Source organism: Xenopus laevis, chromosome 5L (assembly GCF_017654675.1).
Source record: "Xenopus laevis strain J_2021 chromosome 5L, Xenopus_laevis_v10.1, whole genome shotgun sequence".
Taxonomy (NCBI): Eukaryota; Metazoa; Chordata; class Amphibia; order Anura; family Pipidae; genus Xenopus; species Xenopus laevis.
Genome location: NC_054379.1, coordinates 170176917 through 170315338, shown reverse-complemented (window position 1 = coordinate 170315338; position 138422 = coordinate 170176917). Strand labels below are relative to the sequence as shown.

The 138422-nt window shown below is 45.4% G+C and overlaps 7 protein-coding genes across 11 annotated transcripts in view; 4 read left to right on the top strand and 3 right to left on the bottom strand.

Moving 5' to 3' along the window:
• Nucleotides 1–6502: 6502 nt before the first annotated feature.
• On the top strand, nucleotides 6503–11518 carry LOC121393878 (oocyte zinc finger protein XlCOF8.4-like). 3 transcript variants are annotated; one of them, XM_041563689.1, is made up of 5 exons: nucleotides 6536–6948; nucleotides 8280–8403; nucleotides 9008–9205; nucleotides 9305–9428; nucleotides 9875–11518. In XM_041563689.1, the coding sequence occupies exons 1-5, from the start codon at nucleotides 6923–6925 to the stop codon at nucleotides 10972–10974; spliced, it is 1572 nt and encodes a 523-aa protein (XP_041419623.1). In that variant the 5' UTR covers nucleotides 6536–6922; the 3' UTR covers nucleotides 10975–11518. The 3 variants fall into 3 exon arrangements, with proteins under 3 accessions (XP_041419625.1, XP_041419623.1, XP_041419624.1); XM_041563690.1 differs by lacking the exon at nucleotides 6536–6948 and adding an exon at nucleotides 7001–7221; XM_041563691.1 differs by lacking the exon at nucleotides 9008–9205 and having other exon boundaries at nucleotides 6503–6948.
• A 5229-nt stretch (nucleotides 11519–16747) lies between these two features.
• On the top strand, nucleotides 16748–47297 carry ift172.L (intraflagellar transport 172 L homeolog). The gene is made up of 48 exons (XM_018262175.2): nucleotides 16748–17165; nucleotides 17641–17784; nucleotides 18033–18145; nucleotides 18330–18369; nucleotides 18756–18821; nucleotides 18922–19001; nucleotides 19950–20037; nucleotides 20888–21102; nucleotides 23925–24048; nucleotides 24450–24545; nucleotides 25792–25953; nucleotides 26764–26817; nucleotides 27272–27375; nucleotides 27677–27762; nucleotides 28058–28170; nucleotides 28496–28663; nucleotides 29256–29392; nucleotides 30258–30365; nucleotides 31547–31631; nucleotides 31723–31815; nucleotides 32047–32124; nucleotides 34376–34624; nucleotides 34794–34872; nucleotides 35562–35682; nucleotides 36356–36500; nucleotides 37775–37864; nucleotides 38063–38160; nucleotides 38435–38570; nucleotides 38801–38917; nucleotides 39203–39345; nucleotides 39745–39838; nucleotides 40632–40696; nucleotides 41101–41281; nucleotides 41360–41469; nucleotides 41579–41708; nucleotides 42573–42671; nucleotides 43100–43209; nucleotides 43286–43349; nucleotides 43598–43684; nucleotides 43843–43959; nucleotides 44066–44176; nucleotides 45265–45384; nucleotides 45672–45767; nucleotides 45874–45933; nucleotides 46067–46165; nucleotides 46364–46517; nucleotides 46638–46729; nucleotides 47134–47297. Exons 1-48 carry the CDS (start codon nucleotides 17127–17129, stop codon nucleotides 47221–47223), a joined length of 5250 nt encoding a protein of 1749 aa, XP_018117664.1. The 5' UTR covers nucleotides 16748–17126; the 3' UTR covers nucleotides 47224–47297.
• A 6871-nt stretch (nucleotides 47298–54168) lies between these two features.
• Nucleotides 54169–66281, bottom strand: krtcap3.L (keratinocyte associated protein 3 L homeolog). The gene is given in 7 exon segments (NM_001095622.1): nucleotides 54169–54604; nucleotides 55506–55593; nucleotides 55725–55859; nucleotides 55962–56162; nucleotides 56356–56415; nucleotides 56686–56870; nucleotides 66235–66281. Coding segments are annotated over 6 exon segments (708 nt in total). The 5' UTR covers nucleotides 66278–66281; the 3' UTR covers nucleotides 54169–54604; nucleotides 55506–55509.
• A 2169-nt stretch (nucleotides 66282–68450) lies between these two features.
• Nucleotides 68451–104830, bottom strand: nrbp1.L (nuclear receptor binding protein 1 L homeolog). Of its 3 annotated transcripts, none has more exons than XM_041562142.1 (19): nucleotides 104694–104830; nucleotides 94078–94310; nucleotides 83932–84054; nucleotides 83738–83839; nucleotides 83260–83349; nucleotides 82399–82439; nucleotides 80712–80806; nucleotides 78569–78592; nucleotides 75682–75765; nucleotides 75548–75606; nucleotides 75234–75332; nucleotides 74077–74209; nucleotides 73573–73675; nucleotides 71459–71509; nucleotides 70835–70970; nucleotides 70664–70717; nucleotides 69881–69944; nucleotides 69744–69799; nucleotides 68451–69632 (listed from the first exon to the last, which is right to left on the bottom strand). In XM_041562142.1, the coding sequence occupies exons 2-19, from the start codon at nucleotides 94267–94269 to the stop codon at nucleotides 69534–69536; spliced, it is 1605 nt and encodes a 534-aa protein (XP_041418076.1). In that variant the 5' UTR covers nucleotides 94270–94310; nucleotides 104694–104830; the 3' UTR covers nucleotides 68451–69533. The 3 variants fall into 3 exon arrangements, with proteins under 3 accessions (XP_041418076.1, XP_041418075.1, NP_001084664.1); XM_041562141.1 differs by lacking the exon at nucleotides 104694–104830 and adding an exon at nucleotides 98300–98685; NM_001091195.1 differs by lacking the exons at nucleotides 78569–78592; nucleotides 104694–104830 and adding an exon at nucleotides 98300–98373 and having other exon boundaries at nucleotides 68456–69632.
• On the top strand, nucleotides 104820–113513 carry ppm1g.L (protein phosphatase, Mg2+/Mn2+ dependent 1G L homeolog). Its single transcript, XM_041563685.1, has 10 exons — nucleotides 104820–104955; nucleotides 106660–106729; nucleotides 107114–107199; nucleotides 107426–107561; nucleotides 107628–108073; nucleotides 108665–108790; nucleotides 111362–111596; nucleotides 111930–112059; nucleotides 112203–112305; nucleotides 112466–113513. The coding sequence occupies exons 1-10, from the start codon at nucleotides 104845–104847 to the stop codon at nucleotides 112652–112654; spliced, it is 1632 nt and encodes a 543-aa protein (XP_041419619.1). The 5' UTR covers nucleotides 104820–104844; the 3' UTR covers nucleotides 112655–113513.
• Nucleotides 113514–116090: 2577 nt separating this feature from the next.
• Nucleotides 116091–122981, top strand: LOC108716065 (zinc finger protein 513). The gene is made up of 4 exons (XM_018262186.2): nucleotides 116091–116327; nucleotides 117409–117537; nucleotides 118554–119264; nucleotides 121934–122981. Exons 1-4 carry the CDS (start codon nucleotides 116288–116290, stop codon nucleotides 122701–122703), a joined length of 1650 nt encoding a protein of 549 aa, XP_018117675.1. The 5' UTR covers nucleotides 116091–116287; the 3' UTR covers nucleotides 122704–122981.
• Nucleotides 122982–138267: 15286 nt separating this feature from the next.
• The window catches only part of LOC108716067 (butyrophilin subfamily 3 member A3), a 1554-nt gene continuing 1399 nt past the window's right edge, over nucleotides 138268–138422 (bottom strand). Inside the window, exon 2 of the mRNA XM_041563838.1 lies at nucleotides 138268–138422. This exon is cut by the window's right edge and continues 517 nt beyond it. Within this exon, the coding sequence (XP_041419772.1) occupies nucleotides 138268–138422 (155 nt within the window).

Here is a 138422-nt window from a genome sequence, read left to right as displayed (position 1 = left end):
AAAATCCTTTGAATCGTTCTATCGTACTATCTGCGCTAAATCCTTTGACTTCGATATTCGAAGTCGAAGGATTTCAATACCCAGTCGAATATCGAGGGTTAATTAACCCTCGATTTTCAACCTTTTGTGAATCAGCCCCTAAAACTAGAAGCCAAATAAATGAAAAGGATCAGAGTCTTAAAGCTCCAGGAAGAGATCAGGGAGACATCACAGGCCAGTGAGAACAACTGGTAAATATCAATTTCAGTTATATTTAATACCAATTAAGTTATCTGCTTGGATATTTGTTATTCCTATATATTGTATAGTTATACCCTAAACATCGACTTTCCCAGCGTTGCAAACTGGGAATAATCTGTTGAATTTGGGTTTATTTTCATTTTTATTAATATATATATATTATGATGTCCAAGCCAGTGACTTAATGGGAAAGTAAAAGATTGAGGGTAGAATTCCTTAAACAGACCAGATCAGTCACATATTCCGCCTTTGATTCCAAATTAGATAATATCTTATTATTAGTAAAAGTGTATATTGTCTTGTGGATACTTGCCGTGTTGATGATTTTGGTCTTATCAATTAATATCTGTTGGTGAATTTTATCTTGTGTTTGTATCAAGAAGTATTTGGTGAATTTTGTAAGAAGTAATAATTTGATTTGTTATTATTATATATAAATAAATTAATTATTTTGTTAAATAGTTGTCCTGATTTTTCACCCTTTGTACCAATTGATTGGGAAGGCTCGATATTGAATTCAGAGTTGGGCATATATTATTTAAGACTCCTCCTGTTTATTACTTATAAGGAGCCTTAAATTCTTTTATGTGTTTTTTATCAAATATATGTTTAAATAGGCCGACACTGTGAGAGAGTGCTGGGATCAGAGAAGCACATGTAACGATACAGGCGAGTGGGGTGAATTCTTAGGTGGGGCTAGATCCACAGCACCCAACCAATCGACAGCACCCAACCACATGGCTCTTCTACTCAAATACTCCCACTGGGTCACACACACCTTCAGCCCATTAGCACAAGATTTATACATCAAACAGGTGGAACCAGGACTGATAAGGCAACATTTACTCAATGTCTTCTAGAGTTCAGGCTTCATCCCCTGGGACCGAGAGAGAGACAGTGATACCACTTTATAGATCCCTGGTAAGGTCTCACCTAGAGCTCTGGGTTCAGTTCTACAGACCCGATCCCCAGGGGACAGAGAGAGACAGTGATACCACTTTATAGATCCCTGGTAAGGTCTCACCTAGAGCTCTGGGTTCTGTTCTACAGACCCGATCCCCAGGGGACAGAGACAGTGATACCACTTTATAGATCCCTGGTAAGGTCTCACCTAGAGCTCTGGGTTCAGTTCTACTGACCCGATCCCCAGGGGACAGAGAGAGACAGTGATACCACTTTATAGATCCCTGGTAAGGTCTCACCTAGAGCTCTGGGTTCAGTTCTACAGACCCGATCCCCAGGGGACAGAGAGAGACAGTGATACCACTTTATAGATCCCTGGTAAGGTCGCACCTAGAGCTCTGGGTTCAGTTCTACAGACCCGATCCCCAGGGGACAGAGAGAGACAGTGATACCACTTTATAGATCCCTGGTAAGGTCTCACCTAGAGCTCTGGGTTCAGTTCTACAGACCCGATCCCCAGGGGACAGAGAGAGACAGTGATACCACTTTATAGATCCCTGGTAAGGTCTCACCTAGAGCTCTGGGTTCAGTTCTACAGACCCGATCCCCAGGGGACAGAGAGAGACAGTGATACCACTTTATAGATCCCTGGTAAGGTCTCACCTAGAGCTCTGGGTTCAGTTCTACAGACCCGATCCCCAGGTGACAGAGACAGTGATACCACTTTATAGATCCCTGGTAAGGTCTCACCTAGAGCTCTGGGTTCAGTTCTACAGACCCGATCCCCAGGGGACAGAGAGAGACAGTGATATCACTTTATAGATCCCTGGTAAGGTCTCACCTAGAGCTCTGGGTTCAGTTCTACAGACCCGATCCCCAGGGGACAGAGAGAGACAGTGATACCACTTTATAGATCCCTGGTAAGGTCTCACCTAGAGCTCTGGGTTCAGTTCTACAGACCCGATCCCCAGGGGACAGAGAGAGACAGTGATGCCACTTTATAGATCCCTGGTAAGGTCTCACCTAGAGCTCTGGGTTCAGTTCTACAGACCCGATCCCCAGGGGACAGAGAGAGACAGTGATACCACTTTATAGATCCCTGGTAAGGTCTCACCTAGAGCTCTGGGTTCAGTTCTACAGACCCGATCCCCAGGGGACAGAGACAGTGATACCACTTTATAGATCCCTGGTAAGGTCTCACCTAGAGCTCTGGGTTCAGTTCTACAGACCCGATCCCCAGGGGACAGAGACAGTGATACCACTTTATAGATCCCTGGTAAGGTCTCACCTAGAGCTCTGGGTTCAGTTCTACAGACCCGATCCCCAGGGGACAGAGAGAGACAGTGATACCACTTTATAGATCCCTGGTAAGGTCTCACCTAGAGCTCTGGGTTCAGTTCTACAGACCCGATCCCCAGGGGACAGAGAGAGACAGTGATGCCACTTTATAGATCCCTGGTAAGGTCTCACCTAGAGCTCTGGGTTCAGTTCTACAGACCCGATCCCCAGGGGACAGAGAGAGACAGTGATACCACTTTATAGATCCCTGGTAAGGTCTCACCTAGAGCTCTGGGTTCAGTTCTACAGACCCGATCCCCAGGGGACAGAGACAGTGATACCACTTTATAGATCCCTGGTAAGGTCTCACCTAGAGCTCTGGGTTCAGTTCTACAGACCCGATCCCCAGGGGACAGAGAGAGACAGTGATGCCACTTTATAGATCCCTGGTAAGGTCTCACCTAGAGCTCTGGGTTCAGTTCTACAGACCCGATCCCCAGGGGACAGAGAGAGACAGTGATACCACTTTATAGATCCCTGGTGATTTGCTGGATAATTAGTGACGAGCCCTAAGCTTAGCTTCTCAACAGCCAATCAGAGCCCACTGAGCATGTGAGTGTCACAGACACTTTCCAAGATGGTGACCCCCTGTGACAAGTTTGAAGTCCTGGATCATTGCTGCTATTGACAAGTTCAAACTTTAGCCTCGTGCAATAATTTCACTATGTAAAATAGGAAATTTTTAGCCATATTCATTTTTAGGGTTTAGTTCTCCTTTAAGCCAGATGTGAGTATTTGCAGAGTGTGCCTGAGTGTTACAGTTAATAACCTGTTCTTCCCTCTGCAGAGCACCTTTCCCATGCTCATGTTCTTTGGGATGCTTGGCCTGGTGACCGTCTGTCTGTCTGTCCTGCTGTGGGGCATGAAATGCAGCAAAGTAAGAGCCAATGAGTGAGGAGATACTGCAGCATCACTGTGTCCTATCCACTGGCTGCTCACTGAGAAAGTCCTGATTGATCACAAGGACCTGGGCTACTCCATAGCTTCCTGACTGATCAGATGGACCTGGGCTACTCCATGGCTTCCTAACTGATCAGATGGACTTGGGCTACTCATGGCTTCCTGACTGATCAGATGGACCTGGGCTACTCCATGGCTTCCTGACTGATCAGATGGACTTGGGCTACTCATGGCTTCCTGACTGATCAGATGGACCTGGGCTTTCCCAGACCTTTCAGCTTGCCCCATGCGGATAAGTGGCTGGTCCCATCTCTGGAATAAGTAGCCCATTAAGCACCAAGTACAAAACTGCTGGTGGCGCCATTGTTATCATGTGACTGGAACTGCACTTATAGTGGAACATTTATATAAAGCTCATGTTTCCCAGAAAGATCTTATAGATTTGGCACTTGGGAAAGAGGGAGACTCTGGGGTCCTGCATGGGTTATGTATAGGAGCTGGTGTAGCTGTGAATCCAGCGAGGGGTGAGGCTCAGGCCAAATCTCATGTTACTGGTCTGGTGAGACTGACCACCAAATTACTGGATCTGTAGGGCCCCGAGGCTGAACTGGGCAGCAACACAGTTGTAACCAGTGTGAATGAACTGGAACTATTAGCCCTGCCGCCAGTTAGTAGTCTCTCTGCCCCTCTCTATAATGCTTTCCTAGTGTATCTCATGTTTGTATCACTCCCTGCACCCTGCAGTTTCACTTTAATAAATTATTGCTCAGCTCCTGTGGGGCTGCTCCCTGCAAGCGAGAGGGGTGCAAAGTCTTTTGGAAATCAGTAGGACATAGCTCAGGTGGGGCAGAACAGCAGGAAGGTGTATATTTGGGGTGGGGCAATTATTGTATTGGAAACCACTGAGGGGGCTTCTACAGTATTACAGCCAGGACTTATGTATTATGGGAAAGGGTCATGCAGTTAATGGAGTTCACACATTCACTCAGGCTGGAACCAATGATATCAGTAGATCTGTCCCCTATGTCTGTTATGTAACGAGACTCTGGTTCCACTCTTGTTCCCACACAGTTGTCTCCTCTTTTAACCCCCATTTGCTACACAGTTGTTTGGGTTTTCCTGCTCAGTATCAGGACATGGAACATTTACTTCCCACACAAAATCTTCAGCAAGACTCTTACTGGGGTGGGGTCACAGCCAAAACGTGTCTCCAGACAAACGTTCCTCTCGCTCTGGTCTTCATCCACATCATCTGATAAAGGGGCATTTATTAGACCTGGTCATGTGTCTCTCTGATAGGACATGTAATCAATATATAATTGGCACATGATACATGTTCTTGTCCCACCAGAGGATGCACGGTAGTAAAGAAAAAGAACATGGTGCTTAGGGGGTCTGAAGGTCTACTGAGAACTACCCAAGGGTGAACTTCTGGGGGGAGATGAATGGATGATTGTATTCTGAGAAGACATTTGGGCAGTGGAGGAAATATTCTAGAGTGCTTTCTTCTACTGTTGAATTATGGGTGGTATACATGTACTAAGCTCTTGTATTTAGACATGTTGTGGTCAAACCACCCCAGCTGAGATGTATAATGTTATTGTATGTGCACTCAGGAGTCAGTGGAGATATAGTCTCATCAACTGCTGGAGAATAAATACTGCCCCTTCTGGGACTGCTTCTCTAGGCTGAACCTGAAGGACAAGGTTTGCTCTGGAGATATTTTAGTCTTACAGTTCCTTGCCGTTCCCAGGGTGTGTATTTATATACTGATTTTTGTGTATATCATTTCCTACATGTCTGTAGCATAGCGTGTGTGCTGCATGTCAACAGCGTGAAGTCCACCCACACAGATTCAGTGCTCCTTGCATTTAAAAATGGCATCTCAGAAGAGAAGATAAAGAAAAGTGAATGATTTGTGGACCTGTTTAAATAGATGATGAGCAAGTCATTTGATGAGCTCAAGCTGTTATGGCTACTTCTTCTGACCACAAAGATACCGCATAGTTATTGATCAAGTCTTAGAAGATGTTGAATCCAGAGAAACTGAACATTCATCCACAAACAGTCTTTGCTAGTTTAAACCAAGAAGAATCTTTAGATAAAAGTTGGGTTGAGACAAGACAGAGCACAAAGCTCAAGATAAGATAAAAAGACATCCAGAAGCCTTTCTTCAAGTAACAACAAGGATCAAATAAAATTTGGACTTCTGATGACATAGGTCAGAGGGCTCTGTGAAAGGCAAACTTTTGTTTTTTTGTAACACCAGACAAGGGGGTACTGGACATGATAAGAGACAAGTAGCTGAATAAGTTCATCACAGGCGATGTTGTTCTTTCTGGAGTCTCCTCTGCAACTTGGCTTTTCATGAAGTAGATTGTGGTTGTAGATCTGGGTGACTTCACCTTTTGAGAGATTCATAGGCCCTCTTGCAGATGTAGTAATAAGTGTATAAAGCACCCCCAAACTCACTCCCATATTCATCACAAAGATGTCTTCATTCAATCAGGGATAATGGTGTCTTAAAGCGGTAGTTCACCTTTGAGTTAACTGTTAGTAGGATGTACAGAGGGATAATCTGGGACAATTTGCAATTGGTTTTCATTTTTTATTATTTGTGGTTTTTGACTTATTTAGCTTTTTATTCAGCAGCTCTCCAGTTTGTAATTTCAGCCATCTGGTTGCTAGGGTCCAAATTCCCCTAGCAACCATGCACTTATTTGAATAAGAGACTGGAATATGAATAGGAGAGGCCTGAATAGAAAGATGAGGAATAAAAAGTAGCAGTAATAATATATTTGTCGCCTTACAGAGCATTTGTTTTTAGATGGGGTCGGTGACCCCATTTGAAAGCTGGTCAGAAGAAGGTAAATAGTTAAAAAGTATAAGAAATAAATAATGAAGTCAGAGCAACTGTAAAGTTGCTTCGAATCGTCCATTGTATAACACATTAGAAGTTGTGTGAGAAGTAGTTCCAGATTTATAACAAGTAGCTCCTCCCCCACTCTCTATCTTCTCCTCACACAGGAAATGGGAGGTGCCCGCCCGTCTCACTGCTGCCGCTGATACAGTGTGACACGAGCACGGGACACGCCTCCCAGTAACAGACCAATCCGCACTTCATATCACTAGATACCCGCCTCTGAACTGTAACCATGGACACAGCGTGGCCCCTCCCACACAGAAATGTATCAACGTTAGGGAACAGCAGCGTCCCAGTAAGCACCGACCTGCACCCACATTTGTACGTGACGCCATCAAGTCCTCTGTCAGGAACTGACCAATCAGATGGGAGATCAGCGTACCACGTGGTACCTCAGTATTGAGGCCCGGAAGGGCAATGGTTCATAGAGCTTAGCAACGAGACGCTCTCGCCTGTGGAACGCAAAGGAAGGATGCAATGAAGCTTCCCTCAGCCTGCGGTTGGCCAGTTTGCCTGATGAATAGAGGCTTGAAACGCACAGCTGGGCAGATGGGGGACAACTTCCGGCTGCTGCTTCAATCTCACCAATGTTCATTCTAAACTTATTTAAAGGGAAAGATGCGCCGCGCTGGAGTCACTGAGGGGTGAGTTGGGGAGAGTTATGGGGGTAAGAAAGGGAAATGGGGAGTTATGGGGTAAGAATGGGAGACAGGGAATTGGGGTGCAGTTGGTCAGTTCCTATCAGTGATATTGGGTGGGTTTCTCAGGTTGGGGGGCTGCAGTATCTCAGAAGCAGAACTAAGTGGAGACCAGTGAATGGAATATTCCAGCCTGTTCCTGAGGAAAGTTCTGGCCCATTTGCTGGTGCCATTTCTGTACATTCTGTTCCCTGGTTATTGGATTTGACTGAGTGTCCTGTGAGTTTATATTGCTGTGCATTGTGGGATTAGAGAGAGCTCGGGGCAACCCTCACGCCCAATACTGTCTGTCTGTCTGTCTCTGTATGTCTGTCTGTGTCTCTGTGTCTGTCTCTGTCTGTGTGTCTGTCTGTCTGTGTCTCTCTCAGTCTGTCTGTGTCTCTGTCTGTCTGTCTCTCTGTCTGTCTCTCTGTCTGTGTCTCTCTCAGTCTGTCTGTGTCTCTCTCAGTCTGTCTGTCTCTCTGTCTGTGTCTCTCTCAGTCTGTCTGTCTCTCTCTCAGTCTGTCTGTCTCTCTCTCTGTCTGTGTCTCTCTGTCTGTCTCTCTGTCTGTCTGTCTCTCTGTCTGTCTCTCTGTCTGTCTGTCTCTCTGTCTGTCTGTCTCTCTGTCTGTGTGTCTGTGTGTCTGTGTGTCTGCGCTGGAAGAGCAGGGGCACCAGTATAATGGGACAGGTTCATTGCCAGGTTACTTCAGCATTGGCACTTGGGGGCATTTGGTTGTGCTGGTGCCAATGTTGGGCAATGCCATTGTGGCTGCTGGTTGGCACTGGGGCTACTGGGCTGAGACTGTGAATAAGGGAAAGGACCGATGACTGTGCGGGTTTGTGCCAGTCACACAGCGGGTAGGGATCATAGTGCCCATGTTACATTATATCAGCCAATTAATATACTGGAGTATCATTAGCCTTTATCCATACAGCACATTATCAGCAGCAGTGTCCTGGGTTCAACTCCAGCCATGCCGCTAACTGCAAGGAGTGAGTATCTCCTCCCACACCCCAATAACATACAGGCAGGGTTTTTGGCTCCTAGTTTGTATCAATGTGATAGGGGCTTTAGGTTCCATGTAGTGACCAGTGGTCTAATGAGAATGGCCACCTCTTGCCTGTGTCCCCCAGACTATTGAAAAAGAGGTACACTGCTATTTCCTTGGGGGATTAGTCCTATAGTAATCACTGTATCTGGGGATGGGAGGTTGAGGGGTTACCAAGTATCTCATCTCCTTCTGCCCCCCTGTTTTTTTCATTTTAACTTTCTGCTTCATTTCTGCTTCCTGCAGGGCAGTCATTTCCCTCAAGGGCCAAACTGCAACTGAGCCAGTGATGGGGAACCAGGATCCAGATCAGCTGCATGAGACAATCCTGACTCTCACACTGGAGATTATCTACCTGCTGACTGGAGAGGTGAGTGGGGCAGTGAGACAGCTGAGTGGAGAGGTGAGTGGGGCAGTGAGACAGCTGAGTGGAGAGGTGAGTGGGGCAGTGAGACAGCTGAGTGGAGAGGTGAATGGGACAGTGAGACAGCTGAGTGGAGAGGTGAGTGGGGCAGTGAGACAGCTGAGTGGAGAGGTGAGTGGGGCAGTGAGACAGCTGAGTGGAGAGGTGAGTGGGGCAGTGAGACAGCTGAGTGGGGCAGTGAGACAGCTGAGTGGAGAGGTGAGTGGGGCAGTGAGACAGCTGAGTGGAGAGGTGAGTGGGGCAGTGAGACAGCTGAGTGGAGAGGTGAGTGGGGCAGTGAGACAACTGAGTGGAGAGGTGAGTGGGGCAGTGAGACAGCTGAGTGGAGAGGTGAGTGGGACAGTGAGACAGCTGAGTGGAGAGGTGAGTGGGGCAGTGAGACAGTTGAGTGGGGAGGTGAGTGGGGCAGTGAGACAGCTGAGCGGAGAGGTGAGTGGGGCAGTGAGACAGCTGAGTGGAGAGGTGAGTGTCAGTGTGAGTGGGGCAGTGAGACAGCTGAGTGGGGAGGGTGAGCAGTAGAGGGGTCCCTAATCATCTCCCCAATATACAGGGCTACAGTGTTACAAAGAAGTCAGGTGATGACATGCCCCTCCCACAGAGCTGCACTGACTGTATGTTGGGAGGAGCCTGCAGGCACCATGTGACCAGCCCAACGGTGGCCCCTCCCCCTGGCTCCGTCATACAGAAGGAAAATGCCAAGAAGATCCTGGAACTGATGTCCAACATCATCCAGCTGCTGACTGGAGAGGTGGGTACAGCAGCCCCCCAATAATCCCTTGTTGCTTAGTAACAGTGTATGATAATCCCTTTCTCTGGCTGGGGGTGACTGTGCCATTGTGTGTGCCAGGTTGCCATAAGGTGTGAGGACGTCTCCCTCTATTTCTCCTTGGAGGAGTGGCAGTATTTAAAGGGGAACAAGACCCGTTACAGGGAAGTGATAAAGGAGAACTGGGAGCAGCTCCGCCCACTGGGTGAGTAATGTTTGTTACAGTACTTAGTAATAATCCAATTAGAAGGGTTGGTAGCCCTGATATTATATATTATAGTAGCAGATGTAGTGGCCGTTGGGCAATGATGTGGATGCAGCAGCCTCAGCTTCTCCTAGTGCATTATATTATATATATTATTATATGTAATGACATTGTTGTGAATCGGAGCCATAGAATGCACGGGGTTAATTTGCTACACTGGGGACTGTGGGTGCAGCTGGGGGAGCCCCTTATCTAGAGCAGAGCTGTCAGTCACATTAATACTGATCATTGGAAACAATTAACCTTCTGATGAACCTTATATAGAGGGTTACTGCAAATACACAGACTCAATATTAATACTTCTAATGATGATAAAAATACAAAATAATGTGGAGTAGAATTTAATGATAAAAATATCAATGATGTCATTCTCGTATTTCTATCAGGTTGTGAATGGGATGTGGGGGCAGATGTGCGCAATGCAAATAAACCAGACAAGACTGAGGCAGAAGAAGCAGATTCCTGGGGAGAAGGAAACCCCCCAAACCCTGACATTTCCCCAACTGATCCCCAAACACTGACCAACTGTATCTCTCATGGGATTAAGGAGGAATCATGGGAAGAGGAAGAACATTGTGAGTGGAACACTGATCCCCCTACAGAACAGATCCAGGGCACAGACCCCCCTACTGACACTGTGGGCTCCCACCTGAATATCAGCCAATCAGATAATCATAGTGATATTAAAGGAGCCCTTTATTCCTGGGGAGAAGGAAACCCCCCAAACCCTGACATTTCCCCAACTGATCCCCAAACACTGACCCACTGTATCTCTCATGGGATTAACAAGGAAATGGTTTCATGGGCAGAAGGACTGAATCCATATTGTGGAATGAGCCCCCATACAGAACAGATAGCGGGTACAGTGCCACCTACTGGTATCAGAGGGTCCAACCCAAATATCCGTCTGTCCGGCAGTGATAGGAAAGAGCTTGGAACTCCTGACGGACACAGAATAAGTCACATTAGAGAGAAGCCATTTTCCTGCTATAAGTGCACTAAATGCTTTGCCCATCAGTCTCGCCTTGCGTCACACTTGAGAAAGCACTCAGCAGAGCGACCACTCACCTGCACCGTATGTAAGAAATGCTTTGCCCACCAGAACGCTCTCAATCGACACGTGAAGAGTCACACAGGAGACAAGTCATTTTGCTGCTCTGAATGTGGCAAATGCTTTACACACGACTGTTTCCTTAAGGTGCATCTCAGGAGTCACACCGGCGAGAAGCCTTTCTCCTGCTCTGAATGCGGCAGATGTTTTGCGTATCAGGGGGATCTCAGGAGACATAGTCGCATTCACACAGGCAACAAGCCCTATTGTTGTACGGAGTGTGGCAAGTGCTTTGGCCAGAAGTATCCCCTTGCCCTACACATGCGCTCTCACACAGGCGAGAAGCCATTCACTTGTTCTGAATGTGGCAAGTCGTATAAGATGAAGCGCTCCCTGATAGGGCACATGAGAGCCCACAGAGGGGGGACCCTATAATCTTCTCCTAAATGTGGGATTTGGGTTCCGCCAGAAACAAAGATGGGTGGATGGGCACTCCTGGAATCCACAAAGGCCACCAACGTGAAAGTGAAAGTATATGTATAGTTATATTAACATTATCTCCATTGCCTCATGCGTTTCATGTCCTAGAAGCTTAATAATCAGGAGGCCTATGATTGGTGCAAAAAATGTGCAGTGCAGAGCACAGGGTTGGCACCAAAATATGGCACATGTGGGGGAGTGGCATCAGTATCCGCCAAAAGCTATTTCCCATAGGATGCAATAGAACTGGTTGAATTGGGCTGATCACATGGCACTCTGGGTAATAGTATTATACCTGTAATACCCACATTATTGCCCCACAGTAATACCACTCAGCACTAAATATCCCTATACGGTGTGATGTCACAGCTGTACAACCTAGTGCTGTGTGGCTGCAAAATGGTGTACCCCCTCCCAATATATACCTTACCCCAAGTATTTATTTGTATCATGAGCTAAGGCAAAAAATGGCACTAATAAATATTCATCCTACCCATAATGTTACTCTCTTTTATTACTCAATATGGACTGGTATGGGAACATACTGTATATATTACTAAAAGTATCTTACCATACAGAAGGTTTCAAATTGAAAGGCTGCACTATGGGGCACATTTACTATTGGTCGAATATCGAGGGTTGATTAACCCTCGATATATGACTGTCAAACTAAAATACTTTGAATATGGAAGGCAAAGGATTTACCGCATTTCCTTCATTCGTACGATCGAAGGAAAAATCGTTCAAATCGAAGGATTTTATTCCATTTTCCTTCGATCAAAAAAAGCTAGGAAAGCCTATGGGGACCTTAAAGTTCTTAATTTCCCCTTTATGTTCCTTTAATTCTGTCTTTTATTTGTCTACCTGTTTGAACAACGTAGACCTTCCCACAGGGGCATTTTAAAGGAGACATATAGGATAAATGAAAAAAAACCCTAATTTTGTAGGCAATTATAAGTAATATATGGTGTTACTTTTACATGGGGCTAAAAATTAATATTATCTTTAAAAAACAGCCCCTTTATTGGAGCTCCCTATAGATGTTCTCTGGTCCCTGTCTGTGTTTCAAATGAGGGGTGGGCGTGTCCTAACGGTCCCTGCCAGAAGCACAGTAGGAGGGGACAGCCAATCACAGCCCTGCAGTCACACAAGCACAGACAGGCTTCAGTTCCCTATCAGGTCCTGCTAGCTGCTGATTGGTTCCTGTCCTACAGTGCAGTGAGCTGAGTGCACAGCCTGGGAATTCAGGGAGCAGCAAGTGGAAGGGAAGGGAGGGATTATTAGGGTTTTTGCAGAAATATTCAATAAATCAGCCTGAAACACTACTATATGTAAATGAGTAAACTGCACTGGTACATTCTTGTTTTTTACACAAAGGGGCAAATTCACTAAGCGCCTAACGCTAGCGTGAATTCGCCAGCGTTGGGTATTTTCGTTACTTCGCCGATTCACTAACGGATGCTGGCGTAACTTCGCTAGTGTTACTTCGTACCCTTACGCCTGGCGATTTGCGCAACGGACGTAACTACTAAGATGGTGGAACGCAAATTCACTAATTGTGAATTCACTAATTGTTCTGAATGCTACTTTTTACGCTAGACTTCCTTCGCCACCTCAGACCAGGCGAAACGCAATAGAGTAGATAGGGATCCCAAAAAACGCTGGCGTTTTTTCTTTATTATGGGTGATAGGCTGAAAACGATGGAAACATTTTTTGGGGCTCCCCTCTTCCCCCCTACATTTCCTAACTCATGGCAACTTAACTATACAGTGGGCACATGTGTAGGGCAAAATAAAAATTTTATTTGCTGTTTTGAAGGTTTCCCAGGCTTGTGTAGTGCTGCTACATATTCCTCCATTGTAACTTCAATTTGGCGCCATATGCAAATTAACCATCGCCAGTGCAACTTCGCTTTGCTTGGCGAATTAACACTAGCGCAACTTCGTAACCTTACGCTACCCCTGAGCGCAACTTCGGATTTTAGTGAATTTGCGGAGCGCTGGTGAAAATACGCCTGGCGAAGCGGACGCCAGTACAACTACGAATCTTAGTGAATGTCCCACAAAATGTCTCCTTTAACATGTACACCCCCCCCACAGTGTTACATGTAAAATAATGTTTTAACTGGACGCTATTGTCTTTAGTAGGATGTTGTACAACTATAGGTGTATCTTATACACTCTTGCACCTTTATATTGACTAAGCACAATTCAGTCACATTGAGAAGGAGAAACAACAGGCTGCCAGAAAGCAGTTCCACCCTAAAGTGCTGGCTCTTTCTGAAATCACATGACCAGGCAAAATGACCTGAGATGCACCTACACACCAATATTACAACTAAATACACTTGCTGGTTCAGGAATGACATTTTATATTGTACAGTCAATTATTTGTAAACCGTGTCATTTAGACATAAAAACAACGCCATATAAATCATGACAGAATCCCTTTAAAGACCTAAAACAAATCGAATGGAAGAATCTGCATAACGCTTGGTGATTAACAAAAGATTAAATCCTTGTTTCCTATTGATGAGGAATCTGGATGATTGGGAAGCCCCACCAGCGGTGGACATTGCTGTAGCTCGTCTTTCCAAATTGAAGACTATCCCTGTTGAAGATGGGTTAGGTCTAAAATGAGTATATTCTACAGCTTCAGCCCAGTGCAGGCCACCGGTTGCAGCTTCTGTTGATTGTAGAGCATCAAGGAACTGACTAACTCAATCAGAGGAGGACATTGAGGCCAAAGTTCCTAGAAATCAACTTATTAAGTCCATGAGGATGGCGAACTCAGCTGCTGAATTTCTTTCTTGTTTTTGTTTAAAGAACACGGCATTCCAAGAAAAACACCTGCTACCTACTGTCACATTTGGTGGAGGTCCCATCATGCTGTGGGGCTGTGTGGCTAGTTTAGGGACTACTGGGCCCTTGTTAAAGGGATACTGGCATGGGGGAAAAATTTTTTTTCAAAATGAATCAGTTAATAGTGCTGCTCCAGCAGAATTCTGCACTGAAATCCATTTCTCAAAAGAGCAAACAGATTTTTTTATATTCAATTTTGAAATCTGACATGGGGCTAGACATTTTGTCAATTTCCCAGCTGCCCCTGGTCATGTGACTTGTGCCTGCACTTTAGGAGAGAAATGCTTTCTGGCAGGCTGCTGTTTTTCCTTCTCAATTTAACTGAATGTGTCTCAGTGGGACCTGGATTTTACTATTGAGTGCTGTTCTTAGATCTACCAGGCAGCTGTTATCTTGTGTTAGGGAGCTGCTATCTGGTTACCTTCCCATTATTCTGTTGTTTGGCTGCTGGGGCGGAAAAGGGAGAGGGTGATATCACTCCAACTTGCAGTACAGCAGTAAAGAGTGACTGAAGTTTATCAGAGCACAAGTCACATGACTTGGGGCAGCTGGGAAATTGACAATATGTCTAGCCCCATGTCAGATTTCAAAATTGAATATAAAAAAATCTGTTTGCTCTTTTGAGAAATGGATTTCAGTGCAGAATTCTGCTGGAGCAGCACTATTAACTGATTCATTTTGACAAAAAATTTTTTCCCCATGACAGTATCCCTTTAAAGTCCAGTGTCGGATGAATTCAACCCAATATGAACAAATTCTTCAGGATAATGTTCAAGCATCAGTCACAAAGTTGAAGTTCTGCTGCAGGGGTCGGATATTCCAACAAGACAATGACCCTAAACTCACTTGGAAATCTACAAAGACATTTATGCAGAGGGACAAGTACAATATTCTGGAGTCCCCCCCACTTGAATATGATGGAAAATCTATGGGATGAGTTGAAGCAGACTGTCCATGCTCGGCAGCCATCACATTTAACTGAACTGGAGAGATTTTGTATGGTCCAATGGTCACAAATAGCCACATCCAGAAAATCATGAAAGTCTATAGGAGGCGTCTACAGAATCTCCCCTTGAACGCTATCTGCTCAGGTCTGAACTCTCTAAACCTGTCAGTTGGTTTTACACCATCCTCCTACAAAGAGACTTTAATCCAATGAAGCACATCAGTTGCAAGTAGGGTTGCCACCGGGCCGGTATTTTACCGGCCTAGCCAGTAAAACACCTGCCAAGGCCGGGGCTGGTATTACAAATTTGCCGGCAATGTAGCTGCCGGTAAATTTGTAATACCCTTCAAAAAGACCCCCTCGGCCTGCCCCTAATCCCCTGTAACTTACCTTTTCTCCTCAGTCAATGGTTCTCCGCGATGTGGCCCGGCCCTTTTGACGTCACGGCTCGGCCCTTTTGTTTGGTCCCCTCAAGTCTATGGTTCTCTGTGATGTGCCCCGCCCCTTTTGACATCACTGCCCCACCCCTTTTGTTCGGCCCCCCACACCAGCCGGTAAAAAACATAAGAAAAGGTGGCAACTCTAGTTGCAAGTGGGCCCAGAATGTGCTGCGTTACACGAGGGCTCCTGGAAAGATTTATTTATTTTTTGAAATCTCTGTTTATTGAGTTTGGAAAGATTTATTTGAACAAAAACCTGAAATAAACATTTCAATAAAAGACAGATAAAAATTTTTTGAATAGGGTTTATTGAAGTCCACACAGGCTGGCACAGATTTATCAAGGATATCCAGATGTATGTGTAAAGTGTAATGTAGAACAAGGCAAATATCTACATGTGTTCTGGGAGTGGCCAAATATACAACACTTGTGGACTTCAATACTTACCTTTATGGAGTCTGCCTTGGGTTTGTCTAACATCTGGACCCTGGAATTTAGTTTATTGGGGCATAAGTGTCCCCTCCAGTGATAGACTTTGCCTCCATCAGCTTCTCCATTCTGCCAAAAAAGCAAAACTCCTGACATGGAAAACTACAGAACCACCGACTCTGGGCTTCTGGATAAAACTAATAAATGATATTCTTCCAAGACAGAAACGAACAGACAGCCTGGGGATGTCCAGCAAAATTTGGAAACGTTTGGGAGCGCTGGTTGGATGATACACAAACTGGTACCACAAACCAAGACTAGAGACATTGGTTTATCACAAAAGACTTTTGGTACACGGGGAACCCCATCATTGTTCTCCTCTTGTCTGTACTTCTTCTTTTCTTTCAACTTTCAATCTAAATATAAAAGGAAAAAGTTAATAAAGAAAATCTTAAGAAGAAATGAATATATAATGATATTAATGAAAATACGCCTTTTTATATTTTCCTATGAAGCAAATGGGGAGATTCCCCAGGGGGGCCCAGGAGGTATAGGGGTCCCATAAGGCCTAATAAATATACAATTTCAATAAATACTGGTAATACAGCAGCCCAGCAGATTGTTGCCCCAAAATTGTCTGAAAACAGGAGAATGAGCGACGGGAGACTGGGGGACAGAGGCCAAACTCTGGTAACTCCCGACTTCTACACAAGTCAGTCCCAGTGCATGCTGGGTATTGTAGTCCCAACTTTTGGTGGTTTCAAAAGTACAAACCAGCCAAAGGCAAAAAAGTAGCCCAAATCTGTACCATGGCTAGTTTGTACTTTGGGATTTATATTAGTAGCCCAAATTGGCTGGAAAACCACCAAACGTGCCCCCGCCTCACTCAGGCAGCACAGGGGAACTAGAGGAGGGGCAGACGCTACTGACTGTCTCACACACTTGGTGCCTCATACCCGCAGCAGATATCTCACCATCTAATCATTTCCGCCACGGCCAAGATGGCCGCAAGTGCTGATCATACTACGTGCTTGCGCCAAATTGCCCACGACCAACATGGCGCTTTAAGGCTTGTCGGCTGTTACCCAGCGTTCTTAGCGAGCTGACGTCTCTATCACGGTATTTAGCTTCTGCTGTTGCCTGAGCAACCGGTACTCTGGCTACAGAGAGACCCGACTCCCTGACACTGCTGGGACCAGTTACCGACACTCTGACCGTGTTCTGTGAGACTGCCGGGACGTGTGAGACTGCTGGGATATGTCCCGAGAGACTGATAGAGTTCTGTGAGACTGCCGGGGACACTGAGTGCTTGTTGTGGGCTCATTAGAGAGACTGCTGGGGCTGTTGGGAAATATGAGAGTGATCTAATACAGGAGACACACTGAGAGACACCTCCAGGTTCTGAGAGACTGTAGCAGAGAAGAGACATCATGCAGCTCAAGTATCTCAAGAGCCTTCTTGCCCCCCAGGTACCACTTTATTATGTGACTTACTATGTGAGTTACTATGTGGCTTATTATGTTGGTTATTACATGGGTTACTATGGGGCTTACTATGTGGTTTATAATGTGAGTTACTATGTGGCTTACTATGTGGGATGTCTCAGCCTCTTGTTATTGGGCTCATGGTGTATATATAATATATACAATAGACTAGATACAATAAGAACAGTAGTAGAGGCTGCAGGTTGTGCAAGTGACTGAGATGTGAGGGTCTCACCATAGGGTTTACTAAAGATCTTATGGCACTGTTAGCTGCAGTCAGTGTGTATAGAGTCCAGGGCACAGGTTCTGATGCTGCCATTATGTTGGGCCAACACCCCCACTTGTATAGTGACCCACACTCACCTCTTGCTTGCCCTTTATTGGCAGAGCCCCCATTCTCTTACCTTATGAGCTGAATGAGCTGTAGCTAATGGGCGGGGGTCTTTGTCTCTTTCTGTAGGATGGAGCTGCCAGGGTGACGTGCATGGCCTGGTCTCCAAATAATATCAAATTTGCCGTCTGTACAGTCGACTGCGTTGTCATTTTGTACGATGAACAGGGCGAGAGGAGGGACAAGTTCTCCACCAAACCCGTGGATTCCAAGGTATGAGACCGGGGAGGTTGTTGCTGGTGTAGGGGCACAATGAGAGTGTGGTACTAATAACACAATAGTGCACAGAGGCACATCTCACACACAAGCACTCACTGCTTGTTACAAATCCCTTTCATTTCCCTTGGTGAGAGATTTGTAGTTCAGTGAAGTCTGCAACTGACCTTCCATCCCTCTCTGGGCTTTCAGCATGAACGGGTTGTGGGACAGTGGGTGTAAGTTGTCCTGTGTAATATTTACAGTACGGCAAGAAGAGTTACATGGTGAAAGGAATGGCCTTCTCCCCAGACTCCACCAAGATTGCCATTGGCCAGACTGATAACATTATATTTGTCTACAAGATTGGAGAGAACTGGTAAGTGCCCCCCTTTCTCTATTCCCTCCCCAACTGTCAGTTGTCATTAACGCTCCCCTCCATTCCACTCTGAGGGGCTCTGTGCCTTCCAGTCTGTACCCCTCGTTTGTTGCTTTCCCTCATGTGCCTAACCCTTATTGTTCACCTCACCAGGAGCACTAACCTTTGTCATGTTGTTTTTCAGGGGAGACAAAAAAGTCATATGCAACAAATTCATCCAGACGGTAAGACTTTCCCTTTAATGAGAGGAAAACTTTTTAGTGCCAAGTGTCATACATGACACATACATGTAGAGGTCGGGTGAGTGCTGGCCAAGGGTACAGGGCAAAGGTACAGGGCAAAGGTACAGGGCAAAGGTACAGGGTAAGGGTACAGAGCAAGGGTACAAGCCTTGCCTCAATGGTGATGGGGAAAAGAGAATCATACATTATATACTGGCTGAGTGCTGGGAGAGTGAGTGAGGCCATTTAAAGGGGAAGTTTATCACACAGAGCTGTGGGGTGGGCAAAGAGCCTGTATCCAGGTGGGTCGAATAGAAATTGGCCCTAAGTGGATACCTTGTAGAGCATGTTAAACCCGACCCATAACAATTCTTGGTTCTCTTTTGTAGAGTGCGGTGACGTCCCTCCTGTGGCCTGCAGAACAGGCTATTGTCTTTGGCCTGGCTGAGGGGAAGGTATGGTGCATGATACATTGGGGAAGGAAAGTGCTGTATATGTTACTTATTGGTGCAAGAAAATAAGTCTTCTGGTTTCCTTGCTTTTTCTTCCCCGTAGGTCCGTCTGGCTAATACCAGAACTAACAAATCCTCCACTATCTATGGCACTGACTCCTGTGTGATCTCCCTAACAACCAAGTAAGCCTGATCACTAGCTGATCACCAGTGCCCGGTGTGTGTGTGAATAATATTATATGCTGTTATTATGTGCTTAAAGGGCAATTGACCCCATCTTCTGTTAAGTTACTTCCAGTCATAGGATTACATAACATAGGATTATCTGGTTGCCCCTATTCCTTGCCTACACAGTGACTGAATTAGAGGGGGCGGGGGTGGGTGGGATGTGTTTTATTATCATTGACAGGTGAAAAAACCCTCTGATTCCAGCCATTTAGTAGCCTCAGCGGGTGTGACTAGTGAATTTAGCCCAAAATGGGCCACAGTGAGGGAGCTACTTAGAGTCAGGTGTAAGTGGGCCTGGTCAGAATGATTAATAGAGTTTACATACAGGGCAATGAATGCTGTGTGACCATCATATTCCCATATAATTGATTGATTTGTGTAGGTTGTTCTGTGGCAGATCCTGGGCAACATTGACAGTGAGAACCGGTTATAGAACTGGTACCTCAAGAGTTTCCAATGTTCTGGTGGAGGCATTTTGGAATTCAACAAATATCTTTTTGCTAACATTATTATTATGTAAGGTGTTGTGACCAATGAGAAATCACCCAAACAAAAAGTAAGAATGAAGAAATGTAGGGAAGCTCAAGGTATCAGTGGGGCTTGCCAGGTTTTGCTGGGTAATTGGATGGGAGCAAACATGTAACAGGACAGGCAGTGCCAGGAGAATCATTAGGATATTAAGGGAGGAGGTTTAGCAGCAATATGGCAGCACAAGTGATGCACAATATGTCCCATACAAACAAATGCTTGGGTGTAAGTTGTCTGGCTTTATGTACAAAGGCCAGAAAGTCACAGCATGGAACTGAGAAGGGAGAAAGGGAGGGATATGCTAGAAATTGATAACTACTGATCATTATTCACTAGTAGGCAGTGATTTTCTATGTTCTGCTCCTCTGTCTCCAGTGTCTCAGGGCAGGGAATCCTCTCGGGCCATGCTGATGGCACTATTGTTCGTTATTTCCTAGACGATGATGGTTCTGGTGAATCCCAGGTATGTTACCCTCTATACCAAGGCATAGTCCAGTGTACTTGAAATGTAAGGGCCTATTTTGAATCCCAGTTGGGGCTTGGGTGGATAAAAAATAGGTGAAGGTGTTGGGGCTGGGTAGATATAGGAGAGGTGAAGATGTTGGGACTGGGTGGGTAAAGGAGAGGTGAAGTTGTTGGGACTGGGTGGCTATAGGAGAGGTGAAGAAGTTGGGACTGGGTGGATAAAGCAGATGTAAAGAAGTTGGGAATGGGTGGATAAGGTGAAGTTGTTGGGACTGGGTGGATAAAGGAGAGGTGAAGAAGTTGGGACTGGGTGGATAAAGCAGAGGTAAAGAAGTTGGGACTGGGTGGATAAAGGAGAGGTGAAGAAGTTGGGACTGGGTGGATAAAACAGAGGTGAAGAAGTTGGGACTGGGTGGATAAAGGAGAGGTGAAGAAGTTGGGACTGGGTGGATAAAGGAGAGGTGAAGAAGTTGGGACTGGGTGGATAAAGCAGATGTAAAGAAGTTGGGAATGGGTGGATAAGGTGAAGTTGTTGGGACTGGGTGGATAAAGGAGAGGTGAAGAAGTTGGGACTGGGTGGATAAAGGAGAGGTGAAGAAGTTGGGACTGGGTGGATAAAACAGAGGTGAAGAAGTTGGGACTGGGTGGATAAAGGAGAGGTGAAGAAGTTGGGACTGGGTGGATAAAACAGAGGTGAAGAAGTTGGGACTGGGTGGATAAAGGAGAGGTGAAGAAATTGGGACTGGGTGGCTATAGGAGAGGTGAAGAAGTTGGTATAACCGTGTATCTGAATGTTCTTGTGTTTGTTTTCTAATGTAACTCATTTTGCCACTTTTGTTCCACTGCAGGGGAAGCTGGTTACCCATCCCTGCCCACCATATGCCTTAGCGTGGGCTGCAAATAGCATTGTAGTCGGGGGGTGCGATATGAAGTTGGTGGCATACGGCAGAGAGGGCCAAGTGATCCAGACGTTTGACTACAGCCGGGACTCCTCTGAGAAAGAGTTCACAGTAGCCGCAAGTAGCCCGAGTGGCCAGTCTGTAGTTGTTGGAAGCTATGACAGGTATGGGGTTGCCTCTGTTCTACTCTCTCACTGTGACCCACATTTCCCAACCATGTGCAGGGAGAGAGATCACTACTTCACCATTGTTTATCTAATGATATATGTACTGGATTATCCTGGGGTGTGTGTAATTCAGGGAAGTAAGGTAGTTCCTTCAGGGATAGGGCCCTTTGCTAAAATATTTCTCAGGCTTGATAACCCTGCAACATATTGTCCACCCCAGGGCTGTCCAGAAAAAATTGTGTTTAGTGGGAGCACTTACCAGACACTGGACAAACGTGCTGCACACCCAGCTGCCATCCCATGAGCACTGTAGGAGTCCAGTAAAAGTATTAAAAAATTTAAATTGTATTCACTATTCATATAAAAGCAGATTACAGCAGCAGTGAACCTTGGCTGCCCGCTTAACGCGTTTCGTGGCGTCCTGCCACTTCATCAGAAGCTGATGGCAGCCAACCTTCAACCCCCTTAAAAACCCACATGTAGACACACCCACCGAAAGCATTAACCCCATATGACTTAGATATATTGTAACACTTATAGAACCAGGAACCTAGGGACTATCAGTCCCATGTAACATAGTGCAGACAGATACAGAGTAACTAATACATATTATAACATGGTTTGCAACAATGTAATTAGTATAAAATAAGTGGCGATGTGCAGAATCACTCCACAATGATGGCCTGGTATTGGGGCAAATGTCACTGACTCCCTTGGCTTAAAGGGCCTGTATCACCACACAATCAACCTGGTTCACTTAAACCGCTTTGCGGTTACTGGTCCTTTAAAGAAGAAGGAAAGCAACAGACGCAGTTTATTGGCAATATATTGGCTACAATAGTGCAAGCTAGAATGTTATATTTATTCTGTAGAATACTTTACCATACCTGAGTAACCAGCTCTAGAAGCTCTCTGTTTGTTTAGGATAGCAGCTGCCATATTAGCTTGGTGTGACATCACTTCCTGCCTGAGTCTCTCCCTGCTCACTCATAGCTCTGGGCTCAGATTACAGCAGGGAGGGGAGAGAGGAGCAAACTGAGCATGCTCAAGCCCTAGCCCTGGAGGTTTAAGCTGAAAACAGTTAGTCTGATACAGAAGCCCATGAGTACACAATAGAAGGAAAGAAATGTGCTGTTTGACAGAGGACTCAGAGCAGCATTACTTTGAGGGGTTACTGGTGTATTTACTGTGAAACCTCAATTTTAAGTCCCCTAAGTTTGCCCACATTTTACATTTTTTATTTGTAGTCCCACTAATTTATAATGCATTTCAATGGGTGCATTTCCCTGATTTTAAGTAAAGTTTTCCTGGATTTTACATTAACATTTTGTCCTGAAGTACCCAAAAACTGCTTTTTTTCCTCTATCAATGTTATTTGTGACATAAAGAGGTTTAAAATACTAACTAGATTTGTGATTTGTGGGCCGGCCCGATACCCACGGGTTGCGCAGGTTCGTGCCGGCCTCACTCCCCCCTTTCCGACCTTACAAATGCTGGCTTCTGACTTCCTGGTTGAACTTTCATAGACGCACACCTGCTTGCCCCGCCCCTTTTGTGATGTCATTGCCGGGGAGGCGCAGATCTATAAATGGAACCCGGAAGACGGACGCGGGTGGAGGGAGGGTGGGTAGCGGGCAGGACATCACTAAACCAGATGTATATTTTGTCATGGGTCTGCCTGTAAATGGTGAATTGCAATGAGTCTGTCCCTTATGCAGTCCTGCACCAGTCACTGATTGCTTTAGCTTGTGTATGTGATTCTTGCACATGCCCCCCCCATAGTGTAACATTAACACTGCAATGTTTAACCCTTGTTATTAACACACTAAATATTGGATCTCAAAGTAAAACTTATATCCTTTCAGCTCTTGAAGAAAAAGTTACTGTACCACATTTCCTTGATTTTACATAACTTTTCCTGGTCCACCGAAAAACTTAAATGGGGGTTCTTCTGTAAATGGACATTTTTGATAAGATTACTTGGTTTTAACCTTTCCTTCTCCTTTAAATAGCTTGGTGCATGTGTGGCTGGTACTGTAAAATGGTAGACATATTTTGATTCTCTTGGGTTCTCTCTCTCTCCACTTTTTATTTACTCATAAATGGCACAAGGGCCACAGCAAATGAACAACCTTATTAAGATTCTCATCCAATATTCCCTCTAATTCCTTCTTGCCTGTGAGCATCAAACACTTTTATGTGTCACTTTAAAAAAACTGGTGTATGCGTATCCATATCAGTACAACTCATTGGGGGGAATTCACAAAAGTGTCGGGAACGAAAAAATGTCTTTAAAATGTCGTAGAAAGTGTCGTAGCAACAGCCGACAAATTCACAGAGCATTTCTCCGCCAGTTTTCCGACATGTGCGACACTTTTGAATTAGTGTCGTTAAAAGTGGGCGTGGTTTTTTCAGCGCCTCTTTTCCCGTCATTTTTATGAATTACTTGTAAACTCATTTTTTTTACCGACAATTTTTCAGACACTTTAGGCTCTCCAAAATGAAAATGTCAGACAAATTGTCGTTTAAAAAGTCTTGGTAAATGTCGTTTGTACGATGAAAGATATACGACATTTTAGAAAATTGTCAGACTTACGAGACATTCAGAGATGGTAACATCTGCCTTTGTGAATTTACCGTACGTACGACATTTTACAAATTTGTCGACCGCCACTTCTGGGTTACTTTTTTTACCGACACTTTTGTGAATTCCCCCCATTGTGTTTTTACACTAAATTCCACAATATATTGTGTATGCTGGCCTCATAATGGGGGGACAGTGTTCCATAATGTAAACAATCCATTTATTTCCTATTGAGGCTGCGGGTACTGAACTGGAGTTCCAGGAGAGGATTGTGGGAGGAAGGCAAACCCAAAGATATTCCCAACCTTTACACAATAACTGCAAAAGCATGGAAAAGAGACGGCTCCAAGCTCTGCGTGGTGAGTGCAGTCTAATGGCATTAGATTTGGGGTACACAGGTACTTTCCCAGCAGGTGAGACTTTACTTGGTTTAAGCAGAATGTGTAGATTCTGGGTGTGTGGGACATGTAGAACAGGGCACTTGTGTTTAGCATTCTAGGTTTACACTCCTGAGGCAGACTTTGGGCTAAAAGATGAGCCCTATCATTTCTCCACTTCATATCACCAGGGAAATGACTCCATGTAGTACAATGGTGTTGCAGTCATCAGTAGGGATGGGCGAATTTTTTTTTTTTTTTTTGACGCACTATGCCATCGAGTCTATGGGCGTCATTTTTGCAGAGAATCAAAGCGAAAAAAATTGCCCATCCCTAGTTATCAGCCTGTGTGTTTCATGCTGTATGTTCTCTGTGTTACTCAGGGCACCCTGTGTGGAGGCGTGGAACTGTTTGATTGCTGTTTACGGCGGCTCAATTACAAGAATAAATTTGAGATGACCTACGTGGGACCCAGTCAGGTGAGATATGGGGATGTTGGTATGAACTTGTGCATTACATGTATGTGAGAGAGACTGGCAGTATCCACATGTTATTAATATGTCACTTATACCCGTATACTCGTGAGAGAGAGATGAACACAAGCATGAGCCTGGGTAGATCTGGCACATTGTGGATAATCATCCGCCAATGGGATTTGCCTGTATATCCATCATGCTGGTCATATCTCTATAAGGGAAATTAACTACTTTTTTGTTTTAAAACACATAGAAAAACATAGAACAAAATGCATGCCATTAAGCAGTAAGTTTTCAGTTACAAAACATTTATGAATTTTGCATTGTTGTAGTATTTTGCTCCATACTATTGGTTGGTTTATCAGTCAACTTAATCCCTGGGCAGGTGCCTATTCATGTGTGAGGGGTCCTTCATTTCCCCATACTTACTGACGAATACGGTTTTACCACTTCCGAGTTTTTCCCAAGCAGTCACTTAACGGATGCAGCTTTGAGTATTCCAGTTCCACCCAGCCCTGCCTCCCACCATGGACTCCAGACCTTGCCAAATCTTTTTTGTGAGCCTCTGGCTAATAGGTTGAGCTTAATTAGGGGTAGCGTCTGGTTCACCAGTGTGATCCAGTTTTGCACTACAGGGAGTTTGGGTCCCATCCATGCCATTGCAATTATATTCCTAGCGTAGTATAAGAGTGGTCTTTATCTGATTCCGGCATGATTAGTATTTATAAGATCATCTAGCACCCCTAATATACACACCTGTGCTGTTAGCAGTTTAGAAAAATCTAATTTGTCTGCTAGTATATTCATGATTTTTATACAAAACTTGGCCACCCGTGGGCAGGACCATGTGCAGGAATTTGGCCCTTCTGACCTACACCGGTGGCATCTTACACTGGGATTACGTCCCATAGATCTTAGTTGTACAGGTGTGAGATAGAATTGGTGCAGCCATTTAAACTGGACTAGTTTACCCTGTATAGAGAATAGAAAGTAGTAGATTCAATGTGTTGTCTCCTCCCAGGATGCTATGAGCTGCCATCTCGAGAAGCAAAAATGGCAGCCAATATCTGCTGTTGTCTAGGGATACTGGGAATGTTGTGTATTGTGTGGGATTTGTTGACACTGTGCTCTGTGTGCCTTACCTGTAGGGGCTTGATGTCCTGGGTGCTGGGGCATTATGGGTGTATGTGGCTTGATGTCTATTCCTGGGTGATGGAGGCATTATGGTCTATATGTTTCCCCCTTGCAGGTCATTGTTAAAAACCTCTCCACGGGAACACGCGTGGTGTTAAAGTCTCATTACGGATATGAGGTTGACGAGGTTAAGATTCTGGGCAAAGAGCGATACCTTGTGGCCCACACCTCGGATACATTGCTGCTGGGGGATTTGGGCACCAACAGATTGAGTGAGGTATGAGGACTCTGAGACTTGCTATAGTAAAGCAGTTCAGTTTACATTTCAGATTTCAGATAAAGTTGGCATGACAAATGCATTTTCATGTAGCTGCACTCTGGCCAAAGCTGTGCCTGTCACTGAAACTACATGGAAGTGCCAATGAGATCAGATCTGCTTCTCTCCACCTGCCTAAAAACTCAGGCAGAGACAAATGGGACTCTGTGTTCACTTTGCACTTTAAGTCAAAGTCAGACCTGGTGCAGTGTGTGGGGATATACACTTATAATACACAAAAGCCATGAATATCCTGTAAATTATATCCTTATAAACGGTGAGTAGTGATGTCATCAGTTATAAACGGTGAGTTCTGATGTCATTTCTGTCACATGACTCACTAAAATTTGTGTATTATAACTAATAAAGTACCCCCAGTTGTAAAATATGAGGATATTAGAAGTTACCTCGGAGTTCCATGACCTGTATAAAAACACTCGGCCTTCGGCCTCGTACTTTTATATGGTCATGAAACTCCTCGGTAACTTATAATATCCTTATATTTTACAAGAGGGGCTACTTTATTCACTATATATTCAATATCAACCCAATAAACAGGGATTACAATAAAAATGGATGATTTATATTTACCCCTTCTGTCTGTTCTTCCCACCCACTGGAATCCAATGAACAACCCTTCCTTTACGGATGAGGAGGAGTTGATTAAGCATAATGGGGAGGGGGTCAGGAGATACTTTTTATTCTCCCTTATAATGTGATTCTCTCATGACAAATCATAATCTGCATGTTTATCTTTTGTTGCCCTTACAGGTGGCCTGGCAGGGATCTGGTGGGAATGAAAAGTTCTTCTTTGAAAATGAGAATGTAAGTCTCTTGTAAAGAATATGCAGCCTTGTTATTATCCTCCCACATGTGCACCCCACAGTGGGCCGTCTCATATTCCACACTCACTATCTGCTCCCCAAGCAAGAGATCATCTGAACCCCAGAGATCACTCAGCTTCTAGTCTGCTGTTGTCAGTACTTGAGCCTCTCTTATCAGCTCTCCTAACAATGGACCATGTCTGCTTTCATTAGCCTTTTAGCCTTCTAACTAGCCTTCTGTCTGGCCTACTAACTAACTGCTTTCTGGTCAGATTCTCTTCCAATGTATATTATTATATGATGGGTCCAACCATCTGATCCCTCCTCTGTAGGCCTTTTCATTTGATCCCCCTGCTTCTAACCACCCCACTAACTCAACTGTACATTCTTGATGCCCACACAGCCAGCATATGCCTTGGGGATCAAAACTAGACTGAAATATTTTCTTCCAATAGGTCTGCATGATCTTCAATGCTGGGGAACTGACACTGGCTGAATATGGGAGCAATGAGATTCTGGGCACAGTACGCACAGAGTTTATGAACCCACATCTCATCAGGTACCAAACTCTCTCTCTCTCTCTCTCTCTCTCTCTCTGTCTCTGTCTGTCTGTCTGTCTGTCTCTCTCTCTCTCTCTCTCTCTCTCTCTCTCTCTCTCTCTTCTCTCTCGGCATGAACTGAACCAGGGACCTTCTGGGAAATCGACTGAACCTACATTATATTTTAAAAGTTATATTGTGATCAGTAGAAAAGTCTAAATGTTCCTGTGATGGTGATTTATTTGACATTTTTCCCCCCAACAGGCTAATAAAGTCTTACTAACTCACCCACCTCACTGTATTTTCCCTTTTGTCTAATAGTGTGCGTCTGAATGAGAGGAAACAGAAAGGAGCTGAGGATAACAAGAAGCTGGCCTATCTCATCGATAGGAAGACCATAGCCATAGGTACTTATGTTATATATACATACCTGTATAAGCACCCTGCCACATTCCCATCACATTCAGCTACTGGAGGACACTGTTTCATTATAGACAAAGTATATATGTATATCTCTCAGAGGAACTAGCATGGCAGCACCTAATTATATGTAAATACAGGCATATATAGATAAATACAGACCCTTTCACAGAGTAAACTCGCTGTATACTAGTAACTGTATATTCTGATATGTTTCACTGTAATAGAGAAATGCAATAGAAGGTTACTTACCCTTAACTTTTCTTTTTCTCCTCATTATAGTGGATCTTGTGGCAGGTCATAATATGGGTACCATTGCCCACGACACCAAAATTGACTGGCTGGAACTGAATGAGACTGGCCACAAGTTGCTCTTCAGAGATAAACACCTTCAGGTAAAATAATAGTTCATTCCCCAGTGCTACAGTGTACTCCCTGCACAAGCACACTAACATCACACTCTGCTGCACTCACATGCACCCACCTCACTCTGTAATATACACAAGGCCTTGTTGCACCCATCTCACCCTGCACTACCTCCTGATCAGATGCACCTACCTCACCCTGTAATATACACACACCCTTGTTGCACCCTTCTTACCCTGTACTACCTCTTGATCACATGCACCCACCTCATCCAGCTCTACGTGTTGCCCAAATGCACCATCAATCTAAGCACTGAAATTCTATTTTTATCGATGTTATTCTTCTCTTTACCAGTTAAACCTTTATGACATTGAGAGCAGCAAGAAGACGGCCATTTTGGACTACTGCTCATATGTACAATGGGTTCCAGGAAGTGATGTGGCGGTGGCCCAGAACAGGAATAATCTGTGTGTTTGGTACACCATAGACTCCCCAGAGACCGTCACCATGTTCCCTCTTAAGGTAATTTGTGCTTCCCCCAATCTGACCCAGCTGCTGACTACTGCCCCACCCCTATCATTAGTAATATTATATACAGTTGTTGATAATGATAGGCTTCCCTTAAACACTTATGGTGCACCTAACTGTCCTGTGCATTCTCCTGCAGTAGACTTCTCTAGGTCACATAACCATGGAGCCTGTGGAGGCATTCTGCCCCGAGTACTGTAGTCCTCTAATGGGGAGACGGTTGTCGCATGGATCCTTTGCAGCACTGCTGCTTTCCAGTGTAGTGTCTTTACAGCAATACTGCTTTCCAGCGTCGTGTCTTTACAGCAATATGCTTTCCAGTGTAGTGTCTTTACAGCAATACTGCTTTCCAGCGTTGTGTCTTTACAGCAATATGCTTTCCAGTGTAGTGTCTTTACAGCAATACTGCTTTCCAGCGTTGTGTCTTTACAGCAATATGCTTTCCAGTGTAGTGTCTTTACAGCAATACTGCTTTCCAGTGTAGTGTCTTTACAGCAATACTGCTTTCCAGCGTCGTGTCTTTACAGCAATACTGTTTTTCAAGTATTACATTTTATGTTCATGTTGTGCTTGATTATTTCTCTAGGGGGACATCGTAGATCTGGAGAGAAAGGAAGGAAAAACAGAAGTCATTGTCACTGAGGGGGTTAATACTATCTCTTACACACTGGATGAAGGGATGATAGAGTTTGGGACAGCCATTGATGATGGAGATTATTACAGGTGAGTGACCCTGGGATCAGAGAGGAAGCAGCCATGTATGTTATTCTTACATCTGGCATTTGGGATGAGTCATTCCCAATAAGTTCTATTGCTGCTGTCTGTGGCTGATCTTCTACCTGATATACAAGGATAGTTTATTGTCAATACAAACTATCAACTTGTTAGTGTATTAAAATTACGTTTTACCAAGACCAGCATCAAGAACAGCAATAATTAAACACTTAAAGGGGTGGTTCACCTTTAAGTTAACTTTTAGTATGTTATAGAATGGCTAATTCTAAGCAACTTTTCAATTGGTCTTCATTTTTTATTTTTTTTATCATTTTTAAATTATTTGCCTTCTTCTACTGACTCTTTTCCAGCTTTCAAATCCATCTAAAAAACAAATGCTCTGTAAAGCTAAAAATATATTGTTATTGTTACTTTTTATTCCTCATCTTTCTATTCAGGCCTCTCCTTTTCATATTCCAGTCTCTTAATTCAAATAAGTGCATAGTTGCTAGGGGAATTTGGACCCTAGCCAACGGATTGCTGAAATTGCAAACTGGAGAGCTGCTGAATAAAAAGTTAAATAACTCAAAAAACACAAATAATAACAATGAAAACCAACTGCAAATTGTCTCTGAATATAACATTATACTAAAAGTTAATTTAAAGTTGAACGAACCCTTTAATAGAAAGTGTTTGGCTCCCAATAATGTTCCATGTACCTATAAGACATGTGATTTAATTTCATCCAAACTGACTGTGTGGGACGTGGGTGGGGAGACTGTATGTAGTGGGCTAGTGTCAGTGTCTGTCATGTTACTGTGCCAGTAGCCGTGCCCATTACTAGCCATGTCATTAACAATATGTGCCCTTACAGAGCTGTAGCATTCCTGGAGACTCTGGAGATGTCACGAGAGACGGAGGCAATGTGGAGGCGCCTGGCCAAGCTTGCTCTGGAGGGCAGATACCTTCTTATTGCTGACAGGTGCACTAACTGACCAGTTTCACTTTAACACCATTGCACTTTGTCTGGGACACTCCTTAATCAGAGATTAAAGAATCTGGGACACTCATTGCTAGAGGATTAGGGAATCTGGGACACTCGTTGCTAGAGGAATAGGGAATCTGGGACACTCGTTGCTAGAGGATTAGGGAATCTGGGACACTTGTTGCTAGAGGAATAGGGAATCTGGGACACTTGTTGCTAGAGCATTAGGGAATCTGGGACACTCGTTGCTAGAGGATTAGGGAATCTGGGATACTTGTTGCTAGAGGAATAGGGAATCTGGGACACTTGTTGCTAGAGGAAAAGGGAATCTGGGACACTCGTTGCTAGAGGATTAGGGAATCTGGGATACTCGTTGCTAGAGGAATAGGGAATCTGGGACACTTGTTGCTAGAGGATTAGGGAATCTGAAACACTTGTTGCTAGAGGATTAGGGAATCTGGGACACTCATTGCTAGAGGATTAGGGAATCTGGGACACTTGTTGCTAGAGGATTAGGGAATCTGGGACACTCGTTGCTAGAGGAATAGGGAATCTGGGACACTTGTTGCTAGAGGAATAGGGAATCTGGGACACTTGTTGCTAGAGGATTAGGGAATCTGAAACACTTGTTGCTAGAGGATTAGGGAATCTGGGACACTCATTGCTAGAGGATTAGGGAATCTGGGACACTTGTTGCTAGAGGATTAGGGAATCTGGGACACTCATTGCTAGAGGAATAGGGAATCTGGGACACTCGTTGCTAGAGGAAAAGGGAAAAAGGGGCACTCATTGCTAGAGGATTAGGGAATCTGGGACACTCATTGCTAGAGGATTAGGGAATCTGGGACACTCGTGGCTAGAGGATTAGGGAATCTGGGACACTCGTTGCTTGAGGATTAGGGAATCTGGGACACTCCATTGTAGATGATTAGGGAATCTGGGACACTCGTTGCTAGAGGAATAGGGAATCTGGGACACTCATTGCTAGAGGAATAGGGAATCTGGGACACTCATTGCTAGAGGAATAGCGTATCTTTGACACTCATTTCTACAGGATTGAGGAATCTGGGACACTTGTTGATAGATGATTAGGAAATCTGGGATGCTCATTGCTGGAACATTAAGATGGCATAAGGACTCTGTGTTGAAATGAAACCTTTCTTTTTCCTGTTCTGCAGGAGTTATGCAGCCCTGGGAAATATGGCCAGAGCAAAGTTTCTCCGGGAGACCAGCCGGATTGCTGAAGAGGCAGCTAAGGAATATGTGAGTTGTATAAGAGGTTCTGTGTCAGTTACAGAGTTTCCATGGTCAGAGATAAGATACATGGTCAAAGCTGGTGTCATTGTCCTTACAGGGTGGAGATGGAACTGATTATTACCTGGTCCGTGCACGTCTGGCTGTCCTAGAAGAGAACTTCAAACTGGCAGAGATGATCTACTTGGAGCAGGTTAGACACGAGAGCAGAGACAAGTGGTAACTGGCCAGTACAGCTCCTTTTCCTATAGTGCCAGGCACAGGCAGATTACTGTGTGCAGCTGAGGAAGGGGACATTATTGGGAGCTGTGTATAAGTCCCAGACATAGTGGTGTGCCTATTGAGTAAAGAAGAGAGTGCTCCCTGCTCTGTGTGTCATGTATGTAACTGTGTGTGTCACACACTTCTCTGCTTCCCTCTGCAGAATGATGTACTTGAGGCAATGAAGATGTACCATGAGTTGCACTGGTGGGAAGAGTTCATTGCTGTTCCTGGAGCCAAGGTACGATCTCCTGATGGGCTGGCAACTGAATTACTTTTTATTTAAGGCACTGGAAATAGTTTCAAATTTCAGATCCAAATCCCCCCTGAAACACAGCATCTTCTTTATTGCACATCCCCTAAACCTACCTTTTAGCACTACCCCCCAAGTACCAGTCTCTATCTTTTTCTTCTTCCAGCCTTCTCTCATGCTCCTGCTTCTTGTATTACCATCATGCTCCTCCCACCTTACTTTTCTTTCCCCTCCCTCATTAATCACACTACTCCTTTCCTCTCCCTCATTACTTACACTACTCCTTTCCTCTCCCTCATTACTAACACTACTCCTTTCCTCTCCCTCATTACTTACACTACTCCTTTCCTCTCCCTCATTACTTACACTACTCCTTTCCTCTCCCTCATTACTTACACTACTCCTTTCCTTTCCCTCATTACTTACACTACTCCTTTCCTCTCCCTCATTACTTACACTACTCCTTTCCTCTCCCTCATTACTTACACTACTCCTTTCCTTTCCCTCATTACTTACACTACTCCTTTCCTCTCCCTCATTACTTACACTACTCCTTTCCTCTCCCTCATTACTTACACTACTCCTTTCCGTTCCCTCATTACTAACACTACTCCCTTTCCCCTCCCTCATTACTTACACTACTCCTTTCCTCTCCCTCATTACTTACACTACTCCTTTCCTTTCCCTCATTACTAACACTACCCCCTTTCCCCTCCCTCATTACTTACACTACCCCCTTTCCCCTCCCTCATTACTTACACTACCCCCTTTCCCCTCCCTCATTACTTACACTACTCCTTTCCCTTCCTTATTACTAACACTACTCCTTTCCCCTCCCTCATTACTTACACTACCCCCTTTCCCCTCCCTCATCACTAACACTACTCCTTTCCCCTCCCTCATTACTTACACTACCCCTTTCCCTCCCTCATTACTTACACTACTCCTTTCCCTCCCTCATTACTTACACTACTCCTTTCCCTCCCTCATTACTTACACTACTCCTTTCCCTCCCTCATTACTAACACTACTCCCTTTCCCCTCCCTCATTACTTACACTACTCCTTTCCTCTCCCTCATTACTTACACTACTCCTTTCCTTTTCCTCATTACTAACACTACCCCCTTTCCCCTCCCTCATTACTTACACTACCCCCTTTCCCCTCCCTCATTACTTACACTACCCCCTTTCCCCTCCCTCATTACTTACACTACTCCTTTCCCTTCCTTATTACTAACACTACTCCTTTCCCCTCCCTCATTACTTACACTACCCCCTTTCCCCTCCCTCATCACTAACACTACTCCTTTCCCCTCCCTCATTACTTACACTACCCCCTTTCCCCTCCCTCATTACTAACACTACTCCTTTCCCTCCCTCATTACTTACACTACCCCTTTCCCTCCCTCATTACTTACACTACTCCTTTCCCCTCCCTCATTACTAACACTACTCCTTTCCCTCCCTCATTACTTACACTACTCCTTTCCCTCCCTCATTACTTACACTACTCCTTTCCCCTCCCTCATTACTAACACTACTCCTTTCCCTCCCTCATTACTTACACTACTCCTTTCCCTCCCTCATTACTAACACTACTCCTTTCCCCTCCCTCATTACTTACACTACTCCTTTCCCCTCCCTCATTATTTACACTACTCCCTTCCCTCCCTAATTACTTAAATGACTCTGTTTCCCCTCCCTCATTACTTACACTACTCCTTTCCTTTCCCTCCCTCATTACTTACATGACTCTGTTTCCCCTCCCTCATTACTAACACTACCCCTTTAGTCACACTACTTTTTCCTCTCCCTCATTACTCACACTACTTATACCCTTCATGCATTACTTGCACCATCCTGCCTCCATACTTGCATTGGTCTCATCCTCCAGCTTCATTTCTTGCACTGTTGTTCTCATATACTTCATATTCAGGAACAGGGCATGAGACAACAAATCAGATCATGTTCAGGCCATTAATTGACAGAAATTGTACAAAAGTTATGTCTGACAAATAGTAGTGACAGTCCCCCATGCAGAGATCTTATTGTAGCCAATATAAATCTTTTAACCTGTCCAATCAACTGAACAACCAATCGACATGTAATAAAAAATGTTGGGACGATCCACACACTGTCAAAAAAATCATACAAGCCTTTGTTTCGTACAACGATATGTTTGCATCTATGGCCAGCTTTACACCTACCATAATGCATTTCTCCCATCCTTCCCACTAGGAGCACCCTGAATTTGAGAACCTGAGACGGAGCCACTTGCAGTACCTGACAGACACACATCAGGAAGAGCGAGCAGGGGAGGTGTTTGAGCAGGAGGGAGACTCCATCACTGCACTGAACTTGTATTTGAGAGCAGGTCTCCCCACCAAGGCTGCCAGGCTGTGCACGAGCCATGATCGTCTGCTCTCTGACTCTGAGCTCATGGGAAGGGTCACCTCCGCTCTCATCAAGGGAGAGTTCTATGAGAGGGTAAGAACAGATGGTGTCAACTCTATTTTGTGTCCCCATAGGCCTGGGGGGTGTTCATGTTTCTGCTCCAGAACCATCTCTTCTATACACTGTGGGGCAGTGTATTCCCTGTGTGTATTCCCCTTGGGAAGCCTGTAGAGTCTGCAGCAGTAATGACTGTCTCTTGCAGGCTGGAGATCTCTTTGAGAAGATAAACAATCCTCGCCGAGCCCTGGAGTGTTACTGCAAGGACAGTGTCTTCCAGAAAGGTACAACTCCCTTCCCTTAACGTCTCTATACTGCCCCCCCACCATTGCCACCATCATTAACCTACTACCCCATCAAAGCTCTTCCCTCTTTGGTCCCTTTACAATGTGCATGATCCATATAGGAAGCCTCTCTTCTTTCCCTGCATGCACCTACTATAGCTTTCTTCCCATTCTCTGGCACCCCCTCCCCCCCTTGTGGTGCCCTTCTTAGCCTCTTTTCAATCCTTTCTGACCCTCAACCCTTTTCTTCTTCTTCTTTTTTGTACCCATGTCCCCTTTCTCTCAGTGCACCTCCCCAAATGACCCTCCCTTTCCCATTGTGAACCTTCCCAAGACTTTCCCCTATATATACATCCCCAAAAGACTTTCTTCCCTTTTTTATTTTAAACTTTCCCGGACTCTCTCCTCTTTCCCTCTTTGTACCTCCGAAATGACTCTCTCCCCTTTTTTCTTCTTCATTTTCCCCAGGCTCTCTCCTCTTTCCTTCTTTGTACCTCCTAAATCATTTCTCCCTTTCTTCATTCTCCCCTTTTTTACTCCTTGTACTTCCCAAACAACTCTCTACTCTTTCCATTTGCCTCCCCCTCTTTCCCTCTATCCCATTTGTTCGTTCCACTGTGGGTGCAGGGTTTTTATTATTAATGATAATAATGGGGGAGAAACCATTGCTTTCCTGCTCTCTATTCCAGCCATTGAGCTTGCCAGAGTTACCTTCCCTGGGGAAGTGGTGAAACTGGAAGAGTCGTGGGGAGATTACTTGGTGCAACAGAAGCAACAGGATGCGGCAATTAACCATTATATTGAGGCTGGGTGAGAATCTGTGGCTCAATGATTATGAAGGCTTTGTTATTAGTATGTCTCTCTTGCTGGCAGAGTCTATAAATATCTATTCTAGGCAATAGACTCAGGGTGCAAAGTACAAGGTGCACGGAGACAAGAGAGGCCTGGAATTAGCTTCTTCTACAAGGCATGTGAGTGCCAAGAGGGATGCACCATAAACCCATAGTGATTCTAGTTTCATTTTCTATTATGTGATCCTGCACAGAATCTCCCAGGATCCCTCCTGTTTCACTAGATATCCTTCCATTCCAAATTTACTGAGCCAACCCACCAAGCTTATGCCAGTTAAATTCTTTACCAGTGGGAGATGTCATTATAACCCCTTCATTTATCCAAAAATAGATAATCAGTGCTTGATAGGTACCTCTCAGTACAGGATCAGGTGGGCGCAGCCTTCCTTCCCTCTGGTTGATCTGATTTGCTCCTTCCCTTTGGTGCCATTGCACAAGCACAGACTAACGCCCTGCTCTCTGTCTTTCCCAGGGTCTGGGGGGGGGGCAAAGGGTATTGGGGTTTCCCTGGGAGTTTGGCAGCAGAAAGGAAATACAGTAATGCATGAATTTGGAGCATTTAGATTAAAGGAATGTTAAATACAGCCCCAATTAAGGTGATCGGTAAATGATTGTACCCCCCTTCCCACCAGATGTTCAGTGAAAGCCATTGAGGCAGCTCTGGGGGCCCGTCAGTGGAAGAAAGCCCTCCATATTGTGGAACTTCAGGCGCCAGATACTGCACGCAGCTATTATCTGAAAATCGCCCAGCATTATGCCTCCCTGAAGGACTATGAGGTGGGTGTGAGTGGTTATTTACTAATCTTAACACAGAATAGCTGTAGAAATAAGTCAAATCAACTGGACTTACTGCGTTTTTCTTGAAGACGTCTCACCAAGAAATTTAGAAAGCCACTTGGATGACGTCTTTACAAAAAAAAAAACAAAAAAAACAAAAAAAACACAGCAAGTCAAGTTGATTTGACTTATTTCTACAGATACACCATGACCTGGATGAATGAGAAACTTCACATAAAGGGGTTGTTCACCTTTAAATGAACTATTTTTTAGTATGATGTAGAGAGGGATATTCTGAGACAATTTGCAATTGGTTTTCATGTTTTATTATTTGAGGTTTTTTAGTAATTTAGCTTTAGCTTTATTTCATTTAGGACCTCTCTAGTTTGAAATTTCAACAACCCGGTTGCTACGGTCCGAAGCAACCATGCACTGATTTGAATAAGAGACTGGAATACGAATAGGAGAGGCCTGAATCGAAAGATAAGGAATAAAAAGTAGCAATAACAATATATTTGTAGCCTTACAGAGCATTTGTTTCTTAGATGGGGTCAGTGACCCCCATTTGAAAGCTGAAAAGAAGGAGGAGGCAATTAATTCAAAGACTATAAAAAAGAAAACAAGAAGGCCAATTGAAAAGTTGCTTTGAATTAGCCATTCTATAACATGCTAGACGTTAACCACCCCTTTAACACCGCATCTCCTTCACAATAACCCAGCACCCATCCGCACCCACCCAGAGCCTCTCTGTCCTTCACACTAACCCAGCACCCACCCTCAACTATCCAGAGTGTCTCTGTCCTTCACACTAACCCAGCACCCATCCTCAACTATCCAGAGTGTCTCTGTGCCTCGCACCCACCCTCACCCACCCAGAGTCTCTCTGTTCTTCACACTAACCCAGCACCCATCCTCACCCACCCAGAGTCTCTCTGTCCTTCACACTTACCCAGCACCCATCCTCACCCACCCAGAGTCTCTCTGTCCTTCACACTTACCCAGCACCCATCCTCACCCACCCAGAGTCTCTCTGTCCTTCACACTTACCCAGCACCCATTCTCAACCACCCAGAGTCTCTCTGTCCCTCACACTAACCCAGCACCCACCCTCACCCACTCAGAGTGTCTCTGTGCCTCACACTGACCCAGCACCCACCTTCTCCATTGTCTGCAGTCTCTCTGTCCCTCACACTGACCTAGCACCTAGCCTCTCGTTTGTCTGCAGTTTGTCTGTCCCTCACACTGACAGGAGACCTGTTATTTCTTCCTTTCAGGTGGCCGAGCAGCTGTATATTAAGGCTGGCAGAAGCAAGGATGCCATTGAGATGTACACACAGGCTGGGCACTGGGAGCAAGCACACTCGGTAGGAAATTCTCTGTGTGGGAGTATGGTCTGCAGCTCCTGCCTAGATCCGGGAAAGGGATTTCTATGTTTGTGGGAGTCTATGATATTGTATTGTAACTGGTGCAGGAGTGCCCCCCACAGTGGACTGGACCCCGTGCTATAATGGTTACTCCCACAGGACTGGAGCATAATGTATATCTATATATTTGTTTTCTAGCTGGCTGTGAAATGTATGGAGCATGAGGATGTGTCTGTAATGTACATAACCCAAGCCAGGGAGCTGGAAAAACAGGGCAAATACAAAGAGGCCGAGAGGTAAGGGGTCCTAAACTAACTGTCAGACAGATGTACTTCCTCATGGAAGGACAGAGAGACACATACTCTGTAACTGGACAATCCACAGATGGATACACACAAACCAGACAGACAGGCACACTCAGTAACTGGACGATAGATGGACACACAATAAGTAGGGAACAGACAGATGGACAGTCACACAGACAGACAGTAACTGTGGACCTACTAGACAAGAGAAAGAAAGACATACTCAGTGCTGGAGAGACAGACATGCATCTGTTTTGTCCGTCAGGCTGTACATCACGGTGGATGAAGCAGATCTTGCAATAACCATGTACAAGAAGCACAAGATGTACGAGGACATGATCCGACTCGTGCAGAAATGTCACCCAGATCTCCTGACTGACACCCACCTACACCTGGGCAAAGTGAGTGCCTTCCATTTGTGTCCTTTCCTATATGGACCCCCTGCTTCTTCCCCTGTCCCTTCTCTCCCTCTCCTCTCTCCACTTAGCCTTATACCCCCTGTGTCTTCCCCTGTCCCCCCCCCCCCATCTCCTCTCTCCACATAACCATATACCCCCTGCTTCTTCCCCTGTCCCTCCTCTCTTGACTCCTGACCATATGAAACTCTGGTGGATTTGTGCTGTTTCCATAGGAACTTGAAAGTGAGGGGCGCCATCAAGAGGCTGAGTACCATTACTTAGAAGGGAATGACTGGAAGGCTGCAGTAAACATGTACCGGGGGGCAGACATGTGGGAGGATGCACACAGGGTGAGTTTATCTTCCACTATTTTATCCACTCTCGTTCCACATCAGTTGGTGAACTCCGTTGTGTCCCTTCTGTCCATCCTCCCTTCCTTCCTAATTTCTTTCTCTTTTTCTATTCTTCTTCCTATGACTTTGCTGTCTGGGTCTCTCCTCCTTTACTCATTAAATCCCTCCCTCATTCCTTTTATCAGTATCATTCCCTGCTTCACATTACTGCTCTGCTCTTTCCTTTGCTCTTGTCTCTGCACTCCGACTTCTTATTCCTCAACTCCTGGCTTCTCCTCACAGGTGGCTAAATCCCATGGAGCTGCCAATGCCCATAAGAAGGTGGCCTACTTGTGGGCCAAGAGTTTGGGGGGTGAGGCGGCTGTGAAGTTACTTTCCAAGTTCAGCCTGATAGAGATGGCCATTGACTATGCAGCAGAGAACGGGTGAGTATCTGCAGTGTTACTATAAGGATCACATGCTCCGTCTCTCACCCTCCTTACTCACAGGTTAGAGCAGTGATCCCCAACCAATGGCTCATGAGAATCATATTGCTCTCCAACCCCTTGGAATTCAATTGAATTGTTTAAGTAGTAACTCCAGAGAGGGCTGTGTACTGGTATAGCCTTCAGCCCCCGGTGCTATACTGAGCAGTATTAAATATGAAATATATAGTAACAAATAGCCCCCATAGAATTGTTTGCTGCCCCTGATGGCTGGATTTGGGCTGCACTTTGGTCTGTACAGACATGGAATTCCTAATTAGGCCAAAAGACTGTGCCAGACAATTCACAGCATGTTGTATGTGACAGAAATGTGCTGAGATGTTCTCTTGTCTCTTTCAGTACTTTTGATTTTGCCTTTGAACTTGCCCGTCTGGCAATGAAAAACAAGCTCCCAGAGATTCACCTAAAGTATGCCATTTTACTGGAGGATGAGGTGAGAGTTCATATCCACCCTTTCACATACTCTCCTTACACTGACACTGAGCTTTCCCTGCTCATCACTAGTGCTACCCTACTACACATACTCTACTTACACTGAGCTTTCCCTGCTCATCACTAGTGCTACCCTTCTACACATACTCTCCTTACACTGAGCTTTCCCTGCTCATCACTAGTGCTACCCTACTACACATACTCTACTTACACTGAGCTTTCCCTGCTCATCACTAGTGCTACCCTTCTACACATACTCTCCTTACACTGAGCTTTCCCTGCTCATCACTAGTCCTACCCTACTACACATACTCTCCTTACACTGAGCTTTCCCTGCTCATCACTAGTCCTACCCTACTACACATACTCTACTTACACTGAGCTTTCCCTGCTCATCACTAGTCCTACCCTACTACACATACTCTACTTACACTGAGCTTTCCCTGCTCATCACTAGTGCTACCCTACTACACATACTCTCCTTACACTGAGCTTTCCCTGCTCATCACTAGTCCTACCCTTCTACACATACTCTCCTTACACTGAGCTTTCCCTGCTCATCACTAGTCCTACCCTACTACACATACTCTACTTACACTGAGCTTTCCCTGCTCATCACTAGTGCTACCCTACTACACATACTCTACTTACACTGAGCTTTCCCTGCTCATCACTAGTGCTACCCTTCTACACATACTCTCCTTACACTGAGCTTTCCCTGCTCATCACTAGTCCTACCCTTCTACACATACTCTCCTTACACTGAGATTGACCCTTGCATTGCTGTTTTTCAGGGGAAGTTCGCTGAGGCTGAGACAGAGTTTGTTAAAGCTGAGAAACCCAAGGAAGCCGTGCTCATGTGAGTTTCCCTTTAATTGCTCATGTTAATGATCCTCTTTGCACAAATGTAGGAGTTCTGGTTCTGCGTAGCGATGCCAAGAGTAGATCATGGTTTATAGATTTACCAGACTTTAGGGGGGGGGGTTGGAAGGGTTCCAGGGTTGGGGCCATGGATTACAGAGAGTGGCAAAGGGGCAGTCACTGCTGTTAGTAAATGTGAATAGAGGGAAAACCTAGGGAATTTTGTAAAAAGTAAATGAAGGAATTTAAACATGTGCACATGGGGTAAGAGCTGGCAAACTGTGGGTGTAGGTATGTACCAAGCAGAGCATTCCAGTGTTCCTTACAGCTGCTCTTTGTGTTACAGGGTAATAAATTAGAATTCTATTTAGTGAATGTTCACCTGCTTTGCCTCTGATTCAGGTACGTCCATAACCAGGACTGGGACTCTGCCCAACGTGTGGCCGAACTCTATGATACAGACAGCGTCGGGGATGTACTGGAAGGACAGGCACGATTTGCCTTTGAGCAGAAGGACTACCAGAAGGCAGAGGCTTTCCTACTGCGGGCGCAGAGAGCAGAACTGGCCGTGCGCTACTATAAGGTACCACACACACACACACACACAGCGAATAGATTGTGCCCACCAGATCTCTCATATAAATGCTGTTTCCTATCATAGGAGGCTGGCATGTGGAGTGATGCCATTCGGATCTGCAAGGAGTATGTCCCGGCAAGGCTGGAGCAGCTGCAGCTTGAGTACGAGAGGGACGTGACAAAGAAAGGAGCCAGGTGAGGGTGCTGCCATACTGCTAATCCTAGAATGTCTGCCAAATGGTGCCCGTACAAGGGGAGTTACCTTTCCATCATACACTGACCCGTTTCTCTCTGAACTCCCCAGAGGGACAGAGGCCATGCTAGAGCAGGCACGGGAATGGGAGCAGGCGGGTGAATACACACGGGCGGTCGATTGCTACCTGAAGGTGCGCGATACAGACAACCTGGTGCTGATGGAAAGCTGCTGGATGAAGGTACCACAGGCAGAGAGATCACTGCATGAAATAATTAGCAGTGTACTAAGCATGATAAATGTTAACTTCTCCTTTAAAATGGCCTGTAATTGGTATTGCCCTTCAGTGGCCACATTCTGGACTGAGGTTTTAAACCTCCTAGACCACAAACTAGAATTGCCAAAGTTACTAACACTACAGGTGAGCATACTAGCAACCCTAGAGTACCTCATAACTACTGATCATGCCAGAACCACATAAAGATCAAGAACCAGATAAAGATCCAGAACCAGATCCAGAACCCTCCTATATTACGCTAGGAAAAGAATTGCACTGATGTGGATGGGCCCCAAACCTGGATTACACTGGTAAATGAAAGCTGCCTCTCCTCAAGCTCATCTTGTTAGAGACTCACAAAAGGAATTGGACAAAATATGGAGGCCATGGTGGGAGGCAGATCTAGGGGCTGCGGTTCCCTTAAGTAAACGACAATCTGTAAAATGTTTGACATGAAAACCTAAGCGTATTATATATAATTAATGCCAGAACTTTCCCTGATTACTTGTTCAATCTCTCAGGTATGAACGAATACTTGTGAAAACATCAATGCAATGTACTTAGTCACGGAAATCGTATTACATTAATGACACGGCTTGTCTTGTGTTATATGTGTTTAAAACAATAAAAAAGCAAAGGGCTGTGATGTCATTGGTCTGCCTGAGAGATGCCCTGGCCATAAAGCATTGCAGTATGGCAGCTCCATCCCCATTGATCATTACCACAACAACAATAAGCAGTGATCTTACCTGCCCACATGGAAACATTATAGGTAATTAAAGGGGAAGTAGTCCATACATATATATATATAGTGTGCTGTTTGTGCAGGCAGGTGAGCTCGCTATCAAGTTCCTCCCACCAGTGAAGCGCCTGGAAGTGGTCCGTACGGTGGGGCCGCAGTTGGTGTCTGTAGGAAAGAACAGTTCGGTAAGGAGAAATCATTGTGACCCCCAAGTGATGCTGAGATTCCATAATGTCCATCTGTTCTGGGCTCAGTGTTTATTAGCAGCATAATAAGAATAAGAAGAACATTATTATGTTATACAGGGTGCAGGGCTTCCCCCATTCCTCACCCACATGTTCATCCAATGTAAAAAGATGAGCTGGACTTTCCTCCTGTACCCACCTGGCACTGATTGTACAGCACACACAGGGTTAAACCTGCAGCTCCCCCGGTATTGGCTCTTACAGCTCCTCTTTCTCCTGCTTAGGGGTGGGTATCTGATCCCCCAAAACTGCTTCTGCTTTGGAGCCAATTGCAGCTGCACAAGGGGGGGGGAGTAATGTCTGTAGGTTGTGTTGGGGGGGGCACAGCTTGGCACCTTCGGGCCCCTAACTCTCCCCTGTGAATTAAGGCGGCAGAATTGTACCTGAATATGGACCTGATCAAGGAGGCGATCGATGCCTTTATACAGGGGGAGGAGTGGAATAAAGCGAAGAGATTGGCCAAAGAGCTGGAGCCCAGGTAACTACTTGTCTACTCCCCCCCCCCCCGGTGTCCTTCTCTATTACACGGGGGCCATAATGTCTCTGTCCCACAGGTACGAGGAGTATGTGGATGGTCAATACAAAGAATATCTCAAGAACCAGGGAAAAGTGGAGTCGGTGAGAAACTCTTCTTTATAACCCCTCCCCCTACAAATCTCACCCTCTGTAACCCCTCCCTCTATAACCCCTCCCTACAACTATCCCCCTGTATAACCCCTCCCTCTATAACTCCTCCCTGTATAACCCCTCCCTACAACTCTCACCCTCTATAACCCCTCCCTGTATAACCCCTCCCTACAACTCTCACCCTCTATAACCCCTCCCTACAACTCTCACCCTGTATAACCCCTCCCTGTAACTCGCAGCTTGTGGGTGTTGATGTGATGGCGGCGCTGGAAATGTACGCAGAACGTGGCCAATGGGAGAAGTGCATTGAGACGGCAGCCAAGCAGGTAGGAGCCAGAGGTGGGACATGGGGGGCTGTATGAGGCCTCGGCTATTCTCCTATGTGTGTGCAGTGACCCCAGTGTGGGAGTGATGGGCGGGGCACTGCCTGGGGCAGGTGTTGGTATCTGACCAATGAGAACTCTCTTGCCTTTCCCTCTTGCAGAATTACAAAGTTCTCCATAAATACGCGGCTCTATTTGCCTCTCATCTCATCACCGAGGGCAACTGGGCTAAAGCCTTGAGCCTCTACATTCAGCACGGAGCTCCCGCCAACCCACAGGTAAGTACCACCCGGGCACCATATCTGGGTATTGAACCCCAGGCTGCTATTATTATGCCGCCTTATTGCCCCGGAGAGATTCAGTGAAATGTCTTCATTATTGTAGAACTTCAACATCTACAAGCGGATCTTTGTGGAAATGGTGAATGCGGATGGACTGAATCAGGCCGAGGGGTACCACGCGTGGGCAGAACTACGTGATATGTTGTACCAGCTGGTAAATCTGAATAAACCCACTCGTTTGCCACTTATTTATTGTGCCAGGGCTCTACTTGCAATGCCAGTGTTCCTGTGCCAAATGCATGTTCCTATATAAGGACATTATCATGGGGAGCAGCCGGTGACACAAAGCCATGGAGCTGGGCACTGAACTGGCAACCACTCCAGCCTGTGCCCAATTTACCCTCTGTGCTGGGGCTAATCGTCTGATCCTAGCGCCAGGGGTATGATGGTAATGCAGGTGATGGATATCTGGGGGAGTTTGGCTCCCCCCCAGTGGTGTGCCCAAGTCACAGGGTTCATGGTCATCCCATCTCTGGTCATGGTTAAAGGAGGAGATGGGCAGGTGGGTGGGAAGATGATGAGCTCTGGTGCTGTTGGGTCACGTTGGTTAGTCTGCTCCCGAAACTATATGAGAGAAGATGGGATTAGATGCCGGGGGCAGAGGGGGCACAGGGTGGCAGTTAGGGAGACAGGACAGGTCCAGCCTGAGGGTAGAGCGGCACTGGCCTGTTTATATGAAGAGAGGAAGTACCAGATCCCAGAGAGGAAGTGAATAACCTGGTTACATGTTTGGATGAGAGGAACCTGAGAGAGACGGGAGTGGGAGATTGGACTGGAGCGATTGGGTCAGTAAAGAGATTCCAGGGCAGAACTGTGGGCTGTGGGTCACATGAAGGAGGAGAGGGTGACGGGGTGAGTTCAGAAAGAGGATGTGGGTGACACATTCATGGGCAGTGGGTGAGAAGACAAGGGAATGACCATCCTTACGGGGGGCTCTAACTACACTTGCTGGAGAGAAATGGGGGCACTTGTACTGGCGACACCTCATGTAAAGGGGTGAGGGAAATACAGGGGGGGGTGTAGGAGTGAGAGAGGAAAATTGGGGTATGAGACCACCATGAGAGAGAGCAGCCTTGGGGGCGCAGCGGGTACCTCTCACGTAACTCAAGTGACCCCAGTAACTGCCATGTTGCCCTGTACCATCACATATAATAACATGGCGCCTCTCTTTCACCTGGAACTCTGTGATGATTGGTTCTAGTCAGTCATGTGCCTGTAATGACTCTGTCCCTCCCCCGACAGTGTGAGAACCTGATGAAGTCCAGTGAGGTGAATTCTCAGGCCCATCAAGACTTTGAGCAAATGTTACTCATTGCCCATTATTACTCCACTCGCTCAGCCTCACAGGGAGTCCCACAGCTGGTGAGTCATGCAGGGAGTTGCTCTCACTTTTATATGGAACTCCCCTACACTACTTGCCTGATTCCTGCCTCCCATCTCTGACTCCTCCCTCACCTGCCCCTCCCTTACCTGCCTCCTCCTCTCTACTCCAGTTCCTCCCTCACCTGCCTCCTCTCTCTCTCTCTCTCTGGCCTCAATATTCCATGTTAAGAGGCAATTATCTTACATTCCCATCCAGTCTCCCTTTTCCAAACTCCTGGCTGATGCCCCAGAATTCCCTGCTCTGACTCTCAGTATTTGCCCTGTAGGAAGTTGTTGCTGCCAAACTGTCAGTTTCTCTCCTGCGCCACACGGACGTTGTCCCGGCAGACAAGGCCTTCTATGAAGCTGGAATGGCTGCCAAGGTATCAGTGTTGTACCACTTGAGTTGTGCCCCTCCCCTTACACCTGTCCGTCATTTGTAACTGCCACATTAACCCCCAGTCTGGGACTGACTCTCGTTTCCTGTAGGTGACGGGATGGAAGAACTCGGCCTTCATTTTCCTCAATAGGTTTCTGGACCTCGTAGATGTAAGTACCGGAGTGGAATGACCCGTCTCTGTATGGGGCTAATGGTGGGCGAGACACCCCTGGTACAGAGCAGTGTGTGGGATTGTGTATTAGCAGCAAGTGTTTAATTGTAACTCAATGGGACTCTCTACAGGCCATCGAGGAGGGCAGTTTGGATGCTCTGGACCATTCGGATTTTCAGGACACGGACATTCCCTTTGAGGTTCCTTTACCCGCGAGACAGCACGTGCCTGTGAGTGGTTCCCCCCCCGTGGCTCATTTCCACTGTCTCCCCCCATGTCTCGTTTGCACCTCCCGGGGGTGTGTAATTGTGTGTGTGTCTCTCCTAATGTGATTCCTGCAGTCTCACAGTCACATGTAAATACTGATACAGTGTGTGTGTTACAATGATATGACAGTTGTGTGTCAGTAAGTGGCTGCTGTGTTACAGGCAGAGAAGCGAGAGGAGGTGCGGGAGTGGGTTCTGGCCGTGGCTATGGATCAGCGAGTGGATCAGGTTCTGCCCCAGGATGAGAGAGGCTCCTACGAAGGTTCCCTTATTGGCAGAAGCAGTGGGATCCACTCGCTGCCGTGTCTGATAACTGGTGAGTGTGATTTTGGGGTTCTGTATATACAGTAAGTGCTGAGCCCCAGGAATATATTGGGTGGTGGGTGCCAGTTATAGTGACAGAACCAGTATGTGACATGACTGTAACTCCCTGCAGGATTCCCGGTGCTCAGGAACAAGATGGAATTCAAGCAGCCAGGGAAAGCCGCCAACAAGGAGGACTGGAACAAGTTCCTTATGGCTGTAAAGGTGGGTTCCTTCCCCAGGGGCGGGTGCTGCTATTCTGCCCCCAGGTATTTCTCCCGTCACCTACTGACTTGTGTCTCCTTCCTCTCAATACTCCTAATATTCCCCGGGGGTGAGTAGAGCTGGAGGGTCTCCCCAGTGTCCGTATCAATTTCTAATGGATCCAGTGTGGGGGGCGGCTCATGTGTTTGTATGGAGTGTATGAGTGCAAGCTCTTGCCTTTAGGGGGGCAGGTGATTGTGACAAAGACAAATGTGACCTGGTTGGACTAGAGGAGCCTCCAAGTTGTGTGTCACCTGCACTTCTCACCTCCATAGACAACAATAGAATAGCACCACCCATAAGGATAAGCTGCAGGACAATAACAATCAGTTCACCAATCATTGTGTCTCTTGTCCCACCCCCAGACCAGTCACAGCCCAGAGTGCCAGGATGTGCTGCAGTTCATTGGCCGATGGTGCGGAGGCCTCCCCAGTTCCAGCTTCTCCTTCCAGTGACTCCTCCCACCTTGACATGCTGTGACGCTCGTGCTGATATCTGTATGTGTTGTACAATAAAGTTTCTTTATAAATGAGCGGTGTCTTTATTGCACCACCCAGGGGCACTTAATGGGCAATACACGGGCCCTGCACACTAAAACATTCCACACGTGTGTGTGTGTGCTGGGAGACAACAGCCTTTGGCCTAAGAGCTTACTGTATTCTACAACTCCCAGCACCCATCCAGTGCTGAGTTAGAGACTGATGGGAGTTATAGTTCAGTAGCAGCTAGTGAATTCCCTATTGGCTGGAGGCAGCAGAGAATATTCCTTATGGTGACTGAAAAGGGTGACAAAAGTAGCCAAAATGCGCCAGGAACCAGCCACCAATGCCCAAACCTTTATGCACTTTTGCCCTCCCAATTGTGCCTGTATGTTATTCACACACTTAGATTGTAAGCTCTATGGGCAAGGAGCAGCAGAATGAGGGCAGGTATAAAGCAAAAATGATGGTGTTTGTGTCTGGGACACACAGAGCACTCCATTTGCCAATAGGCTTTCTCATAACTACACATGAGCTCCGCCCAGTCTGACCCTTCTGGTGACACTCCTTTTTCCTGCATGCGCCGTCGCATTGGTAAGGCCAATGAATGTGAATGTCATCATTGCTCCCAAGGCTGACATGGCCTGATTGAGACGACCCTTTGCTGAGAGAGACTCGAGAAGGAACTGCACAGACTGACCTTTCTTTAGTTGAGGAAAGTAATAGCAACTCTGTTCCGAGTTCAGCAGGACCCCTAAGAAAAGCTTCCTCTGAGATGGAATGAGATCTGATTTCTGGTAATTGATCTTCCAACCCAGAGACTCTAGCCAGGAAATTGTTCTCTGTAGATGACGGACCAGTAGTCCACTGGAAGATGATTTCAACTGCCAATCGTCCAGATAAGAAACAATCGGAATGTTCTGGGTTCTCAGAAAAGCTACTACCACCACCAAGACTTTGGTGAAAATGCGAGGAGATGACAATAGACAAACTTGTCGTGTGCTGATCTTTCATCGCAATTCTTAGGAACTATTGAAGTCCCTCCCAAATCGGAATATGGAGCTAAGTGTCCTGAAGATCAATCGTTGCCATGAAATCTTCTTGCAAGATTCAAACTGCTTCCATCCTTAAATTTATTTTTTTCATGAACGTATTTAACCTAAATTGATTATCATCCGAAATTTGCCTGACCGTTTGGGGACCAAAAAAAATGAAGAATTAACTCTCCTCTTCGAGGAACAGGAACCAAAACACGGGATTGCACAAATTCCTGAACTCCCCTAAATAGAAATGTTCTCTTCACAAACTCTCTGGGAACTCTTGTGCAAAGAAATCGAGGTCTTGCGTGCGAGGCCAGCTCGAGCCTGTATCCTTCCCTGATAATAATCAGAACCCAAGGTTCGCTGGTGATCCTTGTCCATTCGTGAAAAAAATAATAAAGCCTTCCCCCTAATAAGTTGGTGTTAGTACTGATCCATCTTAGGAGTTTCTTTTGATCGATTTCCCTTTGTCTGAGGTCTACCTGGTCTGCCATGGATGGAATGAAAAAAGGTCTTATTCCTCTCTAGGTCCTTTGGACTGATTTGACGAACGAAAAAAGTTCCTCTGGGGAAAAAAAAAAACTTTATCCTCCGGCAATAACTTCTTTGTCTCTCCTAGTTTAGAAACCAGAGCCTCCAACTCTTTACCGTAAAGAAAAGGACCCTCAAAAGGCATAGCACAAAGCTTGTTCTTTAATGCCAGGTCTGCTGCCCAATGTTTAATCATAGTGCACACCTACCAGCTACAGCCAGGGCAGAAGACCTAGCTGCCATTCTAATGCTCTCTACCAAAGCATCACATAAGTAACCTGCCGCTAGCTTAATCATTTCCATATCTTGATCCAGCTAAGTAAGCCAAAGCCTAATAGACCGGATGACACAAGCTGTGGCCACTCCTGGCCTAAACCCGTTGCAGAAGATTCAAAGAGTTTTTTGAAAGCAAAAATATAACGAGAGACTTTCTTTCCTTATTATTGACTGTCTGTCAACACCTGTGGTTTTGGGGCTGCCCTGGCTCTGCCTCCATAATCCGGTCATTGACTGGTCAGTATCCCAGATTTCACATTGGAGCCCCTTTTGTCGGCAGAATTGAATCTACAAAAGATGAATGCGGCTTTGGTGGACCTCCGCTCACTTCCTTCTGCCTATCGAGACTTCGCTATGTTCAGTAAAAAAATCTGCGGAGACCCTCCCACAGCATCGGTCTTCCGACTGCCCCATTGATCTACTGCCTGGTACCATGCCTCCCCTTGGCCGTACATATCCCCTTTCACCCAAAGAGACGAAGGCAATGAAGGAATACATTCAAGAGAATCTCCAGCGTGGTTTTATTCGCCCCTCTTCCTCAACTGCAGGTGCCGGAGAATGGAGAAAAATAGATGGCAGTTTGCGGCCCTGCATCAATTGAGGGCTCAGTAAGATAACCTCCAAAAATCGCTATCCTCTTCCCCTTATTACTGAACTGTTCGACCAACTCAAGGGAGCCTGTCTCTTCACGAAGTTGGATCTTGGAGGTGCCTATAACTTGATCTGCATTCGTGAAGGTGACGAATGGAAGACTGCTTTCAATACCCCCGATGGGCACTACGAGTAGCTAGTAATTGCTCTTTGGTCTCTGCAATGCAACCGCAGTCTTCCAAGAGTTTGTCAATGACATTTTCAGGGACTTATTGGGGCAAACTGTTGTGGTGTACCTGGATGATATTTTGATATTTTCCAAGAACTTGTTTGAACATCGTACCCACGTTAGGTAGGTCTGCTCTCATTTAAGGAAACATTCTCTGTTTGCCAAATTAGAGAAATGTACCTTTGAAACTTCTAAAATTCCAGAGGGGTTTGAGATGGATCCAAGTAAGATCTCTGCAATCCAGGAGTGGCCTCTTCCTACAAGCACTAAGGCCAAACAAAGAATCATTGGCTTTGCTAATTATTATAGACAGTTTATTATGGGCTTTTTTTCTAAACTCGCTCCAATACTGGCCCTTATCCGGAAGGGAGGAAAGCCAAATTGTGGTCTCCACAGGCTTTGGAAGCATTCATCTCTTTGAAAAGATCTTTTCTTCCGCTGCTGTTCTCAGACATCTGGATCCCCTTCTTCATTGAAGTTGACGCATTGGATATTGGTGCTGGAGCTATTCTATCCCAAAGACAACTTAGCGATTGGAAACTTCATCCTTTTTCTCCAAAAAATTCTCCCCTCCACTACAAAATTATGACATTGGCAATCAAGAACTTCTTGCTGTCAAATTAGCTCTTGATGAATGGAGACATTTATTGGAAGGTTCTGCCACCATATTCACCGATCACAAGAACCTAGAATATATTCAAGACCTCAAACGATTGAATCCTAGACAGGCTCGTTGGGCACTGTTTTCCAGTTTTAATTTCATTATCGCCTACCGTCCTGGTTCCAGAAATAGGAAAGCAGAGGCTTTATCCAGAAGCTTTGGGCCTAAAGATTCCCACCTCAAAGACAACAATCTGATTATTCCTCCATCTAAAATTGTGGCTGCATTATTCCCTTGGATGGCTTCTCAAATCCTGTCAGCACAATCCTCTGCACCTTCCAATACTCCAATTGGAGTGGCTTATGCTCCACCTGAGCTCCGTCATTCCATTCTTTGTCAGTCTCACAACTCCAAACAGGCGGGTCATCCCAGAATAAGAGAGACTACTGATTTATTATCTCGCCTTGTCTGGTGGCCCTCTATTCGGAGAAATGTTAAAGGACCAGTAACATCAAAAATTCGTTAGTATAGAAAGACAAATTAAACTTTAAAATAGCAAAGCCTTTATTAAGAAATAACTTACAGAAACTCCACTTCCTTTCCTCTAGAGAAAAGGCGACAGGGCAACGACGATCCATCATGCATCGCTCGATTTCTTCTCCCATATTCTACTGACAGCTTGTGAAAGGCTTAGTGGGCTCCCCATTAGCTTCCAGGTGTCGAGCGCAGGAGGAGGTAGCGAATCTACAACGTACCTGTGGCATGTACAGTCACAAGAAACTCCCACACTGCGCCAACAGCGCAAACATATTTCATTTGCAGGCGCTCCTGACAGTTGGGGCAGTCACAGGTGTAAGGTGCATCGCTTGTGTATTTGATGGCTGGGTGCCAAACGATGAGCACTCTGTCCTCTTTGCAGCGCTCTCAGGTTTGATCCTGTAGTTGCGCCCGTTAGCTTGGAATCCACAGAAGGAAGGAGCATTGATGGAGATGGGATCCAGCCAGGAGCGCACTGTGCATCTGCCGCAAGGTGGGACTGGCCCACCCACGAGTTGCATTTTTAGTAGAGGACAGGAAGCGGAGTTTCTGTAAGTTATTTCTTAATAAAGGCTTTGCTATTTTAAAGTTTAATTTGTCTTGCTGTTTTTATTTCTTTCTATACTAACGAATTTTAAAAAAAAATTTTTTGATGTTACTGGTCCTTTAAAGACTTTGTAACGTCCTGTTCTATTTGTGCTTCATCCAAATCTGAACACTCCCCCCCCCAAGGTCCGTTACCCATACCATTTCACAAATGTACCTGCGGCCAATGATCAAGTTGACCACATGTCCGCTATCTGGAAGGCTACAAGATCCAACTTAGAGAAAAGTTCTGCATCTCAAAAATGTTTTGCAGATAAGAAACGTGTCCTCCTCCTCAGTACTCCCGCGAGGATGAGGATTGGCCCTCCACCAAGAACATTCACATTAAAGTTCCTACTCATAAGTTGGGTCCCAAATTTATCGGTCCTTATCGTATAAGTGAAATCATCAACCCTGTGGCCGTTCGGCTTAAACTGCCTCCGGAGATGCGGATTCTGAATGTCTTTCATGTTTCTCTCCTCAAACCAGCAGTGATCGGACAGTCTGCTTCCTCTCCTGCCCCCATAACTGTGGATGGTCATCAAGAGTATGAAGTAGAGAAGATCTTGGACTCTCGCATTTCCAGAGGTTCCCAATACCTGGTGGAATGGAGAGGTTTTGGGCTGGAGGAATGCTCATGGATCAAACATTTGGACATCCATGCTCCATTTCTTGTACGGAGGTTTGAAAATAGATTTCCTTTTAAAACCCATGGAGGAGGTGGTACTGTAAGGAGCGATTGCTGGCGTCTTCCTCAAGATGGCGCCCAGGGGAACCGTGTTGGACGTCAAGACGCCAATCTGGTCGCAGCGTCATGATGCCCGGCTTAAAAATGTACGGCGTCAATGCACGTCAGTGCGTGACATCATTTTGGTGCGAAAACTGGCCTATAAAGGGATGCCAGAGCCCTACAGTCATTGCCCGATTATAGGTTCAACTTTATGGTGTTCCTGGGTGTGTTATACGCTAATGTGATTCTTGATCTTGACTTCGGCCTGTCTCCTGACTAAGAACCTCGCTGCCTGAACTGACCTTTGCCTGGATTGGACTACTCTTCTTCTTAACCCCTTGATACCACGATCTGTGTTTTGGAGTCTACAGCTTCCTCCTTGGTCCGCAACTCCAACCTGAGCCTTCGGGCCCTGACAAGCAGTAACTTTAAAAGCATCAAAGGTCGGTTGCACATTAGCTTTGAACCAGGACATGAACTCCGACATGGATTCAGGCACATCCTGCTGAAAAATTTCCTTAACGCAATCTTGACAAACCGTCCTAGGAAAATCACGAGGAAGTCTTGCCTTGCAAAGTGCACATCTCTTAGATCTTCTCTACCTTCCGAGCGAGAGGACATGGCTATAAAACAAGAAAAGAACTATCAAGCACTAGCCGATAACACCCAGCAAGCAGGGTTATGCTACTTACCAGAGCAGAGTCAAACCGTTCAGTAGCCGCAGTGTAGGGAGAATTACCGTAGCAGCTGCAACTCGGATTTTACATTTTGCCGTTGGGCCGTCATGTGACCCACAGTCAAACCCGGAAGTTAACTACTCAGTGCAGGGAGCGCAGCACCAAACATTCTGGCCACCAGAACAAGAACAGGGAGGCCCCGCGGCTCAGAGGGGAGGAGCTGCCAGTTGGATTTCCCTCAGGTACCGACAGTCCTCCCCGTGCCGCACGATACCCTCCAACAGCCTCAAGCTGCACTCCCCTCTTACACACTGGAGGAGTCTAAAAGAGAGAGGGTGGAGAGGAACGCACCACAAACCCACAACTAGAGGTGAGCAGTCAGACCCCCTACAAGAAATCCTGCTGGACCCCCAATACCTACCTAGTCCTCGGAGGACATGAACCAAGAACACCGGGGATAACAGAAGGGGGAGGAGTTTTGTTCTTGTTTCCTGTTCTAGGAGGAGGGGCCATGTCTCTTGGTATGCGTTGCCAGGGGACCTGAAGGAAATAAGATTTTTCTCATTAATTTACAGTTAGTGGAATTCTCATTATTATTTATAAGCGGAATTGTCCTTTGAGTGAAGAGACTGTTCCAGGTACATCAATTCCCACAAGAAAAGCCGGAGCAGAGCCTGAAGTCATGTGACATTTGGCCCCACCCACACTTATTGCTCCACCCCTCCTTCTGATTTATTTGATCCTGCCCCTTCCCACTTTCTCGCTTATTCCCCCCCCCCCTTTGTCATCCCAATGTTGAATGACTGCCCCCCCCCCAGGGCTGATCTCTGTGCCCCCCAATTAGCAGAGTGTCATGTCCAAGGAAGAGCCCAGGGGTCAGTCACGCACAACTGCCATGTGGCTGCACAACGGTGTCCCTTTAGGATCAGCAAATTTATGTTTTTAATGATGGAACTTTCCCCAGTCTGGTTACTAAGATGCCACTTCCCCAAGCAACCAGGTCTGAGAGAATGAATAGGAAGAGGAGATGTCTCGTTGGCACTTTGAGAATGAGGGGAGGGGGGGTATGGGACCACATGGACACTTGCTTTTATCCAACTGGAATCACTGAAAAAGCCATGTGACACGTTTAAAGGGAAAGTTTATTTTGGATAAAAAAAAAAACCAAGATCAAACAACACAATGATATAAAAAAAAACTCGTTTCACGAGACATTTAAACAGAAAATCTTCTGAATCAAAAACCCAGTGACTGGCACCAGGGGGCCCTCCATGAACTTCAGCCAATGGCTCTACAGGGACGCGGGGAGTTGCCAATAATCTCCAGGAAGGGGCCCAAAGGAATCTCACAGCAGATGAATCCGAATGAAAAGCAGAAGAAGGGCCCCCAGGGGCCCAACAAGTGGATATAAATAGTGTCGAGCAGCTGCAGTCCCAGTAATAACAAATTCCACTCCTGGCCAGAGACATCCCCAAAAGTCCATTGGTCCGAGTACCACCCCCACACATAGAGGCTGGGGGGCCGCACAAAAAGAGGAGCCAGGGGAGAGAGAGAAGAGACCTGCAAGAGACAAGCACAGCTGGGAGTTACAGTTTTACTATTCTGCCCTCTTCTATCTTGTTACTATGGCCAGTGTCCCTGGCAACAAGAAATAGATTGAAGGATAGAAAGGGTCAGAATAGGAGTGAGAGGAGGGGGATCATTTAAGCCTTTTAGGGAGCAGAGACGTATTTTGGATTTTCCATTTAAAACCACACGTGTCATTAGGATTCAACTACGAATTCAATGTCACATGTTAACATAATGGGATTGTGTCTTTTTGACCTACTGAATTCTGTCTGTTCCAGAGCTCATCAATGACGTGATGGATTTAGATTATATATATAGTATATACTCCTGCATTCAGATATTTCACTATATTTACTGATTGTAACATCTATACACTTAGAATACACTGTTTTATATTACTTCATGGCTGAGCTACGATGTTACTGGAAATACATAAATAATAATAAAGGAGATGGAAATAGTCCCACATAGAGGCTTAAAGCAATAAGATATAAAGGGAGTGGGCCAACCTCTTTGATTTTTGATTGGTTTTAAGTAAAAATGGGTGGGATCACCTGGGTATAAATTCGGTGCCTAACATGCTATTGACAGAGACACGTATGAGGGTATGAAACGCGTAAGGGTATGGGGTCAGTCTGTACCATTTTAAATGGGTTTTGTAATAAACTTTCAATTTTTAACTAAGAATTGAGCCTTGGGACATTTATGTTGGATTTATATATTTATAGAACAAGAAAACAGACCCATAGAGAGACACAGTGTGACATCACAGGAGTGCCGCAGGGTGGGGTACACTGGGACCCCCATATGTCACACAACTGTTGTACAGCCGACACACGGGGGCAGCACAGAGACCCCCTACAGACCAATGATACAAACCAATGACACTTACCTGTCTATGCCGAGGCCTCAATAAGTTGGTGGGTTTCTGGCCTGGGACCCTCTTCCAATCGCTCCTTCTCAGCCTCCTCCTCCTGCATCTGAGAAAAGAGGGGCATAAGGTTGACATTGAGCAGCAGGAGAAAGGTGACAGTTAGTGAGGCCTCATTGAGTACAAGGCTGCGGAGGAACTGACACTCACCATACCAGTCCCCCCAGTACAAACACTCACCCGTTCCCTGAGGTAAGTCTGCCCACACGGGCCAATCCCTCGCAGTATAAAAGCCACCACACAGCACCGAACTGACAGTAGCACCTCAACTGCCGACAGGAACATGGAGGGAAACCAGAGAGCCAGTGTGGTGTCCTGCAATCGACCGACACACAGACATTAGTCTCACCCGTGTGTCCAACAGAATGGACTCGCCCACATTCACACCCCGTGTCCCCCCAGCAGCCAGTCACTTACATAGATCCGCGTGGTATCAAACGGGCACTCGTTGCTCATCACCACAGAGCGGGTGTCGGCAGGCAGAACCGTGGAGTTGCACCCCGATATCAGATTCTTCCCCCCATTAGCGATGGTGAGTGACACAGCGAGGACCAAACCCACAAAGCAGGCGGCTGAGAGCACAGAGTTCAGCAGAGACAGAACCAGCAGGGCCCATTGCTGTACAGAGGCAAGAAAGTGTCAAGGGGCGGGGCCACTACACAACCAACATTAGCCCCACCCACTGGGAGCACCAAGCCCCTCCCCACTCAATTTCTGGCACCAGGACTGCCCCCCCAACTTTCCCTCACTGACACCAGAACTGGGCCCCCCCCCACTCTCTCTCCGGCACCAGAACTGCCCCCCCACTCACTATGTGGACTCTGCGGAGGTTGCGGGACGCCAGGATGGCACAGATTCCGGCTGAGATGCTCTGGGGAAAGATGAAGAGAAAGATGGGGCTGTTACTATGGTAACAATACAGTCAGTCAGCATTAGGGTAACGTTAGGCCAAGATATGGGGGTTCCTACTCCAGACAGACACAAACCGGGACCCCCACCCCATTCCCAACCTTTAAATCAATGACAGAAAGTGGGGAGACAGGGCACCTCCCACCCACAGATGTGGAACTGGCCCCCGGGGGAGATCAGACTGAGATCGGATAAAGGAAAGGGAATTACCCAAAGCCCGGCTGGGACTTACCAAGAGCCCCGACACCACAGAGATGACGTTGGCAGTGAAGTATTCGGGGCTCACTCTCTTCTCTGGATTCGCCACGTGTCTCAGCACCGTCCCGTGCACAATGGCCCCCAGAATGAAGTTGACGTGTCCCACAAATATCAGGGTGATCCCCGCTCTCATCAGCTGCCGGGGCCCCTTCTCCAGACCTGCCAAATAGGAAACACTGTAACCACAGGCTGCAGGGAATCCTCTCCCTCATACTGGGAGTACCCCACCTTATTAACCCCCCAAGAGCTGCTGGGAATACTACACAGTGTTCTGTACCCCCCCCCCACAGGCTGCAGGGAATCCTCACCCTCATACTGGGAGTACCCCGCCTTATTAACCCCCCAAGAGCTGCTGGAAATACTACGCAATGTTCTGTAACCCCCCCCCCCCACAGGCTGCAGGGAATCCTCACCCTCATACTGGGAGTACCCAGAGGGATATTGTCATGGGAAAACATTGTTTTTTCAAAATGAATCAGTTAATAGAGCTGCTCCAGCAGAATTCTACACTGAAATCCATTTCTCAAAAGAGCAAACAGATTTTTTTATATTCAATTTTGAAATCTGACATGGGGCTAGACACATTGTCAATTTCCCAGCTGCCCCAAGTCATGTGACTTGTGCTCTGATAAACTTCAGTCACTCTTTACTGCTGTACTGCAAGTTAGAGTGATATCACCCCCTCCCTTTCCCCTCAGCAGCCAAACAACAGAACAATGGGAAGGTAACCAGATAGCAGCTCCCTAACACAAGATAACAGCTCAAAAATATATCCTGGAAATGACTAAATATAAAAGTCAAAAAGCTTTATTACATACATAAAAAACTGGTACATACTGACCGTGCAACAATCCACTTTACACGTTGCGTAGCCCCCAGTACTGAGTCACACGTGTGTTTGTTAGTATCACATGTATCACACAATTTATAACCAGGGGGTCCCTCCCTATTCTACTACAGACAGTCCATACAATTGCCCTCCACCTGCTTAAAGTTACTATTGTATAGGCTCCTTGTAATCCTAATTGGAGGAAAAAAAGAGAAAAAGTACAATTATAAGGAAATGTATGATAAATTAATAAATGATGCCTTTAAAGATGGGATTATCAACAAAAAGGTAAAGTTATTCCTTATGGTGGAAAGTCCGAGGGTGGCAACGTTTTCTCTTTTACCAAAGATTCACAAAAATTCACAAAAACTTCCAGGGAGACCCATAGTATCTGGAAATGGTAACGGAAAAAGCCAGCCAATACCTGGATTTTAGGGTCAGACCCATAGTAGAGGGTCTGCCATCTTATGCCATAGACACCTTGGACTTTATCTCACAAATAGAAACAATGGAGATTGATGGGGAAATCCTTCTGTTAACCCTTGATGTTGAATCTCTCTTTACATCCATTAAACATGAAATAGGATTAGAAGCACTTTTGTATTTTTTGTCTAAATCCCCGGGGGACAATGATGAGATCATAACCTTCATGTGCAAATTGATGAGGTTTGTTTTGTGTTTTAATTACTTTACGGGGAAAATTTTCTCTTCAAACCCAAGGAACAGCTATGGGGACTTCCTGTGTCCCGTCTTTTTTTGGGATACTGGGAAGAGACCATAGTCAAAGGTGAAGCCCTGGCCCCTTTCCAGAGTAAAATTCTTAAATGGAGAAGATATATCGATGATATATTGATTATCAGGAAGCCACACAATTTGTTGAGAAACTTAATGACAACAACATGAATATCAAACTAACCATGGAGATATCGAATAAATCAGAATCTTTTTTAGACCTCCTCATCATGAACAACAATGTAGGAAAATTACAAACCAAAACCTATAGGAAGGAAACAGCAACTAATTGATTATTAACATACTCAAGCCTCCACCCTCACGCAGTAAAGGTGAATTTGTAAGAATTAGACGTAACTGTTCATCAGTACCTATGTTTAAGGAACAAGCCAAAGAACTAAAACATAGACTCAAACTAAGAGGTTAAAAAGAGCACATCATAGAGCTCTTTACACAGATAGATCGACCCTATTGGAGAAAAAACAAAAGAGCCCGAATGCTGAATCAGTGAGATTTATAACTACTTACAATACTAACAGTACTCAAATACAGAAGATTCTTAATAAATATTGGCCAATTCTACTTGAAGACATGACCCTAAAAACAGTCCTTCAAGATAAAGTATCCATCTGTTATAGAAGGAGTCCGAATCTAAAGTATATGTTGTCTAGAAGCCATGTTCAGGTCAGGAACATACAGTGAATGACTACATTAAAGGGATCCTGACATCGGAAAACATGTTTTTTTCAAAACACATCAGTTAATAGTGCTGCTCCAGCAGAATTCTGCACTGAAATCCATTTCTCAAAAGAGCAAACTGATTTTTTTATATTCAATTTTGAAATCTGACATGGGGCTAGACATATTGTCAATTTCCCAGCTGCCCCAAGTCATGTGACTTGTGCCTGCACTTTAGGAGAGAAATGCTTTCTGGCAGGCTGCTATTTTTCCTTCTCAATGTAACTGAATGTGTCTCAGTGGGACCTGGATTTTACTATTGAGTGTTGTTCTTAGATCTACCAGGCAGCTGTTATCTTGTGTTAGGGAGCTGCTATCTGGTTACCTTCCCATTGTTCTGTTTGGCTGCTGGAGGGAAAGGGAGGGGGTGATATCACAACTTGCAGTACAGCAGTAAAGAGTGATTGAAGTTTATCAGAGCACAAGTCACATGACTGGGGGCAGCTGGGAAATTCACAAAATGTCTAGCCCCATGTCAGATTTCAAAATTGAATATAAAATAATCTGTTTGCTCTTTTGAGAAATGGATTTCAGTGCAGAATTCTGCTGGAGCAGCACTATTAACTGATGTGTTTTGAAAAAAAAAATTTTTTCCCATGACAGTATCCCTTTAATTGCAGAAGCCAAGGGGTTTTATACTGTTTGGAGTGCCCCTGTAATAAAATATATATAGGAATGACAACTCAAATGTTCAAAACCAGAATCCAACAACACTGCAGCTCTATCAGAACTGCTGGGAATATTAAAAAGTCAGAAAAAAACATTATCTACAGTAGCACAACATTACAAAACACATCATTCCATGGATCCTTCTAAAATGAGAGTGTGGGTTTTGGAAAAAGTAAATTTGGGGATTAGAAAGGGTAATCTGGAGCAAACGTTACTTAAAAGGGAAAGTTTCTGGATTTTAAAGGAGAAGGAAAGCTCCAAGACAGTTTATTGCCAATAGATTATCTGCAATAGTACAAGCTAGAATGCTATATTTATTCTGCAGAATGCTTTACCATACCTGAGTAAATAGCTCTAGACACTGTCTCTGTTTGTTTAGGATAGAAGCTGCCATATAAGCTTGGTGTGACATCACTTCCTGCCTGAGTCTCTCCCTGCTCACTCATAGCTCTGGGCTCAGATTACAGCAGGGAGGGGAGGAGCAAACTGAGCATGCTCAAGCCCTAGCCCTGGAGGTTTAAGATGAAAACAGTTAGTCTGATACAGAAGCCCATGAGTACACAATAGAAGGAAAGAAATGTGATGTTTCTTTTGACAGAGGACTCAGAGCAGCATTACTTTGAGGGGTTACTGGTGTATTTATATAGATCTTTCTGATAAAGCTTACTTACTTTTAGCCTTTCCTTCTCCTTTAAGATGAATAGTGTATCTCCAACTGGGATCAATGAAAATAATTTATATACTGCCTTTTTATGAATCATATATAAAGATTAGGTCCATACTGAATTATCTGTTTAAATGCATTAATAAAAGTTATATTTTAGGTCTTATTAATCTTAGATAAATGGATATTTATATGTTTTTATTCTGGTGATACCCATAATTAAGATGATATATTCTTAAGCCTAGACAGGTTATCCAGGAACAAAAATGGCGAATCCACAGTCCCGCGAGAGTGAGTCGGAAGAGAATGGGGATTGGATATCTCCACGCCAAACACATCTGAGCTCCCGCGCGATTGCGTGGCGTTATCACGCCGGGACGTACATTCGATTGCGTGGCGTAATCACGCCGGGACGTACATTCGCGCACACGCAGAAGTCTTTAAATAGTCCGCGTCCTCGTGGATTCACTTATTGATTGCCTTGAGAAAGCTCTTTTAGCGAAAAGCGCGTTGGCAAGATTGATACAAAGTTTTAAAAGCTTTTTTTAAACAAAAACGTATTTTTTACCTCAGTGCGCTTACTTTCACTCTTAAAGTGATACTGTTATGGGAAAAAAAAAAATTTTTCAAAATGAATCAGTTAATAGTGTTACTCCAGCAGAATTCTGCACTGAAATCCATTTCTCAAAAAAACAGATTTTTTTATATTCAATTTTGAAATCTGACATGGGGCTAGACATATTGTCAATTTCCCAGCTGCCCCATGTCACGTGACTTGTGCCTGCAGTTTAGGAGAGAAATGCTTTCTGGCAGGCTGCTGTTTTTCCTTCTCAATGTAACTGAATGTGTCTCAGTGGGACCTGGATTTTACTATTGAGTGCTGTTCTTAGATCTACCAGGCAGCTGTCATCTTGTGTTAGGGAGCTGCTATCTGGTTACCTTCCCATTGTTCTTTTGTTTGGCTGCTGGGGGGGAGGGAAGGGGTGATATCACTCCAACTTGCAGTACAGCAGTAAAGAGTGATTGAAGTTTATCAGAACACAAGTCACATGACTTGGGGCAGCTGGGAAATAGACAATATGTCTAGCCCCATGTCAGATTTCAAAATTGAATATAAAGTATCCCTTTAAAGAAAGCACTGAAGGTTTTCATCTTCTTGTTCCCTAGAGGAATTGGGGCATCGGTCTATTGGGGGTAGTACCCTACGGGTCTTCTGTTAATAATTATTATTATTTTGGTGAGGGGCATTAGAATTCATTATTCTCCTTCTTCTTAACTACATCCTTAAAGGTTGTTGGATTTGTAGTCTTATCGTTTAGACAGCTCTTCATCAGACGGTTTAAATAATATTGTGACTACAGTCCAGTACACTTTGACTACCTTAACTTTGTGGTGCCCCTGAGATAGAAAGAAATTGAGACAGGGATTTTGGGACAGCTCCACCATCTCTATTTGCTTTTTTCAATCTAATCAATGAATTCAAGTGCTCCAGGAAATCAATTACCCTTTCTAATGTTTATCTGATCAATTGCATTTGTAAAGCATTTTTTAATGAATTATAGGAATTTTGAAATAATCAGTTGAAGCACTTGACACTTTATATTTATTATACAGTAATATCAAGGATAGATCAGTTCTCCGTATTTTTGAAGCACTAGCACTTTGTATCGATAGAGGAATTACTTTTAATCTACAATCTGTAAGCTTAGAATGGTGGTTTAATTAATGCTCATATTCATTTCTTATCAGGCACCAAGCACTTTATTATAATAATCATCACTTAATTTAATAGAATTGAATTAGTTTTATTAGCCAACAATTCATTTAAAATTTTATTTAAAAGTTGTTAAGCCATGAAATATATTCCGCAAGCCTAAGTAGAATTACAGGGTTTATATTTATTGAGTTTGGGTCTATACGGGGGACTTTTTCTCTACTTTTCCTCCAATTAACTATATAAACTGACCAAGTCAGACCCCTGTATACATCTAGCAAACAATATAGAAACATATCACAGGTTTTCAGATTTTTCTTGTTGACTACTTGTATTCCTGACATATCACTTGTATCATAAATGTTACTGAGAATAAAAGCTGTATTTATACTTTATACAATTCTATGGGATAACCTAGAGAAAGTGCTAAATGTCCAATTTAGTCAATACATTAATTCTATAGTTGTAAGTCTCACAGGTCTATTCAGCTTTTTGTAATATACTTATAATTCAGCAATTAAATTGTTAGGTTTTTTGTTAAAACCATTACAGGTACATTAAAAGGACAAAACACAATTTACTCCAATATAATTGTCTCCACTGTTGCCAATTTTCATGATCTCTCATATATGGATTTCCTTGATATAGATACATATATATTATACACAGACAAATACAAGATTCCTCTGCACTCAACCCATTATCAATATATTTAAGACAGACATTTTGTGCTACTGAAAAATGCCTTACCCTTTAAACAACACAGGGATTGTTTATCCATATATTGCAATATATTTAAAGGGATACTGTCATGGGAAAAATGTTTTTTTCAAAATGAATCAGTTAATAGTGCTGCTCCAGCAGAATTCTGCACTGAAATCCATTTCTCAAAAGAGCAAACAGATTTTTTTATATTCAATTTTGAAATCTGACATGGGGCTAGACATTTTGTCAGTTTCCCAGCTGCCCCTGGTCATGTGACTTGTGCTCTGATAAACTTCAATCACTCTTTACTGCTGTACTGCAAGTTGGAGTGATATCACCCCCCTCCCTTTTCCCCCAGCAGCCAAACAAAAGAACAATGGGAAGGTAACCAGATAGCAGCTCCCTAACACAAGATAACAGCTGCCTGGTAGATCTAAGAACAACACTCAATAGTAAAATCCAGGTCCCACTGAGACACATTCAGTTACATTGAGAAGGAAAAACAGCAGCCTGCCAGAAAGCATTTCTCTCCTAAAGTGCAGGCACAAGTCACATGACTGGGGGCAGCTGGGAAATTGACAAAATGTCTAGCCCCATGTCAGATTTCAAAATTGAATATAAAAAAATCTGTTTGCTCTTTTGTGAAATGGATTTCAGTGCAGAATTCTGCTGTTGTAGCACTATTAACTGGTTCACTTTGGAAAAAAATTTTTTTTCCCATGACAGTATCCCTTTAAACTGAACAACTATGTCACACTCATCCCTTATCTGGCCATCCTATGCTTAATTTTCATCTGATTCTTTAAGAATTCTATTACTTGAAAAATAGTGGTGAGCATGTGTGTGTGTGTGTGTCTCACTCCATTTGTGATCTACAGTGGTGTGAAAAACTATTTGCCCCCTTCCTGATTTCTTATTCTTTTGCATGTTTGTCACACAAAATGTTTCTGATCATCAAACACATTTAACTATTAGTCAAAGATAACACAAGTAAACACAAAATGCAGTTTTTAAATGAGGGTTTTTATTATTTAGGGAGAAAAGAAATCCAAACCTGTGTGAAAAAGTAATTGCCCCCTGAACCTAATAACTGGTTGAGCCACCCTTAGCAGCAATAACTGCAATCAAGCGTTTGCGATAACTTGCAACGAGTCTTTTACAGAGCTCTGGAGGAATTTTGGCCCACTCATCTTTGCAGAATTGTTGTAATTCAGCTTTATTTAAGGGTTTTCTAGCAAGAACCGCCTTTTTAAGGTCATGCCACAACATCTCAATAGGATTCAGGTCAGGACTTTGACTAGGCCACTCCAAAGTCTTCATTTTGTTTTTCTTCAACCATTCAGAGGTGGATTTGCTGGTGTGTTTTGGGTCATTGTCCTGCTGCAGCACCAAGATCGCTTCAGCTTGAGTTGACGAACAGATGGCCGGACATTCTCCTTCAGGATTTTTTGGTAGACAGTAGAATTCATGGTTCCATCTATCACAGCAAGTCTTCCAGGTCCTGAAGCAGCAAAACAAGCCCAGACCATCACACTACCACCACCATATTTTACTGTTGGTATGATGTTCTTTTTCTGAAATGCTGTGTTACTTTTACGCCAGATGTAACGGGACGCGCACCTTCCAAAAAGTTCAACTTTTGTCTTGTCGGTCCACAAGGTATTTTCCCAAAAGTCTTGGCAATCATTGAGATGTTTTTTAAGCAAAATTGAGACGAGCCTTAATGTTCTTTTTGCTTAAAAGTGGTTTGCGCCTTGGAAATGTGCCATGCAGGCCGTTTTTGCCCAGTCTCTTTCTTATGGTGGAGTCGTGAACACTGACCTTAATTGAGGCAAGTGAGGCCTGCAGTTCTTTAGATGTTGTCCTGGGGTCTTTTGTGGCCTCTCGGATGAGTTGTCTCTGCGCTCTTGGGGTCATTTTGGTCGGCCGGCCACTCCTGGGAAGGTTCACCACTGTTCCATGTTTTTGCCATTTGTGGATAATGGCTCTCACTGTGGTTCGCTGGCGTCCCAAAGCTTTAGAAATGGCTTTATAACCTTTGAAATTGAACTCAGGTGTGATAAACCACAGTTAAGTTCTTTTTTAACAAGGGGGGCAATCACTTTTTCACACAGGCCCATGTAGATTTGGAGTTTTTTTTTCTCCCTTAATAACGTAAACCTTCATTTAAAAACTGCATTTTGTGTTCAATTATGTTATCTTTGACTAATAGTTAAATGTGTTTGATGAGCAGAAACATTTAAGTGTGACAAACATGCAAAAGAATAAGAAATCAGGAAGGGGGTAAATAGTTTTTCACACCACTGTATTTGATTAGTGTAGGAAGTGAACAAGCAGAAGATTAAACGGGACTTTTTAGTACAAACGAGGGACTGCGGGTTGAGTGGTCAAGAGAGGGACTGTCCCTCTAAAAACAGGACAGTTGGGAGGTGTGTGACACAAGATATCGTGAAAATTGGCAACAGTGGAGACAATTAGATTGGAGTAAATTGTGTTTTGTGCAATTAATGTGTAATGGGTTTAATAAAAACCTATTTAATTGTTGAATTATAAGTATATTACAAAAAGCTGAATAGACCTGTGAGACTTACAACTATAGAATTAATGTATTGACTAAATTGGACATTTAGCACTTTCTCTAGGTTATCCCATAGAATTGTATAAAGTATAAATACAGCTTTTATTCTCAGTAACATTTATGATACAAGTGATATGTCAGGAATACAAGGAGCCTGTACAACTGTAACTTTAATCAGATGGAGGGGAATTGGAGGGACCCCCGGATATAAATGATATAAATAAACACACGTGTGACTCAGTACTGGGGGCTACACAAGTGGATTGTTGGAGGGTCACTAAGTACCAGTTTTTTACTGTGTATCTAATAAAGCTTTTACATTTAGTCGTTCCCAGGATATATTTCTGATTATTATTATTATTATTCTATAGAGACTTGGCAGTTGTACAATACACTGGTCTGTGTCGCTCTGTGTGGACTGGACTCCCCTGAACTCACATTTCTTTTTACTTCACAAGATAACAGCTGCCTGGTAGATCTAAGAACAGCGCTCAATAGTAAAATCCAGGTCCCACTGAGACACATTCAGTTACATTGAGTAGGAGAAACAACAGGCTGCCAGAAAGCAGTTCCATCCTAAAGTGCTGGCTCTTTCTGAAATCACATGACCAGGCAAAATGACCTGAGATGCACCTACACACCAATATTACACCTAACCTCCCCCCAGGGCTGCAGGGAATCCTGTGAGTCACAAGGGCTGCAGGGAATCCTGTGAGAGACTGTGAGAGACTGTGAGAGACTGTGAGAGACTGTGGGAGACTGTGAGAGTGAACTGAAGAGTCCGAGTTAAAGCCACACACTCCCCTCCCCCAGGTCAGACCCCACGTGACCGCAGCCCCAGGAGTCCCGGGCGAGTGAAGAGAAAACACAAGTCGGAGCCGCTGTTTCTCTTACCGAAGCCGCAGGGACGCGTCTCACTACTTCTTCCACCCGCCATTGCTCCTCACCTGCCGGCCCCACCCACCTACCTCGCGTCACTATACCCGCCGGCCCCGCCCACTTGCTGAATAACCGCACCTGAGACAAGTCTCCTCACACCCGGGACACACCCTCCCTCTGCGCTTGCGCAACATCCCACTTCATTCAGTGCGGAAACCGACTACTAACCACGCCCCTTGTCACCTGCAACAGCCAAGTGAAGCTCCGCCCCTGCTCCTTACATTGCCCAATAGCAGCACAATGGACACGCCCCGCACAGGTACTCAACAAATGATCAGAATATAATGAAGTTCTAGCTCCACCCCTAATGCTGCCAATACTGGAGCCTCATCTTGTGCCCTTACCTGTCACTCACCTAATGTCCTGCTGTCTGGGAATTGGATTTCACTGCTCCTTCAACTCATTCATGTAATATCTCCTTGTTGTACAACAGACCTGTGTCTTTACTATAGACACACAGCACAACCCCCACTTACACAGGCCTCACATTGACTTCTACTATATCATTATTATCCTCCTCCTCTTTATAATGTTCCAGCCCTTGTATTTATAGAGCACAGCTTGGCCTTCTCAGCACAGACATCTAAACCTCATTCTCTTTGCTGGGGGTCCCAGTGCCCTCCTGTTACATCACTACATAAATAAAATACATGTGGCCACCAACAGAGATATTCCATCAATACTTAGTTACAAATGTAACGGCCTCTAGACGCCTCCTATAGACTTTGATGAGTGTCTGGATTCTGGATTTTCCATGATATTCAAGTGGGGGGACTCCAGAATATTGTACTTGTCCCTCTGCATAAATGTCTTTGTAGATTTCCAAGTGAGTTTAGGGTCATTGTCTTGTTGGAATATCCGACCCCTGCAGCGGAACTTCAACTTTGTGACTGATGCTTCAACATTATCCTGAACAATTTGTTCATATTGGGTTGAATTCATCCCACCCTGGACTTTAACAAGGGCCCCAGTAGTCCCTGAACTAGTCACACAGCCCCTGAACTAGTCACACAGCCCCTGAACTAGTCACACAGCCCCTGAACTAGCCACACAGCCCCTGAACTAGCCACACAGCCCCACAGCATGATGGGACCTCCACCAAATGTGACAGTCGGTAGCAGGTGTTTTTCTTGGAATGTCGTGTTCTTCTTCCGCCATGTAAAGCGCTTTTTGTTATGAACAAATAAGTCAATTTGTGTCTCCTCAGTCCAAAGCTCTTTGTTCCCAAATGCCTGTGTGTTGTGTAAATGATCTTTTCCATAGAACAAGCGAGTGTGTTTGTGTGAGTGCAGAAAGGGCTTCTCATCCCCCTGCCATACACATGTTCTTTGTGCAAATTGTGCTGAATTGTAGAACGATGTACAGATACACCTGCATCTGCAGCAAGATCTTCTTGCAGGTCTTTGGAGATGATCTTTGGCTTGTCTGTAACATTCTCACAATCCTCCGCATATGTCGCTCCTGGATTTTTCTTGGCCTGTCAGACCTGGGTTTTACAGCAACTGTGCCTGTGGCCTTCCATTTCCTCATTCCATTCCTTACAGTTGGAACTGACAGTTTAATAAACCTCTGAGATGCTTTTTGTAGCCTTCCCCTAAACCCTGATACTGAACAATCTTTGTTTTCAGATCTTTTGAGAGTTGCTTTGAGGATCCCATGCTGTCACTCTTCAGAGGAGAGTCAAACAGAAGCACAACTTGCAATTGGTCACCTTAAATACCTTTTCTCATGATTCGACACACCTGCCTATGAAGTTCAAGGTTTAACCAGCTAATCCAACCAATTTGGTGTTGCCAGTAATCAGTATTGAGCAGTTACATGCATTCAAATTAATAAAATTACAAGGGTACCCAAATTTTTGCACAGCCAGTTTTTCACATTAGATTTAATTTCATACAACTGAATACTGTTTCACTAAAAATCTTTGTTCAGAAAACACCCCAGTACTCAGATGTTCCTGGGAAATGAAAGACATATCACTGTTATCTTTTTTGTTAAAGTTGAGTCAATTATTATGCAGACTGAGAGGGGTTCCCAAACTTTTTCATATGGCTGTACATTAGATGGGTACAAGGAAGGGTCGGATGCCTTTTTTAGCAAGTGGATGATCAGTCCCCAGTCTGTAGTAGAATGAGCATGAGTGTAGCGTAAGTGAGTCGCACACACAGTAATAGTGTTTAATACAACAAACCCAAGTTTTATTTACAGAGAAAATAAAGTAAAACATTAGTTACAAATAAACACGGAGGTGTCACAAGAGGAAAGGGGTGAGAGTTGACACTGTGCAAAGCGACCAGCAATGTATATGAACCTCTCTGTCAGGCCCCCCCTTGGCACCCACAATATAACTGGGACCTTCCCTCAAGTCACCCGCAGAGTAAACTTTATAATACAACATGGGAGTGAGCCATTGCACAGCTGCACTCTATAGGCCATTTGGGACAGTCAGTCTGCCAGTGACATTTCCATTCCCAGTAAACCATGAACTAATGAGAGAGTCGGGGTGCTTGTGACAGACATTGGGGGTGCTCTCTCCTGCCCAGTGGTGGGAGCTCACATCTCTTGTGATTTGTACTTCTGTCAGTATTTTGCTGCTGGCAGTTGCAGGCCGGTTGGGGATGTGACAGTTGTGGCATGCAGGCAGCTAAGAGACTACGCCATGTATACGTGTGAGCAGTATGGCAGCAGCAGCTCAGAGCAGGGGAATAAGCTCAATATCTATCTCTGCACTAGCCATGCCAGCGACTGCCCATTTCCCCAGTAACTCCCTGCAGGCCTCTGCCCCTCACACAGTTTGAGTGGAAGGAGAATAGTTGCCCCATTATTTGGGCACAGGAGAGACAAGTGAGGGAATTATTTTATGTCTAACGTCACACGTGTGATGCCCACCCGGATGCAGGGGGTTAAATAACCAGACTTCTGCAGGGAGTTTCTAGAGAAGAAGCAGACATTGTAAACAGGGGCAATGGAGTGTCCCCTCCTCTCTCACTAAATCACAAAGTGAACTTGGAGTGACAGTTTTGCTACTGGCGATTGCACTGAGGTAAAGCCTGGCGCACACACACAGGAGGGCAAAGCAAAAGCAGAGGCTGCAGGTGCCACTAGGGGGCAGGACAGCTCCTCCCACCCCCAGCGCAATGGGAGGAGCATTGTAACAGAATGATGTCATGCCTAATACGCTGCCTCTTGACATGGAAGGAAATAGCGCGTCTCTGGGGGGAGGGGCTGCAGCGGAGGGAAGGCCATTGTTATTGCTACGATGACACGGTGACGGCAGCCATGTTTCCATTGCGAGTAAAGTAGAACTTGCTGAAAGCGTCTTCAAGTAAACAGGTGAGTCGGCTCTGGTCACACTGTGGGACAAAAAACATGGCGGTCACCTACTGGCAAGTGTTTCCTGCCAACCGGCTACACACTCACACACTCATACTCACACACCCACACTCACTCACTGGAGTACCCACCTCACTGACAAAGCCCAACTGTACCAGCTCTGCCGCCAGCTCCTGAATGTTCTCATCTAGAGGAGAGAAATAAACAAATATGTGACAGTTGCACAACTGGCATGTACTCTACAGCTCCTCCCACGGGTCATACTCACTGGGCAGGAGATCACAGCTTAGGTGTCTGTTCAGTTTATCTTCCAGTTTCAGTAACAATGTCAGCTGCACAAAAAAGAAACAGGAGAAGGATAGTGGCACCCAAGGGGCAATTACTGACTCTAATCAGGGCACAGGGGCTAGAGGAACCAGAGGCCCAGTTATGGGGGAGGAAGGCACGGAGACGGAAAGGTGAAGGGCAGAGAAAGAGAATGGAGGCAGATCATCAGGATCGGGGGAGGCACACTTACCTCAGGATCAACCACATACAGCTCTGGCTATATTTGTGTTTGTTTATACAGAAGGGCAGAGGACTTGGTAGCAGGAGAAGTTGAGCAGAGAGGGGGCGGAGACTGGGAGGCTGAGCAGAAAGGGGGCGGAGACTGGGAGGCTAAGCAGAGAGGGGGTGAAGACTGGGAGGCTGAGCAGAGAGGGGGCGGGGACTGGGAGGCTGAGCAGAGAGGGGGCGGGGACTGGGAGGCTGAGCAGAGAGGGGGCGGGGACTGGGAGGCTGAGCAGAGAGGGGCGGGGACTGGGAGGCTGAGCAGAGAGGGGGCGGGGACTGGGAGGCTGAGCAGAGAGGGGGCGGGGACTGGGAGGCTGAGCAGAGAGGGGGCTGAGCAGAGAGGGGTGGGGACTGGAACAGTAGCGCAGGAGAGCAGCACAGGAGCAATAGCGCAGGAGAGAAGCAGTAGCGCAGGAGAGCAGCACAGGAGCAATAGCGCAGGAGAGAAGCAGTAGAGCAGCACAGAAGCAGTAGCGCAGGAGACGGACAGGACACTTACATGATGCTTGGCTCCCTCATCCACAGACTCAATGTTACACTGCATCTGCACCACCTGAATGAGCAAAACACGAGTGAGTAGAGATCGCTGCCTTCCCACCCAGAAATACACAGGGACCCCCATGTATCAGGGAATGGACACTCCCCCAACAATAGATCCTTCTGTACCTACCTTGCGTGTCTCCACCTCGGCTGGCTCAGGGGTTGGGGTCTTTACAGAGGGCGGAACCACCGGCGATTTTACCACCTCCTGCTGGGGCTGCTGAGGCAGGGGCACCCCAAATGCTGTCAGGGGGTAAATGCCATTTCTGTAGGAAAGGATTAAAAAGAACTAATGTTGCTGACGTGCAGACAACTCACAATTATACTTGTGGTTATCCTTATACATTGTATATAGAGCCCACCTATTGCAGTGCACTTTTACATGCCATTATACATTATTACCCATCACGCCCTGCCCCTGAGGAGCTTACAATTTAATCCCCCTATATCACACACGAGGGTCAATTTCATTAGCAGCCAATAAACATGCCTTTATTTGTGTGTGGGAGGAAACTGGGGTGCCTCAAAGAAACCCACTCAGACATACACACTGCTTAGTGTCCCGTGTGCAAGTCAGGACTGCGAGGTCGGTGGTGCAAAATACTGAATCATCACAATCCAGACACACTGAGCAGCCAACACTTCTGGGTCCCAGGCAGACTATACTCACGTCCCTAACATGCTGCCCATTCTCTGCTGTAGTAAAGAAGTAGTACGGAGCCCTGCCATTCCCCCAGCATGCAGCAGCACTCACCTCACATCTTCCAGGAACTTGTCTAACTCCAGCGCTGGAGACTGGGAGAATCTGCATCGGGGGAAAGAAAGTAGATCAGATGGGTTATAGGGATTGTGTCATGATTTTTATGTTGTTTTTATGTCTAAATGACACTGTTTACACTGCAAATAATTCACTGTACAATATAAAATGTCATTCCTGAACCAACAAGTGTATTTAGCTGTAATATTGGTGTGTAGGTGCATCTCAGCTCATTTTGCCTGGTCATGTGATTTCAGAAAGAGCCAGCACTTTAGGATGGAACTGCTTTCTGGCAGCCTGTTGTTTCTCCTACTCAGTGTAACTGAATGTGTCTCAGTGGGACCTGGATTTTACTATTGAGTGCTGTTCTTAGATCTACCAGGCAGCTGTTATCTTGTGTTATGGAGCTGTTATCTGGTTACCTTCCCATTGTTCTGTTGTTTGGCTGCTGGGGGGGGAAAAGGAGGGGTGATATCAGTCCAACTTGCAGTACAGCAGTAAAGAGTGACTGAAGTTTATCAGAGCACAAGTCACATGACTGGGGGCAGCTGGGAAATTGACAATATGTCTAGCCCCATGTCAGATTTCAAAATTAAATATAAAAAAATCAGTTTGCTCTTTTGAGAAATGGATTTCAGTGCAGCATTCTGCTGGAGCAGCACTATTAACTGATGTGTTTTGAAAAAAAACATGACAGTATCCCTTTAATAAGGCGGAGTACTCCCAGTATGAGGATTCCCTGCAGCTTGCAGACAGTTTAGCGTGAGGTAGGAGGAGAGATATGAAGAGGTGCCAAGGAGTGAGTGGAAGGATAGAGAGGTACAAGTTGGACAGGAAGGAAGTGGAGGAGAGATGTGCCAGTTGCACAATTGGGAGGGGAAACAGGGAAAGGGAGAAAAAAGAAGGACTGGGAAGAAGGGAGAAAGTCAGCAATGATTGTTACAGTTGAATCACCCCATAGTCTTCCTGGAACACATAGGTTTCTCTTTATGCACAGCTGTGCCATCTTTACATATCAGATTGTGCCCAATAGGGGTGCTACGGCATAACATAAAGGTACAGCAAAGATCCCCTCCCCAGCTCAATGTGTAAGCGTCTGTACTCAAGCGTCTGTACTCAAGCGTCTGTACTCAAGCGCCTGTACTCAAGCGCCTGTACTCAAGCGCCTGTACTCAAGCGCCTGTACTCAAGCGCCTGTACTCAAGCGCCTGTACTCAAGCGCCTGTACTCAAGCGCCTGTACTCAAGCGCCTGTACTCAAGCGCCTGTACTCAAGCGCCTGTACTCAAGCACAAGACACGGCATGCTTTCTGTGCCCCTCTCCAAGCTTTTGGTTAAAGGAGAACTAAAGCCTAACCAAAGAAGTAGCTAGAAATGTTGTACATGATGTTTTGTGCTTCTGTACCAGCCCAAGGCAACCACAGCCCTTTAGCAGTAAAGATCTGTGTCTCCAAAGATGCCCCAGTAGCTCCCCATCTTCTTTTCTGCTGATTCACTGATTCACATGCTCTGTGCTGCTGTCACTTACTGAGCTTAGGGAGCCACTCACAATATACAGTACACATAGAATAGAAATGTCACAATATAAGGCTGATTAGTAATTAATACACATAATTACTACATGGCAGCACAGAAACCAGTGCAATTAGCATCAGAATTGAATAATCAGCAAACCTGTAGCATCAGCTTATATTACAGCCAGGGAAGCTCATTTTCTGCTGGATAATTAGTGACGAGCCCTAAGATTAGCTTCTCAACAGCCAATCAGAGCCCACTGAGCATGTGAGTGTCACAGACACTTTCCAAGATGGTGACCCCCTGTGACAAGTTTGAAGTCCTGGATCATTGCTGCTATTGACAAGCTCAAACTTTAGCCTCGTGCAATAAGTTCACTATAGGAAATTATTTTACATTTTTAGTCTCATTCATTTTTAGGATTTATTCCTCTTTTAAAGGGGGATGTTCCCCACAAACCTGGATAAGCAGTGCCCTTCCCGCTTCAGCCGGTGCCCCTCTCTATAGCTGCTGTGCCGGCGAGGGTCCGTGTCCGGATGAAGTTAATGGTTATTAGGGGGGGCCAATCAGCAAGTCAAATAACTGCAAAGTACTCACATCATCCGCACTCCATCACGGTCTGTGTGTGTGATCTCAGCAAGGACAGCGCTCATGTCCAGGTTTTTGGTAATTTCTTCTAAGGCGTTTTCTGCGATCATATCTGTGAGACAGACAGACAGACACTGACCCAAGAGAAGAGGCTGAATTCCATAATCACACTGTGTTCCTATCATTGATTTCAGTCATTTTCATTGATTTCATTGCACAAGCAACAGAGAATCCATTCAGCCTGAGTAACCCTGCACTGGGCACAGACTGTACATTTGGCAAATGCCAGAAAACTGCTGTAACTTGCCACAGAGACTGATTATTTAGTGGGCCTGTGTCTCTGTACTTCTGAATCTCAGTCCAGACCTAAGCAGGACTCCAGTGACCACTGCCCCCCTCTATCTCAGATACACTGCCCCCCACCCATTCACATCGTGGCACTTATTTAAAGGTATAAATATCAGTCATGTCCCTCAGTCAGGTCATAACATTGATAGAAAGACAAATACTAACGTTGGTGACCCACAATGCAGTGCGCTGCAAGTAATTTCAGAGACGGCACCTCAAACAGGGCTTGGTGGAATAGCAGCTCCCGAGCTGTAGGGCGTTTGCTTGGGTCTGTTTCAAGGCACTTCTGGATAAATTCCTACAGAACAAACAACTGGAAACTATTCATAACATGGGATTGGCTACCCATCTTAACAGCATAGTCACAAAAACACCCTAGCCACAAACTGGGCTCGGCACCCGGTGCAGGAGGGAACTGGGCTCGGCATCCGGTGCAGGAGGGAAGTGGGCTCGGCACATGGTGCAGGAGGGAAGTGGGGTCGGCACCCGTGGCAAGAGGGAAGTGGGCTCGTCACATGGTGCAGGAGGGAAGTGGGGTCGGCACCCGTGGCAGGAGGGAAGTGGGGTCGGCACCCGGTGCAGGAGGGAAGTGGGGTCGGCACCCGTGGCAGGAGGGAAGTGGGCTCGTCACATGGTGCAGGAGGGAAGTGGGGTCGGCACCCGGTGCAGGAGGGAAGTGGGCTCGGCACATGGTGCAGGAGGGAAGTGGGGTCGGCACCCGGTGCAGGAGGGAAGTGGGCTCGGCACCCGGTGCAGGAGGGAAGTGGGCTCGGCACCCGTGGCAGGAGGGAAGTGGGGTCGGCACCCGTGGCAGGAGGGAAGTGGGCTCGGCACCCGGTGCAGGAGGGAAGTGGGCTCGGCACCCGGTGCAGGAGGGAAGTGGGCTCGGCACCCGGTGCAGGAGGGAAGTGGGCTCGGCACCCGGTGCAGGAGGGAAGTGGGCTCGGCACCCGGTGCAGGAGGGAAGTGGGCTCGGCACCCGGTGCAGGAGGGAAGTGGGCTCGGCACCCGGTGCAGGAGGGAAGTGGGCTCGGCACCCGGTGCAGGAGGGAAGTGGGCTCGGCACAAGCCCCATGAGAAAAATAGGCTCATAGAGAATCCATGATACCAGTAGTGTAAGCAAGCTTAACACTGAGATTTCATGATACTAAGAGTGTAAAACATGTGTAAAGTAAAGAGAGAGTAAAGCAACAGAACTGAGAAGAGAAGTGTCAGGAGATGCTTCAGAATCAGTAAATGAAGGTTTTGTTATAGTGTATGTTCCACTGAAACTGGTGCTAATCACTAAGCAGTTGGAAGCAGCAGTTTATGGCTGGGCTTACCCTCTGCAGCGGATCTTCCAGGAACTGTATGGCATTATTTATAGCCTCCTGTGGAACATACGAGGACTCCCCGTTTCCTTGGATCTCCAGCACTGCCATCTGTAGAACAAAGAGAGCGCTAATGTAGAGCTATACATAGTACAGTCATATTAGGGAGTTATTTATGGTTGTGTTTTTCTATTCTTGTATATATACGTGGGTTGGAGCTGCCATATTATTTGCTATGATTAACAGCTGCAGTGCTCTGTGCTAAGCCTCATACTCAAAATAAAGGGAAATTTAGGAAAGCGAAGTCTATGTAACGGGTGTCTCACCTCCAGCGCACACATCCCAAAGGAGTAAATGTCCACCGCAGTTGTCACATTAGTTACTTCTGAAAAAGGACACACGTTAGGGGTTTGGAGGGACAACGTGAGACACATCTAAAGCATGAGCTTCTGGGTCCTACCTCCGTACTCTGGAGCAAAGAAGTGCAAGTTCTTCTGTTCCTCCCGACACGTCTTCACATGGTTGTTAATGGTGTCTGGTGCAACTGGGGAGAAAGTCACAGTCACAACCTGCTTAATGCCCCCCCCCCTCTGGGCAACATCTGCCCCCCGCCCTCCAAATTTGGCTTTGGTTATGGCTATAAACGGGATGGTGAGATTTAATTCTTCCATTGTAGAGCGGCTGATTGGCCGACTGATGGGTAACCAGCTCTGAGCCAATCAACAGGTCAGGAAAGCAGTAAGGCATGTTGCATCTGGCTGGATAGTGCTTATCTGCAAGCTGATTGGATAGTCATCATTTGTGCTAGGGGCCCAACTGCTACATAAAAACACTATAATGAGTATCAATTTGTATGAAGGGCCACACTCTCTATACACAAGAGAAATGGCAGCAGCACTTGGTACAACCTACACAACGACTCTTCTCTACAGAACAAAGAATCACATGAGTAGGGAAAGCAGTGAGGTTCAAGCACACACACAATCATGGGAATTACAGCTTGACAAGTAGTGAGACTCAGCACTAATAGTAGCAAGGAAACAGCAGTCTACAAACTCACAACATCAATAAATACAGGAAAACTCTACAGATCATGAGAGGAGAGAGGGAAGGAAGCGAGAATACAGGGAAGAGGAAGAAGGGAGCGAGAATACAGGGAAGAGGAGGGAAGGGAGCGAGAATACAGGGAAGAGGAGGGAAGGAAGCGAGAATACAGGGAAGAGGAAGAAGGGAGCGAGAATACAGGGAAGAGGAAGAAAGAAGCGAGGATACAGGGAAGAGGAAGAAGGAAGAGAGGATACAGGGAAGAGGAAGAAAGAAGCAAGAATACAGGGAAGAGGAAGAAGGAAGCGAGAATACAGGGAAGAGGAAGAAAGAAGCGAGAATACAGGGAAGAGGAAGAAGGAAGCAAGAATACAGGGAAGAGGAATAAAGAAGCAAGAATACAGGGAAGAGGAAGAAGGAAGCAAGAATACAGGGAAGAGGAATAAAGAAGCAAGAATATAGGGAAGAGGAAGAAGGAAGCAAGAATATAGGGAAGAGGAATAAAGAAGCAAGAATATAGGGAAGAGGAATAAAGAAGCAAGAATACAGGGAAGAGGAAGAAGGAAGCAAGAATATAGGGAAGAGGAAGAAAGAAGCAAGAATACAGGGAAGAGGAAGAAGGAAGCGAGAATACAGGGAAGAGGAAGAAAGAAGCAAGAATACAGGGAAGAGGAAGAAGGAAGCAAGAATATAGGCAAGAGGAATAAAGAAGCAAGAATACAGGGAAGAGGAAGAAGGAAGCAAGAATATAGGGAAGGGGGGAAGAGAGAGGGTCTAGGGAACAGGAAAGAAGGGACAGAGGATCTAGGGAACAGGAGGGAAAGGAAGCAAAGATTTAGGAAACATGAATGAAGGCTCTACATCTTGTCTGTACCTATACTAGACTAATAAAAGAGAAATATGAATTACTTGCTATGGGATTCTTGCTATTTGGACAACAGGATTCAAACTGAAGTATCTAGTAGAGTCCAGCCTACTAACCATGATATGAACATATTACACAACCATTACCCTCCAGTTGTGCAAACAGATTATGTATTCTGTGAAAACTTGGCTAGCACAATGTTAGTGATCCACCAATTAGTTTAGTAGATTAGGAGTTAGCACCGGCTGATGAAGTTTCCCATTGGACTACTGCAGAACTGCACACAAGTCACTGCTGGTTCTGAACACTGAATCTCACAGGGCTGGAAGAAACCTCATTCCAGTCACAAGTGGAAGAACTTGGCAACATGTCCGTCTTATAGAATGAATGGTTACAGCACTGCCAATACTGTGTTATATGTATATTTATCTGAGCCATGTGGATATTGTAATGAGGTCTGGAAACCATTTCCACCTTTTCCACCCGCCCGCCAATCAAGCAGGAGGAAAGCATCTAGAAGCAAGCAATCTGAGGAGGCCCTGGGAGGTAGGGTGCAATGCAATGAGGATGAGAAGGAAAAAGACAAGCAAGTTACAGACATGCATGGGGTTGCGGGGGGCTCCTGCATGCACTTAAGCCAAGGGGAGTAGCCTACATACATTGCATGGGATGCGCTACTTGTCTTTGCAAGTTCTGCCTATATCTACTATACGAGTAACTGCACTCTTCATTTAGCACCAACGTGACAGCACTCGGTATCATGGGGCAACAGCCATTACCTAGAACTAATCTCTGGAAGACAGAAAGGAGGGCCACAAGTGAGGGCAAAGAAGGAAAGCCAATAGCTGCAGGAGGGATGCAGAGAGAGAGCCAATGAGATCAACAGGGCAATGATATGGGAATGGGGAGAAATAAAAGTGCAGAGAGTGTAATAACAAGCTAAGTGCATGCGAGACAGCATAAAGACATGCTGAGAGTGCAAGGGAGAGAGACATCATGTAACAGAGATGAGAGAGTGCAAGGGAGAGACATCACATAAGGGATGCTGAGAGAGAGTGCAAGGGAGAGACATCACATAAGGTATGCTGAGAGAGAGTGCAAGGGAGAGAGACTTCATGTAACAGTGATTTATGTTGAAGCCCCAGGGCAGACATGTTGAGGATGAGCCAGAGAAAGAATTGGACAGAGACAGTAGCACCTGATATACAGGAGAGAGATGAACAGAAAGAAGAGAAACAAAAGAGAAAGGATCGGGAACTTAGTCAGATATTTAGAGCAAGGCAGTAAAGAGGCCTATGTACATGCAGAGAAGAAGCCTGGGTGGTAGACGTGGGCGAGTGCTTCAGGGTGGGCTTAGGAGAGACTTGCCCAGAGCAGCAGCTACAGGAGGAGCCACAGAACAAACAGGCACATTACACAAGCTGAAAATTGATCTCACCATTAGCAAAAATCCTATGAAAGACTGGTGTGCAACAGAGCAGCCGAAGCAGGAGATAAAACAATACAAGTCAATGAGTGGATGGAACGGCTGGGAGGGAACACATGGGAGGAGAGGAGCATGTCACACACACACACAGGACAAATTAAACACAAAATCATCTTTGTACACAGCCAGGGCTGCAGAGAGAGGTTTTCAGTGTGTGACATGCAGCGTCAGTGTGGCTCCCCGAGACACCCCCCTCCTGCCCGAGACACCCCCCTCCTGCCCGAGACACCCCCCTCCTGCCCGAGACAACCCCCTCCTGCCCGAGACAACCCCCTCCTGCCCGAGACACCCCCCTCCTGCCCGAGACACCCCCCTCCTGCCCGAGACACCCCACTCCTGCCCGAGACACCCCACTCCTGCCCGAGACACCCCACTCCTGCCCGAGACACCCCACTCCTGCCCGAGACACCCCACTCCTGCCCGAGACACCCCACTCCTGCCAGGTCTAGCTGAGACTAGCCATGCCAAGGCTCATGGGGAGAGGTCCTGTGTAAGGAGCAAATCCTGGCATGAGCAGCGCTCCCTGAAATCCTTGTGTCCTACAGCAGCTCTACCCTGTGACATGGGCACATCAACCTTCTGTGACATTACATTTCGTTTTTAACTTGTACTGACAATAAAACCAAGTGCTCAGCTACTATTCCATACAACCCCACTCTCTGTGACTGGCTGTAACCTAAGCCATTTGAATCACTTGAAAGGAGAAATGTCAGGCACACCCAGTGCTCGGAATCACTTACCTGATACACCAGCCAGTGTCAGGTCAGCAGAAAACGGCACAGGCCAGAGTACTTTTTACTGAGCACCATGCTTCTTCTTTATTCAATACTCCAGGGCTGATGCATGCGCGATAGTGTGAAAAAGCCCATCTTTTTATTCCCATTCTGCCGTTCACTCTACTGCACATGCACACCCACAGAAAGAAGTGCTCACTAAAAAGTACCCCAGGTTGATGCAATTTTCTAACAGGAGCACTGGCCCAGGTATAAAGTACATGATTATAATCACAGGGGGTGATCAAGACTTTCCTTCTCCTTTAATATCGGTGGAGATCACTTCCAGCTGTGGTACCAGGGATATACACAGTCAGCTACAGTACCAGGCGTACACCCCGGCAAGCTACAGTACTAGGGATATACTCAACCCACAGCCAGCTAAGGGAGCTGGGATATATCGACCATATCTGGGCCTGCAATTTCTGGTATGGAGGAGAGAGTGAGTGCATGCCTTGTTAGTAAGTAGTGTGTAAGTCTTTTCCCCATTCATCCCCAGAGGCTTTAGTCACTACATGCAGGAATACAGTGTGCTCCCACAAAAGGGGCTCATATAGACGCCTTTATAACAGTAAATAACATCTCTAGTTAAGCCATGAAAGCTATTCTCTTGAGTGAGAAGCCAATGGGTTTGAAATAATCTCTTACAATTTTAAGATTCTTATGGACACATTAAGAACTGATGCAAACTGCAGGCTATAGGTCTGGGACACTACAGTGTGTTTAGGTACAGTATATAGCCGAGTCTATGTAGGTACAGTATATAGCCAGGTCTCGGACAGTACAGTGTGTGTAGGTACAGTATATAGCCGAGTCTATGTAGGTACAGTATATAGCCAGGTCTGGGACAGTACAGTGTGTGTATATCTCAGTGTGTTTTTTTTTTGTTGACAGTGTATTTTGCACTATACTAAGCCTCTCGGGCTGCCATATTGCTAGATTTCGCTTTGTGCTACAAACACAAGAAAGCCTCAAGCTGCCCATAAATATGTCCAGATTTGGTCAAGCAGTTATTGAAACTTCTACTATATTGACCAATCATCCAGTGAAATACAGCCACAGTTCCAGTTCATTTCCTGCAGTTGTGATTGGCCATTTTATTTGGGTCAACAGTAGGTTGGTGGCCATACTATGTAGCCCGCACACACTGTATTCATTCAGAGTAAAGACCAATGAGTGGAATAGAGTGTCTGCCAGTGTATGGCCATGCTTTCTTAGAGACTACAGTGTATACACTACATATACACCCGAGAGACAGACAGACGGGAAACAAATATTCCTGGGGACCAGACTAGGAGACTAGCAGCAGATCATGTCATTACCAGATCCAATCTTGATAAGTCCATTGTGCTGAATAAAGATTGTGTCACAGGTCAGATTTCCATGGATTATTGGTGGGTCACAGGAGTGCAGGTAACTGTTGAGCAAAGATAGACAAAGCACTATTATTAGATTTATGGCACAACCAACAATGCCTGGAATAATACAGAGGTGATACAAGGGTCTCCCTCAGGGAGACAACTAGTTGGTGAGAGAGAAGCTGAAAACTGGAGCCGACACTGATGCACTTGGTAACAAGGGGACAGAAGTTCATGAATTGCAAGAGATAGAACTGAAGAACTTGGGGTACAGACTGATAGTTCAGTGCTAAACACTCTGCTCTGATCTCTTGACACTTTCGCAGTTAACATTGGATTCAACAAGGAACAGCGTCTTATCAGGAGTTAAAAAGCCTTTATTATTTCATGGCTTAGACTAAAGACACAGCGACGTTTCAAGCCGTTCCCCAGCTCTTTTTATGTAATGTAAATAAAATGGGTAAACGGATGCATGAGTCATGAGTCCATAGGCTACAGTTGTCATTCTGTGGAACAGGAGAGGCCTCCTGGGTTATGCCAGATATGAATATAGACAATCACATCAATATCAGGTAATACAAATCCCCACCCACCACTGCAATGGTTTAAAGGAACAGTTCAGTGTAAAAATAAAAACTGGGTAAATAGATAGTCTGTGCAAAATAAATAATGTATCTAATATAGTTAGTTAGGCAAAAATGTAATGTATAAAGGCTGGAGTGAGTGGATGTGTAACATAATAGCCAGAACACTACTTCCTGCTTTTCAGCTCTCTAACTCTGAGTTAGTCAGTGACTATAAGGGGGGCCACATGGGACATAACTGTTCAGTGAGTTTGTAATTGATCCCCAGCATTCAGCTCAGATTCAAAAGCAACAGATATGTCCCATGTGTCCCCCTCAAGTCAGCCTCTATGCTGCATTAGCCCCTTCTTGTGCGTGTGTGCCTGCACATGAGCTGACTCTTTGGTTACAGGTGCAGGAAGGTAAGGAGGTAAAATCTGCATGGGGCAGATGTATTGCAGCAGGATTAATGCAGGCCCCGTGTGGCATTAGCTTAAAATTTGTGAGGAAGAAGGTATACATTCCAGAAAGACAAAGATCCTAAATATGAGTGATGTGTGGCCCGGGCTGATACCTGCTGTTCGGGCGTGTTGGGCCCAACCTTGTGCGTCGCAGGCAGGTTTGGGTTGAGCTCTTCTGCCTACTCTCCCAGCCCATGACCTTACACTGCTGCCTTTCAGCTTTATAGGTGCCTGCCTGCCCCACCCCTTGTGTGACATCATCAGCGGGATGGGTCAGTGCGGGTCTATAAAAGGAGGAGGGAAGTCCGGTGTGGGTGAGCACAAGTCAGAATTTTCTCAACCCGCACATGACTACTAACTATGCATCAGGCCTATCTGAAGTTTCAGAAAGAGAATGGAGGGCTGGAACCTGACTCTATATGGTACATGCCTGGAAGACTAAAAGAGGTGAAACATGTCAGAACATAACAAGACTCTCTTATTCTGTGTATTTACTTTGCTGGTTTTGGATCCGTGTGTTAAACATGGCTGGCCCACAGTGCGCTAACTGTCTGATGACTGGCTAGTTGTTGTAGAATACTAGCCACAGTAGAAAAATACTAGCCACAGGAAAGGAGGCAGAGTTACCTGAGAGCAGAGAGGATCTGGGTGCACCATCTCTTCCAGGCCTGCAGAGGTACAAAATCAAAAGCATTAGGAGGCAGCTGAGAACTGGGGTTCAACTACTGCTTGGACTGACCCCGAGTAATAAGAAGCCCCTCTCACATTTGATCTGGCATTTATATCCTTGTATAGTTTTCATCAGGAACTTTACAATTGCAAGCTCTACAGTGCAGGGACTTCCTTCCTACTGTGTATTTTACCCATTTTAATCTCTGTATATATATATTATAATGCCTGCCCTCCCTGTGGGTACTCTACTAATTTGCAGAATTATATACAGCGTTACGTGTTCTAGTAGTATTTTATAAATAAAGATATATATATACACAATGGCCCTGGCTGCTTTATCCAGTTTATTTTGTACAGTTTGTTTCAGCACCTCCTGCATTTCTCTACCTTAGGATTCTGGCTGCTCAGTTCAGTGACAGGACAATGGCTTGAATGCAGGACTGGTTATAAAAATGATGCCAAAGGGAAAAGATTTATCATGTAAAACACAGTCTGTAGGGTTGCCAACAGGCACATATCAAAGTAATGGACTCTGCCCCACATAGTTATGGCCACTGCTGGGACCACTGTGCTAGGTAGATGGCTACATGTGCAACTCACAACAGTCGAGTGATTTATTGGAAATACAAGTGCCCCTATGTTCAGTGCCGTAGGAAAGCACACAGCAGACAATGCCAGAATGAAGAGGGCTGTATAAAACACTGACAAGGTGAGCCCCACAGACAGCATAGTATTACACACATAGTATTACACACATAGTATTACACAGATAGTATTACACACATAGTATTGTGACTTTCTGCAACACAGTTTTACCTTTTCATTCATGGTTTTATGGTTTTTCTTTGTCTTCTTGAGAAACTGCTTGAGACTCCCTGAGGACATGTACTCTGTGATGAAGATGACCTGTAAAGAGCCAAGCACATTACTCAAGCCACTGACATGGCACAGGGAAATAATTGAATCACTCAGCAAATAGAAAACGACCTTCCTGTTTGTCAGCCAATAGGCACTAAGGGGATTAGGAAGCGGGGCAGGGAATTCTGGGAGGACACACAATATACAAATGTTTGCCTGACATAGCTGGGGAAGCGATTGCCCAGTGACACTGAATCCAATATAGTAAGCCCAGCAGTAAGAGAATATTACACAGAATAGTGTGTTGTGGTTCCTTCCCTGGTAGTGGAGAGGCTACAGAACAATCTAGAGATGTATGAATGCTGTGACTTGTCACACTACCCATGAGACAGGTCAATGACAATCACCCAGGACTAAAATCATGAACAACACTAACCCGGGCTCGGTTCTCCTTCACATCGGCCCAGTACTTGTGGAACTTGACAATGTTAAGATGCTCCAGCTGGATAAGATTATCAAACACGGCTCTCACTTTCTCCTGCAGCAACGAGATACAGCTGTAAGTACAATCTATTGGTGATCCCGTAGCACCCCCTCCTCCCATATACCCCATGCAGCCAATGAGATTACCTCCTGCATTTTGAAGTTCTTCCGTTCAGAGAACTGCACCTCATTCCAGACCACCTCCACTCCTTCTTCAGTGTCCATTGCAAGGTAGGCACAGTCAATGCCAGGCACATTTCTCTGGTTCACCTACAAAAAAAAAAAAAAAAAAAAAAAAAAATGGAAAAAATTCACAACCTAAAACCTCAGATTTTACACTTATTGCCCTTGAGGCTGGGCCCCTTAGCTCATAACAAGGTTACGGATATATAGAAACATTGGGGTGTCACCCTGCTATAGGTACAGGTACATAAACACTCACCCCAAATCTCCCCCTAACTGACCTTCAGACTGGGCCCCCTTAGCTCATAACAAGGTTACGGATATATAGAAACATTGGGGTAACAGTCACCCTACTATAGTTCCAGGGGTACCGAGGGCACAAATAAACACTCACCCAAATCTCCCCCTAACTGACCTTCAGACTGGCCCCCTTAGCTCATAACAAGGTTACAGATATATAGAAACATTGGGGTGTCACCCTGCTATAGTTCCAGGGGTACCCAGGGTACAAATAAACACTCACCCCAAATCTCCCCCTAACTGAACTTCAGACTGGGCCCCCTTAGCTCATAACAAGGTTACAGATATATAGAAACATTGGGGCAACAGTCAGGAGTAGCCAGGGCAGCAAATAACCCAGCCCAAATCTCATGCTGTATGACCTACAGCAGTGACCCCCAACCAGTAGCTCATGAGTAACATGTTGCTCCCCAAACCCTTGGATGTTGCTCCCAGTGATCTCAAAGCAGTTGATTATTTTTGAATTCCAGGCTTGGAGACAAGTTTTGGTTGTATAAAAACAAGGTGCACTGCCAAACAGAGTCTCAATGTAGGTTGCGCGTCAGGTGGGCAAACAGAAGAAATGAAAGTGAAATCTTACGACCCCGAGTTCATTGCACAGGAATATTATGCATTGGGGTATTTATAATGTGAATGAGGTAGCACATGAGTCTCACAGCACTGAGATGGAAAAAGGGACACAGATAATCATTCCCTGTGTACAGACACCAAACAGTAAGTACGTGAGAGAATCCTCATGATGTGAGATGTGGGGCCAGATGAAGTCCATAGCAGGGGTGCAAACAGCATTATAAACAACTATGCAATATATCTAGAGTAATAAGTCAAATAAAACTGGACTTGAATTGAGAAAGTCAGATGACTAGCGAAAAAGAAAACAAAGCAAGTCCAGTTGATGTGACGTATGACTATAGATATACCATGATCTGGATGAATGAGAATCTTTACAGCCACTTTGCAATACGTATATATTTATTACTTTGTTTTTTCTTTTTTCTTTTTTACTATTTTCTATGCTTTTTAAGTTGTGTATGGTGTTTAACGCTTTCTATTGTCTGCACTGCTGGGTCAGACTCCTGATACAATGTAAAACAAGGCAGCTGATTTACAGACCTGTCTTTGCTACTGGGGGACTAAGACTTTTGATTAAACAGTAACAAGCAGGAGTTCAGCAAATACTGCTTTCAGTAACCAGTACTTTTAAAGTTTTATTAAAAACAACTAACATACTAAATGTACAGTATGTTGGAAAGTTGTTTAGAATTAGGTTTCTATTATTAGGCACATTTTTATTTTGGGGTTGACTGGCAGTTTAACCTTTAGGCTACAGTGGGTATTAGTGAACACGGCTCCCTTCTACTGAGACAGTTACAGGGCAACCCTTGTGAAATAAGAAATAACAAAAGTGGTATAAAGGTGATCCCTTTATACCCTTTATGTGCACTGACCCATTTGGATATGCCAGTAGCACTTCCCTTATACTTCTATATATTTTTACTTAGCAATGCGGGTGCTCCCACAACCCCCCTTGTGTATTTGCTTTTACAGCCTGTAGCTTTGGCTAAGCTTCTTGTGGCTTGTAGCACCCCCCATACCCACCCCTATTAATTAATAGTGGCCCTATGCTTTTAACTGCACCATATTTATACATTTTTGTCAAAAATGGGCGTTGGTTTGGGCAATCACTCTCTCTTAAAAGCTGCAATTCAGCAGCGGGGGAGGTTTTAGCCCTCCAGAAACCAAGGTTCAGCAGACTTTTACTTTACTATTGCTATTATGCAGAGAGACACAGGATCCTCAATACTATGACTGGTAGGTAAACAAGTTAGGGACCGCCATATGGGGTTTACCTTGACGTGGTATGGTGGCTTTTCAACTTTATGATCATAACTTTGCAACTAAAAACCCCTGTCTTTGTTAACACATGCACTTGCATATCTACTGAATTACTGAATTACTTAGACAGGGGCCCAGGGAATGTGCACTGACCCATTTGGATATGTCAGTAGCACTTCCCTTATACTTCTATATATTTTTACTTAGCAATGCGGGTGCTCCCACAACCCCCCTTGTGTATTTGATCCCTTTATTGGCCAACTAATATCATCATAACTAATAGAATCATAACTAATAGAATCATAACTAATAGAATCATAACTAATAGAATCATAACTAATAGAATCATAACTAATAGAATCATAACAAGCTTTCAGAACATTTTAGTTCCTTTCTCAAGCTGATTACACTGAAGCTGTGCTGTTCTCTGGTTTATATACAACATTCAGCCCATAGGTCACATGAGCAACAAAAAAGGAATATCAATGTGTGTGTGAGGAGTAAAGTCATTACGAGGGGATCTGTAAGAGACAAGCAGATAAGGTACAAGATAATGTGGGTCAAAGAGGCTGAGTATAAATTAGGGCTGAATTATTGGAGTGTAGAATGAAAGGAATTCCATATGATCTCTTAGTCCAGATCCAGACATGTAGCTATTTGTGACCTGGTTCAGTCCTTTCTTAGTCCATATAATTAGCCAGAAAGGCAAACGTTTAGTCCATTCTTCAGAGAATTGAAAGTTTCCATTCATTTGTATTCCCACACTTTTCTTTCATTATCTGTTTTAAAGGAATAGTTCAGTGTAAAAATAAAAACTGGATAAATAAATAGGCTGTGCAAAATAAATAATGTATCTAATATAGTTAGTTAGGCAAAAATGTAATGTATAAAGGCTGGAGTGAGTGGATGTGTAACATAATAGCCAGAACACTACTTCCTGCTTTTCAGCTCTCTAACTCTGAGTTAGTCAGTGACTATAAGGGGGGACACATGGGACATAACTGTTCAGTGAGTTTGTAATTGATCCTCAGCATTCAGCTCAGATTCAAAAGAAACAGATATGACCCATGTGGCCTCCCCTCAAGTCTCTGATTGGTTACTGCCTGGTAGCCAGGGTAACCAGTCAGTGTAAACCAAGAGAGCTGAAAAGCAGGAAGTAGTGTTCTGACTGACTTGTTATATATCAAATCACACCAGCCTTTATACATTACATTTTTGGCTAACTAAATTAGAAACATTTTTTATTTTGCACAGCCTATTTACCCAGTTTTTATTTTTACACTGAACAATTCCTTTAAAGGGCATGTAAAGGCAAAAAAATAAAATCCCATTTTTACTTTACTTTTAATGAAAAAGAAACCTATCGCCAAAATGTGTACGGTTTTTATAAGAAACCTGACTGTATGCAGTGAAATTGTCCCTTCATTTACTGCTGTGGATAGGAATTGTCAGACGGTCCCTAACTGCTCTGCAGGGAAACAATCATACTTATGTACAGCAGGGGGAGCCCCCGCCTTACTTCCCAGCCATGCAGAACTCAAGCAGCTTTGTTTATGACGATCCCTAAGGAGCCCAGACCACACTTAAGGTGGCCATACACGGGCCGATAAAAGCTGCCGACAGACTGTGTCGGCAGCTTATTGGCCCGTGTATGGGGGCCCCCGACGGGCTTCCCCGATCGAGATCTGGCCGAAAGTCGGCCAGATCTCGATCGGATGGGTTTAAAAATCCCGTCGGATCGCGGCTGCATCTGTTCGTTGATGCGGCCCCGCGATCCGACCACCCGTTTGCCGAATGCTAGGATCCGATCGTTGGGCCCTAGGGCCCACGATCGGATCTGCCCGATATTGCCCACCTCAAGGTGGGCATATCGGAGGGAGATCCGCTCGTTTGGCGACATCGCCAAACGAGCGGATCTATCCATGTATGGCCACCTTTAGTCTTGCTAAGATGTATAACAAAGTTACAAGACAGTGACCCCCTGTGGCCAACTTTGAAAGCATAAATCATTTGTTTGATTAGGCTTGTGGTGCAGTAAGTTCATGTTTAGTATACAAAATACAGCATTTCTAGTCTTATTCTATTTTACACTTACATGCCCTTTAAAATTGCCCTTAACAACCAAAATTCTTAAATCTTTTATGGAGTGATGAGGCCATTGAAATGATTTCCTATTGGTGTGTCCAGTTTTTTATTGGTTATAGTGAATGGGTGGTGATTATTTCTCTTCCTCAGAAGGAACTCTGTTATGCCCCCTGTTCTGCATTTAGTGCATTGTATCAAGTACACCACATTGGAAGTAGACCAGTTGTAGTGACCATGGATGTTCTATTCCTCTAATGTGTCTGGAATTGCTATTTTGTCTGAAGTCAGATGTGGGGGCAGGTTTTGTATTGGTTTTTGCCACAGGGATATGTTCTATTTTTTGTGGGGTGCAATAAGGAACTTTTGTCATTAGTGCTATTGTTGGATTATTAAGTATCCATGGGGCCAAAATGTTGTTGAATTTTGAAGGAGATCCCCGGGCTACATGTCAGTTTTATGAGTGGTTCTGTTTTGTTCACCAGTGCTCTCCATTCTACCATCTGTGGTGAGTCAAGCTTCATCCACTTCATAACAATCATTTTTTTTGCATGAAACAATACTGCTCTCATTAACTTCCGTGAGCAATTTCGGGGAATGAGTTCATCCAGCACTCCTAGGAGACACACCTATGGGGTCTTAACTAGGGATGGGCGAATGTTTTCCACTTGTTTCGCCGCAGAAATGACGCCCTTAGACTTGTATGGCGTCGTGTGACAAAAAAAAAATTCCGCCGCGCGTCAAAACTTTTTATGTCACCCATAGACTGTAATGGGCACCAGCGACAAAATGTAACAGGTCAAATTCGCCCATCCCTAGTCTTAACCCTAGGCAGGGCCAGTTGCTATATATCTATCTATATCTATATCTATCTATATATCCCATTACCTTGGACCAGTATCTATAAATGTAAATACATTCCCATTCCATATGTGCAAAGCCTGCATTCACCCCGACATTTAGGACATTCGGAATTTAGTGATCTCCCCATAATTTTGAGCTTAATTGGTGTGATATATACTTGGTGGAAGAATTTAAATTGTATAAAACGATCCTTTGTGGCAATTAAAAACTCTGAGTCGCTTCCTCCCATTGCTCATCATTAAGAGTTGTGAGCATATTATTCCATTTATTTTTAATTTTGGCAAAGGGAGTAGGCATTGCCGGAAGAATTCATTTATATAGTTGGGATAGTAACTTGTTGATTTTAGGATCCCAAAACCTGGCTTTCCATGGGTTGTGCCCATCTCAATTTTAAGGCAGCCGAACTGTACCTGTAAATATCTATAAAATTGTAGGTTTGGGTTTCCTACTCTGAGTGTATCGAATTGGGGGAAATTCTCATCTACTAGCAGGTCAGATAGTCATTTCTCTCCTATGTGAGGCCCATAGTGTAAATCAGGGAGGTCCAGGAAATGCTTTCTCCAAATGATCATGTGTGGAGCGTTTCTGTTTCAGTACTTTATCCTATGCTCTGATTGGGGGGAGGCTTTACATTTAGTTGTACCCCTACACCTGGATATTGTGACAGTGATGGGCTTGGAATTCTCTCCCTTGATTGTAGCTTTATAGCCACACCAACTTCTCTTTCCTTCACACTTCTTTTGCTGGGACCAGGGAAAATATATATTAGTTATATTCCGGATGTTCTCTCCTATAACACAGCAGTTCATTATAGTTGACCTCATCATACCCACTGACAAGTCTGTTTCTCCAGATTCCTTTAACTCCTGTCACTTCTCTCTGAGTCAACAGAGTCACCGACTCACCCAGTAACTCTCGTTTCCCCATCTGACCCATCACCTACTCTCCTTTCAGATAACACTTTTTCCTGGTCTATCACAACCATACTCTCCACCCACATGTACACAAATCTTAACACATTTGACACACAACAGATAGCAGCAACAGTAACACGTCACACCTCTTAGTTTAACAACAATGAACTTTCATCAGCTATTGACTCCCTTGCTCCTTCCACCACCTGCCACAGTTGTCCAGTTAAACATCGGAGTAAAGCTCATTCCCTCTCTCTGCTGGAGTTTATCAAGATTCTGTCTTAGGCTTCTGCTGTTCAGTCATTTGGCTTCAGTATCACTTTTATGCTGATAATACCCAAAATATTGGTCTCCTCCTGTCCTTTCCAAAGTTACACACTGTCTTTCTGCTGTCTTCTCATTGATAGCACAGCACCATCTGAGATTAAATCTCTCAAACAGAATTCATTATATTTCCCCAAACACCTGCCCCTGTCTCTCCGGTCCAACGTTTGCCCCTGTCTCTCATTCAACCAACACCTGCCCCTGTTTCTCAGGTTCAACCAACGCCTGCCCCTGTCTCTCAGGCTCAACCAACACCTGCCCCTGTCTCTCAGGTTCAACCAACGCCTGCCCCTGTCTCTCAGGCTCAACCAACACCTGCCCCTGTCTCTCAGGTTCAACCAACGCCTGCCCCTGTCTCTCAGGCTCAACCAACACCTGCCCCTGTCTCTCAGGTTCAACCAACGCCTGCCCCTGTCTCTCAGGTTCAACCAACGCCTGCCCCTGTCTCTCAGGTTGAACTAACACCTGCCCATGTCTCTCAGGTGCAACCAATGCCTACCCCTGTCTCTCAGGTTCAACCAATGCCTGCCCCTGTCTCTCAGGTTCAAGCAACGACTGCCCCTGTCTCTCAGGTTCAACCAATGTCTGCCCCTGTCTCTAAGGTTCAACCAATGCCTGCCCCTGTCTCTCAGGTTCAACCAACGCCTACCCCTGTCTCTCAGGTTGAACTAACACCTGCCCATGTCTCTCAGGTGCAACCAATGCCTACCCCTGTCTCTCAGGTTCGACCAATGCCTGCCCCTGTCTCTAAGGTTCAACCAACGCCTGCCCCTGCCTCTCAGGTTCAACCAACGCCTCCCTGTCTCTCAGGTTCAACCAATGTCTGCCCGTCTCTTAGGTTCAACCAACGCCTACCCCTGTCTCTCAGGTACAACCAATGCCTACCCCTGTCTCTCAGGTTCGACCAATGCCTGCCCGTCTCTCAGGTTCAAGCAACGACTGCCCCCTGTCTCTAAGGTTCAACCAACGCCTGCCCCTGTCTCTAAGGTTCAGCCAACGCCTGCCCCTGTCTCTCAGGTTCAACCAACGCCTCCCCGTCTCTAAGGTTCAACCAACGCCTACCCCTGTCTCTCAGGTTCAACCAACGCCTGCCCCTCTCAGGTTCAACCAACGCCTCCCCGTCTCTTGGGTTCAACCAACGCCTACCCCTGTCTCTCAGGTTCAACCAACGCCTGCCCCTGTCTCTCAGGTTCAACCAACGCCTGCCCCTGTCTCTCAGGTTCAACCAACGCCTGCCCCTGTCTCTCAGGTTCAACCAACGCCTGCCCCTGTCTCTCAGGTTCAACCAACGCCTGCCTCTGTCTCTCAGGTTCAACCAACGCCTGCCCCTGTCTCTCAGGTTCAACCAATGCCTGCCCCTGTCTATCAGGAGCAACCGACGCCTGCCCCTGTTTCTCAGGTGCAACCAACGCCTGCCCCTGTCTCTCAGGTACGACCAACGCCTGCCCCTGTCTCTCAGGTTCAACCAACGCCTGCCCCTGTCTCTCAGGTTCAACCAACACCTGCCCCTGTCTCTCAAATTCAACCAACACCTGCCCCTGTCTCTCAGGCACAACAAACACATGCCCCTATCTCTCAGGTTCAACCAACGCCTGCCCCTGTCTCTCAGGTTCCTCCCCATATAGAATAGAACATTCACTGCTAACTGATGAGACTTATAATAAGCTCTTGCAAGCAGACCCTCTGCTCCTATTTTTTATTCTGTAAACCGTGTTTGTTAATTTATTGTAATAAATTGTTATAAATGAAAGCGCTGCTTAACTTTCTGGCACCATAGAAATAAATAGTCATGATAATTATTGCTGTTATTTATAATGAGTACACTTCTGATTTGGCTGTCATTATAATAAACACCCATGTGATATTAAAAGGGTGATTCGCTTTTAAATGTACTTTTAGTAAGTTATAAAATGGACAATTCTAAGCAATATTTCAATTGGTCTTCATTATTTATTTTTTATAGTTTTTGAATCATTAGTCTTCTTTTTCTGTCTTATCCCAGTTTTCAATCGAAAAAACAAATGCTCTGTAAGGCTACAAATGTATTGTTATTGTTACTTTTTTTGCTCATCTTTCTATTCAGGCCTCTCCTGTTCATATTCCAGTCTCTTATTCAAATCAGTGCATGGTTGCTAGGGGAATTTGGACCCTAGCCACCAGATGCCTGAAATTGCAAACTGGAGAGCTGCTGAATAAAAAGCTACACAAGTCAAAAACCACAAATAATAAAAAATTAAAACCAATTGCGAATGGTCTCAGAATATCCCTCTCTACATCATACTAAAAAGAAATTCAAAGATGAACAACCCCTTTAACCTGAAGGCAGTGAACCAGCTACCGATATAAACTGAGCAAGGCCCCCAGGGGCCAGTCCACACACACACACACACTGCTGTAGCTTGCCACAAAGGGACCCAGTGTATATAAACCCTAGAGGGGCCCCTGTCTCAGCAATCACAGCACCTCTGTATTTGCCTATAGTGACAACACAGCCCAAAGATCATTTACCCTAGAGAATCTACTGACCCAATCCTTATTCACCCAGGCACATTATTATAGACCAACCCCATGATCTTATTCTATCTATATACATATACACATATATATATATATATATATATATATATTTACTCACATATACACACCCACAGACCTACCCCATGCTTGTATTCTCTATAATCATATCTATATACTCATACTGATACACACACACAGACCTCTGTTCCCTCTGCTTACAGACCTACCCCATGTTCTCTATAATCACATTTTTCAATACACACACTGATATACATACAACACTGTGCGGAGGAACAACTGGGCATGAGATGAACAAAAATGGGAAAACATATTACAGTGGGGGAGGGGTGGCCCCAGTTTATCCAAACCAGATGTGCATTTAGAAACGTATTGGGCCCAAATGTGCCCATTCAATGCAGAAAGCAATCGTCAACCCCTGGGTACAGGCAGAGGAGTTTAGGAAGAGGTTAGGATCTAGTGAGTAAGTACAAGCATGACAAGTCCCATCATTCCTCTGCCCCTTGGGGTAAATACTTTACTGAAATCTGAGCTTTCTCTGCCTTGTGCCCCTTGTTGGGCCAGTTTTGTGTGTTTTTAGCACTGCCCTAAAAATCTGAAGACTTGAGCCTGTCCCCCGATATCCAAAAGGAAAGGGAACCCCTGGGTGAGTGTGTGTAAATAGGAAAGAGAATCCCATGAGTGTGTGCCAGGGATTAATATGAATGGGAATGTGTTTGTCATTATCATTTGTCATCCCCGGGGTTACAAGGATCCACCTAGAATTACATTCAGCAAATGCCCAAGGTTTGTTCTAATCCTTTTGCAACACTTGCGTTGGTATAGTACGGCACAGATATGGTACAGACAGACAGATACTGTATTTTGTATGTCATGTGTGGGGCTCTAGTTAATGCCAGGGGCTGTAGCAGAGACACCATATGAGAGAAACACCTATCCCTGCAGCCCAGAGCTCTGTCTGTTCCAAGCAAATAGTGGCTACAATGCCCTGCAGCACATGACACACACACACACGTTGTGAGACTGTAACAGGAGGCTGCAATGAGAGTGCTGCAATGAGAGTGCTGCAATGAGAGTGCTGCAATGAGAGAGTGCTGCAATGAGAGAGTGCTGCAATGAGAGAGTGCTGCAATGAGAGAGTGCTGCAATGAGAGAGTGCTGCAATGAGAGAGTGCTGCAATGAGAGAGTGCTGCAATGGGCACAAACAAAAGGACTTGTATAGGCAGCACATGCCCCTCTGTCACACAGACTCACCTCCTCACGTCTCTTTTGCCAGCGGCCACAAGGAGACTCCTCCAGGATCTCGGACTCATCTTCACTCTCCTCCTCTTCCTCCTCCTGTGGGGGTGCAGGGGGTGCACTAACAGGTGGGGACATGGAGACCCCACTTTCCATCTTGGGGTCTGACCCGGTGCTGGGGGCAGTTTTGCCTTCACCTTCTGACATGGTCCTTGGGGTGTAGGTTCAGGAACGTAGAAGAAGTGCACCTGGGGAGGAAAGGGTAGAAAATAAAGACACTCACAGAGGAGACCCACTAATGATAGAGCTCAGCACTGACATTACTTCTGCTATGACATCACGTATGACAAAGCTGGAGCAAACACATGACAAGTAGCCATACTGTACCACTATATAGTAGCCCTGCCAGGCCAATACACACGGACAGCTCCATAAAACACAGGATTTACAACACGGTTGAGGGTTGGTATAACTAAGTGAATCGATCTAGGAGACAATCGGATTACAGTAGAACCCCCATTTTACATTTTTGGGGCAAGAAAAAAATGGTGTAAAATGTGGTAATATGTAACATCAGGGAAGTGTATGAAACATTTGTGGGAAAACTAGTTAGAATCAGGAGTGTAAAACAGAGATTCTGGAAGGAATTTATTCCACCCCCCCCCCAATGAATTTGGACACTGTTCCCTTTCCTTTGGGACCCCCAGGTGATTACGTATAAATAGGAAAGAGAATGGCATGAGTGTAAAGCTGCTCTAGGAACAAGAGCAACACAAACACATCTCTTATTCCATCAGATTTCCCATCTTCCCCTGCTTGTGTAAACCTACGTCTGAGCCAGCCACTTATTTAGCAACTCCCAGCACCTCTGACCCCCACCCCTCGCTGACTCAAGTATTTACCTTTCTCACTGCCCCATTGCATCCCCACAGCAATCCCACCAAAGCTACACCAGATTCGACATAATCCTTCCATTGATTCCTAATGAACTGTGGGAGCCAGAGTGTCTGGGGGGAACAGGGGGGGCTAACAAAGTGATCTGAGTGCATCCAGGCAATGCAGTCACTTTATCATATAGGGGGTGTCACTGGCCTTCCTATATTTTTCTCTCTCTGCCCTCTTTATAAAATAGGGATCATTTTACTGGCCAGGTGGCAACCCTATGTATCAGCCAGTGGGGGCAACCAGTCAGAGAGCACCAACGTGATCATTTGGGGGTGCTTTGCCCTAATCCCTATAGCCATAAAGGCCTCAAGGGAACGGGCTCCAGTCTTGAACGTGAAGTAGTCTGATGGCACCCCCAGGCCTTCAGCACCATAAGAGAAAGGAAATAAATACAAATAAAACAGTGAGGAAGAAAAAGGGTGAGATAAATAACAAAACCATGGTTAGAGTGTGATTGGCCCCATTATAGCCATTTATTAGCCTGAGCTAACAGGAGGCATAAGGGCAGTGCAAGTACAGAAGTGAGTTAATAACATGTGAGTTTGGCCAGTGCCAGGATACAAGACCAGGGGAGTTGCAGCTTCATAAGTCACAGGATGGAGGGTACTCGGCTCATTCAGGGGACCCTTACTAACAACACACACTACAGACACGCAATCAAATCATACATGGAGCCCTAGGGCAGACAGAGGAGTAGAAGGCCCAATCCTGCAGCAACGTCTGACCTTCCTATATATTTCTTTATTCCCTATTAATAACATTGGGATCACTGGCCTTCCTATATATTTATCTTTATTCCCTATTAATAACATTGGGATCACTGACCTTCCTATATATTTATCTTTATTCCCTATTAATAACATTGGGATCACTGACCTTCCTATATATTTATCTTTATTCCCTATTAATAACATTGGGATCACTGACCTTCCTATATATTTATCTTTATTCCCTATTAATAATTGGGATCACTGACCTTCCTATATATTTATTTTATTCCCTATAATAACATTGGGATCACTGACCTTCCTATATATTTATCTTTATTCCCTATTAATAACATTGGGATCACTGACCTTCCTATATATTTATCTTTATTCCCTATTAATAACATTGGGATCACTGACCTTCCTATATATTTATCTTTATTCCCTATTAATAACATTGGATCACTGACCTTCCTATATATTTATCTTATTTCCCTATAATACATTGGGATCACTGACCTTCCTATATATTTATCTTTATTCCCTATTAATAAACATTGGGATCACTGACCTTCCTATATATTTATCTTTATTCCCTATTAATAACATTGGGGATCACTGACCTTCCTATATATTTATCTTTATTCCCTATTAATAACATTGGGATCACTGACCTCCTATATATTTATCTTTATTCCCTATTAATAAACATTGGGATCACTGACCTTGCCTATATATTCTATCGTTATTCCCCTATTAGATAACATTGGGAATCCACGTGACCTTCCTATATATTTATCTTTATTCCCTATTAATAACATTGGGATCATGACCTTCCTATATATTTATCTTATTCCCTGATTAATACATTGGATCACTGACCTTCCTATATATTTATCTTTATTCCCTATTAATAACATTGGGATCACTGACCTTCCTATATATTTATCTTTATTCCCTATTAATAACATTGGGATCACTGACCTTCCTATATATTTATCTTTATTCCCTATTAATTAAATTGGGATCACTGACCTTCCTATATATTTATCTTTATTCCCTATTAATAACATTGGGATCATATCACTGCTCTAGGAATACTTCTTTATGGGAAAGGGACAGTTGCTTTGGGGTGACCCCACTGTTCCAACACAGATGACAAAGGAGGTCCAAATGCCAAATGTGGACTAAAGTAAAGAATATAAAATCAGTGGTTGTAAGTAAAATACAAGTACACTGGAAGTGCAACTGATCTAGTCGCAAGTTACTGAAGATTCAGTCATTTCCTCTGTCTGTTTATATACACACATATATACACACACACTGCTGTGTTCCCTGCATATTTACATTAGGTACCGGAAGTCATTAGGCACCGGGAGTCATTAGGTACCGGGAGTCATTAGGTACCGGGAGTCATTAGGTACCGGGAGTCATTAGGTACCGGGAGTCATTAGGTACCGGGAGTCATTAGGTACCGGGAGTCATTAGGCACCGGGAGTCATTAGGCACCGGGAGTCATTAGGCACCGGGAGTCATTAGGCACCGGGAGTCATTAGGTACCGGGAGTCATTAGGTACCGGGAGTCATTAGGTACCGGGAGTCATTAGGTACCGGGAGTCATTAGGTACCGGGAGTCATTAGGTACCGGGAGTCATTAGGTACCGGGAGTCATTAGGTACCGGGAGTCATTAGGTACTGGGAGTCATTAGGTACGTGTATGTACTGATAATGGGTGGGAAACGTTTGTAATTCCTGTGCTGCAACACTAGGGCCCTCCAGTACTGGGGGATTGATGGTGGGTATTAGAGCCCATAATATGTAGGGACACTGACAAACGGGACCCCCAGCCACAGAAATGAGCCAACTTGTGCTTCTCAGATGACAGGGGTGCTGGGAGTTGTAGTGCAACATGTGGAGGCTACAGGTGTAATAGTGTGGTGGGGGAGCAGCCAATGGGCAGGACTGAGGGGGGAGATGATGGGGGTAGAGGGGAAACAGAAGGGGTGTCAGTGTCACACGAATGAGAGGGGAAGGGGGGGATATCCCACAAATATGGAGGTGCAACCCCCCGGCCACTGTTACACCTGCGCCTACTCACTTTGTTTCCCCCTGCACCCAGTCAGTCACCCTGCACCCAGTCAGTCACCCTGCACCCAGTCAGTCAGTCAGTCACCCTGCACCCAGTCAGTCACCCTGCACCCACACTGCTGTGTCACTAATCCCAGCCCCCCACCCTCAGCTGTGCCTGCTGCCTGGCTCACACCCCATTGGTTCCAATTCCTTCTTTAACCCCGCCCCTATGTCACAGCCCATTTACCTGACACTTTATATCATCACATTAACCCTATAACAGCCCTTCCATGAAACCCTTTGACCCTGTCACACCCAGAAGCCCAACTCGCCCAGTCTCCAGTCACTAACAAACCAACTGGCCCCTTACTCTTAGTCCTGTCACAGCTGAGAGAACTCGAGCCCGGGGCCTGGAACATGTCAGACGTATCACGCAGGCCTCTTAGCCCAGAGCAGCCCTTATTCCCGCCCCTGTCTCAGCACACAGAGCCCACTCAGCCCGGAGTCCTACTTACCCCTCTCCCGCGCTCAGTCTTTCGGGACGTTCCCTCCCGGGGGTTAGGCGCTAACGTAACAGGAGGCCGGTCCTAGGCCCAGACTCCCTTGTCTACTCAGTACCCGGATATGACGCTTCCGACTGTGTCACTGCGAATGACCAACCCTCGCCATTCAGGGCCTGGGTGCATCTGCACAACCGAACCCACTCACACTCACAGCAGCCAATCAGGAGTCGGCTCGGGGCGCGAGCGAGGCGCTGATAGGAGGAATTGGGAGGTTAGTCTGTAATGGATAAGTTAGTGTGAGTGGCGACTGACAGCAACTTCCCTAAGGCAATTGCCCCTCCTCCTCCCGCGGGCACAGAGTCACGTGTCAGGGTAACTTCACTCTATTCCGCCTCTGCAGCGCCTCCCTCCTGTCACAGCCGATCCTGCAGCTGCTCCGCCCTATTTCTACCCACCTCCCCCATAAACCTAATTTCCTCCTATTTACTTCCGTCATAATCCCCTCCCCCCACATTATCTCCAGTACCTTCTGCTCTGTCACTCACTGTGTGTCCTGCTGCAACACCTGCAACCTCCCAACTGTCCCTTTTTCAGAGGGACAGTCCCTCTTATAACAGCTCAACCTGCAACCTGTCCCTCGTTTATACTGGAAAGTCCCTCTTTTCTCTGCACTGAACAGCCAGAAAAAGAAACAAAGTTTCTCACTTCATTGGCTTTTGGCAGAGAGCCCAGAACAGCCACAGCTGCAAATAAGATACTTTGTAACAAATCTGAGACATAAGGAGACATAAGGAGAAATATTTTCAAATTTCATAACCTGCCAAGTTTTGTAAAATGAACATGGTAATTAGGGGGTGTGGCCACAGAAAGGGCATGGTCAAAAATGTCCCTGCACTACGTGTAAAAACATTTTTTGTCTCTCTTTTTACTTCTAAAATGTTGGGAGGTATGTAACTCTCCCACCTACCCACTGCCTACTTGCCTCAATTTATATATATATAATACCCCTCCCACCTACCTCAATATATATATATATAATACCCACCTACCTACTGCCCCAATATATTATTAGTATTAACACGTATTTCTAGAACACCAACATATTGCGCAGCGCTGTAAAATGCATGTGTTTATACAACTAAATCACATGAATTCTATACATAGAACATATGGAGTTACATACATCACAATCAATACCGGTACAAAAGGTGAGGAAGGCCCTGTACAAAAGAGCTTACAATCTAAAGGGAGTAATACACAAGGTGTGGGAGTGGCAAGATCAGAATTAAGTGAGTGAGAAATGTGGTACTGTATGTGGTGTTGTATTTGGTAGTTAAGCAGAGTGAGGGGAGGCTTCACTAATGAGTGCGTATAAGAGATCTTTTGAAAACAGAAAGGTTGGGAGAGACTGTGGGAGAGAATTCCAGCAGAGGGGAGCAGCCCTAGTGAATGTGAGCATGTGAGGAGGTAATGAGAGAAGAGTTGAGGAGCAGGTCAGTAGAGGAGAGTAGTAAGCGAGTGGGTGAGTATATAGAGATGAGTTCAGAGATGTAGGGTGGGGCAGAGTTATGAAGTGCTTTGAATGTCAGGGTTATTAATTTAACGACCCTGACTAATTTAACTAAGGTAGTGGAGGCCAGTGCATTGATTGACAGAATGACATGGCAGAGAGACTGGGCGAGTGACATGGTAGAGAGACTGGCAGAGGAGGAGCGGTTGCTGAGGTGTATGAGCCTCACAGCACTGGACTGGAGAGCTGACAGTCTCTGGAGGGGGAGGCCAATTAAAAGAGAGTTACAGTAGTCTAGACGTGATATGATGAGAGAGTGAATAAGAATTTTGGGTGATAAAAGATGGTATTTTGGATATGTTCCTTAGGTGGAAGTGACATGATTTAATAAGTGACTGGAAATGAGGAGTGAATGACAGGGCAGAATCTAGGATAACCCCAAGGCACCGGGCCTGGGGAGAGGGGGTGATAGTGGAATTGTTAACTATGATGGAGACTTCCGGGATGTTACTGGTGTTAGTTGGAGGAAAGAGAACCATTGCCTCACGAGGAAACTTCAGACGACTTTAGAAAACAAAGTGCGGCGAGTGCCATGTGGCAGGCAATTTTTCATTCTAGCAGGCGGAAGACAGAGGGAAACAGTTTGGGGAGATTAGTTGCCCCAAAGAAGAGCTGATTAGTCGCCAGGCAACTAAATCTTCCAGTGTGACCTTACCCTTAAAGGGGATGTTCACCTTTAAACACTTTTTTTCAGTTCAGTTGGTTTCAGATTGTTCATCAGAGATAAAGACTTTTTCCAATTACTTTCAATTTGTGACTGTTTTTCTAAAATTGAAGTTTCATTTTTCAACTTCTACAGCAGCTCTGAGAGGGGGGGTCGCCGACTCTTTAACTGTTCTAAACTGTTCTAAATTGATACATTTAGTTGATCCATGTGTTTGTCCCTGCTGAGCAGAATCCCTGAGTTTCGCAGCGTTGATCTGACGCGACTGTCGGATGCAGACGCAGCGTGCAGAGTTTTGCACAGCGCGTCAGATCACGCCGAAAACGTCCATGTAGTCCTACCCTTATATTCCACAGATACTGCTGAGAATGGATCAACTCATTTTATTAACTAATTGTATCAACTAATTTTATCAACTAAATGTATCAACTACATGTGTCAACTACATGTGTCAACTAAATGTATCAACTAATTGTATCAACTAATTGTATCAACTAAATGTAGCAAATTGTAACAGTTCAGATGCTCCTGGATCACTGATTTGCCAGACTGAAACACCAGAGACACCAACATTAAACTTTCAATTTTGGGAACCTGGTAAAATATAAAAGATGGAAAGCAATTAAAAAAAAGTCTTTGTTTATGGTGAACAATCTGAAAACAACAAAACTGGAAAAGTTTTTGGAAAGTGAACACCGCCTTTAAGAGTTCTGGATTGAGATCAGGAGAGGAGAGGTGGTAGTGGAAACCATACAAGTTGATAGTTTGCTGAGGGAGAATAATAAGGGTCCCAGGACAGAGCCTTGAGGAACCCCAACAGAAAGAGTTAGGAGAGAAGATGATACTCCATTGTAGGAGACACTGAAGGAACAATTGGTGATGTAAGAAGAGAACCAGGACAGGGCTGTGTCACGAAGGCCAAGCGACTGGAGGGACTGGAGGAGGAGAGGGTGATCTACAGTGTCAAATGCGGCTGAGAGGTCAAGCAGTATTAGTAGTGAGAAATGATTGTTGGCTTTAGCGGTTAAAAGGTCATTAGTTAGTCGAGTCAGGGCAGTTTCTGTGGAGTGTTGTGGCTTAAAACCAGATTGTAGGGGGTCCAGCAGGTTATTGTCAGAGAGGAATGAGGTAAGTCGGTTGTAGACTAGGCGCTCAAGTAGTTTAGAGATGAAAGGTAGCAGAGAGATAGGTCGGAGGTTGTCAAGATTGGTGGCAGTTATGGCAGCGACTGTGACCCCCCACTAAATAAACTCACGCTCCCTACCCCCCAGGCACCTACTATGGGGCACGTGCCCTTCAAATGGGGGCATGTTTACTCACTGCACAACTCAGCACTTGGCAAGTTCTACAGTAGCCCCTCTAGAGACAATATGAGCCCCAGCCACCTCTATTACTGGCAGGACCCCTGCAGCCTAATAAATGCAGCCAATGGGAATGGAATTAAAGCCAAATGACAAATTCTGCATAAGGAAAGGTCCCAAAACACATTAATGGCACCTGTGAAACTGGAGCAGCAGCGGGTGGAGACCTGGTTTCTGATACAGTTTCAACTGTAATACATGTTATGAACGTATACGGGAAAGTCGCTCAGAATGACTATGCAAAATGTTATATTTGGGTTTATATCCCCTTTAAAGGGGTTGTTCACCTTTAAATGGACTGTTAGTATCATGTAGACAGGGATATTATGAGACGATTTGCAACTGGTTTTCAATTTTTATTATTTTCGTTTTTTAAATTATTTAGCTTTTTATTCAGCAGCTTTCCAGTTTGTAATTTCAGCCATGGGTCCAAATTACCCTTTGCCCAGAACCGATGCCCACGGCCCCCTGTGCTACTCTCTGACCTCCCCCACCTCAATCACAGCCGCGTGAATAAATAAATATGCGCTGACCGAGTGGGAAGGGCCCCTATTGCGGCAGCTCCACTGGGCCTGGACACTCCCCAGTAATAAAACTATAGCACTAACAATACATTTGTAGCCTTACAGAGCATTTGTTTTTAGATGGGGTCAGTGACCCCCATTTGAAAGCTGGAAGAGCCAGAAGAAGGCAAATAATTCTGAAAAGTTGCTTAGAATTGGTTATTGTATAACATACTAGAAGATAACCTAAAGGGGAACCTTAGGCTGAGAAATACATTATCTGTACTGAAAGTCTGGGTCACTACTCAATGGACTCCCTATGACTAGTGCCTAATGGGCTTTATTCATTTCAGCTGAACTAGCCACAGGCTTATCCAACGGCCACATCCCCCCATCTCACGGCCACTGAATTTTCTCCTGATAACCTCAGCTACAAGCAGCTTGTGGATGTCTCATAAGCCTGTCTCTGCCGTTCTCTCTGTACGTCTGTCTCGGCCGTTCCCTCGGTACGTCTGTCTCGGCCGTTCCCTCTGTATGTCTGTCTCGGCCGTTCCCTCGGTACGTCTGTCTCGGCCGTTCCCGCCGTACGTCTGTCTCGGCCGTTCCCGGCCGTACGTCTGTCTCGGCCGTTCCCGCCGTACGTCTGTCTCGGCCGTTCCCGCCGTACGTCTGTCTCGCCGTTCCCCGTGGCAGCCGTACGTCTGTCTCGGCCGTTCCCGCCGTACGTCTGTCTCGGCCGTTCCCGCCGTACGTCCTGTCTCGGCCGTTCCCTCCGTACGTGCTGTCTCGGCCGTTCCCTCCGTACGTCTGTCTCGGCCGTTCCATCCGTACGTCTGTCTCGGCCGTTCCCTCCGTACGTCTGTCTCGGCCGTTCCCTCCGTACGTCTTGTCTCGGCCGTTCCTTCCGTACGTCTGTCTCGGCCGTTCCCTCCGTACGTCTGTCTCGGCCGTTCCCTTCCGTACGTCTGTCTCGGCCGTTCCCTCCGTACGTCTGTCTCGGCCGTTCCCTCCGTACGTCTGTCTCGGCCGTTCCCTCCGTACGTCTGTCTCGGCCGTTCCCTCCGTACGTCTGTCTCGGCCGTTCCCTCCGTACGTCTGTCTCGGCCGTTCCCTCCGTACGTCTGTCTCGGCCGTTCCCTCCGTACGTCTGTCTCGGCCGTTCCCTCCGTACGTCTGTCTCGGCCGTTCCCTCCGTACGTCTGTCCGTACGTCTGTCTCGGCCGTTCCCTCCGTACGTCTGTCTCGGCCGTTCCCTCCGTACGTCTGTCTCGGCCGTTCCCTCCGTACGTCTGTCTCGGCCGTTCCCTCCGTACGTCTGTCTTGGCCTTTCCCTCTGTACGTCTGTCTCGGCCGTTCCCACAATATGGCAGAACTGTTTGTACAGTAAGACCAGGGGTGTAACGACAGAGGAAGCAGACCCAGTGGCTGCAGGGGGGGCAAGAGTTATAAGGGTTCCCACTGGTCCTCTTTTCCCCACCTCTCTCTTAGCTTAAGCCCGGTGCTGGTTAGAGAGGTCGGCGCCTCTCCTACTTGAAGATCAGTGAAAGATACCAGACACACGATAGCAAGTGTAGCGGGGGGTGACCCCTGCACGTTTATTACGTCAGATGTAACGTTTCGGGGGAGTGCCCCTTCGTCAGACGAAGGAGCACGCCCCCGAAACGTTACATCTGACGTAAGAAGAGTTCTAAGGGCCCATAAGCCCCTATATAATGAGCAATTTCCACATATATTGGTAAAAAAGAGGATCTCTGGTTATATTGGGGCCCAGTAACAAGTAGTTGCGCCAGTGAGCAGGACCCCGGTTCATTCAGCAGAGACCAGACTTCATGTCCTTTTGGGGCCCCAGAAGTTTGTGCTGCGGAACAACAGGAGAGACTGAGCCAATAATAAAGCTCTGACACAAATGTGAACAAGTAGCTTCTATTCCTCACTGACAACAACTACAAACACAATAATGTCAATAGTGGAAAATAAAGACCAACTGCAAATAACACAATAAAATACGAAACTACAGCAGCTGCCACATTATTCGCCCACAGCTCGGGGAGCAGAAGTCGAATTCTACAGTTAAACCGTCTCCAACGGCAGCAGTGTTGCTAAGCATCAGAAATATAAGCCCCGCCCCAGATTCAGTTTCCGTTACCGGAAGTCTATCACATAACAGATTTGATTGGAGTAAAGAGAGCGCCCGCTGCAGCACTGAGTAACCAGCTGACTCTGAGGGGCGCGGGGTCCAAGAGAGAACTAGGCGTAAGGATTAATAAATCCTCGTTACATATCAGCTCTGTTCCTGTCACAGACTTACCGTGCCGCTTTGCCATCAACAAATATGGCCGCCGAATAGACGCCTTGCAGGTCACGTGGTGCATCGACCGTTCTTCTTCCGACTGCATCTTCCGCTTCCGGTCTTTTCAGTCTCTGCCGGGAGTTGCAGATTTATCCGCACGTGTAGGGAAATGGGAGCCTACCTGTCCCAACCGAATACCGACAAGAGCTCCGGAGAGGGGGGAGGCCATCGCCTCAGTTACGGTTACTCCGCCATGCAGGGCTGGAGGGTCTCAATGGAGGTGAGAATAGTGACTGTGTCCCCGTTATATTCCTTCCACTCGGGGCCGGAGTGTTTCCATGGAGACGGGAATCCCTTTTGTACAGGACAACATCCCCCACATCACTACTAGTCTCCAATCTCCATACTCCTCCATATCCCCCAGATCACTACTAGTCTCCATACAGGTGTGATTCCTTGATATATCCCCCAGATCACTACTAGTCTCCATACAGGTGTGATTCCTCCATATCCCCCAGATCACTACTAGTCTCCATACAGGTGTGATTCCTTGATATATCCCCCAGATCACTACTAGTCTCCATACAGGTGTGATTCCTCCATATCCCCCAGATCACTACTAGTCTCCATACAGGTGTGATTCCTCCATATCCCCCAGATCACTACTAGTCTCCATACAGGTGTGATTCCTTGATATATCCCCCAGATCACTACTAGTCTCCATACAGGTGTGATTCCTCCATATCCCCCAGATCACTACTAGTCTCCATACAGGTGTGATTCCTTGATATATCCCCCAGATCACTACTAGTCTCCATACAGGTGTGATTCCTCCATATCCCCCAGATCACTACTAGTCTCCATACAGGTGTGATTCCTTGATATATCCCCCAGATCACTACTAGTCTCCATACAGGTGTGATTCCTCCATATCCCCCAGATCACTACTAGTCTCCATACAGGTGTGATTCCTCCATATCCCCCAGATCACTACTAGTCTCCATACAGGTGTGATTCCTCCATATCCCCCAGATCACTACTAGTCTCCATACAGGTGTGATTCCTCCATATCCCCCAGATCACTACTAGTCTCCATACAGGTGTGATTCCTTGATATATCCCCCAGATCACTACTAGTCTCCATACAGGTGTGATTCCTCCATATCCCCCAGATCACTACTAGTCTCCATACAGGTGTGATTCCTCCATATTCCCCAGATCACTACTAGTCTCCATACAGGTGTGATTCCTTGATATATCCCCCAGATCACTACTAGTCTCCATACAGGTGTGATTCCTTGATATATCCCCCAGATCACTACTAGTCTCCATACAGGTGTGATTTCTCTATATAACCCCCAGATCACTACTAGTATTGATGCATACAGGGGTGTAATTACAGAGGAAGCAGACCCTAGTTACGCCACTAAATACAGGTGTGAATCCTTAATGTGCCCCCAGCTCAATCCTAGAGTCCACACAGGTGTGAATCCGAAATGTGCTTGTGCTCCCCATCTCTATAGCATAATGTGCCCCCCATCTCTATGCCTTGCAGGGCTGGGGGTGGAACCATAGGGCTGAGAGGACTGTAACCCTTTGCCTTTAAATTTCCCACGGCCCCATCACAAACCCTGCTGGCACCATTATAATATATGCCTGGCACCTGGGCCTCTCCAGCATCTTTGTACAGCTCTCTCCTCTCTGGTGCCTGGCACAACTCTACCCTTTTTTTTGCCAAGGGGGCGTCTTACTGGCAGCATTGTACTCTCTTTGCCTGTCATTATTATCTTGCCCACCTTGTGCCTCCAGCATTTGCCCTTTGAGGAAGCCGTGCCACACCAGCCTGTGCTGTACCCTCTGTGTCTCACACTGGTACTTCCCAGTCACTTGTCTGCTTCCCTTATTGCTCCATTACAGAGCCGTGCCCAAGCTGAATGACTGGCACTGCCCGGCTATGTGTAATTGTTCCACTCTTTGTTTGTAGGATGCCCACAACTGTATCCCAGAGCTGGACTCTGAGACTGCCATGTTCTCTGTATATGACGGGCACGGGGGTAAGTGCTTTCCTTCAATTTGGAGGAGTATAAAACTGTGGTGTGTGTAACTACTATGGTCCATGTATTTGTTTTGCTGTTGGCATAGTATCCATGGGATGGCTTGGAAATGTGACTACCATGGTGGCGTAGCTCCAGAAATCTGGGTGGTGCTTAATAAACAATATAGGTCATGCCAGAGCAGTTTTGCCCATGTGGGAGGGTCATGCCAGAGCAGTTATACCCATGTGGTACAGGGCAATTACATTGGGGAGTCTATAAAGCTGACTGAGACTGTGTATGACCTCTATGTGTGGGTTGTGCCAGGCTATTGTGTGTATGGAGATGCAAGTGGCAAAGCTGTGCCAGAGGCTTCTAGCTCATGACCTGATGCATTTCTTGCAGGGGAAGAGGTGGCACTGTATTGTGCCAAGTATTTGCCAGAGGTGATAAAGTCCCAGAAGGCATACAAGGATGGAAAACTGCAGAAGGTAAGCTCCTGTACACTGGCACTTTGTCTGCACATGCACTAGTATGTCAGCTCCTCATCCAGCCCTGCACCCACTTTTGTGCCCCTCCTGCAATCTAACTCTCCACCCCTCACTGTGCTGCCGACCCTACTGGGGGCAATTGTACAAACGAGTCTCCTTTGTTCCCACTGATGTAACTATAAGATACTGTGCAGACACTGGGTGACAGTTTAACTTGCCCTTTCAGGCGCTGGAAGATGCATTTCTTGCCATAGATCAGAAGCTGACTCAGGAAGAGGTGATCAGGGAGCTGGCTCAGATGGCTGGTCGTCCCATCAATGAACATGACAGTGGCAAGGAAAAGGTGGCTGATGAGGATGATGGTGAGTTCATTGGCCTGGGAGCTGGTGGGTAGTGGCCAGCGTTTCTCATGGTTCTTCTGTTTACAGTTGATAATGAGGAGGCTGCCTTGTTACATGAGGAGGCCACTATGACCATTGAAGAGCTCCTCACTCGCTATGGACACAACTGTGCCAAGACCCCTCGAGTCAAGGCTGAGGACAAAAAGGCTCCAGAGGAGGAGACCAAAGAAGTCAATGGAGACTTGGATTCTAACTCAATGGGAGGAGACTGCCAGAAAAAGAATGGCAAGACTGAGGGCAAAGCGACTGCTTCTCTGGGAATGTCCAGTTCAGAGGAAGCTGGTGGCAGCAGTCCTAAGGCTGGGTCTCTTCGTCCCAAAGTTGTCCCAATTGCGGAGGCTGTCTCTTCCTCCACAGGGGAGGCTGGACCTTCCTGCTCATCTTCACCCACAAAACCACAGCCAACATCCAAGTCCAAATTCTTTGAGGACAGCGAAGAGTCTGATGAGGCAGAGGAAGAAGAGGGCAGTGAGGTGTGTTAAAGTTCTGTTATTGGGTTTTGGTAATGGGTGTTAAAGGTCTGAGATGTGGTGCTGTTACCAGATGCATTCTGGGATGGGTCTCGTTAATCTGTAGAACTTGATCAGCACCCAATAATCGCTAATGGTTTGTGGATCAGGTTCTGCAGAGACATCAGTTTTAAATAATTTGCAGTAAACGTGATTATTTCCTGGTGTTACTGGTCCTTTAAGTGGGCGTGGGAGCAGAAAGGGTTAACTGAAGTGGATCACTGTGCTGTGTCATTACTGCATGCAAGAGATTGGACTCGCCCCCGCAGGGTGTTTGTAGTCAGGGTTCTCTTTCAGTGCTAATAATAAAGTGAAGGCTGTTGTTGCCAATAGAGCCAATCATTTTACTTGGATAAAATAATGCAAAATAAAGATGTAAAATTCTGATCAGTTTTGGGAGTAAAGCCCTACCTGCCAATTCACACTCCATGTCCAAAGCAGGAATCACTCCGGATACAGGGAAGCAACAAGTCACCACATGTCAGCAGTTTGTTAGTCAGTATTATGGATGGTGCAGAATATTGACTTTTATCTGACTTTTATCTGGTACTGCAGGAGTGCAGCGAGGAAGACTATAGTAGTGAAGCAGCAGAGAATGAGGAAGAGGATGAAGAAGACAGTGAGGATGCAGAGGAGGATGAAGAAGAGATGATGCTTCCTGGCATGGAAGGCAAAGAGGAGGTAAGAGAAGATTGTCCCCCATTCCCTGCCAGTCCCTTGTGTTCTACTGAGATCCAGCTAACCCTGCAGGGGACCTTTTTACCCATAAAGAGAATCACGTACCAGAGGCCTCCCCTTCAGACTAGAGGAAAAGAAGTTTCATTTAAAGGAACAGAGTAGGGGGTTCATCACAGTGAGGACAGTGAGGTTGGGGAATGCACTGCCGGGTGATGATTCAGTTAATGACTATAAGAGGGACTTGGATGATTTCTTGGACAGACATAATACAAAGGCTATTGTGATACTAAACTCTATAGTTAGTATAGATATGGGGATATATCATTTATGTGACAGTAGGGAGGGGTGTGTGTATGGGGCTGGGTTTTCATTTGGAGGGGTTGGACTTGATGGACTTTGTCTTTTTTCAACCCAATTTAACTATGTAACTATAAAGTCAGTAAGTGATGTTTCATATATATTATGGTCAGTAAGTGATGTTTCATATATATTATAAAGTCAGTAAGTGATGTACACAGTGTGGGTATAGAGAAGTGCACAAGGAAGGAAAGTAGGAATGGGAATAAGGTTGGGCAGATTAGCAGCATGTGAGGGGGGGGGTCCATTGTGTGGGTGAGGGCAGATAAGTTTATGGCAGGGACCTGGATTTGGAGAGAGATCTGCAGCAAGTAATATCAGATGGAGAGGACGTTTCATATAGGGTATAGGAGCAGCAGTGTGTGGAATGGAGGAGGGAGATATATTTTGAAGCATGAATATAAATGACACAGTTAAAAGCGAAATAAACTCTAACCAAAGAAGTAGGCTAGAAATGTTGTACATGATGTTTTGTGCTTCTGTACCAGCCCAAGGCAACCACAGCCCTTTAGCAGTAAAGATCTGTGTCTCCAAAGATGCCCCAGTAGCTCCCCATCTTCTTTTCTGCTGATTCACTGATTCACATGCTCTGTGCTGCTGTCACTTACTGAGCTTAGGGAGCCACTCACAATATACAGTACACATAGAATAGAAATGTCACAATATAAGGCTGATTAGTCATTAATGGGGATGTTCACTTTCCAAACATTGTTTTCACATTGTTTAACAGAAATAAATACTTTTTTTCAGTTGCTTTCCATTTTTTGCATCATATTTGCAAAATTTCAGTGTAAAGTGTGAGTGGAGCAGGTCAGTGATCCAGGGGCAGATTCTAATTGGCTGATCCATTAGTTGGTCCATCTCTCAGTAGGATCTATGGGGAATATAAGTGCAACTATTGTATCAAGTCTAACAGTTGCCTTTAATGTCACTCAGGGATTCTGCTCAGCAGGGACTAATAACAAATGTATCAATTTAGAACAATTTACAGGGTCGGTGACCCCCCCCCTCCTCCCAGAGCTGCTTTAGAAGGTGAGAAATTGCACTTTAAACTTCAATATTAGAAAAACAGTCACTCATAGAAAATAGAAAGTCATTGGAATAAGTTTTTATTTCTGGTGAACTGAAACCGACTGAAACGAGTTTTGGAAGGTGAACATCCCTTTATCAGGAGAAGTAATGACATTATGCCAGTAAATCCTGGAAATTAGTTCTCATGTCTCTAAACCTACCGGACCTACTGCTGTGACTCTCTTCTTCCTCCTCTTCTTGTTGAACTTTTTTTTTTTTTTTTTTTTAGATGAATTGTGAATGATTTATCCATTGAACTGATTGCAGCTAGTTACTAACAAAGTAAATGACTCCACTGTGTCCCAGGATGAGAGCAGTGCAAGAGTGAAGATAGTCCTTAAGCTGAACTACAAGCTTTGCTTAGCAGGGTTTATGGGGGTTGGGGGGGACATACAATTAACATGCAAAATCGAAGTAGGATGGAGCACACAATATAGCAGCTTTTACTGCAAAAGATTTATTGAGCACAACAAATTTTTTGCAGTAAAAGCTGCTATATTGTGTGCTCCATCCTACTTCGATTTTGCATGTTATATTGGTCAGACTGGTGTGGCCTAATCAGGAGAGAGAGCAGAAACAGATGGTGGAATTTCGTTAGAACAAACTTATCTTGTTCACATACAATTAACATATTGGTGTACAAATAGGGTTGCCACCATATATAAATTCTTTTACCGGCTGCTGGGGGCGGGACATGACATCAAAGGGGGCGGGGCCACGTGACAGACCCGCGGACACTAGAAGAGGAAAAAAAATGGTAAGTTGCAGGGGATTGGGGGTAGGCCGAGGGCTCCTTTTGATCGTATTACAAATTTACCAGCAGCTACATTGCCGGTAAATTTGTAATACCGGCCCCCGGCCTTGGCAGGTATTTTACCAGCTAGGCCCGTAAAATACCGGCCGGGTGGCAACCCTATGTACAAATGAACAGGAGATCATTATAAGTTGAAAGTAGTCTGAATAATAGTGCAAGATTTGCCAATAAAAAGGTAAGAATGCAGTATTCAGGACCAGTTAAAGTGTCAGTGGAAGAAGTCAGGCTGAAGTGAGAGGGTTGTGTAGATGAGTGTAACTCTGGGTGTGATGGGTTGGAATAGACGGCCACACAGCGGCTTTTATATAACACATTGTGGCTTCTTCCCTCAGCCTGGCTCAGACAGCGGCACCACTGCAGTTGTTGCATTAATCCGAGGGCAACAGCTGATTGTTGCCAATGCCGGGGACTCGAGGTGTGTGGTGTCTGAAGGAGGCAAAGCCGTGGATATGTCCTATGACCACAAACCTGAGGATGAGCTGGAACTGTCACGGATAAAGAACGCCGGGGGGAAGGTTACAATGGACGGCAGAGTCAACGGGGGCCTGAACCTTTCTCGTGCAATTGGTGAGTAGGGTGATTGGGTGTTTCACAGCTTATGCACTAATAGTCATGTGTTTTTGCTTCTTCCATGTGTCTAATCCTTTGACTATTCCTACTTTCTTTCTCAATAAAGCAGCTCTGTCCTGCTTTCTGGCAGGGATTCCTAATATACACTCTTGATCATTGCAAGTCTCTTAACGAGATATATAAGCTTCACTTAATCAGAGCAAACTAAACTGCTGAATTGAAAATAATAATAACGCTCTATCTGTGCCTGTCTGGAAATGAAGACTGTGTTATAAGAGATCCAGATTCTCCTGCCACTAGACTTTCTATAAAGACTCATTCCTTCTGCAGGTGACCACTTCTACAAGCGGAACAAAAACCTTCCCCCCGAGGAACAGATGATCTCTGCACTTCCAGACGTGAAGGTTCTGACACTCGGTGAGGAGCACGAGTTCATGGTTATTGCTTGTGATGGCATCTGGTAAGAGCAGGAGGGCAACTGGGCACCCTCATGCTGTTTGATTGGTGTGCTGTGCATTTCTGGAGTCTGCTGATAATGAATGAGAGAGCGAGTGTTGCATGATATAAATATTTGCCTTATGCACCATTTCTCCTTCTCTGCAGGAATGTCATGAGCAGCCAAGAGGTGGTGGATTTTGTCCATGAACGGAGAGAATCACAACTGCAAAAGGGGGAAACTCTGTCTCTATCTTCCATAGTAGAGGAGGTGGGTTATCTGCACTGGGTGGGACGATATACCTGCAGCAAGGGTTCCATGTAGAAAATAGTGGAGAAATGGAATTGACTTGTACAGCCTAGTGTTATCCATATAGTCCCTGCGGCTGTCTGTTAACACAATAGTCATTTCTGCTTTGCTCCTCCTGCAGCTGTTGGACCAATGTCTGGCTCCGGATACATCAGGTGACGGCACAGGATGTGACAACATGACCTGCATCATCATTGGTTTCCAGCCCGACAGTCCGGCTGGTGGCCCAGAGGTGGGCAAGCGCAAGGTGGAGAATGCAGATGAGAGCGAGGAGTGCAGTAACAGCCCCAAGAAGCCAAAGCGGGAATAGCTGCAGAACTGTGCAGGCCCCGGCCATGCTCTCACTGAACTTCAACCTCCTGGACTCCAGACTTTTAAGAGTATTGTTCTTTTTTAAAGCTAGGCTCAGAATGCCAGTGTACAAGCAGTCAGATGGGGTGCCCTTGCCCATTGGAGGGACTGTGGGTTTTCTGATGTTGGGCACTCAGTGGGTGGGAGGGCATATAAGGGTGTCTGTATTGTTTTGTAGTCATTCCATAAGCGGCCTTCCCCCGCAACAACACAACCTGGATCCCATGACTTACTGCTCAAAAGCTCATTTTTAATCCTTTTTGTTCCTTTCTTTTATAATAAAGAATTGGTGTGTTTGGTCCCACCCAAAGGGTTGCTTTATCCTGCACTCTGGGGGTACCCTTTGCACTGACCCAGCAGCGAGATCACATTGTACAGAATTACATGTGGCAGCTGGAGCATTCCATTGGCTGCTGATCTGCACCAGTCGCTAACGCTCTAATGATTAGCTAGCAAATGTCTCGCTCTCTGAGGTACCACTAAGGCTCACCAGTACTGAGACACTCTGGAAATGAGAGATTAGGGGGCTCTCTTTTACTGGCTGTGCCCCCCTTGGAGTAGAGCAAGAACATTGCCCATCGCCCCTCTCCATCCATGTATTGTAGCTGTGATAGAAACACATGGGCCTGACCCGAGGGGCTTCTACTTTGTCTGATAAGAGGAAGATTTTTTTAAATCTGTGGATGTTTATTTAAAAGTTGTTTTTTCTTTTCTTTTGTCTGCCATCAGAATGTTCTAAAGCCATGGATAAATCTTGTGCATTTTTCAATCAACTTAAATTTGTTTTTCCACACAAAAAACAAACAAATGAGTAAAAATGTCCTTGTTGTCTTTATTAGTGAATGAATGTTGTGTGGGGGGCATAGATAATAACGTGTGTGTGTTATCTTTGTTGCACTTTTAACATCCATTTATATAGAAGGAAGAAAGAGAGAGTTTCGGAATAGTCCGAGGAAGAAAGAGAAATTGAGGAGGGGGTGGGTCTCCTTTAGGTGTCTCACAAAGCAGGTTTGTCTAATTGGGCAGCATAGAGTGGACAGTTTCTGTCCTTATAGATTGATAGGCCACGTCCTTTCACAATATATATTCATATTCCCCCTATTGCCTTCTGCTGAGAAAAAATGTCTTTTAAATATTCTGGCTCACCCCTAACTAGCCATTCCGTATTTTCCCAAATTTCCCTGGGCAGCCTCTAGCCCTATAAGTTAACTTTTGACTGGGAAGAACGCTGTTGATTCGTTTTTTTTCCCAGAAGTTTAAAGTCGGAGGTGCCGTCACCTTCCAAGTCATCAGAATGGCTTTTTCACCCGCGATTTTTAAGAGAGATTTGGTGAATTGTTCATTTCCAACGAGAATGTAAATCGTCAGCATTAGACATACGGGGCGACTTTTAATCAAATGTTGTTTCAAAATGCACGGAGACCGTTTTCTGAGCGACTTCACTGAATAGCAATTCCATTACCAAGTATTGAAATGTACCAAAGTAAAACACTGGGAGAGTAGCAGCCATGATTGTATGTAAATTTCATGCATTGACGCTATACGTCATTTCCTGGGCGGCGGTTTTGAATTGTTTTGTCCCAGCGTCACCATTCATAATTCACAATTCAAAATTTCTACTAAAATGTCATTTCTAAAGCATTTTTTCGATACTAATCGACTTATTGATCTTGTGGGAGAAGAAAAGTAGATTGTGGCATCATGGGAAGTAAATTGCATGAAAATATTTGCTCTGCTATAGACACACAAAATAATTTGCGGGCGACTAATCTCCCCGTGGGCCACTGCCCGAACACTAGATTAGTCCTACAGCAATAACCAGTAATCTCCTGTCCTTAACTGAACAATCCTGTAATAAGTGGGGGCTTATGAGTAATTCAGTATAAGGAGAGGCTTATTTACTTGTGTCTCAGAAGAGATGAATGGCAACCCCACTTGTCAATCTGTACTTAAAGGGGATGTTCATCTTCCCACAACTTCAGTTCAGTTGGTTTCAGACAGTTCCCCAGAAATAAAGACTTTTTCCAATTATCTATTTGTGACTGTTTTTTTAATATTGTGTAAAGTTTCATGTTTTCCCATCTTATGTGTTTGTGGGAGGGGGGGGGGGGTCAGCGACCCTGTAACTGATCCATGAGTTGATCCATGTGTTTGTCCCTGCTGAGCAGAATCCCTGAGTGTCATTAAAGGCAACTGTTAGACTTGATACAATAGTTGCACTTATATTCCCCATAGATCCTACTGAGAAATGGATCAGCCAATTGGAACCTGCCCCTGGATCACTGACCTGCCCCACTCACCAACATTACACAGAGATTCTAAGAAAACAATAAAAAAATAGAAAGCAAAAAAAAAAATCTTGTGAACAACTGAACTAAGGAAAGTGTTAGGCAGGTGAACAAGCTCTTTAACAATATGTGCTGTTGTACAGAGAATGCCGGCCAGTGGGATTATTCCCATGAGTGAGTGTTAGCTCCCTGGCCCACACCATGTGCTGCTGGCTGGATACAGGGGGGAATAAAAAGGCGACACTCCCACAGTAGGAGTTACCTTTTTCTGTAAAAAAAAAATATCATCCATTCTATATTCTTATGTTTTTTCCCTTTTAAAGGAGACATTTAGGAGAAATGAAAAACACCCTAATTTCGTAGGCAATTATAAGTAATATATGGTGTTCTTTCACATGGGGCTAAAAATTAATATTATCTTTAAAAATAGCCCCTTTATTGGAGCTCCCTATAGATGTTCTCTGGTCCCTGTCTGTTTCAAATGAGGGGTGGGCGTGTCTAGGAGGGGGACAGCCAATCACAGCCAGGCTTCAGTTCCCTATCAGGTCCTGCTAGCTGCTGATTGGTTCCTGTCCTACAGTGCAGGGAGCTGAGTGCACAGCCTGGGAATTCAGGGAGCAGCAAGTGGAAGGGAGGGATTATTAGGGTTTTTGCAGAAATATTCAATAAATCAGCCTGAAACACTACTTTTTTAAGCACAATTCCTGTATATGTAAATGAGTATAATGTACTGGTACGTTCTTATTTTCTACACAAAGTGTCTCCTTTAATAACACAGGTCTGAAGCAGGACATTCATAGGCCTCAGGACTGATATTGGTGCCCATGTGTCTGGGCTGCTCCATTTCTGGGTTGGAGGGGGGGGGACACTGCTGTCTCTGCCACACTGTGTGGGGAAGTTACTGAATTCTCCTAAACTCACCTCATTCTACTGATCAACAAAACTCCATCTAATTCCCTCAGCGCCCCGGAAACGGCTCCACTCTATTATCTGCTCGGTGTGACTCCCCCTAGGGCTCCTCTGTGCGACCTCCCAATGGCCCTGACGTCACTAGTTACCTCAGCTCTACGCTACAGAGTTCCATTGCCGTTGCCTTCAGCAGTACTTCCGGTTTGGAGGCGATGCCCGGCCCATTCCAGCTGACAGGTCACATGGTGCAGAGACGGTCACGTGGCGCAGTGATGTCACCAGAGCCAGCAGCCTCTCCATATGCGGCAAGAGGAACTTGTTAGTCCCGGGGTCCTTCACACCGGAAGTACCGAGGCACAGACCGGAAGTACCGGTGTAAGGGGGAGGTGGTAGTCATGCCGAGGAGGAAGCAGTCCCACCCCCAGCCTGTCAAATGTGAGAGCTCTCTATACGCTTTCTGCTGTGTCTGTGTCTATATATAGATATATATGTGTGTGTTTGTGTGTTTTTCTTCTGTTGCCCATTTGCCCCTCTTGTGTGTTTATATGAAGTATCATGTGAGACTGGGGGAGGGGCAGAGGGTCTGTGACTCAAACAGTGGGTGTGGCTACATCACTCTAATGGCAACTTACAGGGGAGAGGAAGAAGTCTGTGACTGAAACAGTGGGTGTGGCTACATCACTCTAATGGCAACTTACAGGGGAGAGGAAGAAGTCTGTGACTGAAACAGTGGGTGTGGCTAGATCACTCTGATGTGAAGAAGAAGCAGGGCCAACCAGCACTCATATGGATCCACAGGACCAGAGAAAATTAGTTAAAAAATATATTTTGATTTATACAAAGTTAAAAAAATGTATATTTGCATTTCCATCCGCCCTACGCGTTTCGCACCCACTTAGTATGAGTGCCGGTCAGCCGTGCTTCTTCTTCACATCTTTTGCCCTACCGCTCCCTAAAGCTCGGGATCTGGGGCGGCTGCACCCGGACCACATTCACTATTTGGTGAGTCATTTACAATTTATTCTGGAGCACCGTGTTTCTCCCAATTATAGATCACTCTGATGGCAACTTACAGGGGGGGGGGAGAAAGAAGTCAGTGACTCAAGCAGTGGGTGGGTTTAGAACACTGGGATGGTAGCTTACATGACATGGGAGGAGCAGGCTTCTGAAGTACAACAGTTATTTTATCAGCTTCATTCAGTACAGTAGGATTTGGAAGTTCACTTCCCATAATTCAATGTTCTCCCATCATTACTACTTTCTAATTAGTGATGGTCAAATTGGTGGAGTTTCACTTCACCAAAAAATTCGCGAATTTCCCCTCGAAATTCGCAAAACGACGGAGGAATTCGCCGCAAATTTACGCCTGGTGAATAAATTCACCCATCACTATTTCTAATTATCTAAAGCAGGACAGACAGTGACCCAATCACATTTTAGATTCAGCGCTATGGTATATGTGGCTCTATAATGATTAACCGGTGCAAAGTTATAAACTCCTCTCTGTCTCTCCTAGGGGGGAGCGAGGACCCATTAGATCCAACCCCAAGCAGCCTGGTTCTACAGAGCGATCTCCTTCTGGGCCATGAGCTGGAGTTCTCCGACAGCAGCGACCGGCTCCTCTCCTTCTCCAAGGACTCAGAGGGTTTGTCACTTTCTATGGAATTCATTCAGTGCCATCAATACACCGAAACCCTGTCTTACTTTGCCTTTATTCTTGTTACATTGGTGCTATTACCCGCTCTCTCTCTTCTCCCATGCTGCTGTCTCTAGGGAATAAACTCCCCATGCTGCTGTCTCTAGGGAATAAGCTCCCCATGCTGCTCTCTCTAGGGAATAAGCTCCCCATGCTGCTCTCTCTAGGGCAGGGATCCCCAACCTTTTTCACCCGTGAGCCACATTGAAATGTAAGAAGGGCCGGAGAGCAACATAATCTGAAAATAGTTCCCCAAGAATGCCAACGAAGGGCTGTGATTGGCTATTTGGTAGCCCCTATGTGAACTGGCAGCCTGCAGAAGGCTCTGTTTGGCAACACAACTGGTTTTTATGCAACCAAAAGTTTCCTCGAAGCCTGGAATTAAAAAATAAGCTCCTGCTTTGAGGCCACTGGGAGCAACATCCAAGGGGTTGGGGAGCAACATGTTACTCACGAGCTACTGGTTGGGGATCACTGCTCTAGGGAATAAGCTCCCCGTGCTGCTGTCTCTAGGGAAGGTGCCTCTACTCATCCCGCTCACTAACCTTTTGTATATGACATGCCCACCCAGCTCTACTACACCTCCCACCCACTGATCTCCCTCTAAATATCACATGACTACATGACATCTTGTCCTTCTGTACAGCATTGCCACAAAGCAAGTTTTACGTTGTTCCCTCATAGATGTGGGGTACACAGGCCTTTGGGCACCTTTAATTGTCCCAGGCCAAGGATCTAGTAGACCCAAGGCAAGGTGCCTTCTATTTGCCACCTGTACACCTGGCGTGTGGGAAAATGAGTGCTGAGTGTGGGGGGATGGGGGATTAAGTGATGAGTGGGGGGGTAGACAACCAGCCCAGACCCTTCACTCATGTCACTTGGCATCTGATGATCCTTCACCCACACCATTGTGCCTCTTCTGCCCACCTCTAGTTGTGGCACTTACATGTGGTGTCTCTTTACAGATTCAGTGGTGTGTAAAATGGAGATCCCCTGCTACTCCCTGAGTGAGGACGAGTATTCGGGGTACCGCCCCCTGAGTGCTGACAGTGACCCTGATGATGTGGGGATGGGAGACCTTCCTTATCCATGTGGGACCACCTTAGGGGACTCCGCCCGCTGCCTGGGCTGCTTGCCTTGCCTTACGTCTTCCTCCTCGGCGGGGGGCTCCCCTCCTCCCAGCAGTGCTCCCGCCCCCTCCACAGACTCCTCCTCTCCCCATGGGCAAAAGGAACGAATTCTCTTCCCCTGCCAACTGTGCCCCTTCTCCACCCACTATTCCAGTCACCTTAAGCGCCACATGAAGACTCATAATGGTGAGAAGCCCTTCCGCTGCCCCGACTGCCTCTATGCCTCTGCCCAACTGGTCAACCTCAAGCGCCACCTGCGCACCCACACGGGCGAGAAACCCTTCCGCTGCGACCACTGCGGCTTCTCCTGTAGCAGCCCCGGCAACCTGAAGAGGCACCAGCGAGTCCACACCCAGGAGAAGCCCTACTCCTGTAACCTGTGCCCGTATCGCTGCAACCAGAGCCGCAATCTCAAGCGCCACCTTCTGGGGCACCGACGGAGAGGCCAAGAGAGACAGCGTCGTGGGGGGGCTCCCCAGGGAGATGAGGAAGGAGCAGAGGAAGAAGATGAAGAAGAGAAAGAGGTTAAACAGAGACACACAGAAGGTTCAAGCTTTATCCCTGTATTTCTACTGTCTAATGTATTGCCTCCTTGTACCCACCTCTTGGGGCAAATATACTCCCTATTGTAAACTATAGTTGTATCAGGAGATACCAGGGATTACACAACCATATGAATGATGTAAATGATAAGGATATTAGAAGTCACTGAGGGGTTGTTCTGTGACCATATAAAGGCACAAGGCTGCAGGCTGAGTTATACAGGGAACTCTGAGTATCACTCATGTATTATAAGGGATAATGTACCCCCTACTGTAAATGATAAGGATATTAGAGGTCACTGACGGGTTGTTCTGTGACCATATAAAGGAACAAGGCTGCAGGCTGAGTTATACAGGGACCTCTGAGTATCACTCATGTATTATAAGGGATAATGTACCCCTACTGTAAATGATAAGGCTATTAGAAATCACTGAGGGGTTGTTCTGTGACCATATAAAGACACAAGGCTGCAGGCTGAGTTATACAGGGAACTCTGAGTATCACTCATGTATTATAAGGGATAATGTACCCCCTACTGTAAATGATAAGGATATTATAAGTCACTGAGGGGTTTGTTCTGTTGACCATATAAAGGCACAAGGCTGCAGGGCTGAGTTATACAGGGAACTCTGAGTATCACTCATGTATTATAAGGGATAATGTACCCCCTACTGTAAATGATAAGGATATTAGAGGTCACTGACGGGTTGTTCTGTGACCATATAAAGGAACAAGGCTGCAGGCTGAGTTATACAGGGACCTCTGAGTATCACTCATGTATTATAAGGGATAATGTACCCCCTACTGTAAATGATAAGGATATTAGAGGTCACTGACGGGTTGTTCTGTGACCATATAAAGGAACAAGGCTGCAGGCTGAGTTATACAGGGATCTCTGAGTATCACTCATGTATTATAAGGGATAATGTACCCCTACTGTAAATGATAAGGATATTAGAAATCACTGAGGGGTTGTTCTGTGACCATATAAAGACACAAGGCTGCAGGCTGAGTTATACAGGGAACTCTGAGTATCACTCATGTATTATAAGGGATAATGTACCCCCTACTGTAAATGATAAGGATATTAGAAGTCCCTGAGGGGTTGTTCTGTGACCATATAAAGGCACAAGGCTGCAGGCTGAGTTATACAGGGAACTCTGAGTATCACTCATGTATTATAAGGGATAATGTACCCCCTACTGTAAATGATAAGGATATTAGAAGTCACTGAGGGGTTGTGCTGTGACCATATAAAGGCACAAGGCTGCAGGCTGAGTTATACAGGGAACTCTGAGTATCACTCATGTATTATAAGGGATAATGTACCCCCTACTGTAAATGATAAGGATATTAGAGGTCACTGACGGGTTGTTCTGTGACCATATAAAGGAACAAGGCTGCAGGCTGAGTTATACAGGGACCTCTGAGTATCACTCATGTATTATAAGGGATAATGTACCCCTACTGTAAATGATAAGGCTATTAGAAATCACTGAGGGGTTGTTCTGTGACCATATAAAGACACAAGGCTGCAGGCTGAGTTATACAGGGAACTCTGAGTATCACTCATGTATTATAAGGGATAATGTACCCCCTACTGTAAATGATAAGGATATTAGAGGTCACTGACGGGTTGTTCTGTGACCATATAAAGGAACAAGGCTGCAGGCTGAGTTATACAGGGACCTCTGAGTATCACTCATGTATTATAAGGATAATGTACCCCTACTGTAAATGATAAGGATATTAGAGGTCACTGACGGGTTGTTCTGTGACCATATAAGGAACAAGGCTGCAGGCTGAGTTAATACAGGGATCTCTGAGTATCACTCATGTATTATAAGGGATAATGTACCCCTACTGTAAATGATAAGGATATTAGAAATCACTGAGGGGTTGTTCTGTGACCATATAAAGACACAAGGCTGCAGGCTGAGTTATACAGGGAACTCTGAGTATCACTCATGTATTATAAGGGATAATGTACCCCCTACTGTTAAATGATAAGGATATTAGAAGTCCCTGAGGGTTGTTCTGTGACCATATAAAGGCACAAGGCTGCAGGCTGAGTTATACAGGGAACTCTGAGTATCACTCATGTATTATAAGGGATAATGTACCCGCCTACTGTAAATGATAAGGATATTAGAAGTCACTGAGGGGTTGTGCTGTGACCATATAAAGGCACAAGGCTGCAGGCTGAGTTATACAGGGAACTCTGAGTATCACTCATGTATTATAAGGGATAATGTACCCCCTACTGTAAATGATAAGGATATTAGAAGTCACTGAGGGGTTGTTTTGTGACCATATAAAGGCACAAGGCTGCAGGCTGAGTTATACAGGGAACTCTGAGTATCACTCATGTATTATAAGGGATAATGTACCCCCTACTGTAAATGATAAGGATATTAGAAGTCACTAAGGGGTTCTGTGACCATATAAAGGCGCAAGGCCATGGGTAAATCAGCCAGCCTGTAGCACGACACAAATAAGCACGTTTCCCTCACTAAATATTATTATTTATTGTGTATAATATACACATATGATATATGGGCAGCCGGGATTTATGGGTAATGGAGTCTGTCCCACCACTGCAGGATGATACAGGGGCAGAAAGTTTGCAGTTTCTCATGACTTATATTCCTCATGTCGTCTTTCTATTGCAGATGCCCCAGCTGCTGCTCTTTCTCTGATATCTGCAGACCTTTCTGATGCCCTCCTGCCCACCTGTGCCCGCCTGAGCCACGCCTCCTCTCCTCCAGTGCCCTCCACTGCCCCGGGGGAAGGCCTCCCTGAGTTGCTCTTCCCATTTACCTGCCAGGCTTGTGGGTTGGTACTAGACGAGGGCTGCCACCAGGATGGGGATAATGAGGAGGAAGATGGGGCAGCAGAAGGGCAGTTTTGCTCTCGTTGCAGCAGTTGCCCAGTTGGGGAGCCCGGGAGCCCCGGCAAAGGATTTTCTTGTATTATCTGTTCCTTTGTCACTCATTATCCCAACCATCTGTCCCGGCACATGAAGACTCACAGTGGGGAGAAGCCGTATAAATGCCAACTTTGCCCCTATGCCTCTGCCCACTATGACAACCTGAAGCGGCACCAGCGGGTTCACACGGGCGAGAAGCCCTACAAGTGCCAGCTGTGTGACTACTCCTGTGGCAACCTGGCAAACTTGAAGCGGCACGGGCGCATCCACTCGGGGGACAAACCTTTCCGCTGCGGCCTGTGTAGTTATAGCTGTAACCAGAGTATGAACCTCAAGCGCCACATGCTGCGCCACACGGGTGAGAAGCCTTTCCGCTGTGCCCAGTGCCACTATACCACCGGCCACTGGGACAACTACAAGCGCCACCAAAAGACTCATGGACACGCTGTGGAGGGCTGGATCCACCCGAGGAGCTGCAACAAAGTGCAACGTTACTCCAACAGTATAGACTAGTTCCAGGGAGAGAGGGGTGTCATTGCCAGAGCTGTCTCCCCACACTGTCTCCAGTCTGGCTCAGATTAGCTGGAATAACAGAACATAGAGAACAGAATTGGCACCCCCTGGCGCTCTCACACCCATGTCTCACATACAACTGATCCTTTATCCTTGAAATTCTGTCCCTTTGGGCTATGAAATCAAATGCCATGTTAACTGCCCATCATCTCTCCCACCATCTCTCCCACCATCTCTTCCACTATCTCTTCCACTATCTCTCCCATCATCTCTCCCACTATCTCTCCCACTATCTCTTCCATCATCTCTCCCACCATCTCTTCCACTATCTCTTCCACTATCTCTTCCACTATCTCTCCCATCATCTCTCCCACTATCTCTCCCATCATCTCTTCCACTATCTCTCCCATCATCTCTCCCACTATCGCTCCCACTATCTCTCCCATCATCTCTTCCACTATCTCTCCCACTATCTCTTCCATCATCTCTCCCATCATCTCTCCCACCATCTCTTCCACTATCTCTTCCACTATCTCTCCCATCATCTCTTCCACTATCTCTCCCATCATCTCTCCCACTATCTCTTCCACTATCTCTCCCATCATCTCTCCCACCATCTCTTCCACTATCTCTTCCACTATCTCTCCCATCATCTCTTCCACTATCTCTTCCACTATCTCTCCCATCATCTCTCCCACTATCTCTTCCATCATCTCTTCCACTATCTCTTCCACTATCTCTCCCATCATCTCTCCCACTATCTCTTACACCATCTTTCCCATCATTTCTCCCACTATCTCTCCCATCATCTCTCTCTACTGAACTTCCATTTATCTGCATTACATTTGGTTCAGGCCGTGCCTTCTACCTGTGCCACATGAGCCACCTTCTGTCTCAGCCCCACACCCCTTGTGCCATCACAAACACCCAGATACCCCCCTCCACCCACTCACACATTGCACATAACAAGCACTTACCTGTGCCCCCACTGGGCTCTACCTGTAGGACTCTATTACTGCAGTGTCCGGACAGAGGGGACGCCCTTCCAGTATTATACGGAGAGTTAAAGTAACAGTCACCTGCATGAACAAAGAAAAGGGAATTATTTATTGCTGCGTATCCGTTGGTTTCTGTGATCCTTTATCCAGAACGAGTTCATTTAAGTTGAAATGTTTTTATATTGGAAGTGACAGTGAAAATGTTGATTGTCAGAAGCACAGTATTTAAAAGGCAACTAAATGATTTAACGCTAATGATTTTGTAGTGGGAACTCTGTGTGTGCCCCCAGTTGCTATATATTATCCCTGTTTCCCAGCATTGCACATTCAGAGTCCTGCCCTGATTGGCCAAGACACCCCGTATCCCCCCAAAGTCTCAGAGATGCCCAGGCTTAACCAGAACTCTCCGCTGGATAAAAGACAGTAGAACAAACTCAGCAGATACAGTAGATTGGAACCTGCACAAACTCTTCCAGTTAAACAGAAGTGGCATCTGTATAGGGCAAGGCTTATAGCTGAGCGTTGTAAATACTGGGTTTTGTGAGTCTGGCCAATCAGGTAACATCAGGGAAGCTTTTAGCCCCACCCCAAAGGAACAGGAAGAGAATGAAAGGGTATCACATATGGAGATATATAGCATAGTGGCCATATAGATGATACTTGGAGACCCTGCTCTTCTTCAGAAGTTCTGCCAGTCTCCTTTAATAACTGGGCAAAGGGGGCATGTACCCAGAGCCTGCAGGCCTGCCAGAAAGAAAGCTGAATCCAATGCAATGTGAGTAGAAGTGGAGTAGGAACTACTGGAACCCATGCCAACTAATGAAGTGATGTGCAGAACCTGATGGAGAGCTGATCCAGTGCCATCTTTCATGGTGTTGACTGGAGCTCAGGGGAAAGGCAGTGCCAGGTTGGCATCTAGTGCAGACGCTCCTACCCAGCCATCATCAACATAGATCTACCAACCCAGAATATGCAGTTTTTGGGGGTCACATCGATGCTGTTGGGGGGGGCACTGCTTAAAAATTGATGGAGTGTTTTGCTCTTCCCTCCACCATGAATGTGCATTTGTATGGGGTTTAAAGAGATACTGACATCAGAAAATAACCTTTTTTCTCTAGTCGGCCCTCCTGTCAGTGCAGACGTATGGGTTATGTCCAAGTTCACCTCTGGAGGCAGGACCGAAGAATTGGTCTCTTGGCCCCTCCCTCTAGATTTATAGGCTCCACCTCTATTCCCCAGTTCTTTTGTCCTGCCTTGGAGGTGATGGATAGAAATCAATCTTCTATTTTATTATTTTCTTTTTTCTTACAACTTACTCACAGATTATGGAGGCACGCAGAGCTGTCTCCCAAAGTTATTATACTATTCCCTCCTTGCTGGCAGTTTACAGTAAGTGGAATAGTGGAATACTGCACCCCCAGGGCCGCCATCAGGGGGGAGAGTTGTAGGGGGCCCGGCCATGATGCACTTACTTGATTAGCCGGGCCCCCCTCCTTTCTGAGAGCTGCTGACTTTGCAAAGGCAGGGTGGGAGCACAGGGGGAGGTATGTTCTGTCCATTCCTTTCCCTTATTGGTCACAGACTTTAAGTCCCGGTTGAGCTGCTCAGGGATTGGATTGTTGGGGTTTGAACTTCCCCTCCAGCTCATCCAATCACCATGCAGCTTTACCGGGACTTGAAATTCTGTGACCAATGAGGGAAAAAAATGCTGTCACTGGAAGAAGATGCAGCCACCTGTGCTCCTGGCAGTGGGCCACACTAATGAAGTAAGTGCAACATGGCAGCGCTCTGCTAAAGGTAACCCTTTGTGGTCCCTGTTGTGTGGAGGGGGCAATTTTTTTTACATGGACGTTTTTATAATGTGGGGGGCAATGGACACCATTTTTTTTTTACCATGTGGGGTCCTAGCCACCAATGTTTTTTTTACTGTGTGGTAGGGGTGGACCTGTGGGGTGTGGAGGGCGGACTTGTGGGTGGGACTTACAGTGGGCGCAGCCCAGGGGGCCAAGGAAATTGTGTCGTACGGGGCCCTGTGATTTCTGTTGGCGGCCCTGCTGCACCCCTGACAATATTTGTCTGAAGAAGGGGGTATATGAGCAAGGTATGCAGTGCTACCAATATGCTCAGCAGAGGAATAATATTCATAGCCAACACAGGAGAGGTATGCAGAGCTACCTATATTCCTGTCAATGTACGGCATAAATATTATCCAATCAGTATGCTGTGCTACTGGGATCCTTCAATAAAGAAACACTCATTTTTAGTTATGCTGTGCTACCTACAAGCGTGATTACACAGAGCTACGCTAATCAATGCGCTCAGGGATCACACCGTGTTTGTAAGTCCCTGGGCGCAAATAGCAACACACGGCACATCCCTCACTACGGAAGGCGCCATTTTGGTTATGGGCGCAACTTCATCTGCGTTCATTTTCCGAAGCGCATCTTCTCACTAGCTGCATAGTAACTGCGCAGCTCTCAGGAGACACCAAACCTGAACGGATCAGACAGTGCAGATCATTGGAACCTGTGGGTACAGCAATTACCAATTATACTTTTTATAGTAAGATATAACAATGGAGAGATCTATTCATTAAAGGATCTGAGGGAAGGTATCCAAGCACCTAAATCTGTAAGAAAGTCAGCAAGGAAACCTGAAAAGCCTGTTAAATGCAGAAGGTGTAAGCCTACTCTCAGGACGTCTGAAGGCACATTCTGCTCTGATTGTAAAACTACTGAGCCACCAATTCTATCCCCTCAGGACATTCCAGTAGAGACTAATTCTGCCATTGCACAAGTACACTGTAATGATGAAGTCCAATCTCAGGAGGCATAACTACCCCAACAAGGGTCAATTTAATGGATATTGTATCTATCTTAGAGTGGATAAAACATACATTTCAACCTTCCACTCCTCATCAACAGGCCACTAAGTGTAAGGCATCCTCCAGCTAATATTTCTGACAGTGAGGAGGAACCTCCCAGAGCCGGGCCAACCTGGCCAGGCGCCCTAGGCAGCCTGACGGGCCAAGGCGCCGGCTCTGTGCGCGCTCGACTGCGCATGCGCAAAAGTGCGCTCCAGTGCGCATGCGTGAAATGTGCATGCGCAGAAGCGCATTTACGCCAGTGCCAGACGAGGAGAGACGGGACCGGACACGGGTTAGGCGACAGAGCAGGTACGTGCCTGGCGCCCCCTCAGCTTTGCGCCCTAGGCACGTGCCTACTCTGCCTACCCCTACTTCCGGCCCTGGAACCTCCCCCTATAATTGATGCAATATCGTTCCATGACTCAGATATACATGCATCTGAACAAACTGACTACAATACCCATAGTGACTCAGATATTACCAAAAAACTACTTAGGGAAATGATGGAAACCTTAGAGATAAAAGACGAAACCATAACAGTTTCCAGAGCTGATAAAGTTTTAGGGGGCCAGCAAAAGAAAACTCTGGAATTTCCCATGTTTAATTCCATCAATAAATCTATTGACAGAATGGGGGCAACTGCAGACATTGATAGACGGCCAGTGTCGTAGTGACCAGATTTCAAACAAATTATCACAGATGTCACAGGTGGGAAAAGTACCTTCCTTCCACCAGGAAAAAAAGGTAGGATGGACCCACCAAACAGATCATCCACCAGACGAACATGGTCCACACCGAACTGTAATTTTCGTTCCTTTCGATCACCTACCTTTCGAAACACAAATACAGACAACGGTCCCAGACATACTAGACCACAATGGCAGGCAGAGGAAGGCTCCTACCATAAAGCCAACCTCAGCCTGACCATCCACAGCAGAACCCAACTCCCAAAGTAGGAGGGTGCCTCTCCAGATTCCTTTCCTGCTGAGAAGCACACATCACAGACAGCTGGTTTCTCAAAATTCTTCAACAAGGTAACAGAATAAACTTCACTACACTCCCACCAAGATGATTCGTTCCATCAGTCGTACCACCACACAGGCGACTGGCCTTGCTCCAAACAGTAGCATCCATGCAAAAAGCAGGAGTCATTACTCCAGTACCAGACCTTCAAAAATTCAAGGGATTTTATTCCAACCTTTTTCTGGTAACAAAGAAAGAAGGGACATACCGCCCAATCCTAAACCTGAAACAATTAAACAAATTTATTCACAACCACAAATTCAAGATGGAGTCGGTCAGGTCAACAATAGCCTTCATGGAACCAGACTGCTTTATGACATCAATTGACTTACAAGATGCGTATCTTCATTATTATTTTATTATTATTAACATGTATTTATATAGCGCCAACATATTGCGTAGCACTGTATAGTAAAGGTGATTATACAGCTACATCACATGAATTACATATATAGAATATATGGAGTAACAAACATCACAATCAATACAGGTACAAAAAGGTGAGGAAGGCCCTATGCATAGGCATATACTCTAAAGGGAAGGGAGTAAGGGACTTACAAGATGCGTATCTTCATGCGCCCAAACTCCCAGATGTTCCTCCGGTGTGCAGTCGGAGACAAACACTTCCAATTTGTGGCTCTTCCCTTCGGTCTCTGCACTGCACCACATGTGTTTACAAAAGTGCTAGCAGCAGTGACAGTCCATTTAAGAACAATCCAGGTATTACCAGGAATCCAGGTATTACCGTACCTAGACGACCTTCTGCTAAAAGCAACCAAGCAATCAAGGACACAATTTGAACTCTACAGGTCCTGACACAATATGGGTGGTTAATCAACCACAAAAAAATTCTACTTTCACCTTCCCAACAAATCCGCTTTCTATGTCTAATTGTCTACAGTTCAACTCCACACGTCAAACCGTACAGTTACCAGACGACAAAGTAGAAAACATAATCAACAGCTTGTCAAGTCTTCTCAAAAAGACCACAGTCACAGCAGGCGACTGTCTGCAGCTTCTGGGGTTGTTCATGGTGGCATGGAAGACATTCAGTACGCCAGATTTCATTTGCCGCCTCTCCGACACAATTTCTTACAGTACTGGAACAAGGATCACCAGGATCTTCAGCAGAATATTCCATTACTTGCCCTCACAACAGACAGCCTGTTTTGGTGGACAGTTCAGTTTCTACCAAAAGTAGTATCAAGGTTTCATATCAACCAGGAGATTGTGCTCCCATCCTTTTGTCCAAATGATCAGGAAGGACCGTTACACAAGCTGGATGAAGTAAGGGCGATTAAAAACTACACACACAGAACAACGTCCTTTCAACGATCAGACTCACTGTTAGTTTCCTATGCCCCAGCGCACAAAGGTTTAGCCGTGTCCAAAAGGACTATCGCCAGATGGCTGGTAGAGACCATTAACCAAGCCTATACCCTCAGCGGCAAACAACATCCATTTCGGGTGGCAGCCCACTCTACAAGAGCTCAAAGCACTTCATGGGCCCTGCTAAACTTGGCCAAACCAGAACAAATCTGTAAAGCAGCCACATGGGCTTCTCCCAACACTTTTATAAAGTTTTACCAGTTACATGTTTTTGCTTCCACTCAGGCTGTGTTCGGCCACAAAGTTCAACAAACTGCAGTTGCATAAGTTAATAACTGAGATAACGAAGGATCAGCCTTCCCACCCCTTTTTTTTGATGGGACAGCTTCTGGACGTCCCCATATGTCAGTACTGACAGGAGGGCCGACTAGAGAAATAGGAATTTTATACTTTTTCTAGTATGCCCGACCTTTCCGTGCAGTAAGTCCCACCCAGGCTGATTTTAGTATGGGTGAGGACATTTTTTTTAATGTATATATATATGTTATTTGTCTCTTGACCTTCCTTCCTACTTGCTGTCTACTAACCACCTACCAAGCTTTGTAACAGAACTGGGGAATAGAGGTGGAGCCTATGGGGCAAATTCACTAAGATGTGAAGTTGCGCCAGGCGCAACTTCGCCGCACTTCACCAGGCGTAGTTTCGCCAGGGCTCCGCAAATTCACTAAAATCTGAAGTTGCGCACAGGGGTAGTGTAAGGTTGCGAAGTTGCGCTAGCATTGATTCGCTATATAAAGCGAAGTTACGCTAGCGAAGGCTAATTTGCATACGGCGCGAAATTCAAATTTCAATGGAGGAACACGTATCTGCACTACAAATGCCTAGAAAACCTTCAAATCAGTAAATAAAAATTTTATTTTGCCCTACACATGTGCCCACTGTCTAGGTAAGTTGCCATGAGTCAGGAAATGTAGGGGGGAGGAAGGGGAGCCCCAAAAAAATTTCGATCTTTTTCAGCCTATCAGCCATCATTTAGAAAACACGCCAGCGTTTTTTGGGACTTTTGGGAAAAAAAATTGACTTTTTTTTAAACAATCCCTATCTACTCTATTGCGCTTCGCCAGGTCTGAGGTGGCGAAGGAAGTCTAGCGTAAAAGGTAGCGTTCACTACATTGCGCAAGTTAGTGAATTTGCGTAGTTTCGTCGCTAGCGAAAATTCGCCTGGCGTAAGGTTGCGAAGTAACACTAGCGAATCTACGCCAGCGTTCGTTAGTGAATTTGCGCAGTAGCGAAAATGCCAAACGCTAGCGTTCGGCGCTTCGCGGCTTAGTGAATTTGCCCCCAATTCTTTTGTCCTGCCTCCAGAGGTGAACCTACACATAATCCATATGTCTGCACTGACAGTTCGGGCCTACTAAAAAAAAAATTTCAAGTAAGTATAAAATTCCTTTTTATTTTCTATCATAACATTATCTTTGAATGCTATTTATAGTTTTGCAACAAAAGTATTTGCCTGATGCTTTTACATTCCCTTTCTTAGCCCTAATGTTCCTGTATGAGGGGGCGGCCATATTTGTGCAGCAGGAGTCCTTACCATTAGAAACTCTAAGGGACAGTCAGGTTGGCAAAACAGTCAGGTTTAGGAACTTCAAATAACAATTACTCACAAAAGAACTTTTAATGTAGATTCATATTTTGGAAAGAAAATTTTTAATGTCAGTATCACTTTAATAGAGAAGCGATTGCCAAAGTAACTTTGTTTGTTCTGATCCAGTCATGGATCTTCTATCCCACACGTGTATGGATCAGATTGGGAGGTTCCCACAGAAAGTGGGGTACAACTGACCATAGGGCAGGTGTAAGAGCAGCATGATAAATGCAGGTTATGCACTTTGGCAAAAATAATATAAATGCAAGTTCTACACTAAATGGCAGTGTGTTGGGAGTTTCCTTAAATGAGAAGGATCTTGGGGTCTTTGTAGATAACAAGTTGTCTAATTCTGGGCAGTGTCATTCTGTGGCTACTAAAGCAAATAAAGTTCTTGTATAAAAAAGGGCATTAACTCAAGGGATGAAACATAATTGTGTCTCTTTATAGGTCCCTGGTGAGGCCTCATCTGGAGTATGGGGGCAGTTTTGGACTCCAGTCCTTAAGAGGGATATAAATGAGATGGTGTAAGTGCAGAGACTAACTGCAACTAAACTGGTTAGAGGGAGGGAAGAGTTAAATTATGAGGGGAGACTGACAAGGTTGGGGTTGTTTTCTCTGGGGGAAAAAAGGCGCTTGCGAGGGGACATGATTAGACTTTACAAGTACATTAGAGGACATTATAGACAAATAGCAGGGGACCTTTTTACCCATAAAGAGAATCACGTACCAGAGGCCTCCCCTTCAGACTAGAGGAAAAGAAGTTTCATTTAAAGGAACAGAGTAGGGGGTTCATCACAGTGAGGACAGTGAGGTTGGGGAATGCACTGCCGGGTGATGATTCAGTTAATGACTATAAGAGGGACTTGGATGATTTCTTGGACAGACATAATACAAAGGCTATTGTGATACTAAACTCTATAGTTAGTATAGATATGGGTATATATCATTTATGTGACAGTAGGGAGGGCTGTGTGTATGGGGCTGGGTTTTACTTTGGAGGGGTTGGACTTGATGGACTTTGTCTTTTTTCAACCCAATGTAACTATGTAACTATTTGAACAATGAATGAAATAAGTTACATTTGAACAATGAAACTCTATAACATGGGGGCACTAGAATTCTCCGCAATAGGAAAAGGTTTTAGGGCTGCCTGGGGGGCCTTCCTATCAGGTTTTCTGCCGTTGGTGCTCCTGTCCGACTGCCTGGAAAGTACAGTCACCCCCTCACTCATGCGCCAGGCACTTCCATCAGGAGCCCCACATCTACCTGCCCAATGTCCCCTTTGATGCCCCAGAAGTTGGGCTAAGCTGAGCACTGCTGCCCATGTCACAGGTGCAAGATATGGATCGGTGTATTGCCAGAGGGGGCATTGGAGGTTGTGCCAAAGGGCCTCGTGGGTCCATTTCAGATGTTTATGGAAGTGAATTCTCTTTTCATTCAGTGAATCTGTTACACTGCATGGGGGGTCCCGTGGGGTCTCAGTGCTGTTTATGTAACTCCCTAGCTGCCTGTTACATTCCTAGAGGGAGGAAAGAAGGGAAAAATATAATTATACTAATGATTATTTGCACAAACTGCAATTAACTCTGTCTCTGTTAATTACACAGTAGATTCCCGGTATGGGACACAGTAATTAAGAGACAAATCTGATGATGTGACGGGGCGTGTGCCATGTTTGTGTGGCCCTATGGCTTCTCCTGGGCATCTCAGTGTAACATGGGCTCCCAACGTCCATACAGATATTGTAAAATAAATCCTGATATACAGATTGAGCCTTTGATCTGCAGTTCCATTGTGCCAAAAGAATATGGTGAACACGTCACTCACACACCGGAAATAACACCAGTGACCAGTGGAAATGACACCCAGCAGACTTCTGGCCAATTTGCATCAAGACCATCGCTCCTTTGTGGCCACAATGATTCCTGAAATATGGAAATAAATGCTGCATTGTGGGGGAAAACATGACAATGGCCCTCAAAGTAGCACATTGCTCACTCTCCTCCCTCAACTGCTTTATTCTCCTGGTCTCCTTCATTTACATTCTATAATCTGTTATAATACATAAATATCCGGTAAATTGTGTCCTTATAAACGGTGCTTAGTGATGTCATCGGTTATAATCAGTGCTTAGTGATGTCATCGGTTATAGTCGGTTTAGTGATGTCATCGGTTATAATCAGTGCTTAGTGATGTCATCGGTTATAATCGATGTTTAGTGATGTCATCGGTTATAATCGGTGCTTAGTGATGTCATCGGTTATAATCGGTGTTTAGTAGGGATGAACTGAATCCACTATTTTGGATTTGGTTGAATCCCCTAATCCTTCATGTCAGGCACAAGGATTATGGTGAATCTGAATCCTGCTGACAAAGGCAAATCCTGGCCTCATCCCAAACAGAATCCTGGATTCGGTGCATCCCTAGTGCTTAGTGATGTCATTTCTGTCACATGACTTAAACGTCTGTATTATAACATGTATAAAGTACCCCTTTTTGTAAAATATGAGGATATTAGAAGTCACCTTGGAGTTCCAAGACCTGTATAACTCTTCGGCCTCGTACCTGTCACGGCCGGCACCCAATACCAGAACAAATGCCAAGGACCCTGGTCTCGGCTCGGCTTCACCAGTAGTGTGACCACCTTTGGGCTTCGGGAGGAGCCCTCAGCTTAATTGGGTGCCACCTGGACTTAACGAGGGGTACAAGGCAAGGAGTTCTGGCTGGCAAAGGGGCACGACCGGATAGCAAGAGTCTTTGGGCAGAAGGTCAAGGACAAGGCGTCTGGTGGAAACGGAACAGACCGGATCAGGACAGGCAGATAACAGAATCGTCAGGCAGGCAAGGGGTCAGAACCAGATAATCAGACAGACTGGATAAGGCAGAAGGATGGTCAGACAGGCTGGGTCGAGGCAGGTGGATATCAGAATCGTCAAACAGGCAAGGGGTCAAACCGGGTTGTCAATCAAGGGGTTAAGCAGGAAGAGTTGTCGTAGGCAGGCAAGGGTCAGAATACAGAATGTAGAGTAGTCAGGAACAGGCTGGGTCAAACACGGAAAATCAGTCAGGATAACAAATTCAGAAACAGGTAGCACAAAGCTCAGGAAACCTCAGGATATGATCCTATAATGGACACTGGCTACAGGTCTGAATGGGCCTTAAATAGGGATCCAATTGGCGCCAAAACGTGCGAAATTTTGCGCCGTTGTAATCCAAGATGGCGCCGGCAAGGGCAGGATAGGAGCGGCGCAGCGGGCGTCCACGCCAAGGACGCGGCGTGGACCCCGCTGCCCACTAAACCACCAGGGTAAGTTTCTTACAGTACCTTTGTACGGCCATGGAACTCCTCCCTGACTCATAATGTAGGGGTTCCTGACCACCTTGGAACTGCCTCACCCTTGGAGTACCCCACGTAGGATCCAGAGATCTCTGGGGAACAAGCACAAGAATACACACGAGATGTGATACCAATACTTGTTTGTTTATTGCATAGTCAAGCAGGTTTATCTACCTTAGTACGTCCTTGTAACATGCGTATAAGGATAAGCAAAGAACATAAGAGGATGAGTTACAGAAATAACACAGGTGTTACATATGTGCTCAGACATATTCCACGAAAATCTGTGAGTATTTATACAGGTGTTAGAAGATAATGTCAGATAATAGAGTGCACTGCATGTAGCCATAAAGCCTGAAGTATCGTTTGGCCTTGCAATAGCAATTAACTATTTAATGTAAAGATTAACTATTTAATGTAAGGATTATAGATTTAGGCATATCCTTACACATAATATCATTATATTATTATTACATCACACACTATATTCCATTGGTTTTGCCTTTTTGTTCCCATACAGAAATAGGGAATGGCCATGGCCACTGGCAGGATTTTTCTTGGTATCCTGGTGGGTCAGTCCAACACTGATGGCTCCTTCCTTGTGGCCTTACTACAGCATTATCTGACATCATCAGTAAGATTGCAAGCTCTTGTGCCTGAAAGCTCAACAAGAACTAATCCCATAATATAAACTACAAATATTATGTTTTTGTTCTATGAATCTCTGGCATAATTAGTTGAGGCTGTTAATTGCAGTTGTGTCCCACATGGGGGATTTGCTGTATAGTTAACGGACAGGACACAGAGGGGGAAATCCAGCCGTGAGACTAACAGTAAATTACAGGTTGGCAGAGATAAAATATCCATCTCTATAATTATCTCTTCCCCTGGGAGCTAGCAATCTCTTCTGTGATAACCATTCTGACTTCTTGTTAAACACAGGGAGAACCCCCCCCGTGGGACCCCACACATTGCGCAGCAAAGAAATAATTTCTATTAAAATACTCCGAGAACATTCAGCTCTTGCCCAAACTCTATTGTTATCAAACATCTATGTATTCCCAGAAGGATGTGTATAAGTCCAAATCAAGCATCTATGTATTCCCAGAGGGATGTATATAAGAAGAGATCAGCGCCTGTGGCAACAGAAATTAAAAACAAGCCTAGTGTAATAGGTTCATAAAAAGGGATGTCACCCCGTGTATATATTAGATTATTGATAGGAGTGTTCCCCCTTTCCTTTGGGTAACTATTAATGGAAGAATAGGTTAAAAGTAAATGTAGAGAGAGAAGGTGTCTTTCCTATAAAACAAGGTGTATTCCAGGAATAAAGCGCCTCCACCTTCTGTGCAGATTTCCTACTTACAGACCCCTCCTGTGATATTATTCATGGAGAGAGAAGCCCCTTCTGATTCCTCCTCCAGAGTCGCCGCTCCTTCCAGGGTCCAGACCAAAAATAGGAACCAATAAAAGAGTAATAACGTTTTTATTAAAATCTAGTTAAAATCAGTTCAAAATTTTACACTGACATTTACCCTCTCGGGTTATACACATTCAGTCCAACAAAAGTTCATATGGGGCCCCAGGGGATAGTCCTGTCGGCTCGCTCCAGACTCCCTCGTGGGGCCTTTCTTGGGCCGTTGTATATGTGCACAGTTGGGGTATACAACGGCCCAAGAAAGGCACCATATGGTAAAAAAGTCATAAAAAAGACAAAAGTGTTACATATATGTGATTTACTCATTTGAGGGGGATGTCACATTGGTTTTAGGGTGGGCTCATGTCTAGGACATTAGAGGATCTTTTGTCTTTATTTTGCTTCCTTGGACATTTGTAATAATAAGAGGCCACTTCCAACATTTGCACCAACACTCAATAATAAAGACATTTATATATATGACCTATATGTAGCCGCCATATTTAAATTGATACAAACGTCGGTTTGTTAACGTTTTGTTAGGAAAAAAGTAACACTACAGAGAATTTGCTTAGAAATGTTTGCGCTGATGATGTTTCACCAACGTTCATCTGCCGAGACCAAACTTTGCATTCTGATAAATATGTTTGTTCACTTCCAAATAATGGCTGACCAAGTACGGTTTTCTGAAGTGAAAATTTGCACTTTAGTAAATGAGTCCCTTTAGCTTCCAGCCAAGTGAACATTTGCCGCAAGTAGCCAAGTCCCTGTGCCGCTGTTCTCCTATTTTTCCTGGTGGTGTCACTTCTCTGTCTCTTCTCCTGAGACCTTTATGACTCGATCCAATCACATCGTCACCTTCTTTACATCATACACTGCCTGATGTACCAGGGTAACACTGGGGCTGTATTTATATATAGGCACCCATGGGAGCAAGTCTTGAGCGCAAGCTTTGTACCTGTGTATTGGCCCCCATTCTCTGTATGTATATATATCAATAATAATATACTAGCGGTAAGTTTCTCCCTTATGTTACAACTGCCTCTATAGACAAAATCAGGTGTTTTTAGCGGCAATTTCCATAGGACAGGATCTGAATTAACAATTTCCTAATGTCTTAACACTATCCTGATACATTAGATAACTCTAGAGTCTCCCTGACTCATTAGATAGGTACAAGGAAGGGTCAGATGCTTTATTCACCAGTAGCTCCTCCCAGCAGACAGGAGGGAGCCAATGAGATTAGAGGAGGGAAAGGGGTGTTACAGGGAGAGCTGGGAAGTGAATCAGTGGTACAGGCTCATACATTAGATAGGTACAAGGAAGGGTCGGATGCTTTATTCACCAGTAGCTCCTCCCAGCAGACAGGAGGGAGCCAATGAGATTAGAGGAGGGAAAGGGGTGTTACAGGGAGAGCTGGGAAGTGAATCAGGGGTACAGGCTGATACATTAGATAGGTACAAGGAAGGGTCGGATGCTTTATTCACCAGTAGCTCCTCCCAGCAGACAGGAGGGAGCCAATGAGATTAGAGGAGGGAAAGGGGTGTTACAGGGAGAGCTGGGAAGTGAATCAGGGGTACAGGCTGATACATTAGATAGGTATAAGAAGGGGTTGGATGGTGTTTAGCAAGTGAGGGAATACAGGGATATGGGAGAGAGCTCATAGTACAAGTTGATCCAGGGACTGGTCCCATTGTCATTTTGGAGTCAGGAAGGAATTTTTCCCCCTCTGAGGCAAATTGGAGAGACTTCAGATGGGTTTTTCACCTTCCTCTGGATCAACTGGCAGTTACACAGGTTATATATAGACTTAAGGTTGAACTTGATGGACTTGTGTCTTTTTTCAACCTCACTTACTATGTTCCTATGCTACTATGTATCCTCTCTATATGTTTAGCTTCAAGTCTATATTTATTTACAAATCTTATTTCACTTGTCATTTGCTTCTTATTTCTTTTATGTATCACTATAGTTGACATGATGCTTCTATCCAGCATCGCACTGGCCCGGTGGGACACCAGAAAAAACCCACCCACACAGACCTGCTCCCCACTAATAACTGATGGTGCTCCCCCCGCACCTCCACAGATCACAGAAAGTATGGGGGGGACATTAGCATCTGCCAATGACTGGGGAGGGGGATGTGAGAAGGAATGGTGGCCCCTGAGGTGTTACCCCTGGCGAGTCTCAGAACTCCAGTCTAATGCTGCTTCTATCAATTAATACTTCTTTCTCATAGGCTTCTCTGATGGTGTCTGTACTATATGGTCTATCCCATAGTTCCATAACTTCCCCTGGATCCCTCGAGGAGCAAATCCTCCATGAGCACAAGAACTGTCCCTCTGGGAAACTCCCCCCAGAACGGGCTCAGGGTGCCCATTAGACTTTCAACTAAATAATTCCTACTTATACTTGTTCTATATAAATCTGTTTGTATCTCATAATAATATCCAAGATCTCTCTATTGCACAGATCACGTTTATATGTGACATTAGAGCCATACACGTTGTTGTTACAGTGATCGACCATCTCGGATGAATTACAGATCAAAATCAGATTGTCTATAAAATGATAATACTTAATAATATTTGACACATATGGGCCCCCCATAGCCGTGCCACTCCCTTGGCTGTAATAAGTGCCATTACTAGGAAATAATTATGATTTTATAAATATTTAGTAATCTCGCATTGTTCTAAGCTGTATACATCACTTTCTCTCAACCAGTAACTCAATGTCTGTAGACCATCTGATAATAGAACAAACACAGACAGTTTTCTGTATAATATAAAAAAGCGCCACTACTGTCCCATAAGTAGGATGGTCAGTTAACAGTTAACGGGCTGAATCAATTTATCCACATATTCACATCACAGAGTTACTCGGCAGCGGGAGAGTTGCCCCCATGCAGAACATTCACATAAACACAAATATCATTTAAGACTAGGTGCGCACCCAAACACAGTCCCATACCCAATACGCAGCATGGAGGGGCTCAGTGAAGGAGGCAGTGAAAGTGTGTAAGTGTCTGATTGGCTCACTCAGCTCATAAAAAGACAGGCGCCCGGCCTCATAGTCCAATGAGATCTTGATGCCCT

Excerpts from the sequence above, each read along its gene's own strand:
- LOC121393878 (XM_041563689.1), top strand. The coding sequence starts at position 6,923 with ATGCGCCGCGCTGGAGTCACTGAGGG. Across the intron at positions 8,404-9,007 it reads TCTACCTGCTGACTGGAGAG|GGCTACAGTGTTACAAAGAA; the intron begins GTGAGTGGGGCA and ends CCCAATATACAG. Across the intron at positions 9,429-9,874 it reads GGAGCAGCTCCGCCCACTGG|GTTGTGAATGGGATGTGGGG; the intron begins GTGAGTAATGTT and ends TATTTCTATCAG.
- ift172.L (XM_018262175.2), top strand. The coding sequence starts at position 17,127 with ATGCAGCTCAAGTATCTCAAGAGCCTTCTTGCCCCCCAG. Across the intron at positions 25,954-26,763 it reads GCACCAACAGATTGAGTGAG|GTGGCCTGGCAGGGATCTGG; the intron begins GTATGAGGACTC and ends TTGCCCTTACAG. Across the intron at positions 34,625-34,793 it reads AGGGAGAGTTCTATGAGAGG|GCTGGAGATCTCTTTGAGAA; the intron begins GTAAGAACAGAT and ends TGTCTCTTGCAG.
- nrbp1.L (XM_041562142.1), bottom strand. The coding sequence starts at position 94,269 with ATGTCAGAAGGTGAAGGCAAAACTGCCCCCAGCACCGGGTCAGACCCC. Across the intron at positions 69,800-69,880 it reads AAGCTGTGATCTCCTGCCCA|ATGAGAACATTCAGGAGCTG; the intron begins GTGAGTATGACC and ends TCTCTCCTCTAG. Across the intron at positions 69,633-69,743 it reads AGTTGGGCTTTGTCAGTGAG|TGTGACCAGAGCCGACTCAC; the intron begins GTGGGTACTCCA and ends TTTGTCCCACAG.
- ppm1g.L (XM_041563685.1), top strand. The coding sequence starts at position 104,845 with ATGGGAGCCTACCTGTCCCAACCGAATACCGACAAGAGCTCCGGAGAG. Across the intron at positions 104,956-106,659 it reads GCTGGAGGGTCTCAATGGAG|GATGCCCACAACTGTATCCC; the intron begins GTGAGAATAGTG and ends CTTTGTTTGTAG. Across the intron at positions 112,306-112,465 it reads TATCTTCCATAGTAGAGGAG|CTGTTGGACCAATGTCTGGC; the intron begins GTGGGTTATCTG and ends CTCCTCCTGCAG.
- LOC108716065 (XM_018262186.2), top strand. The coding sequence starts at position 116,288 with ATGCCGAGGAGGAAGCAGTCCCACCCCCAGCCTGTCAAAT. Across the intron at positions 116,328-117,408 it reads CCACCCCCAGCCTGTCAAAT|GGGGGAGCGAGGACCCATTA; the intron begins GTGAGAGCTCTC and ends TGTCTCTCCTAG. Across the intron at positions 119,265-121,933 it reads TAAACAGAGACACACAGAAG|ATGCCCCAGCTGCTGCTCTT; the intron begins GTTCAAGCTTTA and ends TTTCTATTGCAG.